The sequence below is a fragment of the Phoenix dactylifera genome, chromosome 14, assembly GCF_009389715.1.
Source record: "Phoenix dactylifera cultivar Barhee BC4 chromosome 14, palm_55x_up_171113_PBpolish2nd_filt_p, whole genome shotgun sequence".
NCBI lineage: Eukaryota > Viridiplantae > Streptophyta > Magnoliopsida > Arecales > Arecaceae > Phoenix > Phoenix dactylifera.
In genome coordinates this window covers 9,070,093-9,212,164 of record NC_052405.1, presented here as the reverse complement: position 1 = coordinate 9,212,164, position 142,072 = coordinate 9,070,093, and the positions used below count along the sequence as shown (strand labels likewise).

General features: G+C 38.5%; 10 protein-coding genes and 2 long non-coding RNA genes across 20 annotated transcripts; 10 read left to right on the top strand and 2 right to left on the bottom strand.

The window, feature by feature from the left end:
- Positions 1-2,060: 2,060 nt before the first annotated feature.
- LOC103704793 (zinc finger CCCH domain-containing protein 16) lies at positions 2,061-14,182 on the top strand. Of its 4 annotated transcripts, none has more exons than XR_001879310.3 (10): positions 2,061-2,518; positions 3,523-3,684; positions 3,793-3,930; positions 4,042-4,200; positions 8,019-8,111; positions 9,831-9,947; positions 10,176-10,250; positions 10,331-10,554; positions 11,587-12,665; positions 13,680-14,182. XR_001879310.3 is itself a non-coding variant. In XM_008788235.4 (9 exons), exons 1-9 carry the CDS (start codon positions 2,156-2,158, stop codon positions 12,611-12,613), a joined length of 2,361 nt encoding a protein of 786 aa, XP_008786457.2. In that variant the 5' UTR covers positions 2,061-2,155; the 3' UTR covers positions 12,614-12,818. The 4 variants fall into 4 exon arrangements, 1 of the variants encoding a protein (XP_008786457.2); XR_603677.3 differs by having other exon boundaries at positions 11,584-12,665; XR_603678.3 differs by having other exon boundaries at positions 11,584-12,665; positions 13,674-14,182.
- Positions 14,183-21,310: 7,128 nt separating this feature from the next.
- On the top strand, positions 21,311-28,520 carry LOC103704794 (probable sucrose-phosphate synthase 4). Its single transcript, XM_008788236.3, is given in 15 exon segments — positions 21,311-21,721; positions 21,821-21,910; positions 22,289-22,512; positions 23,160-23,223; positions 23,313-23,527; positions 24,382-24,871; positions 25,052-25,180; positions 25,273-25,404; positions 25,502-25,678; positions 25,769-25,822; positions 25,917-25,929; positions 25,932-25,978; positions 26,596-27,447; positions 27,851-27,978; positions 28,086-28,520. Coding segments are annotated over 15 exon segments (3,120 nt in total). The 5' UTR covers positions 21,311-21,505; the 3' UTR covers positions 28,375-28,520.
- A 998-nt stretch (positions 28,521-29,518) lies between these two features.
- LOC113462292 lies at positions 29,519-35,239 on the top strand. 2 transcript variants are annotated; one of them, XR_005514807.1, is made up of 4 exons: positions 29,519-30,066; positions 32,083-32,147; positions 34,514-34,655; positions 34,729-35,239. It is a non-coding gene; the product is annotated as an uncharacterized LOC113462292 (long non-coding RNA). The 2 variants fall into 2 exon arrangements; XR_005514806.1 differs by having other exon boundaries at positions 34,514-35,086.
- A 1,487-nt stretch (positions 35,240-36,726) lies between these two features.
- On the top strand, positions 36,727-40,068 carry LOC108511200 (VQ motif-containing protein 31-like). Its single transcript, XM_017842203.3, has 3 exons — positions 36,727-36,867; positions 38,204-38,270; positions 39,248-40,068. The coding sequence occupies exon 3, from the start codon at positions 39,287-39,289 to the stop codon at positions 39,842-39,844; it is 558 nt and encodes a 185-aa protein (XP_017697692.3). The 5' UTR covers positions 36,727-36,867; positions 38,204-38,270; positions 39,248-39,286; the 3' UTR covers positions 39,845-40,068.
- A 2,377-nt stretch (positions 40,069-42,445) lies between these two features.
- On the top strand, positions 42,446-47,776 carry LOC103704795. Of its 2 annotated transcripts, XR_005514805.1 has the most exons (6): positions 42,446-43,086; positions 43,650-43,720; positions 45,636-45,741; positions 46,971-47,103; positions 47,211-47,655; positions 47,690-47,776. XR_005514805.1 is itself a non-coding variant. In XM_008788237.4 (5 exons), exons 1-5 carry the CDS (start codon positions 43,010-43,012, stop codon positions 47,358-47,360), a joined length of 537 nt encoding a protein of 178 aa, XP_008786459.1. In that variant the 5' UTR covers positions 42,446-43,009; the 3' UTR covers positions 47,361-47,776. The 2 variants fall into 2 exon arrangements, 1 of the variants encoding a protein (XP_008786459.1); XM_008788237.4 differs by having other exon boundaries at positions 47,211-47,776.
- Positions 47,777-52,690: 4,914 nt separating this feature from the next.
- LOC103704796 (auxin response factor 7-like) lies at positions 52,691-60,292 on the bottom strand. Of its 2 annotated transcripts, none has more exons than XM_026803735.2 (14): positions 59,186-60,292; positions 58,192-58,307; positions 57,758-57,853; positions 57,589-57,645; positions 57,101-57,253; positions 56,896-56,980; positions 56,367-56,457; positions 56,050-56,214; positions 55,686-55,805; positions 55,531-55,606; positions 55,115-55,283; positions 53,902-54,410; positions 53,554-53,744; positions 52,691-53,390 (listed from the first exon to the last, which is right to left on the bottom strand). In XM_026803735.2, exons 1-14 carry the CDS (start codon positions 59,232-59,234, stop codon positions 53,204-53,206), a joined length of 2,064 nt encoding a protein of 687 aa, XP_026659536.2. In that variant the 5' UTR covers positions 59,235-60,292; the 3' UTR covers positions 52,691-53,203. The 2 variants fall into 2 exon arrangements, with proteins under 2 accessions (XP_026659536.2, XP_008786460.2); XM_008788238.4 differs by having other exon boundaries at positions 52,999-53,390; positions 58,192-58,295; positions 59,186-60,291.
- Positions 59,330-60,617, top strand: LOC120113042. The gene is made up of 2 exons (XM_039133563.1): positions 59,330-60,306; positions 60,346-60,617. Exons 1-2 carry the CDS (start codon positions 59,437-59,439, stop codon positions 60,436-60,438), a joined length of 963 nt encoding a protein of 320 aa, XP_038989491.1. The 5' UTR covers positions 59,330-59,436; the 3' UTR covers positions 60,439-60,617.
- Positions 60,618-75,811: 15,194 nt separating this feature from the next.
- Positions 75,812-88,967, top strand: LOC103704797 (cleft lip and palate transmembrane protein 1 homolog). The gene is made up of 12 exons (XM_008788239.4): positions 75,812-76,116; positions 77,844-77,990; positions 78,124-78,238; positions 78,332-78,426; positions 78,662-78,765; positions 81,700-81,737; positions 82,428-82,663; positions 83,560-83,653; positions 83,756-83,946; positions 84,539-84,758; positions 87,685-87,852; positions 88,157-88,967. Exons 1-12 carry the CDS (start codon positions 75,898-75,900, stop codon positions 88,336-88,338), a joined length of 1,809 nt encoding a protein of 602 aa, XP_008786461.2. The 5' UTR covers positions 75,812-75,897; the 3' UTR covers positions 88,339-88,967.
- Positions 88,968-97,963: 8,996 nt separating this feature from the next.
- Positions 97,964-103,437, top strand: LOC103704799 (RNA-binding protein 24). 2 transcript variants are annotated; one of them, XM_008788240.4, is made up of 6 exons: positions 97,964-98,447; positions 98,837-98,969; positions 99,941-100,073; positions 100,874-100,910; positions 101,694-101,958; positions 102,094-103,437. In XM_008788240.4, the coding sequence occupies exons 1-6, from the start codon at positions 98,265-98,267 to the stop codon at positions 102,204-102,206; spliced, it is 864 nt and encodes a 287-aa protein (XP_008786462.1). In that variant the 5' UTR covers positions 97,964-98,264; the 3' UTR covers positions 102,207-103,437. The 2 variants fall into 2 exon arrangements, with proteins under 2 accessions (XP_008786462.1, XP_008786463.1); XM_008788241.4 differs by having other exon boundaries at positions 97,966-98,447; positions 102,074-103,437.
- A 4,024-nt stretch (positions 103,438-107,461) lies between these two features.
- LOC103704800 (protein SUPPRESSOR OF GENE SILENCING 3 homolog) lies at positions 107,462-130,293 on the top strand. Of its 2 annotated transcripts, XM_039133562.1 has the most exons (7): positions 107,462-107,720; positions 108,409-108,501; positions 110,049-111,144; positions 114,489-114,783; positions 128,514-128,758; positions 129,115-129,272; positions 129,850-130,293. In XM_039133562.1, the coding sequence occupies exons 3-7, from the start codon at positions 110,074-110,076 to the stop codon at positions 130,073-130,075; spliced, it is 1,995 nt and encodes a 664-aa protein (XP_038989490.1). In that variant the 5' UTR covers positions 107,462-107,720; positions 108,409-108,501; positions 110,049-110,073; the 3' UTR covers positions 130,076-130,293. The 2 variants fall into 2 exon arrangements, with proteins under 2 accessions (XP_038989490.1, XP_008786464.2); XM_008788242.3 differs by lacking the exon at positions 108,409-108,501.
- Positions 130,294-133,361: 3,068 nt separating this feature from the next.
- On the top strand, positions 133,362-136,521 carry LOC120113040. The gene is made up of 2 exons (XR_005514804.1): positions 133,362-133,561; positions 135,946-136,521. It is a non-coding gene; the product is annotated as an uncharacterized LOC120113040 (long non-coding RNA).
- Positions 133,579-139,086, bottom strand: LOC103704872 (GDSL esterase/lipase At1g71250). Its single transcript, XM_039133561.1, has 5 exons — positions 138,563-139,086; positions 137,394-137,521; positions 136,525-136,770; positions 135,954-136,209; positions 133,579-135,746 (listed from the first exon to the last, which is right to left on the bottom strand). Exons 1-5 carry the CDS (start codon positions 138,822-138,824, stop codon positions 135,526-135,528), a joined length of 1,113 nt encoding a protein of 370 aa, XP_038989489.1. The 5' UTR covers positions 138,825-139,086; the 3' UTR covers positions 133,579-135,525.
- Positions 139,087-142,072: the final 2,986 nt, after the last annotated feature.

Here is a 142,072-nt window from a genome sequence, read left to right as displayed (position 1 = left end):
ACAAAATCTGGTGAATGCCTCCAAATCCCGTGAGAAAAATTCACCCGTTGATCCACTTGCTCCTACAAAACTTGGTATGGTTTAGCTAGTTATAATACTTACTGGCTACATGTTATGTAGCATAAGATTAGCTCTGCGGTTTTATCTTTCTGGAAGGAAATCTTTCATTTATTTTTAATTTCTTATGATTTGTTGATATGAGAACACGGAACTATGGGTTTGCTCTTCTTGGTTGTAATTTATATTTTGTTGAATATTCTTTTCTTGATTTTATGGCCGTGATTTATGGATGATAGTTTGTCTAGGAGGTTTAGTAATGACTTTGGCTTGGAGTGGGTCTTGGAAAGATATAAAGAAAGGGGGGAATATGGGAGGATCTTGGGAAGGTCCGGGAAATGTTGTGGAATAGCGTTCATGAAGCATGTTATTGCATTATTATTACGTTGACACTTTACATGTTCGAAAATCTTTTATCTTTTATCTATAAGATGCTTTTTTGCAAGTTATGAATGGAAGAATTAAAATGAAGCACACACAGGTTCTATATTTTCTTGCAGAAATAGATTTTCCGCCATGAGATTGATGTATAATCAATTGGTTAGCTTGGCGAAAAATTTATTAGAATTTGATGGTGCAAAAAGATAGACTTTGTACTCAATGTGTGTTGTAAATTAATTTTTCTGCTAATACCGGTTTTGGGTGTCCAAAATTGTGAAATGGTCCATCTATTAAATATCTGAATTTTGGAGGCATACATGGGATGTCCCCTTTCTTATAATGTGTTAACTTTTTAATTATATATATATATATATATATTCCTAATCATCATCCTTTCTTAACCCTAGTCTTCGGATACATTACTTTGATCTATAAAAAGTTTGCTCATGGCTCTATGGATGCTAACCTGAAACATTACAAACACTGTAAAAAATATTACTAATAAAATAATAATTTGTATTCAATAAATAATAATGAGTTCAAAAAGTAAAATTGTTTAAGTTTCTTATTTTATTATTGACAATGACTAGTGTTTCAGTATTGAAAACCAATATAAGCTATTAGTTAAATTATAAATAAATTAATAATAAAATAGCATAATTTTATTAAAAACTATATAATTTTTTCCATAATTTTATAAAAAAATAATTTATATTTATTAGATAGTAACAAAATAATTAATGTTCAAACATTATTATTTTAATCAACGAGAATATGGTCATATTCCTACTATATATTATAAATAACATTATCTAAATATTGATAGAATAAAAATAATATGATAACATGATTAATTCATTCAATACATGCTCATACTATTATTATATTAAATATTATGAGTATCGTAGAACATATAATAATATTTTAATATATTAATACATGTTCTATAATATATCTATACATATGGAATATGTTAATATTAAAATATATAGGATTTTAATATGTAATGGGACATGTATTTTAATATGTATAGATTTCATATTTTTATATAGTAGAAAATATTTTATATGTTTTATATATAAAAAAAATTGAGAATTGTTTATATGCAAAAGGTTACCGACTAGAAGGCCTAGTTTGAACCATGGATCGTAAATTAAGCAGGCCTCTGTGAGGGCCGGACCGAGCAGCCCATTAACTACTCCGTTCATATCGCCTCCAATCTCCTCATTTATTTTTTTGAGATTTCTTTTTTTTTTTTTTTTTTGGTGAGAAAAAGGAGGGGAGGGGGAGGGACCAGCCTACCCGCGTAGCAGCCCCATTACTGGGCCCCCCTTCCACCAGGGAATGTTCGATACAGGTCGCAGGTTTTCGCGTGCCTTCCCCGACCCGTGGGCTCACCCCACTGGGTTCACCACCTCACGTGTGGGTACGTCACCCCAGCGCCACCTTGGTACAAGTGGAAGGAAAGCATAACCGCCAACAAGCCAGCCGGGCGTGGGGCATCCGGTCCCCTAATTTAATCGACGCCCGCGCGTTTCGAACCCGGGCAACTTGGGCGGAATTATTGCCCCCTTACCATCAGGCTACTACCTTGGTGGCTCTTTTCTTTTTTTTTTTTTTTCACACTCTCGTCCCGTTTCGATTTCAGCTGACCTAATTTCTGGCTGTCTCGAGCCTAAAAATTCCTTCGATTTCTTCCCCGATTATTTCATAGCCGATGTCGGATCCGTCGGCCGCCGGTGGACAGTCGAAGACGGCGGAGGGAGCTGCCGCTGCCGCCTGCGGTGCCGCGGCGAGGAAGGAGAAGCGGAAGGCGGTGAAGAAGCTCAAGAGGAAGCAGGTGAGGAGGGAGGCGGCGATCCGGGAGCGGGAGGAGGAGGAGGAGCGGTCCAATGATCCGGAGGAGCAGCTGAGGTTCCGGTTGAGGGAGCAGGAGGAGGCCGAGATCGCCGAGAGGGAGAGGAAGGCGTTCGAGGAGCGGGAGAGATTCTGGTTGGAGGCAGCCGCCGCGCGAAAGGCTGCGGAGGAAGAGGAGGAGTCCCGGAGGAAGAAGCTTCTCGAAGAGTCGCGAGAAAAGGAGGTTCTAATCTCCCCTAATTTCCTCATTAGTTTTCCGTCTACTTCTTCTATTTCCCCTAAGAATTGTTTGAATCCATATTACTTAATATGATAGCCAAAAGTTCTAGCTCTAATTAGTTTTTTCAGTTCTGATGTGGGAAAAAAAAATTAATTTTTGCTCTCGGTGGTTGGTAGTTAGTTCGGCATACTGAATTCAGCATTAAATGACTATATTTCATTGTTTTCTTGATACATTACTATGTGCTTTTGCTGGTCAAGAAAGAGGAGATGGATGGTCGAGAGGTTTCTATTGGATTTATCTTAAAAAAGAATTCCTAGTTTTTTTGCTGATTCAAATGTTGGAATGTAGTAGAATTGATCAATTCGTTATATGTGTTGAGTTACTCTTGCCGTGGATGGAGAGAGAGAGAGAGAGAGAGAGAGAGAGAGAGAGAGAGAGAGAGAGAGAGAGGTTCAAATGATTAGCTGGAAATACATTGCTATGAATGCCTTTATAATTTTGAGATGGGTAACATTTTGTATTGTAATTGGACATATCAAACCAATTGCCTGTTCCTTTGGACAGGGTGTTGACACCTGAGTGAATATGGGGTGTTAATGTCTAAAATTGGATGAATATTGCTTCCGTGTGCTGGAGAGGAAAGAAACATGGATTAGAAGTCAGTGATCATAAATTAGTTGATTTGTAGTTTATATTTCCTTTCTTCTCTTACAAAATGTATAGTATGTCAACATTGTCATTTGACCAGTTGAAGGTAGTAACTGTCATGTGGCTTAGCTGATGGTCATGCATAGCACCATTGGGATGACCATTCTGTAACAACATAGAAAACATATGAATGGGCAACAAAATGCATGCAGTACATTTTTGACCTACTTTTGCAAATATGTTTGCTAAATGAGAGTGTACGTCTTGTTATTATTTTTTAGTGCTTCGTATCGAAAATTTTGGTGATCAATTTCATGTGACTTCCTTCTTTTGCATTCAATTTGGAGACATAACAGAATCAGCAGAAAGAGCGTGCAGATGAGTTGGAAGAAGGTGATGAATGGGAATATGTTGAAGAAGGGCCTGCAGAAATCATCTGGCAAGGAAATGAAATCACAGTGAAGAAGAAAAGGGTTAGAGTTGCAAAGAAAGGTGCTGATAGACAGCCAATTAAAGAGGTTATACTTTGCTCAAATAAAGTTTTTTTTTTTTTGGTGGTCAGGCATCTACTTTTAGACAACTTTGGAATCTGGATATGCTCTAAACTTTGATGAAAGCTATTGCAGGATGATGAGAGACCCACATCAAATCCACTTCCTCCACAGTATGTAGCTTTTGCTTCTTACAAGAATGGGCCATCTATGTCAGCACAAAAAGTACTTGACAAAGCTGCTCAACAGATTCCAAATTTTGGAACTGAGCAAGTGTGTTTCTTGAAACTTTGTCTTTCTTTTAAATCACAAATACTCCGGCCATCTAAATCATTTCTGCCCTCCACATTCACTTTAAACTTCTTATGTCTGTTCTTTTTCTAGGATAAAGCTCACTGTCCATTTCACCTTAAGACCGGAGCCTGTCGTTTCGGGTCACGTTGCAGTAGAGTTCATTTTCATCCTGATAATTCTTGCACATTGCTCATCAAAAATATGTACAGTGGCCCAGGACTTGCTTGGGAGCAAGATGAGGGGCTTGAGGTTTGTAAGATGATACTCTCCTGTGGCTAATGTGGTATCCTGATATTGCTCTTTAGTTTCATCTGCAAATGACATCTTGTACTTGCATTTTATTTCCTTTTGTAATGTCCCCTCCATGGTCATAAATGCTTTTTACCATATCTGCAAACATGACAAGCTGCAAAGTAACTTGATCATGTTTTGTCATAGTAATGAAGAAAGGCTACCCAGTTAGCATTGTGGTACTAATCTGTTTGAAAAAAAGTGTTTGATAGGATAGTGTAACAAAGTCGTCTATTTCTAATTGCGCCATTTTAGAAACTACAAGATTATACCGTCTACTGCATGTGCATGGACTTGTTGGGTTTATTGTATGTGATATATGGCCTAGTTTTATGATATCTTACAACACCACCAAGTGTTCTTTAACAAAATCTACACCAGAAATTCATCTCAAGGTACAATGTAATGGAGAATTGGCCTTGGCTGAGGATGGAGATTAGCATTTCTGAGGCTTCTGTATCCTGTGCTACTTGTGCAATTTGTAATAGTTGTATCTGAGCTTGTTTTAACTTTTAATTCAGCTATATTTGATAATTTCTTTTATATTCAGTCATTCTTGCAAAGAATATTTTATCAAGATCCCTCTTTTCTCTTTTATACTTGTTACTCCTAAAAATCTATGATGCCTTTTGATTCAAGCTTGAGGTATCCATGTCCTGACAGATTTTTGACTATTTAACACTTTCTTGAATCCAACATATCTTTGAGTATTGACTTCTCAATATTATTGATGGACAACTCCTTAACATTCAGTAGTTCTCTGGTCATTTCCTGTTTGTTGAACTATTGGTGATGTTCCACAGTCGAAGATATTATCAGGAATATTAAGTTCACAGGTGACAGAGTCTTTTTGTGTGACTATGATGGTCATGTCGTTTAAGTATCAGTTTCTGACACGATATAATTATGAAAATTGTGAAAATCCTAGTTGGGAAATTGCCACAAAAGATTTGACATGAAAGAACTTGTGAAGCAGACTTAAAATGATGGGCCAAGATATAGTTGCTTGATTATGCATTAAGGGGATGCATTTTGTATGAGGACATATATTACCTAGATAATTTATTTGAAGTTGTTTGGAAGTGTCAACACTTTTGGATGCTTGGACATGGCATGACAAAACACGACATAGTTGGATGCTCCACTTTGATGTGTCTTGCTGATGGTAGGATAATTTTAGTAACTATCCCTTAGTTCTTGCAAATTTCAAGCAAAGTGTCCTTATATGTTTAATATAAAATTGTCAAGATTATATAAAAAATTTTAAGTGAAATATCATTATGTTCTAAATATGAATATATCACAGCTAATTGTTAATCTAATTATCTCAGCACATCTTAAGAGACTGTTTGGAGCCTTATAGTTGAAGTTGTACTACAACTCAAGTTGCACCGCAATTTAAGTTGCAATAGTCGGCTTGCAAAGAAGCTCACTTCTTGTATTTGGAGGAGCGTTTGTTAAAAAGAGGGGTATTTCTGACAGGCATTCCATTAAAAAGACATTTCATTGAATACCTTGGAATTGAATGCCAGGTCGAAGCACTCGATATACATGAAGATGAGGGTGTTATGCACAAAGAGGTAGACATCAAAGCTGCCAGTGGCAAGGGACTGGGCATGGACTTTGGCACCCATGGGCAAGGAACTGGGCATGGAGTTTGGCACCCATGGGCAAGGAAACAGGTGGCAGTGTGGGCCTTAAGGAGGAAGGAGAAGGTGAAGGAGAGGGGCAAAAGGGCTAGGCAGCGAAAAGGGAGGAGGAGATGGAGTGGAAGAGGAAGGCAATGCAATGAAATCTGAGGTGAAGGAGGCGGCTGCGGGCCTCTCAAAGGTGATAGGGGCTGACGGTGGCATTGAGGGTGGCTATGAGGACTTGGAAACAGGGCGGCGGAGGAGAGGGGAAGGGAAGGAGGACGAGAGAAATTATTTTTTAAAATTAAGAGACCAACTCAAGCGGTTGCAACTTGTTCCAGGTCTGCTTAAGACTGCAAGTTGACCTATCACAAGATGGCCCTGAGTTGCAGCCCAATGCACAACTCAACTTGTGCAATTTTAGTTGCGGACATCCAAACAATGGGCTGGTTTGCACCTGTATTGAGCCACAGGCCACTCCACTTTAAAGGAATCCAAATAGCCTCTAAGTGAACCTAGCAAATAAATTAAACAACTTGGAAACTCATGGCTATTCCATTATTTTTTTAAATAGCATCTATAATTCTAAGATTCTCGTTTTTCAAATAAGTATCAAAAAAAAAAAAAATACGACACACACACATACATATAGATACGATATCGTGCCCTTATGCCTAGATATTTGAAGGTTTCCATGTCCGACACCTGAGGACACTTAAGACACTTGGAACCTGTGTCTAGTGTCTAACATAGATGAGGACATAAGAATTTTATGCATAGAGTGCTGGTGGCACAAACACTAATATATAACTTCTACTCATAGCATCTTATATATCATTTAAGTTTCACAGTATTTGCATAATCTGCATCTCTTTACAATGCCTGTAAGTTTGCATTTACATGATAAGGCTGTACATTATACTTGCAATCAAGCAACTTATAGCCACTAATATAGCTAGCTTTGCTTTTTTTGGTCAAAAGGTAACTTCAATGCATATCTGGCTAGCCGATTAGCCACCTTATTAGAATCCCTCTTTGTGTGATACATAATAATATCTAAGAACTCCTACTTTATTGGAAAGTTGTTCACATTGACCAAGATCGAGTCAACCTTTGAGTCAATAATTTGCCTAGAAATTATTCAAAATCATGTTTTACTGCTTCGAGTCTTTATATTCTCTTGGAGCACCAGTCAAGAAACTCATTGGTACTCCACCTGGGAAATGAGTTTTATGTGTTAATGCAAGGTGTAATTTTGTGGTAAACCAGTCTCATTCTCGACCTTTTAACCTTCAAGTTAATCTTTGTGTAGCATTACTTGCATGAAAGTTTAGTTTTGCATCATAGGCTTAAACTCTTATCACTAAGTTAAATGAAATGGGAGTCAAGGTCTGCAAAACTGGAAGCGGGAACCTTACCGGCTCATTACCGGTTCCGTACGGTACAATTCATATGGTGCTTCGTCCTACCACGAGCTTCCAACACTTTTCTCTCCCAGCCATGGTACCATACGAAACGAGGTGATATAAGTAGGTGCCATGCTGTGTAGGGCAGTGCCTCTCAGCTTGGTTTGGTATTGACTGGTTTGGCTCATTTAACAAGCCGTACCTAGGAACCATCCCGGTTCTGCATCGGTACAGTATGGAATGTCCCGTATGGGTGGTACCATGATGGGAGGTATGGTTCAAGAGGAACTTGATTTTGTAGTCATAGTGGCTGCAGTTGGGCTGGATTATGGATGTTATTGTTGCATCGACACAACAATGGAAATCAGAAGATTCTTGTGATCTTGTTGTCGCTTCAGCTTGAGTCTATTATTTTATGGTGTTAATTCTCATAGATTTTGAAAATATTGAAGAGTCAGTTGTATCTGCAAGAGTTTATGCTTGAAAAATGTCTTGGGTTGGTGCGGCTTGTCTGGCAGAATTTGAAAATATTTACTGAATCCCTTGAATTGATTCATTCCTCCCATGTTAACTAGTTCTTTTTTTAAAAAAAAAATTCTCATTCTTCGAATCTTATATTATAATTTTTTCAAAACAATTTATACACAGTCATTGGAACAATGCTTATGATACTTGTACATCTGATACATGTTTAATCTTCTTGTATGTTGGGACTACTCCCGGGTTACACATATTACAGTATACAGATGAAGAGGTTGAACATTGTTATGAAGAATTTTATGAGGATGTGCATACAGAATTCCTGAAGTTTGGCGAACTTGTTAATTTCAAGGTTTGTTAATGTTACTTTTCTTTTGCTTCAGAGCTGTTACGAGTTCAACTATATTTGAGTTCTCTTTCTTCTTCATCTTCTTTTTCCTATTATTTGTATGAGAATACTATTTCAATAACTACTAATGACAATGTTTTATAAGGTTATAGACGTTGATGAAATTGATAAATTTTAAATTGGAAGCGAAAAATAGGTTTTGACATAAATAAACAATATTAACTAATTGTCTCACCTTGTTTTGAGTGCATAATTGCTAGCAGCACACAAGTAAATCTCCAAAAAACTTGGTCAAGTCTCATGCATCGTTTAAGATAGTTTGGCTGTTGTGTATTAACAAACTTGCCATTTTTTTATTTTTTTATTTTACATAACAATAATAATCATATTTTCCATCCATTTTAATTGTCTTGCTATATTTTGTGATTTTGATCGCAGTTATTGACGTAATTTTTTTTTCCTTCATTCAGACTTTTACTCTAATTTACTATCCTTCTTCATACATGTTTTCCACCTGCGATGGTGCTGAATTGACCTGAACTTGCCCTTTGCTTTGGATATCTGGAACTATGCACTTATGAACTTTATGTGTTAGTGGCCTGAACCAGTCACTTCTATTTGGTCCCAGCAACTAGCTGTGATGCTTCACTCCTACCTTGGACATGCAAATTTTTTTATGGGTTCCATATTGTTAGTGCTTACACTTGTCCTATTTTACTCATGCATGGTCCAACCGCCAAAATAACTATATCGACAACCAACAAGCATGGTCCTATTTTACTCATGCATGTTACATCCAACCAAGGTTGTTTTTCCTCTTTGTTTGTCATTCATTCGTATCAAAACCTTAATACTTTGCCAAATAAAATTTTTTTTATATCTTTTTACAACATTAAAGCAGTTTTTATAGGTCTTGCATTCCTCTTTAATTCCTTATTTATGAATTCAAGTTTCTTGCCTTTGTGAGTCCTTTTGGTTTTAGCTGCAGAATCAGAACCTGCACATGCAATTATGAAAAAGGACAGGGTAAAACAGCTTGGGATCTCTTTCTTTTTCTTCATTATTGAGCAATTCTTAGTTTTCCTATTATGCACTCTCTTGTTATATCATGTTGGAACTTGGAACCCATCATTCTCATTGTTACACTGCTTATTAAGCACCTGGACCCAGTTATGCATGGACATGGACATGAGAATCGAGTTCCAACTTGTTAAGAGGGAAAAAAAAGAAGAGATACAGGGATATGTAGAAAAGATAATGTTAATAAAAAAATATATTTTTCAATATTGTACAAAATAAAATATTAAAATATACTATATATTAGGGCTTTCTGATATGCATGGTTATCAACCAAACTTCCTAGTTAGCTTAAGAATTTCTGAAAAATAATGTTTTTCGAAGTTATTTTGAAACTTGTATTCTTGACCAACCTTAGAAAAGAATGAAATCTGCAAATAAAAATTTAATAGTATCCAAGTTTCTGATGTGTATCTGATTTAAATATGTAGCCGATACAGATTCTAGGAACTGGATGTGAGTTTTCCGGAAACAAAACCTTGATCTTCTTTATCACCCAATTTCTGATGATCAGTGAAATTAGATATTGAAGGAACAAATGAAGAGAGAAAAAGGCTTTAGGCTGCTTTTTATATTGCTGATCTCATTTTATTTTGCCATGTTAGCTTGCTATTCAAAATGTCAATTCCAACCTATTTTGTCTAGGTGTGCAGGAATGGCTCTCACCATCTACGTGGAAATGTGTATGTGCATTACAAGTCCCTGGATTCGGCCCTGCTTGCTTACACTAACATGAATGGCCGTTATTATGCTGGGAAACAGGTACCTTGCACAGTCACTTGTTTTTTATAAGTCTTCATTTGTAAAGTTTGATATCTTCATCTTCTGCTGGTAGATTCAAAGGCATTTCCCTTGCATGCACATATCCATGCATAGCTTTGCTAGTAAGCCAGCAGCAAGCAGTTGAAAAGTATATGTAGCCCCTTTGTAGAATCTTCCTAATTCTTGTACTTATCAGTTTTGCTCTGAACGATCACTTTTCTGAATTAGATAATATGTGAGTTTGTTGCTATCACGAGATGGAAGGTTGCTATATGTGGGGAATACATGAAATCAAGGCTAAAGGTAACCAGATAGTCTTTGGTGATTATACTCTGACATTAAAGGCTGCTTTCCCCAAATAGTGATTTGTGTTTCTTTGACAGACTTGCTCTCATGGAACTGCTTGCAATTTCATTCATTGCTTTCGCAACCCTGGAGGGGATTATGAGTGGGCTGATTGGGATAATCCTCCACCTAAATACTGGATTAAAAATATGGCTGCTCTATTTGGCCATTCAGATGAATCAGTGTATGACAAGCAAGTGGAGCTAGAAGATCGTAAGAAGTCCAGGGGTTCGAACAGAAAGAAAATACCAACAGACAACAGGTTTATCAACATTGGGTGCAGTTTGTTCTTTCATTTAAATTCAGATTTCAACTACAAATATACAAGAATTATAAGTTGCCTAGTTGATTGCTGGTGGTGAGCCACTTGATTGCCTACGCAAACGATTTAGGGGCCTTCTTGAGCATCTGAAATGTGAATTCCCTAACAATCACTAAGTTGTTATATTAAAAACAGACCACTCATATCTATAAATGTATTTTACTTTATTATGTGGTCTTTATTTGAGAAAATAATTTTAAAAGCTTAAGATATGGAGACATTTTTGTCTAATTAAACAATTGGGTTAAGAACTTTTTGGTTAGTTCTAGAACAGGAGCGAGAGAACTAGAAGGACGAAGACAAAGAAGCGGAAGGGGATGACAGGGAGGAGGTAAAGAGGGTAAGAATTTTTATTTGAAAGAAGAAAGGGAAGAGGACAAGGAACTTAAGGGATTCGGATATCATTGTGTTTATCGATGTTCAATTGTCAGGTTTTGCTTTCCTTTCATTTCTCAAACATTTCTATATCTCTCTTTTCTCTCTTGCACCACCGCGCAACCCCCGCCCCCCTTCCCCAAGCTGAAACTGCTGATGAAATTTCTTACTCTCTGAAAGTGCCAAGAAAGAAGGTTGCTCTAGTAACTCTCTGTCCCCGGCCGCTCCCTCCATGTTTGCCCTCAATTACTAGAACCTTCGAGAGATGCTCCTTCATCTCCAGGCTCCATAAATGTTTGATAGTTAACTATTACAGTACAACTTATTATTGTGGTTATTCTATTAATCAAGAGATTACTTGTAACCAAGTGCAACAGATATCAGTATTGATCTTATTCAGCATCATGAACTTGTATGTTATTACAATTTCACTTTAATACTAATTTTTATTACCTTGTATATCATCAGAATCAGTGTGAAGCTTTTGGATACTGAAACTTTTTTTCACTAAAGCACATCTTATATATTTTTTTTTCTTTTCATTCTAGCCTGTTCATTTTTATTCTTATTATTGACGTTCTTGTATGGATGTAGTAGGCGTCATTCAAGAAGTTCTATTGACTGCGAGACAGACATGCGGGGTGGTGGTTCCATCAGAGAAGATCCAGATATAGAGAGAGATGAATATAGGAGGCACTCAATCAGGAGAGAGCACTCTAATAGGAGGAGAAAAGAAATAGCTTTTCTGGATGAGCATGAACCATCTGAGGAAAACAAGTCTGAAGTAAGGTATTATTTGTCCTGTCATGATTCAGATGAAGGCATCTCCAAGACAACAGATATAGATTTCCTTGAACGACACTGGAAATATGAAGAGAAGAACGGATTTGATTATCATTATAAGAGGAAACCTACAACAGAAGACTTGTCTAGGAAGGAAAGAGGGACTTACTCCACTGGGCTAAGCAAATCAGAGAAGCATCATAAATCCAAATCCCATGAAACACATAAGAAGGAACATGGATCATCTAATTGGCAATGGGGCAATGATTCTAATAACAGAGAGCCAAGCAAAAACCTTTCAAGTGAGAATACTGGTGGCGGACTTACAATTGATGAAGAGCGGTATAATGGGGGATATTGTTCTGATGATGTTGGTTCCAACAGAGACTCATCCAGTGTGCATGGAACAAAGAAAGATAAACGCCTGAGTGAGAAAAGAGAATATTATCAATATAACTCGCAGCATCAGAAAAGTCATAAATCCCATAAATATGAAAGTGATGATGAGAATAGTAAATTGAGAAAACAGAGGACTGGAAGTCAGAGAGATTATTTTGATGATTCTGCAGATGATTGGAGATCCACAGATAAAAATTCTGATCAGGAAGATACTGATCACCATTTACCAAGCAATAGCAGTGAATTCTATAGGAAACATAGTAGAAGTGGTGGAAAGAGAAAACATCACCAAAGGAAAGATGAGTACAGAAAAAATGGTGGAGAAATTAGTACTTCTGATTCTGACGGTGCAGAGTTGAATAGGAGGCCCTACAAAAAGAATTCAAGAAGCCGCACACCCATCCAGTGTTCGGGCAGTTTGAAGAGGGACAGTAGTCACTGAAGCAGTCATGACTCCCGAGGATTCAATTGTGTACTATATGTGCAAGAAAATGGTACATAACACTGTTTTTTTCAATTCAAGGTTATACATTTTATTGTGAACTGAAAATTGAAAATATGATCAAACACTAATTTTTCCAGTAACAGCATACAACTCAAACCTTACCTGACTCAGAGAACTTGATGCTCTTGTATTTCCTATTAAATAAGTCTCTCACAAATGCCAGAAGCTTTCAAGTTTGGGAGAATGCCATATTTGAACTTCCTGTCAATCCTGCTCACAAACATGGCTGGCAAGAGCTGGGCTGATTGTTTACTTATAAAATTTCTGAATTTATTGTTTTATGGGCTTATATCGTATTTCCAATGTTCATCATGGGAGTGCAAATATGCTGGACGAGGCCGGTTCGAGGCCTGACTGTAGCTTGGGGCTGAAACCTTAGTTCTGACCTATACTGGCTCGGATATGCCTTGCCTGAAGCAGCCCAAGTTTGGGCTCATTTTTGGACTGGTTGTGGCTCAGTTTTGGGCCTGATTTATTTAACCTAAGTTCTTAAGCCCAAGCTAGTCCTCAATTCATTCAGTTTTCAAGTGTAGGCCTAAAAATAAGGAGCCTGAGCCTGGATTGTCTCAGCTCTGCTGTTCAGACTGACTGGACAAACTAGCCCATTTACCCCTAATGTTCAATCTCTCCTAGAGTGGTCAATCATAATGCTCAGCATCTCATGTCACTCTGTTATCTGTTGCAGTAGGACCTCCTTGATTGGACAGTGATAACAAAACAAGCAACCAGGTCCTCATTATTGTTTGAGTAATGGCTTCATCAGTCATTTAGTTAACTCTTAGTCATGCAAGAGTCTGTGAGGGGACCTGTTGAACATTGGATTCAGGTTAACTTGGAAAGTTTAAGAAAGTTGATTAATTTTATAAGTCTTCTGGCTGTCTGTTAAGTTTGGATTGGTGCATTGTTGTGCTCATGGTTTTTCTTTATAACTTTACAGGCTCTAGCACTTTCAATATTTGTATTCTTGAAGCGCTCACGTCATATAACAATTGATAAGTGGCAGGTACCTGACTTTCTGGGCACCTAGTGATGTCACTCAACCAAACAATCCTCAGACGTTGAACTGATACCTGAGCTACACCTTAATATGCTGGGCTACACCTCTCTGTTTTTGCTTCAGCAAGCAGTGGCGCTGTTACATGATGATTTGCACTAACCCTTTTGCTGTGATGACCAAATGCAACTGCTAGGTTGTATAGCAAGCTCTCTGAGTTATTACCTTTTTTTCTTGTATATATAAAGTAATGCAATGAGTGGCCTTTCCATCCAGAACAAGTCCATTGAATGTGAGCAGGCCATGCCTTTTGTCATCACGTTCTTATTTCTGGTATTTTAGCTGGGGACTTGTCAGTGCATTCAAATGGCTGGTTATATGCTGGTACCAGGTTGATGATTAGGATATTTTCTTTTACATTCTTATTACATGAGATATAAACTGCTAAGTTGTATGTTGATTTCTAAATTTTTTAATTTCTGATAAAAGATTACACTGATATTGTGTATATATACCTCCATCTCCCTGTAATTCCTGCAATTATATGCTGACCATTAAACCTGCCAACACCGGCAAAATGGAACATTCAGATCAGCCAATTCTAAATGCAGAACTCTGGACTGTGCCGGTGTTTCTTCTTGCATGTTGTAGCTTTTTTTTTTCACTCCTCTTGAGGTAAAAGGTGGTGCTCTGATAAAAGTTCATAGTTCCTGCTTCAAAAGCTGAAATATTGGTTCATTGCCATCCATGGGGAGGTTCTTTCTAGATGTACGTTTGTAATTGGATCACTTGGTAGAATCCTTGGTTGTTTGAATTTTGTAGAGGTGGAGAATGTGAATAAAGTAATTGTTGATGGCTTCCAGGGAGATACCATTCAACCAGGGCTAGTGGGACCTATTTTGATCTTTCCACATGTTAAGGGCCCAGCCATTGGCAAGGTTTCTGCTTTTAAAAGGCCATGTATGGGAGGAACCAATCCCCATCTGATTTGTTCTCTCTTTTACCCATGACACTTAATCATATTTATCTAATTCCTAGGAATCTTAAATATTCGTGTTTAATAATGGCTTTAATTCTTTTTTCAAGTGTCACTGTACAAGCTTTATGGACATTAAGAAAGCGTTACTTTTTATATAAGAGTTGCATAATTGTTGTAATATCGTATGTACCACTTGAAAGTAACTTGAGGGAGCATGATGCTAAGAATGTGCAACTGTTCTCAGGCAACCGAACCAGTTTGGGTTCTTATATGCCTGTCAGGAGAATCAGATTCTACACTGCCCGAGTTTCTTTTAGATAGTGATTGCTTCAAGATCAAAACAGTCTGACTCTACTTTTTTTCTTCTACTTTTTTCTGTTTTATGTAAAATTCCTACTTGTTTGCAATAGCAGAGAATAAGGTGTACAGAAAAACCAATGCGTAGATTGGGGGGAGGGGTTGGGTTCAATCTGTTTATTACTTTGTTTTCTTCAATTACTGATGCTACTATTATAGATGCTCTCTTTCAAAATAGGAACTCAACTTCAGAATATACTCAAGAGATAGTTATTGCAAAATGGAAATGGATGACGGCTTGATTGAGGTGTGATGTGCAAATCATCACTTGGGAATTTAGGTTTAATGCTGAAATATCATGTAGGTTAATTTGGTACGCCAATATGATGTGGTATGGGACTTGCCTTGCAGGTTTGGAAGTCACTCTTATCATAGCAAGTTGTCTCGTAGGTTTGCCCCTTAATGCCATCAAATTTCTATGTCATATTGAACACTTAAAGCGCTAAATTCTCACAGTTGGGAGAGAGCATGGTTGCACTTTAGTTACAAAGTTGACAGCAAACAGGTAGGATACCAAGAGTTTGAAAATGTGAAGGCATTGGAGTATATTTGTCTTATTTTGAACTTTCATATGGCGAGGATATGATAAGGATTCTTTGTTCCATCACGTTCTTTTTTTTGTTTTTCCATCATACCCCTTTAGCCTTCAGACTTAGAAACTTGGAACTATTCTTTCATGCGGATATAATTGATCCTCTTGCTTTGGCAAAAGGGCCAAGCAGAATAAGTCTCGAGGAAGCAAAGAAGAGAGATGGAGAAGGGCGAGACAAGGGGGAGATCCTGGCAAAGCGGATATTCCGCGAGATATCCTACCAGACCATGACTCCCACTAATGTCCTTCCACTGCCAGGGCCATCCATTCTCCTCACCCCCTTTTAATTGTTCTCTCTGACCACTTTCTTTCTCCCTTTATCCTTTTTTTTTTTTTACTCTTCTTGGAATTCGAATTTGGTATTAGCCAATTGCTCCTACGTGAGGTGGAACCGAAAGTTTAGGTAAGATGCTGTGTCAATTTATTAGATCAGAGCTGCTCTTTTTAGTAATTTGCTTTCTTTTATTTGAAAGGGGAAGGATATGTTAATGATTTGAGTTGCTTGGCTCAATTTTTTCCTCTCTTCTTTTTTTTTTAATTTAAACAACGGCCGTGTTGAAAATAGAAGGATAAGAAAAGATAATTGTATTTCTATCTATATTTACAATGTATAAGAGTAGCCTTTATATAGTACTAGGAGGCTCAATCAATCAATCACAAATCAATTAAGATGAAGTTTGGTAAGACTAACTAAGTTTGGCACAATCAGCTTTTATGGAGGCCGACTAAGTTTGGCACAATCAGCCTCTATGGGGGCCAACTAAATTTGGCACAATCAATCACAAATCAATCAACAATGATTTCTTCCCTCAAACTCAAGATGGTAATATGGACATCAACTTGAGTTTAGAAATAAGAAATCGAAAGATGTCAGAAGGATGAGCTTTGGTGAAAACGTATGCAAGCTGATCAACCAAGATGAACTTATGGACCGACGACAACGCCTTTATGATAGAGGCCTTCATGATTGAAAGCGAGACCGCGCCTACCGAGTTCACCTTTGCCGAGCACTCTAACGGGACGGTGTGACGCGCTGCTCCATGCTCACCTGGTCCTCTAGAGTTTGGAGTGAGACTGCGTCTGCCGAGTTTACTTTCGCCAAGCTTTTGACAAGACGGTGTGGCGCGCCGCTCCTGCATGATCGAGAGCGAGACCGCGCCTATCAAGTTTATCTTCGCCAAGTTTCTGATGGTACGGTATAGCGCACTGCTCCTGCGTGATAGAGAGCATGACCACGCTTACCAAATTTGCCTTCGCTGAGCTTCTGATAGTACGGTGTGGCGTGCTACTTCTGCATGATCGAGAGCGTGACGCGCCTATCAAATTAACCTTCGCCAAGCACTCTGACGGGACGGCGTGTTCCGTTGCTCCATGCTCACCTGGTCCTCTGGGGTTTAGTGCGGGACCATGCCTGCCGAGTTTAAAAAAGAGAGAAGAGAATTATATTTCTGTCTGTATTTACAATGTATAGGAGCAGCCTTTACATAGTACTAGGAGGCTAACGAAGTTTGGTAAGGCAGACTAAATTTGGCACAATCAATCACAAATCAATCAAGAAAAAATTTAGTAAGGCCGACTAAGTTTGGCGCAATCAACCTTTATGGAGGCCGACTAAGTTTAGTGCATTCAATCACAAATCAATCAACAATGATTCTAAGAGGCCGAAAGTAGGCCAGAGCCCAGCGACTACAGCATCCAGTCAGTCCATGGGGGGCACAATCACACGAAAGCGCACGCCAAGTACACATAGCCCGTTACATAAGAAACAGGCCTGATCCTGAGGTGAATACATCTCTTATGAATTTGGTGGCCTCCATGCCTTACGAGAAACTCACTCAAATCTTGTCATGATGTTCATGAACAAAATAATGTAGTTAAGAAACTGTTTATTTCCTTCTTCTCTCTCCTTTTGTTCCCCCTCATTTTTCGGCCAAGGTTGCTCACGTTGTTGTTTATATCTGATTAGCCTTTAACCCTGCTGAGAAGGTTAATATAAACGAGCAGTGTGCAACAATATTGTCCGAGGAGTTAATGCTCTTCAGGGCATGGGTATACGAGACCTTGTTCCTCTTCCCCCTAACAAGATTTCCACCAATTGCAAGTGGGTTTACAAGATCAAGACTCACTTTGATGGCTGAATCGAGAGTTAGTAAGGCTTGCTTTGTTGCTTATGGAGTTGAGCAGGAGAACCGCAATGACTTCAAGGAGACTTATGCGCTAGTTCATCATATCTTGTAGCTTTGGTTTCTGTTCATCGATGGCTACTTTATCAGCTTGATGTGAAGAATGTCTATCTTTTTTCATACGTAAGGAAGTCTATATGATACCACCACCGTGACTTTCTCGTCCCCCTGCGCATGCTCATGCTCATGCTATATATGCATGTTTTGAGCCACTTTGTTATGCCCCCAATAACAGTTCACTATGCTCATCTCTTATTATGCCTTTTGCGTTATCTTCAAGCTACTACTCTACAGACCTAGCTTTTATTCAGCTCTTCCTATCTGAAGCTTTATACTTTCTCCGATGCTTCCTGGGAAGTAATCCTGTTGATCATCATTAATTCCATCACTAGCTGTTATGTCTTTCTTGGCACCTTCCTTATCTCTGGAATTCTAGGAGGCAGATAACCATCTCCACCTCATCCGCTGAAGTTGGACTATGAACTATTCCCACTACTGCTACTGAGATCATTGGGCTTCACAATTGGCTCCTTGCAAATATGGGTGCTGTTGGGGGAAAAACCCCAAGTCATACCGCCGCGGAGGCGCTCGGCCAAAGAGCGCCGACCAGAAAGATGCTCGGTCAAAGAGTGCCGACCAGAAAGGCGCTCGACTGAAGGGCGCCGACCGGAGAGAGCGCCAAGAAGAGGCGCCCAACCAAAATAACCAAGTAGGGGTGCTTGGCTAGAAAGAGCCGACCGGAGGACGCCGACCAGAGAAGCGCTCGACTAGAAAGCGCTGACCAGAGACAAAAAGCGCCAAATAGAGGCGCTCGGCTAGAAGGTGCTCGCCCGAAGGGCGCCGACCAGAAGTACTAGGAGTGACCCCGCCACAGGGCGCCCCATTGGGCGACCAGCTCGGCTCGGCACCCCTGCCGAGCCGATTGCCTTGACCAAATGTTCGACTCCCGCCTAACCCTCTAAGGGACCTGGCAACTCCACTACAACCTGCCGCTATCTCCAAGTTATCAAGGCATAAGATCTCCGCAGGTATTCGGTACGACCTGCCATTAATGCATGAGACCCCCTCAAGTCTCCGATGCACTCAGTCATTTAATGAACACGGCTCAAGGCGATCTCCGGATCACTGAACCATCAAAGCGTATGGCTCTCCCTGACCGCCGGTTCACTCGGTAATAAATGCACTTACCATCCACGGACCCCAGGCCCACCACGGCCGACGGTTCAACCACTCCAACAGGTCCGATCGACTGTGACAACTCCCTGGTTCCGGTCTGATTCGGCCTTATTCTCTACTACGCCATTAATGGGCCAAATGGTGCCCAATTATTACAAAAGAGGACAAATTCCCCTGTCACCTCCCAGGTAACACAATATCCCTCTATAAAAGGGAACCTGGGGGAAAGAAAGGGGGGACCGGATCCGGACTCGGACCGGGACAAAAAATAAACAGCACAGACACAATTGAGCACAATATTCTCTTGATCCTCTCCACATATCTCTCTTCTTCGCTCTCTTGCTTGCTCTCTCCACATACTCGCCCCCTCTGACTTAAGCATCGGAGGGCCGGCGCCGGAAAGCCCGGCCACCGGCTTTTTTGCAGGACAGGACAGGACAGGACGCACTCTCTTCTCTGCTCTCTCATCCCCATGGAGGACGCAGTCGGCCGGCGCACCGCCGTCCGCCCTCCCGGCGCGGAGCTCCTCCTCCCCTGGTTTCGCGGCGGCCCCCGGGTCCAATTTCCAGCAACAGGTGCCATCTTTTGAGCCTACTGATCCTCTCTAGTATGATAATATTAGTGCTATTAATTAGATTGCTAACAATCATGCTAATATGAGCTCACCAAGCATATTGGTGTCATTGTTGTCTTTACTTGGCATCAACATCTCACCAAGACACTTCATCTTCACCATCTTCCATCTCAGATTCAGCCTGCTGATTTACTTACCAAACCTCAAACAAAAGTTCAATACTCTCATCTTCCTTCCAAATTCACGTTGTATACTACATGCATGCAGTCTAATTAGGTGGTAAGCTGATTCTTGTAATCAACATGTATATATGATCTTCTGTTAGTACAATAGCATACAAGATAGACTTGTTCTCTACAATCTAGAATCTTTTGGTTGATCCACATCACCTCTTAAGTAATGATCATGTTGTTTTACAGAGGACACGTTTGATGGGAAATGGTGGATGGGCCATATCTTTTGTGGTTATATGCAACGTATGCGGGCATATTCGGACATGGAAGATTAAAGTGGAATCCATCATTAGGATGTGTGTCAAGGGAGAGAGCATGGCAGGATGCCAACAACCCTAGGTACAACCTAACAACAGAGAAGTAAAGATATGGGGGAATATGAGATGAAGAGAAAGATTATTCTCTGGCTTTTCCAATAATTTTTGCGATCCTTTTGTTTCGGTGGAGATGTGATGCGAGGGCAGGAGTAAGTGGAGAATGCATCTTAATCATGCTTTGATAGTACTCTTGGTCATTAAGAAACAAAAACAGGCTCTTGTATCATCAATGAGTGCATTTCTTTCCAATAACTAGCACAATATTGTTTGAAAACAACACCAACTTACCAATAGTGAGGGTGAATATTAGCAAATTTTTGCCCCATTTTAAATATTTGTACCTTTGCATGAAGGCAAGCCTACTTGTTAAACTGGTCTAAATTTATCCAGTTTATTCTATTTTAGACTTTGATGGTGTTCATCGTTATTCAAATATATATATGCTGAAACAGATAATTCGTATAATTCGAGTACAGATACATCCAAAAAAATCGAAAAATAACAGATTCCGGAGCATATTAGGTATCTCCGGGTTGGCCACATATATTCAAATATTTTTTCACAAAAATTGTTACTAAAGTACTCTACTCTATCTTTTACTAGTCGGTGCATAAACGTATAATTCTTTGAACAATGCTACTTTACAAAATAGTGATGCATGCATGTCATTGCTAATGTCTGCTCATCCATGGATCAGAAGAAGCAAAGAATAGAATCATTAGTCACTCTACAGTACAACAATCTTTCACCCCACTTTTAATAGTCCTACAATTTCTGGATTTCATTCTCTTCTGTGCGATTTTTGCCTCCTTTTCGCTTGGAAAGGATCGGAATCGATGCTCATCGAACCATTTGATGGCCTGATGCAGCACCAGCGCATGAAATTGCCTAAAGGCACAGGTTTTGACATATAATTTCATGTGCATAACATGTATTCCCCTTTTTTTTTCATACATTTCAGCCCTCGGTCGAAGGTCGGCACTGCAAGCATTGGATCTAACCTAGTTCTAGGCAATTTTCTTTTCATTTGAACCATGACCAGAATAGTGACCACTCAAGCTAGAGTCGGCCGCGCTAATTGTCATGATCCCCATGTTATTCCATGCACTTATTCTCCCCAAGGAGTCCTGTTCGGATATGCTAATAATTTCTTATCACAAACTAATAAAATTCCGGGCATCCACTCTTCTCACAAATTCCTATATAAAGGACAACCTCACTCTCCCCTTCAACTCGGTTTCCAACCACAACCACACCCCACTCCAATCTCATTCCTCTCTCTCTCTCTTCCTTAATAATTTCCAAGAAAAATATTCTCCATTTTATATTTCTTTGTTTCCCCAAGTCCAACTTCTTTTTATAAAAGTCCAAGAAAAAGGAGCGAAAGAGAGGAAAAGAAACCAAGGGGGCGAGGAGGGGAAGAGATGGCGGGAAACGAGTGGCTCAACGGCTATCTGGAGGCCATCTTAGACGCCGGCGCCAAACGGTCCGTTGGCTCTCGGCAACGGAGCCACCCGTCGGCGTTGGAGAAAGAAGAACTCGGCAACGGAAAAGAACCAGGATACAGTCCTACCAAATACTTCGTGGAGGAAGTCGTCGACCGATGTGACGAGACTGACCTCCACAAGACCTGGATCAAGGTATTAGAAAATGGTGATCTCCTCCATTTGTTCCAACCGTCTGAACTTGATTCGTAGAAGGGGATCACTGATCAGAGGGTTGCTAATACTTACATACAGGTGGTGGCAACAAGGAACAGCCAGGAGCGTAGCAACCGGCTGGAAAACTTGTGCTGGAGAATTTGGCATCTGGCTCGCAAAAAGAAGCAGGTGGTGGTGATGACAGATCTACTTTATTCTTTTTGTTGGCATTCATCTTGATCATTTGATTATCTTATCATAGGAAACACTTGCCCTCATCATGATTGCTATTACTATTTTTTTTTTCCTAAAAACTTTTCAATTATGCTATGTCATATGTATTAGCATGTAATTGTGTGCGAGTACAGCGCTACTCTATTGTTCTTCATACTTTAGAAAAATGATTATCTTATCATAGAAAACACTTGCCCTCATTGCCCTAATCATGATTGCTATTATGCTATATCAATATATATATTTTAGCATGTAAAAGTATAAGTGTGCAAAAATTGTGTATGGGTACAGCGTTACTTTATTGTTCTTCATACTTTCGAAAAATGATTGCAGATCAAGCGGGATGATGCACAACGGCTGGCTAAAAGACGAGAGGAGCAAAGACGAGGAAGTAAGGATGCGGCGGAGGATATCTCCGAGTTGTCCGAGGAGGAAGGGAGACAAGGGATCACAGAGATCTCCAAAGATTGTGCTGTAATGTTGCGTATTGATTCAGATATAAAGATGTGGGAGGAGGATGGTGGGAAGAGCAACCATCTCTACATCGTGCTCATCAGGTGATCTCACTAAAATTCATCAGTGATCTAAATCACAACATTAGATTATGCTATTAGAGGTGAACATAGATTGCACATGGATCTTGTCTCACTCTGTCTTCTATCCATGTTAACCAGGACTCTCCTGGAAAAACTTTCAATAAATGAGCGTAGATTAGTTAATTAAATGGAGTATATGGTCTTAGCACATCATGTCAAGGTTTGGTACTTGGCTGTCACTAATATTGCTTGTGTGGAACGGCTCTCACTTTAGGATCGAACAAAGTGAAAAGCTAGGCATGCCTTGTGACACGTGGTGGAAGCGTAATAATATTCCAGAAGTAAAAGCATTTAGTATGAGATCTATTAGGGATTCCAATGTAGCAGAATGTCACTATTGCTACTGATGCTGCAATTTTTTTATTTTTGATAAAAATGGTAATTTATAAAACTTTAACATGAGCACATTCTGCCAAATCGATGATGCACTTAGATATCTGGATTAATCATGCACTAGATGCATAACTCAGGCACATGATGGAATCAGGTGTACTATAGCTTGCTTATTTACAACAAGACCTACAAGATTAACATAGTTTACGTGCCAAAAATGGCTATATATGGCTAATTTCTTTAGAACTTATTGTTAACGTATGCTTTTATTGCAGTTTGCATGGACTAGTACGTGGAGAGAACATGGAACTAGGAAGAGATTCGGACACAGGAGGGCAGGTGTACCATCAAAAACATTTGCATGAATTCTTTGTGGCTGGAAAACATTATATACATGATCTCGTTCTAACATCATAGGTGATGATCAGGTAAAATATGTGGTGGAGTTAGCCCGGGCTCTGGCTGCCACCAAGGGAGTCTACCGTGTGGACCTCCTGACTCGCCAAATTTTGGCCCCACAAGTTGACTGGACCTACGGTGAGCCGGTCGAGATGCTGACCCGTCCGTCCGATCGTGATCCAAGCATTGATGGTGATTCCTGTGGGGCCTACATAATTCGACTGCCATGTGGACCTCGAGATAGGTAAAATATTGAACGCGCATTTTGATAAAATTTTAGGGAAAAGAAAAAAGTTGCACGATGCTCTAGAGTTTGGTTTGTATGTAATGATTAGGCAAATTTTTAGTTTGACCTGATCCACCGTTGAGCTCATAGATCAATCGAACTGCGAACTAATACACACAAATATATGTGTACTACGCGCCTTACCCTTTTGTTTCTTTTTTATTCGTCTTTGCGGATGTTTGTTTGTGGTTGGATTCATCCACTGCCGAGCTAGTTGACTTGATCCAGTCAATAATTTCCCGGCTTGTTCATTGGAATCTTTATCCCTGGTCCCTTATTTTGATTTTTTTTTAACCCCATATATATATATAGAATAGGCCCAAGGTGGATAAGATGCAAGCCCGAATGCGCACAAAACAAAGTACGACTAGATCATAATCATCAAATGGAAGAAAGATCAAGGTGTAGAAAGGAATTAATTATCGATATTAAACTCAACATTGTCTTCGACATATTGTAGGAGGAAACACTATAATTTAGATGCCAAATTTTTCATTTAGAATCATATTTATATTTTTAACAATCATCGGCCAACCAACCATATATCATCATCTGAAGGAATGCAAATGGATCATGATTTATTCCAGGGCAACCATGCTAGTGGCTACACTCTGTTGAAACAATGTGTGGACACCATGTATTTTTTTTTCTCATTAGATGGACCTATGTCCAATCTAATGACGTTAGCACTAAATCAATGAATCTATTTATCTGATTAGCAAACGTTACAGGCCTACACCTGACTCCTCTTGGCCCACTATAACGATTGTTATGGGCCTTAACCTCAGATTCACTCTTCATGTCATTCTCAGGTACTTGCCCAAGGAGTCTCTGTGGCCGCACCTCCCTGAGTTTGTGGACCGGGCCTTGGCCCACGTTACAAACGTTGCTCGGGCCCTGAGTGACCAGATTGGTGAGGATGGCAGTGCCAAGCCTGCATGGCCTTACGTGATCCATGGTCACTATGCAGATGCCGGCGAGGCGGCGGCCCGCCTCTCGGGTGCCCTCGGCGTGCCTATGGTGATGACAGGCCACTCATTAGGCCGGAACAAACTTGAGCAACTCCTCAAGCAAGGCAGGCTAAGCAGAGAAAATATCAACTCCACATATAGAATCATGAGAAGGATCGAGGCCGAGGAGGCGGCGCTCGATGCAACCGAGCTGGTTGTCACCAGCACTCGCCAGGAGATCGACGAGCAGTGGGGGATTTATGATGGTTTCGATATAAGATTAGAAAGGAAGCTCAGGGTGAGGAGGAGGAGAGGTGTTAGTTGCCTTGGCCGTTACATGCCTCGGATGGTGGTAAGCAATCGATTCCAATCTAGTGGTGCGAATGGGCTGCTATATGGGCTAAATCATGTTCCGGTGATGTTTGATTTGCTCAGCCCAAGCCCAGCCCATTTGCGTTCATAGCTGTTGAGTTATTTTGAGTTATTTTTTTGACTGCATGATTCTATTACAAATGGCTTGCTCAATTAATAGGTAATACCACCAGGGATGGATTTCAGCCATGTGAGCACTCAAGAGTCGGAAGGGGATGGCGATCTCTCATCGTTGATCGGCTCGGATAGAACTCAGGGCAAGAGAGATTTACCTCCCATATGGTCTGAGGTTATAAGACAAGCTTGAGCTTAATTGTAACATCCGTTTTTACTTCCCTTGCTTTTGTTATTAAGTACAATTTACAAGATAGCCTTGTGCAGATAATGAGGTTCTTCACAAACCCTCACAAGCCTATGATCCTTGCCCTATCTCGGCCCGACCCGAAGAAGAATGTCATGACACTGCTCAAGGCATTTGGCGAGCACCGCCCCCTTCGAGAGCTTGCAAACTTGGTAATTAGTCCATGATTAGCCTCCATCCATTTCATGATGTCTTAGTGAGTAGTGAACTTAGACAAGTGGGAGTAATTGGACTTGAGCACTATTGCAGACACTGATACTGGGCACCAGAGATGATATCGAAGAAATGTCGGGCGGCGGGGCGGCGGTTTTGACGGCGGTCCTCAAGCTTATTGACAGGTATGATCTCTATGGTCAGGTGGCATACCCCAAGCACCACAAGCAGAGTGATGTTCCTCACGTATACCGTCTTGCAGCAAAGACTAAGGTATTGGAGAATGACCCATCATGGGCCACGTTATTGAAATCGGTCTGGCTTTGGTATACGTTGGATTAATTGGTGTTAAATTTTTGGCAGGGAGTCTTCATCAATCCGGCCCTGGTTGAACCTTTTGGCCTCACTCTCATAGAGGTAAGGAGTGCTTCCTTTGATTTCTTTATGAAAACTTATACTTGGTTTTACTTTTTTTCTCAAGGATTATATGAGCTGTTCGAAAATTTTGCAGGCGGCTGCTTATGGTTTCCGGTCGTCGCAACCAAGAATGGGGGACCAGTAGACATAATCAAGGTAAAACTCTCTCTCTCTCTCGTATTTTGGTGAGAAAACTTTCATTGGGTTACTTTATAAGTACAAATTTATCTCTTCAGTAATTAAGAAAGCAGAGGTTTTTAATTGGGCAGGGTGGTTTAAATACTTATATAATATAAGTAGCTTTTCTTTTGGTATTTTTTATAATTGCTTTCTTTCCACATAGCCTAATATTTTAATGCAAACTGATCCCATTCTTGGTAGTCTCTAGTGGATTTCTGCTTAGCTACCTCTCTTGAATTCGGATCATCTCCACCTCACATTTGAGTTGCAGAGATGAGAGATCCAGTCTTCTTTTCCACTGCAGCTTTGCTTTGAGCTCAACTTCTTTTAAGGTGCATGCATTTGGTTAAACTATATATGGCTCCATTAATGGTGGACGGGAATCGATTTTAGTGAGACATTTTACCTGAGTTTCTCCTGCAACGAGAGTCCATTTCTCTTGCAACTTCTTTGGTTTGGTGTAATTAGCAGACTAAGCTGAGAAGGAAGGAAGGAAAAAAAAAACTGTCGCATGATTTCACTCCAGACCAACCAAATATATGAAGAAGGCTGCGAAGGAAGTAGTAATCTAACAGCTATATTTTTCATGCCAGGCACTGAACAATGGCCTCCTGGTGGATCCCCATGACCACCATGCCATGTCCGATGCACTCCTGAAGCTGGTCTCCAGCAAATCCCTCTGGCTGGACTGCCGCCGCAGCGGCCTCAGAAACATCCACCGCTTCTCCTGGCCGGAGCACTGCCGCCACTACCTCTCCCACGTCGCCCACTGCCGAACCCTCCACCCCACCACCCGCCTCGACGTCGCGCCACGCCTCCCCGACGAGCCCCTCACCGACTCCCTCCGCGACGTCGCCGACGACCACGACCTCTCCTTCCGCTTCTCCCTCGACGCCGCCGCCGCCGCCGATCTCAAACCCAACGGCACCGACGTCGCCGCCATCCTCGAAGCCCTCCATCGCCACCGTCCAGACCGCACGCACGCCGCAACCAGCGCTCCCGTCGATTACTCCCCAGGCAGGAGACGCGAGCTCTTCGTGATCGCCGCTGATTGCTACGATGAAAAGGGACGGCTGGTGATCGACGATTTAGAGGGCACCATCAGAAAGGTCATGGCGGTTGGTGGTCCTCGAACGGGGTACGTGCTCTCCACGGGGTCTACGATCATGGAGACGGTCGAGGCGTTGAGATGCTGCCACGTGGATCCAACGGAGTTTGATGCGTTGATCTGTAGCAGCGGGAGCCAGGTGTGCCATCCCTGGAGGGATCTGATTGCCGACACGGATTATAATACACACGTGGAGTACAGATGGCCTGCAGAGCATGTGAAGTCCGCTGTGCTGCGATTGGCGATGATGGATGGGGCCGAGGGGGATGATCTGACCGTTGACGAGCAGGCTTGCAGTTCGCGCTGCCATGCTTACTCTCTCAAGGCTGGAGCTAAGGTGAGTCCATTTTACGGGCTTTTTTTTTTCCTACAATTATTAAAATTAATATATTTTATTAATCTATTTTCTACCAACTGAATTTTTTTAAAATCAAATAACTAACAAGAATAATATCATACATAAGATGACCCGACATCCAGGGCTCGAAGTCTCGATGCAGGGCTAGAAGGAGAGAATGAGTCTCTTCTCGCTCAATTAGGTTTTTGGCTCAGCCAGCTCTACTAATTTTTGAGTATGGATATCTTTTTTTGATCTAAATCTCAACTTTGTGGTGAACATTAGGCCTCCAAAAGCATCATACTTTCTTTTTGCTTACGATGCTTAGTTGTAATCAGGCATAAATGAAAGAAGGTTAATATAACCCTTGTTTGCGAAACTAATACAATGATAATATCTTTAGGTTTGGAAGATTGATGCTATTCGACAAAGACTTCGGATGCGTGGCTTCCGATGCAACCTAGTGTACACACAGACATGCACACGCTTGAATGTGATTCCTCTATTTGCATCAAGGTCACACGCATTAAGGTTAGTATTAGCCTTTTGTTTTTGGGCATTTTATCATTGCAATCAATAAAACTTCTTTTGTATCAAGGATTTTAACACACTACCATCAACTTGGGCATGATTTGAAGGTATTTATCAATAAGATGGGACATTGATCTTTCAAAAGTGGTGGTATTTGTGGGAGAACAAGGGGATACAGATCATGAAGAGCTCCTTCCTGGTCTCCACAAGACTTTAGTACTCAAAGGCTTGGTTAAACATGGGAGTGAGAAGCTTCTACGTGATGTCAACAGTTACAAGAGAGAAGATGTAGTCCCCTTGGATAGCCCGAACATTGTCTCTCTAGCCGAAGGTTACGACGTTTCCGAGATGCAAACTAGTATTGAGAAAATTGGGACGAGATATATTAATTTTTGATACACTGATGCAGATATTATTGTCACAGATACATTTGCTTGGCTAACCAAGCAAATATTATAGTAACTGGTATGTAAGTTGATGTACAAGTGGTTGTAGACTCTGGTTTACAAGGAGCAATCTTATGAACAACTACAAAAGGATTTTTTTAAAAAAATTGCAATCTTATTTTCCCAAAAATAAATAAAAAATAGACAGATAAATAAGGCCTCTGTGGACAATGTTCTTGGCTAACCCAAAGTCTGTTACTAACTGGCTTCTTTAGCTTCATAACTTTGCATGTCTATGATTTTTTCATATAGGTACTAAGTTTTAAGATGATTGGTATGATGAAGTTCTCTGGAAAATGCTCTGTGAATAAACTGAATGGTTATACAGCAAGGGTACTCAACCTAATCAGCTCACGCAATGTTTAGCCTTCACTAATTTATATGAACCTGACCTCTAATATTGACTAAAAAAAATTAAATTAAAATTATATTAATTATTTGAAATAATTTTTAATTATTAGTTCATTTATATGCATCCATCAAGAGTTTCCACTGCATCTCATCGTATAATTCCTATGCATCTCACAAACCAAGGTTAGCAAGCCTAATGTACGGTATCTAAACTCTAAAAAAGCTAACAAATATCTATTAGAGAATTATATCCTGCACTACGGATCATATAGCGGTGCATGGTATCAACCATTTATTTTGAGGCAGTGCATCAAGATCAGCACTTGATGAATGGGGTTTATGAAAACAAACAGTTGTGATCGGTATAGTGTACTACCATTTTGGGCATATAGTGTAATACGCACTATCTAATTATGTATATCATTAGTCACCTTGCGTTTTTGTGAAACTTATTTAGTAAGTGCTTGCCTCATTGCATTGGATCTTTATAAAAAAAAATAGCTAAAAAATATTATTTATTTTTTTTAAATACTCAAAATTTATCTAAATAGATTCGTATTATTGTACCTTCTAGTCCAAATAAATTATAGGCCGGATCTATTTTGATATCATTTATAACATTTTATTTTAAAAAAATAAAAAATATTATTTAAATTTTTTAATTTTATATCTAAAATTTATCATGTGTGATTAAATAATTACGGTTTTAACAAAATCTATCCAAAATCTCCGGTTTTCGATTTTAACAATTCCGTCCATTTTCCGATGGGAAGGGTGGCTGCTCCGGCCTCCGAGGAGAGGGCAATGATATTCCCCACCTGGCTTCCAAGAGACTCCGTCGTCTCCTCCTCCTCGCCTTCCTCGCCCTTATTCCTCCCTTTTTTTTCTCCCCACTTCCACCAGGTCATTCCGCTTCCCCATAACCATAATCCTAGAGAGCTCTCCGATCCTTGATTTGATCGCAGACAAATCCGATTTTTATGAAACCCTGGCGTTCTTATTAGCTCGCATCGCCTCGGATGCGATAGCGGAAGTGCGGCTGGTTGAAAGATCCTCCTCTCGCCTGCGCCCATGGCGGCGATTCGATCGAAGCCGCTCCCAACGCCGTAAAAATTTGATCCGTTTGCCATTATTTGTGGAAAAAAGAAGTTATTTTTTGAGTGTCAATACTTAGTGATCTTATTCTTTGTTGAGAAATGGAAGCCTACCAGATTGATCTTGATTCTTGGGTAAATTTTGTGGAGATTGATGTCTCTCCTTCGGATGAAGTGTTGTTTGCGCTCCAGGGCAGGTAGAAATCATTTTTTTATTCTTTTTATCTTAAACTGATTTAGTCTGGAGGTGCTGGTGCTAATTAGTTTCATCCATAGTCCCAACATTCTTTGAGTTTTTCTCACGTAATTGAATTGATCAAGTAGTAGTTTCATCCATAGTCACGACATTCTCAAGAAGTATTTGACTAGTAAGCAATTTTGCAATTTACTGGTTAATAATTTGTTGCTAGTGGTGGTTTTGTTAATAATGCTTGACAAATTTTGCTATGCTATAATTTTGCTATGTTTTATTTTTCTACAATATGAATTCTGTCTGAATGTATGTAATGTGCACAAACCTGAATTGTTCCAGAACATTAAACTTGTGATGATGGTTTCATCGTGGAAATGATATGCATCCCTTTTGGTGGATGGAGACACTAGAAGTTGCACTTTTATTTATTTATTTATAGAGAAATTTAGCAATCATCAGTGCACCAAATTAATGTTTAGGCAGAATGTATGTAATGTGCACAAACCTGGTGTCAGTTGAAGGATTTGTGACGTCAATAGACTGAAATAAGTCTGTTTAGAGGAATGCCCGTGAGCTGTATGGTTTCATGAGGATGGAAAGCTGTTGAAGGAGAAAGAAATTTGGTGATGCCATGTTTCCCTCTCAAATCTAAAATTATTTTCATGTTATTCTGAATTTAAATTGAAAAATGTTATCGAAATGAAATGAATTAATGGACTTACAGAAAAACTTATAGATCAAACCGAACAAAGCCGAGAATATATCTCAGATTTTGAATTATCATATAAGGAATCCGCTTCAGATTAACAATGAATTTTCTAGAATAATAAAAAAAAGAATGGATAAAAGTGTGCTGTATATGGAGAAGGGAAGAAGGAATGGATGAAGAGTTGCAAAGTTGGTTGTGATAGGAGGAATGATAATAGGCAGCAGTTGATCCTTGTTTTTCTCTTTACCCCAAGGCAAACTTTGGTTATAACATATACCAAATCATGGTTGAGGTATTCTTGTATTACATAATTTTTAGAATTTAACTTTCCATCTAGCTTGATAGCTCTCTTGCATGGCAACTTCATTTAATGATGTGAGAAGAACTGATAAAGTTAATTGGTCTTCTGCAAGTAACCATTATAGTTTAATCTTTTTTTATAACAAATTGAACGCTTCGAAATTTAGGCTTTTAATGTGCCTGGGAACTTTTACACTTAGATGCTTCCTGACACTCCTTGACACTTCAAATCAACAAGCCATGATATCATCATTCATAGGTACATGTAACTCAAAGGACTTATACCTAGAATTTTTCAAGTTGAATATAACATCTGATATAAGTTTTTCAAGCTCTACCATGTTACAAAACAATTGATCCGACCAATTTTCATTACATATGTGCATCTATACATGTTTGCAAATATATCAACACGATGTCGCATGAGTCCGTGTGCCTGAATTTTTTGAAGGTTCCCTGTGTATAACTCTTCTGAAGATTTGGACACCTGACACAAGTGTTAGGCATCCAGGTAAAACATTGATTATGATACCTCGGCAAGAGAGTCAAACCTGTCTGAGTTTATAATGCATTCCACTAGTTTTATTGAGAAAGAAATTGTTTTTGATGTGACAAGAAACATAGTGGACCTTATTCAAACATGTAGAAAGCCTTATTAATCCTTCTACTAGTTACTAGTAGTGGATATAAGAAAATTTACCAAGAAACGAGCACAACAATTATGATGCCAATTTATATGTGAAATTGAATACTTTGGTGATGGGGTTGGATTGATAAATTGCTTTCTTGAGGGACCTTCTTGATCAGTCTTGAGTAATAGACACATGGACAATTGCTTTGGAATTTGTAATCGTGTCATCTGTGGTAGTTCACTCTGCTGACTGCTGTTTGCTGTTAACATCTGACTCTTCTACATTATCTTAATGACTTCAGTTTAATGATCTGGAAATTTTATTTTCGAGATTGTGAAATCGTAAAATACTCTGAGGACCTAATTTTCACATGACACAGGTAGGGATTTGCTGAAGATGTCTGGTAACAGTAGTGCAAAAGTTGGCTATGTGAGCAAAAATGAGGTGAGACTTTCCTTATTGATTTAGCTGATTGAATTGATGACCATTGGATTGTTAGTCTGCCAGAGAGTTACTGTTTGAGCAAAACTTATTGGGTAGGCCAACCACGTTATAATGGTATCGGTTTCAATATTGTTTATTTATTGTAAGCAATAAACATCAGGAGCTTAACTTGTATGTTCTCATTTTTCTTTATCATGATTCTCATGTTTCATGTAATGTTGCATGCTTTGTACACTTCCTCCACCTTACCATAAGGGTTGAAAACCTTGCTTAATTTTAAATGCTTAATTAAAAGGATGGGGAGCAGAATCCATAGCTGCAACTCTTTCTTAGGAGAAAGGTGGGAGAAAGAAACGGGATCATGAAGGAATGGATTAGAGATAAACTGTGGTTGATGCTCTCTCTCTCTCTCTCTCTCTCTCTATCTATCTATCTATCTATCTATTTGTCTATCTCTATCTCTATATCTCTCTGTCTCGCTAAAAAGTGAGCAGATGGAGAATGAGCTGAGGGGTTTTTTGGTTGGTGGGGTGGTCGGATGGTGGGTGGTTTGGTTGGGGAAGGGGGTGGGAGGTTTTGCTTGGTGGGATGGAGAGTGGGACAGAGTGGGAGTGATTGAGGGAGAGGGATGGGCAAGGGGATGTGGTTATGGGGTGGAGCAACATCGACAGTTTCATATATTTTCATGAACTATTGTATTATATATAATGCATTCCTATAGGTTAGCAATTGGATCACATTAAACCCCTATTTGAATCCATTCTGATAAGTGCCAGGTTAGGCAAATCCAGATCACTATCAAATGCTTAGATCTGGAAAGAAGAAGGAAAAGTCCCACCAGATTGGTTTGTTGAAACCGGTTTATGATCTGATCCATCAACAAATCTAATTTTGGTTATCAATATAATTATCCAATTCATTTTTCGAGAATTATGTTGATTACTGGGTTACATGATTCTGCATCCTTGCCATGCCAAAATCTTGATTTAGAAACCATGTAATGGCACAACTTGTTCCATAGGGAACTGAATTAGAGAATTTGAAGGATTAGTTTGAAGATCCTTTTCCCCCTCTTTTTGTGTTTAAATTCAAGAAGTCATTTATAAGAGTATCTTTAGTTTGTCACGTGGATAAAGGGACTGGATGCAGGCTCTCAGTTATCTCAAGAATTTCACAAATAAGAAGTTCCGACAGTTGGGGATGCCCTAGCGGTATAGTTCTTTTATCTTTCACTGAATTGTTTCATCTTTTGCTTTTTTGCTTAGGATTGTTACCATAACCATAACCATCAGCTTTGCTTTTGATGGGTCTGCTATGTTTGTTGTGGGACGACCAAATGATATGGCAAAATTCAGAACTTGCCTATGTGCGCTGAACATTTTTAATCAACCACTATTTTGTGCGACGAAGTTTGATGATGGTCATATTGACTTTTGCAGTTGATATCAAACTCAGTCAGGCTGTGTGATTTTAGATGCCAAAATTGGGCATCTGTCATACGAGAAATGCTTAGCAAAAGTTATACTGTCTATTGTAAGTTCTATGCTGCTCATTTCATCTAATTTGTGCCCTGGGTAGGTCTCGGGAAGTTAGAAGAGAAACAGATTCCTTTTCGGTCAGTGTAGTTTAGAATCAAATGACAGTTTGATTGATGGAAGAATAATGCATTCAGTTTCCTCCAATTTGCATATTGCGGTAACTGTTAATAGGGTATTGATGAATCTCAGTTTTGTAAGCCTGGATTTAGGCTTTGCAGCATCAGCTGAGAACATCACAGCATGGCTTCTGTGTTGATCGTTATAGGGACAACAGAAGCCATTACCTGCAATTTGAGAACCCATGCATAGCATTAGCAAGATAATGAGCTAATGACCTAAAGCAATTTGAGGGTTATGACATATACTCATATATCTAACTTAAGCCAGTATAAGTTAACCTGTGCCCGGGCTCGAGAACTGGGCTGAGCCCACTCTTGCTTGGTTTATCTTGTATTGATTAGCGAGCATTTTCTAGTCTTGGGGTCTGCTTACAAAATTATGATCTTATTATAAGATGTTTCAGTTATTTGCTTTTCTTATCTAAAACTTCTAGAGAATCTGGACCATATCTTTGTATCAGATACATGCAAGTCCAGTTACATTTCTATGAGACTGACCCTTCTCTTAAACAGTATATATTCCTATGGTGAAAAGATTTATGAAAAAATGTGTATTTAAAACATATTCTTTATTGGAATGATTGTCTTTTATTTTCCATGCCTTTTCATATAAGATTTCATGAATGCCAAATTTTGGTTGCTCCATCTTGCCTTCTGGACTTTTAATGGCACGAGCACAAGGTAGCTTATCTTCTACCATCTGCTGCAGTTGATTTTATTCCAATTTCGAGGACTGTATTCACATTTGAGAATGTTGGCAGATCAAGAAAGTTCGCTTCTAAAATTGTGCTGTCCGGGCAAAATTTGACATTGTTGAAAGGGATGTAATCAAGCTATCACAGCATGTCATGGTAGAACCTCTCTCTCTCTCTCTCTCTCCCTCTCTCATAATAAGTATTTTCTGTGGTGATGTAATCTGATCAGGAAGACTGAAGACTTTGACTATGTATTGTGATCGATAGCTGAGATCATTACTCTTTAAGTCATCGTGCGACGCTGTGAAAAATGATAATCAGGTTGATGTGAAGAGAGTGATTGGCTGCACTGCCTTCGGCTGGAAGATCTGGAGGAGTGGAAGCATAGCTTTTCAGCCAAACCTAGACAAAGACTACCAATTGCTGGCAATGACAAACTTCACCTACTTCTGCTGTAGGAGTGTACCTTGATGCTCTTTGTGATGGAATGTAGTGAATGGACCAAGTTAAATGGCATGCCAGGCTCTCCCATGTCCTGGCCATGGCACCTAGCTCATGGAATCATCCTTTGGGGCGGGGGGGGGGGGGGGGGGGGTCGGGGGACCCTTGGACCATGCTTTGCCTTTGATGTTAAGAAATACCAAGTTTGGGAGATCCAGCTGATCTGATGTCTTAACTTACATGCTTTGGCTTTTGTTAGAAACATATACTAAATTTTCTATTATACAGTGCAACCAAAAGCAGCCTGTATCGTGTTTTCTGCCACACAAACTTGTAATTAATCATAGTATCTAATATCTAACATGCCATACAGTAAAAGTTTAAATTATACGAACTTCTAATTTTAGTATCAGTATTAGAAAATCCCTTGACATTCTAGACTGTAAATACAATCTATATGGTTTGCCTATTAATACGACGACTTGTCCAAGTAACTTTAAAATCTCTTTGATTCTACTATCTAAAACTAAATATTAAAATTATGTCAGGGATGTATTCAGCTTTTCAAAATTACAATCTATCTTACAGTCTATCTTCTTGATTTTTGTAAAACAGCCAGAAAATTTCCTTATGCCTTCACCTATGAATCAATCGATCGATTCCATAATAAGGCTAAAAGGGTCGTTAACATCAAAAAAAAAAAAAAACCATGACAGTGATCCCATTTTAATTTAACCAAATGGAGGGTTCTATATGCTTGAAGATAGATAATTTTGTAATTTTCAAAATATTGGGGAGGAAGGCAATTTAAGAAAACTAGAGGGACAAGATTACGTAGAAATCCGCAACTCTAATAAGTAAACTTCTTATAGTTTATGTTTGTATAATTATTTCTTATGTCTGCTTTTACATACTTGTACAAAGCCTTTGTCTACCTTCCCTCCATGCATGCATAGCATGTGCAGAACTCCTACCAACTCTTACATAATTAAGTTGTTCAGTTGTTTTCCTTTTTTTTTTTTTTGTGCAAAAACTCACCAATTACTAGTTCATGATCAATAAAATGGCTTTCAATTAGTCAAGTATGCATCCAAGCCAAAACATAAGTAGTTGGATACAGAAGAAGAACATTGCAAAATACACTAGGGACAAAGTAAAATGTTTTAAACCAAAAAAAAGAAGAGAGAGAGAGAGAGAGAGAGAGAGAGAGGTGATTGCATTGGCAAGCTGAGATTTGAGGATTTTGAAGTGGTCAGGGACTTAAACCAAGATATTTTCTCTCTCCTTGTGACTCAATAGTGTCTAGTCCAATCCAAATAGTCATTTTTTAATGGCTTGGATGTAACTTCACTGTTTATTTGTCTATATCACATAGGAGCACACATGTAAAAAATTCACACGTAGTTTTTTTTTTTCTGTTTTTCCCAACCTGATTTTTTTACAACCAACTCATGAGGTGGCATGCATCAGTTCTGATGTCAAAAGAGGCTCCCCTTCTCTTGCTCCAGCTGGTCTCTCTCAGCACTTGAAATTCCCATCCTCTTGCTTCCTCCCTGGAGTTTTCCTCTTCTCGCGCTCCTCTTGACTCCCTTTTGACCTCCTTGATGACCTCCTGGATCCCATCCCCGTCCTTTACTCGTTCCTTCAGGAATTAAAAGTCTTTGTCTTGCTGACCTGGTCCGTTTAGCTAAAAATATCTGAACGGACACTTAAAACGTAAAGAAACCTCCAACGTTATTCTTGTTTATTTTCCTCCTTTCTCTCTTATATGCGATGATCTTTCACGCGTACAGCAGCAGTCTGTTCATTGCGGTGTCGGTTTCCTCATGAAACCTCTTCTTTTCTATAACCCCATGTTTTCCTTTCCATAATCCCACCAAAAGCCCAATTAAGAAGGTGACGGACTGAGGACGTAGAGAGTATTTTGGTGAGTTATTAATGTCGCCAATTGTTGTTTGTTTTTCTTTTCTTTTTCCTTTTTTTTTTTTGATCATTTGTATTAAAGATGATCTTGTTGAATGAGGTGAGTTCTTTTGTGGGTTTAATTCCATTAAAAAACTCGGCTGTTTTCTATGCCATCGTTTTCTTTTTCTGCTTCCATAGATGAAGGGAACATTGGTGAGACAACTAAATACGATTCTGAACTTTATGAATTGCGTTCTCTTTCTGTTCTTTCTAATAGTTGAAAGTAGAAATATGCTTCAGAGATTTATTTGATGAGCTTAGACATCAACAACTTACACATAAAACACCGGACTCTGGAATTTAAGGTCTCCAAGGAATTTAGACTAATGCAGTAAATATAGATGCATGGTTTTTGAAGAATTTGATTTAAAAGGCTTGCAAGGAAGAGATGCTTTCGTTGCAGGATATAATGGAGTATATCGACCGTAAATTAATGGAGTCGAAATACAGGACTTGCAATTTATCAGAATTCAAACAAACTAAGTTATTGTTCTCAGAAAATATTAAAAACATAAATCGAAAGTTAAAACCTTTGTGGATGTGGGTTAACCTACTGTCTAAATTTTCCATATATCAGTGGTTTTGATTTCTTTTCTTTGTGGCTTGCTATTGTTTTAATATCTTTTTTTTAAAAAATAAAAATCAATAAATCATCTCTTGCCATTTTATTTGACCAGCGAATCTTCCACCTAGAGCAGCTACTTGACGAAGCTGCCAGCCTCCTTCATTGACTCCTTTCTTCTCTTGTTGTTGAAGGAAACCTCGTTGAATTGGTTGCCAAAGCTAGTCAAAATATGGTTATCACAACAATGCCAAAAAGAAGTTCCATCACAAGAGCCTTCTGTTGAAATTTTTTGGCATTCACATCGCTTTAACCGAACGATGTGACTTGTAGTTTTTATATTGGGAGGAGGCAGGCTTGCGTCCTCCTCTCAAGCTGTACCATTTTGCCTCTCTTTCCCATATCCAAAACTTCCATGCGGTTTCAGTTGCGAGAATATGATGATTAATTTGATGCCCTCCTCGTCACACACGGAGAGCCCATGTTTCCATGAAAGCCTTGAGAAACGGGATGGAAGTCTCCTCATTCCCCTTGTTTCACCTCTTTAAAAAGACGCCACCTCAAACTATTTTTTTTTCATCAACTCTGAGACCTCTTTAGTTATATATGTATGTAGTGTTTCTAATTGTCTTTCTTTTTTAACAATCATGCTTTTTAATCTTCTTTATGGTTGAAAAAAAAAGATTATATGAATAACTTTAGGGTAATTATACTTAAAGTTTCTTTTGGAATGCAGGTGGGGATGCGATTAGAATAATGACCTGAGAAACTGGAGGTATTTGCTTTGTAGCAAGCTAGTGGAGGTGAGGTTCTTATGCTTCATGCAAATTTCTTCTTCCTTTACTCTCTTCTAACTTGGGAAGCTACTCGCTGATTAAGGAGAGACTCCATCAGATGTACCTTCATCAAATGACTCTATAAGGACCCTTGCTTCAAATAAGAATGCTTTCTTCCAAATAGTTCATACTGAAGTCGAGGTTGAAATATATATGAAGTCAAATATCATTATTTGCAAGTTAATTTATAGGGTGTTTCTAGTTTCCACTTACACCAGCGCCCTTATCAACTCTTAGGTTTTAGATCCTTCATGAAAGCAACCTTTTGTTTTGTAATTCTTGTCCTCAAGTGATTGGAGACTTTTCATTGAAGCAACTTCTAAGCTACACTGCAATCAGAGACATCAATAAGTCTAGATAACTCGCTTGGTTGGATGAGAAATGATACAAAGATTTATATACACTCGAAAATCAAACACAATCCATTCAAAACCAATACTGATTGGGTTAAAAAACATAGCACAGGTTTATTAGACATCGGAGATATGAGAAACACCATAATATCGCATGCTCTATTGAATGAACTTTAGTACATGAAGGTAAACAGTGCTACAGATTGGGTGGCATCTTATGCGGGGGCTATCATTTTGGAGGTTTTATTTGGGAGAACCATGAGGATGTCTCTTTTCTCTTACACACTATACTTTTTTTGATTTTGTGGGCTACGCCCACATCCTATATGTGTGAGTTTCTGTTGTACCGAAAAATAAACAAATATATGAACTTTGAAGTCACATCCATTATCATGTAGTACATGCCTAAAATTAGAGCCTCTAATAAGGCCATAAGACTCGAAACGTAGTCACATAACCTAGATTCCATGAGCCTAGCAAGCACTTTTCATTGGTGCCAATGTTCCATAACAACCCTCTCTCTCTCTCTCTCTCTCTCTCTCTCTAATTGTTTTTTTTTGTTTGTTTTTTTGGTTTGTGTGCTTGAAACAGACGACGCTCTAGGCTCATTGCTTCACGCTAGAAACATAGATGGAGAAAGCACCAGGGCTGGGCCCACAAGCCCCCGTCCCGTCCACGACCTTTGTCCATACCGACGCCACCACCTTCAAAGAACTGGTCCAGCGCCTGACCGGCCCGCACGACGAAACGAGTCGCCTGCCCACCCCGGTCCGACCCACCGACCCCAACTCCGGGCCGGCCCAATTCCCCAAGGGCCTCCCCGGCGTCAAGCGGCCCACCTTTAAACTCCACGAGCGACGCCGGTCCAAGCTCACCATCACCAAACCCGGTTCGCACCCCCAACTCACCGATCTCTGCCTCCCAGCCGGACCGGCACTCGCATCTCCTTCCTCGTTGACGTCCGGCTTCCCTCTGAGCCCATTGATCTCTCCGTCGTCGAGTTTCGCTAATCTTTTTGTCGGCGAGGAGGGAACCGGGTCGATCGAGTTGAACCAGGAGGCGGAGGAGAGAGCAATCAGGGAGCGGCGGTTCTATTTGCATCCCTCGCCTCGGTCCAGACCGGGCAATGCTGAACCGGAGTTGCTGCCTTTATTTCCAATAACTTCTCCCAAGCCACGTGGACCTTGAGGAGATGGATTTTGAGAGACTAGAATCAATCTTATGATTCTTTGTGTCAATTCTCGCATTCTTCTTGTTGATGAAGAATAATTAAATTGTACAATTGAATATAGAAGAACTTAGACAAGTTAATTACATTATGGTGAAATTTCTTGTACATATAGAGGTTGTCTCTCCATTCAACAAAATAAAGGTAATGGATGATGTAAAATGAATACAAAGATAGCATGTTTGTGTGTGTGTTTGTCTAGAATTGAAATATAATGTTTAAGTTATTATTTAGGTGAAACCACTTGGATACTTAGTGCTAAAAAGAACAATTAGCAGATAGTAATACTAGGATGCCATGGTCATGGTAGCCACACCTTTTGTACATATAATATTTGCATTTTGTAGGTATTGATATTTCACGTGTAACCAGTGTGCATGATTAGAAGTGTGGCTTATATATCATATAGAGCCAAAATTTGGCTTATTATTATTATTATTTAAAAAAGAATGGGGAGGGATTCTAACTTTTGATAGTGATTTTGCATCATTAGCTCTTGTATCTCAATGAATCCTATCAACTCTAGTAGCATATTTTCATAGATTTTCATGGTGCAAAACAAACTTGCTGAATTATGAATAAAAATATATTTTTCTCATCTTTGTCGACCGCGCCCAATTCATGAAGAATGAGGAAAATGAAAATTATGAATCCAAAATTCAGTAACATAAACCTACAAATCAGATAGATGTGGGATGGGATATCAAAAGGATAGCATCTTACATAGCAACTAGAAAATATATTTTGAATGATATAATTTATGTGTCAGATTTATTTGTTAGAGTGTTCAAGAGATGTCTGCTTATTTATTGCCTTTCTTTTGGTTCCCTGTTAATATTGTGAATTTGATTCCTAACTCTCTGAATATCCGGAATCTAAACCAATCTCTACCTTAACATGAGAGTCATGACAGAGCTAATGAGCAGTTATATTATGAATCTGATAGGTAGGAGCAGGAAAATTGATCAAAGTTTTAGGTCAAAGGCTTTATGATGTGATGCCATTTTGGGTGGTTTTGCAGGGTTTATATTTTTTAAAAATCGTGTTACAAAGATACTGGAATTTCCTAAACTGAAATCAGTTTAGAGTTGAACTTATATCAGCATGGGAGTTTCACAGTTAGATATTGATGAAGCATTTTCCAGGGACGCTGGAGAACAAGAAAAAGAAGGTAAAAGATTACCAGAGTTTGAGGACCATCAAATTAGTTTGGTAGTCTTTTCTAGGTTGGAAAGGAATTATCACCTACAAAACATGAGGTGGATGCCATGAGATTTTTGTCTCTTTCAAACTTCTGTGGAGTCTGTTATTTGAGCTTGTAAATGTAACACATAACCAACCTAATTTTAATAGGAAAAGGATGTTCTTTTATGCTGTACTGGTGAAGTATTTTCTTTGTGCCATCCATTGCAGTTGTTCTAATAGATGGTTGGACTTAAAAACACTCTTGAGGTTGCTGGTCTATTAGAAGATAGGGATCAAAAAATAATTCAGGCCAAGGACATTTATATTGTTATTGCATTAATTCAGGCCCTCTTTATCAGCATGTTTCAGCATCAACTGAATGAAGGGAAGTTTGCAAAGCTGCAGAAAGAGGTGCTCAAGACCAACTGCAACAAGTATAAGATGATAGAGATCATAATGCTTGCCATTATCCAAATGATAACTCTGGGGGTTCACCAGAAGACACCTACCTGATGGTGGATGAGGGCTCCTTTTGGGTTCACCATGAGTTGGCTATAGATTTTAACACACTGTACCTTCTCCTATCTTTCATGAGTTCTAGAAGATATGCATGTTTTGAAGTGTAGGAAGAGCATAGAACTCTCAAGCATGTTATTTTTGTGCAGTATATAATACGTAATGCAATTATCCAACAACCTTCTTTTCCCTTCCTTGATAGATCAATCCTTGGCTCACCATCAACCAGGCCCAACGGGCCATTTTGCTTTAAAGTTGTTCCCATAATTTCATCAATCCGTTAGTAAGTTACTAAACCGAAAGATAGTAATATTGTAGAACCTCGTCCAAAATAGCTAACCGAAAGATATTATTTAGATTTTTTAATCTTATATAAGTATCCAAGATCTATCTAGTGAATAACCGATGTAGGACTAAACACACGGCTCCAGAAGTCCTTACAATTATTTTATTTTTTTATTTAAAAATAAATAAGAAGGTAGCTGCTATAAGATACGACTTATCATACAAAATTACAGCTGCCAAAGCATCCTCTTTCATGATCACTTCTATGCATGCTATCCTTCATTATATATCCAACATTAATCCATTAAAAAGGAGGAATGCACAATTTGGCCTCCCCTCATTCTACTTCTCCTTGGTTGACCAAGATTAACTCTGGTGATGGATTCATTGACCGCTCTTACCCCGACTCTACATGTGGTCAACTGCCTGTCTTTGTCCGCAACCAATATCTCTCAAGCAATCTAGCGCTAGATCCGCACGCATAAAGGATATCTATGAGGTTATGAGTTAGTATATAAGTGAGTATATCAGATATATTTTTTTTACGAGGAAAATATATCAAACTGCGTGCAAGGCATGCCTCCTGGGATGGAAACTACGAGGAAAAAAACCCGATCATACGAATATACAGTGGAAAGTATGGCCAGAAGCATTTACGACCATTTATTTCCTATTGGCTTGGCTCCTCCATTTGGGGCTACCTCTTTGGCATAGGACTAGAAGGATAGATTGCAAGAAACCCTACCTCAATCTCCAACTACTCCGATCGGAAACCGTAAAGGTGGAAACTTGCTCACATTAGATGCATTTCTCAGAAGGGGCGTTTGAAGGAGTAAGCCAAGAGGAAGGATTTCTTTGGATTGAAGGGTCTGTAATTCTTCCTCCATAACCCAATTGCAATCCCTCGCCCTAGTCCAATCTCGAAACTTTTCTCCCTGGAGTCGTCAAAGGTGGTTCGTTTACTTCTTGAGTTTGGTTCTTCTGGTCTGGAAGAGTTCAGAGGAAGAGAAAAGAGGTAGCTTTTTTTTTTACTCTCTTTGAAGCGCCGTAGGGAAAAAGGTTTGTGGCTTTTAGATCACAGGAGAAGAATTAAATAGAAAAAGGAGGAGATTTTACTGGAAAAAAGGGATTCTGTCAAGATGCCGATTTGGGAGTTTGGCCTGGTTTCCTGGCTCAACAAGAAGATTGTCGATCCTCTGAAGCAAATAGTCAGAAGGTATTCGTTTGGGTCTGCCTGCTTTCACTTTATGACTTTTTTTTTTCAATTTATTTAGTGACTGGATCTATTCCCCTGTCTAAATGTTATGTTTTACCTTTAATTTTATTTATCATATTTGAATTAAAAGTGTCAGCGATCTATCTTAGGCCAACTGAGCTTCTGGACAGCTATTTAGAATTGCAAAATTTAATGTTTGATCGGAATCTTAGTTTTGCTTAAGATTATTGTTATTGGTACTTCTCCTGATTTTGTATTTGCTTTTCAGATGTTGCTTATCGTTTAATGCATTTTCCTGTGGTGAAATTACGACCTTTTAAGGCGCCATCATGAACTTTTACTGCACCAAGATGTTCCCATGGCGATTTATACAAAATGAATTTTCATATTTTGGAACGTCAAATCCTCCTAGCTGTTAATAAATCGACAGTTTAAGAAAATAGATTTTCTTTCATCTTTTCCTTTTTTCGCTTCCAACCTTGCTGAGTTGAATTCTTTGTGATGGTCATTCAGATGTGAATCTTTAAAAATTGTTGAGAATTCTCGTTTATGCTCTTCTATAGGGGTGCAGAACCAAAGCAATTGGCATTTTCCACTGCTCTTGGCCTGACATTGGGAGTGTTTCCCATATGTGGTAAGAAGTTTGCAAGTGTCTTTTTATATTTCATGGCTGTTCAAGTTGAGAATGATGAAATTGTTCTTGGTATAGTTTTTACCTGCATAATAACCTGGGAATTTCTGTTATGTGACAGTGCTGAAGTGACCTATGGAGGCTTGATGCCTCTTTAACTGCTTCTTCCGATAGACTAACTTAATCAATCACATTGACAATAACTGAATTAAATGTCATGAAAGATTTCTCTTTATCACAGTCAATGATCACTACAGCTGGGCAAGCATTTTCAGCTCAGCCATTTTGACAAAGCAATAGGATACATCATAACTTCGTACACCTATAGCTTATTAATCTGATCCCCAATAACTATCTCTTACTCTTCCTTGTGCAAAGATATTTTTTTTTCTATAGAGGTGCACAGATCTGTTGGATATTCAACAACATAATGTATGATTATCTTGCAATAGCAAGATTTTTGCATTGTGCAAACTGAAGTTTATTTTCTAGATGATGTTCTAATGGTGAAGGATTTTGCTTATGATGGGCTTATTGCTACATATTGGAAGGTAGTTTAAGGGCATCTAAGTAGGAGTTATTATGGAGTTGAAAAAAGTTGTCAGAGATCCACTGACATAGTACATGTTCATGCCAGAGAGAAGGGAATTACCTCCCAGGTCAATTTTAATTTGATCTTGTTAGAATCTCGCTAAATTGCAATATGATGTTGCTGAATCTGTCTTTCCTGGATCATGGGGAAAGGGATCCAGTTCTATCAAGCATTTGTGAACCTGCAGCATAGCCATGCAAATCATTGTTCTTGTAGCTCTTATGGATCATCTGAAACATGTACCTTTCAGTTAATTATATTAAGAGACTAAACTAAATTATAGAGTCAATTGTCATGATCCAGTCTCGATACAGAATTTGAGTGAGCGATTGGACCCTTGAAGAACCAAAACTGGGTACCAAGTCTTATTCTTTGAAGATGATACATTCATTATATCGATAAGGGTATTTTGCTTATGGTTAGTGTATTCAGTGAACATGTGGGAAGGCAAGAGATGTTACCAGCTGAGTATAGGTTAAACAAAATAATTCCTAAGAAGCATACGTGTTTCTCAGGATGCTTCTTTTGCCAGTATTAGCTGGCTGTTTAGTTGCTAACATAAATCTAGTGGACTACTTCAGACTGTCTAGCTCTCCAGTTGCTTGAATCTGTAATTCTTTAACATACCACATTAAGTGGCAAATCCTTAAAGCAAAAGTAGTCATATCATTTAATTAAGTCAATTCTAGCCACGGATTTTGCTTCTTCTATACTGTACTCTAATTATGAGGCTTCTTTACTAGGATAAGAAAATACAATCATGAAGGGTTATTCCAGTTCAAAGCAGCAATCATTAGCACTGAGTAACTGTGCCTATATTCCTATTCAGTACCTCTGACTCTACGTCTGAATCCACATATATCTATTATCCGGCAGATGTTATTTGTGAACATTGTGGAGCGGCCAAAGGACAGTGCATGACATCTCATTCTCACTGTTTCAAGTTTTTGAACTCCATGTAAATTCTCCATAGTTTATTTGTTGAACGTTTCAAAATTTAATCTGCAAATGAATATGTTTCTTGTGATACTAGTGTTGTGTAGTTTGAAATCCTGTCTGCCAGAAACATGGGGGAATTTAAAGTGGAGGACTAGATGCTTATTCTGATGTTTCATCATTCAATTCTACGATGATGTAATTGTCAATAACATTGTTTTCTTCTCCTTTATGCATGCAATAAACTATGTAAACAGATGGAAATAGAACATAGCTTCGACATAATCCGCACCTGCATGCCTGCATATACATGTATGCATATATCTACATGATACTATCGTAATTTGAAGGTTTTATTTTTGAGGTGTTCATTTCTTCTTCGGTTAACAGGAACAACAGTCTTTCTCTGTGGAATGGCTCTTGCATTGTTTGGAAATCGTTGCCATGCTCCAAGTGTAATGCTTGCTAACTTTGTGGCTACTCCAATTGAGTTGAGGTAATCTTGGCTTTGACCCAAGACCAAATTAATAATTTTCTGAATCATCAGTTCCGTTTCTACCTACGGCATCTAAATTGGAAATTTAGCTGATTACAATATCATTTCTTTTTTTCATGGTTTTTTATTAGCTTTTGTCGTTCTATGGAAGTTTTTTCTATTCTTTGACAGTGCCACAGTTGGCATGTAATGGCATACACAAGGCCTTGTGTTTCCTTTTGTTTACCTGACCTGCTGTTGTTTTGAGAAGATGTATTTTTTGCATGCCATATTTCTAATATATTACAGGGTTAATTACTACATATGGCCAACAAGTTTTGTCCCTTGTACGTATAATTACGGTGTAGATCAGCTTCACCATTCATTTGTATCTGCGGCCATGCTGTTCATCAGTTGCAGCTTTTTGTCTCTTTTTCCTACAAATTCTATTCAATTTGTATTAGCACCTAAGCTTCCTTATTCTTTATTTACTTTCCTTGCTAGTTTTACCATACAACCTTAACATCCTTGTCTGTGTATACACCCTCAGTATAAGCTGACATTCTGATTAATTCAGCTGTGATGGGTGTTATGTGGCAATGGAAAACTTGACAAAGTTTTCTTTTGCACATAGAAAATGCAGAAATCTTATCTAGGCTAATTACAAAATTCCATGACATCTAATTTATGCATCGAAACATTCTGTCCGCCACTGTTTATGATTTTGAAAATTCACCATCCATATCATCTCGATGCAATTACTGTCATCAGGAATTCAGGATCTTCCAAATGATTGGCCGATTCCTGATTAAAACACTAATATTATGAGCCATATTTGCTGACAAGGGCAATACTCGACATATTATGATTTTTTATACTGATTTGAAATTCTCACATAAATCAGCTTATAAGATGGCAACTATTGAAAGGTATATTGTACTGATTAGCTCGTATAGGTTACATATGATCTAAGTTGTTGTTTTGAAACAGACATTTTCAAGGAATACCTTCGGTGTAATCTTTTCAGGGGACGCTTCCATTATTTTATATCATTGGCATTTCTTGTAAAATTCATTTCTTGCATGCTAAATTTATAATGATTAGCTCTCAGTGTTGGTACAATTAGCCTTTTTTTTTCTTGCCGACTGCATGTAAATTATTGAATGGACTGTGATGAATTCTGATTATTTTTCAGCCTGACTAAATGTAAGTTATTGAATTGAATGCCATGAGTTCTGATTGCTTTTTAGCCTGGTGATACCCTTCTTGCGCCTTGGTGAAGTCATCTCCGGTGGTCCTCATTTCCCATTGACATCTGATGCACTGAAAAAGGTGGTGACAGGCCAAGCATCATGGGAAGTACTACTCAGTGTACTCCATGCGGTAAGAAGAAATCACCATAGTAATCTGAGAAACATTATTCTTCTGAACAGTGAAATTTCTATGTCATCAGTTTAGTCCTAAATCACCATAAACCCTCTTTATCACAGTTGTTGGGCTGGATCATTGCTGCACCATTTATTCTTGGCATGCTCTACACTGCCTTTGTTCCTTGTTTCAAGTTTCTGGTTCACAAGTTCGGCGGCATTCCCTCAAGCCCGAAGAAGGATGAAGACAAGCACAAGGTGAGGGATGTCTAGTTCTACAAATTCGAGGAGTGAAAAGGATGAGGCAACTCCCTGAAGAGATCTGATCGCCAGCATAACATCTCTGTATATATGCTTCTGTTCCAGCCAGGTGGTGTGCTGTTATTTTCTTGCATTCCACCCTCAGAATAGGACATATCAATTTAGATAAAAAGAACCGTATCGTGTCTTCACTTGTTGGTGTAATGCGTATCATTTTAATCGATCCAAGCTAGGGTAAACCTGCGAGTAAAATGGCCTCTCCACTGGTTCAATGGATGCCAATTATGTGGTGGTGGGGGTCATTTGTTGTATTTCAGTTACTGGACTCTTACAATGCAAGGTGTTTCATATGCTCGCTAATTTTAGTGCATGCATGATGAGCATGACTCATTTTATCTGAAAGCTTATAGTATTTGAAATTTTTGAAAGTTCTGCTCTTCTCCCCTGCAAATAACCTGGCTTCTTTTGCGAAAGCATGTTTGTTCTCATCTTAAAACAATCAGATGATTGTCTGCATTGAAAAAAGAAAAAAAAAGAGGGAAAAATGCTTAAAACAATCGATAGTGCCTAACTGGCTGTGATGGTGAAATCTTCCTTGTTGATATAAGATAACTTGATTTGATCCCGACTTTGCTATTGTATTTGCCAAGTTTGTATTTGTTCTTGTTATAAAAGGAGAGAAGAAATTGCTCGAATGATTAATTCTGCTAAATGAGCATTTAGAAATCTTCAGCCTATAAAAACCATTCGGCTGTTCATAAATGTTTATGCTCAGCTTACTAAGTAGCATGTTCAAGTTTATAGGGAATAAAATAAAGCAAACTCAATCCCCATTCTAAAGACGGAGCTAATTAACAAGTTAAGCTTGATGCCTTGATCAGTTATCAGCTCAAAAAACAATCATGGACATACATCCACAAATTTTTTGAATGCAAACCTTGGCTACCAAAGAATGTGATCTATTATTGCTTGATTGGCATGTCTCTAGTTAAGAGATCATAAAATAAATGCAAAATCTAGTGCACAAAGAGAAATGCCTCATGTTGAATCTATTTTCCATTAAAGCGAATAAAACATTAATTACCAATAGGACTTATATCTGTTGGTTGCCCAATCTCTCCTCAAGAGGTCCTGTTGACAAACTTATAATTTATGCCTTGTCATATGATGGAAAGGTTACAAGTGTTTGTTACATATACAGGGTGTATGTTTGTGCTTTTTCTTTTCCGCTCAAGTTATCGAAGTGGAATTCTCCAGTGATAGCTTTCCTCCTACAACTATCTAGTTTTTCCAGTTTTTTTGGATTTACAGTGGAAATTTGTCTTTCCATTCTGTGTGTAAACTATAGGAATGCAAAATGAAGAACATAAACAAATAGAAAAACTTTGAAAAACAAGAGATTGGGACTACAAAGTCCTTCTAAGCCAAGCCAAAGATCACAACACTTACAGAACACCTCTCTTAGATCACAACCTTCCCTAATTTACATTAGGAAACAACAATTGTTGACATATACAAGAGATTACATCAGACAAAGTGATTCTCAACATGAAAGGAATTGTAATAGACTTACCCATATGGGAAAGCCAAGAACCATGAGCATGGATTTGAGTATGAGTTTTCACAAACCATGAACACCTCTTCAAACAAATCATTTCTCAAAGAAATAAGGCATCAAAGATTTTCTTCACCAAGATCTACCTAAAAGAAGAGGCTCTCTCCTATGAAACTCGAAAGTTCTCTCCTAAATCTCGACCAACCTTAACTCTCTTTTTTCTATTCTACAAAAAAAAGATGTAAAAATATCTAGAATAGACCTCAGTAATGCCAGCTCAATATGAAAGAGGCATATGGCTGTTCTCTTTTCAAGTGAGGGAAAACACAATGTGTGGATCATAAAATTTGTATAATTTTTTGATAAGAAAGGTTGCGCCACAAGAATTGTGACCCTACTGCCACAATTTATGATATCCACTCTCCTATCTTGTAGAAATGGTAACCCCATGCAGCCTAGAAAGTGCAATGAGGCAGTTGGCCTTGGGCAATCAACTTGAACTTAATGCTAATAGCCAAAACACTTAATATCCACCCCCTCTGCCTATTTGGATGGGTCAAATTTGAGGTTGTTTGCTCCTTTTGGTTTAATTGTGGTCACCTTTTCTTCTTCTTGGTCTTGCCCAAGACATTGGCTGCCATTATTAGCATTGCAGAAGCCCAACCTCTTTTGTGTCATGTCCAGTATATAGTTGCAGCTCTGAATCAAATTTAGCCTTGTTCTTCTTTTAGCACCAAAAAAAAAACAAGTACCCAAAATAATTTTTCAGGAAGGAAATTTGCTTATTAGAACTAAACTTGCATTCACTATAAGATGTGGCACTTAGAGTATTGATGAAGCCTATTTATCCAGAGTAATGCTACAAGGCTTCTGTAAAGCGCATGTAGAAAATCCTCGTGCGAAGAACTCATGAATTTGTTGCCAAAAACCACAGCTTGATTGATTGTGGAGTTACCAATCCAGCGGTTATTGATCCGATGAAATTTCCATGTCTGATTTACAGGCACCTGAAGCATTTTCCGTTTGTCCAGAGCATCCACACAAACCCTACCAAAAATAAAGAACCACATTCTACAATATGACTCCAAATTCCACACAAAATTAGTTTCTTTAAACATGCCACAGAGACCGAGATACAACAAATGTCAGCAAAGGCCAAACAGAAAAAATAACACCAAATGCAAAAGCTATCCCATGAGCAAACAGAGATCAAGGAGGTTCTGATACTTGCGAGCCCCAAGCAGGTGATATCTAAACACCATGTGGATTGTTTCCTGTCGATTTGAGACATTCATGACTCTACATGTTATCCACCAACTCATGCACTGGATATGTGATATAAATCATGGCTACCACCCTCGAATCTATTCCTCCCAACAACAATCCAACCAACTTTTAGGTCCGAATGTTTTTTTTTATGGCATTCCAGCTTTAGATTACTAGTTACTGCTGCATTATTAGAAACAACTTCACATGCTAATGTATTTAGGTCGTTCTGCCCAGTGTGCCTATGACAAGGTTCCTCTAAATGCTACGGCCCTGTTTGAGGGAGCCAAACAACTTTCTGGTCCTCCAAAAGTATTTTTGGATGAAAAAAATTGTTTGGTAAAAATTTCGAAAAGCTGTTTTAGCTTTTCCAAAAAGCTAAAAATAGCTTTTTGGGAGTAGCTCAATTTTGGAGCTTTCCGAAAAAGCTGTTTTGAGCTTTGTCGGAAAGCTGTTTTTTTAATAAAATACCTATAATAAAATATAACAATTACATATTTTGTCCCTTTATAAACCTAAAAATATGCTGGAGCCCTAACAAAGAACTCTAGCCATGGATCATACTCTCTTTCGTGCAAGAAAAGGTATTCATGTTTCCTATTGTTGTATTAAACTATAAATATAATATTATATTACATTATATCATAATACATTAACATGTTATGTTAAATAATTTAATATTATGTTATATTATGAGAAATTAATTACGCTAATAATTATAATATCTTGTACCTTATTATTGTATTATACTATAAATATAATATTATATTACATTATATCATAATAAATTGATATGTTATGTTAAATAATTTAATATTATATTAAATTATTATGCTATAGTATACAATGTTATATTACTATATTATAATAATATTATATTATATTACAATAATATTATACTATATCATATATTTATGTATTAATATATATTATATTTTATTATGCTCTGTTGTATAATACTATGCAATATTCTTTATGGTAATTTTGCCATACAAAAGTACTTTCTCAATTTATTTATCAAACATACGTTAAAATGCCACAGCACTTTAAAAATATAGTTACTAGACAACAAACAACTTTTTATAAAAGCTCTACTTTAAACAACTCTATTTCCAACAGTTTTACTTTCAAAAGCTCTACTACTAACAGCTCTTCCAAATAGGGCCTACATCAGGTACATAATGAGATGGATATCAGGGGGACAAAGTATAGACCTGAGGAAGGTGCTTTAGACGCCACTTAAAGGCCCCAAAAAGGATAGCACAATCATAACTCCATCATAAATGGCAAGCTAGAGTTAAAAGGTTTGGCATAGAGCCTTAAAGCAAGATGTTCCTACTCTGCATCGAAGAGATGGCAGTTTGCCATTCCATCACTAGATACGACATGATTCAGTTAGCAATTCTGAATGGGACATGGAACAACCCCCCACGAATCGCGTTATGTCTGACTCGCGTGCAAATGTGAATCATGAAAAACCAACTGAATTCATCGAATCAGATCATGGGACCACGGCTGCCATTGCAGGGACTCTTATCTACTTCACAAGTTTCCTTCAATCCTACTAGGTGACCTGTTCATCCGCATCACAAGGGAAGATTTTGCAGAAGAACAATGCTAAACTAACATCAACCAAGAAAAACAATCAGAAAAGCCTCCGGCCTTTCACCGTCGGAACCATTCTGACTCCAATTTTTCAGCGTTATTAGTCTGAGTTAACATTTGTTTAGCTTGTTTATAGGGGCAAAAATTCATGTAATATGTGGATTTCGAGGCGCCCGGGATCTGTTCAGAAAGTGGCAATTGTTTTTAGACACCAAACTCAACATGGACAACCGGAGAAGGATCACAAACGAGCGCACACATTGAAAGAAAAACGTCGAAAATCTTGTGAAAGGAATACCAATTATGTATATTAGAATCAGAAAAAGTGGCAACATGCACCGAAACACAAGCTTAAGCAGGATAGCGTTTTGTCCTCTGCCACGACTCTCATGTGATTAGAACTTTAATTCATTAGAAGCGGACCTCCTAACCCTCAAACCTTACTCGTGAGGAGGTTGCCAGGTGAAGAAATTTTTAGCTAGTGCAGTACCATCTTCTTAATGGTCCTGTCGACTAATATCGCGCACTCCGAGTACCATCAAGCTCATGAAATCCAACCCCAGAGCAGCTATAAAATACTGAAATTGCAATCAAGTTCATGCATCCAAAAGCTTGGTTTAAGTATGAACTTTCACCATCAGCCATTGATTTGAGAAAAAGAGGAGGTCTTGAACTTCATCACACCTACCATGCACAAAGATAATTGCACAAAACAACCATCTGGGAATTTTACTTACAAAGGCAACACCAGAATCACAATATCCATCAAAGTACCATACAACTTCCACACAATTCCCATTGGAGGCAGAAAGTAACACAGCCTTGCCCAACAGTAGATGCTAGCAGGCTGGCATGCAAAAGGAAAAGTGAGAAGACAAACAGAAGAAAACACGAAAAGATAACCGCATTTTTGTACATAATTTTTTTCCCCCATCAAACCATAAAGCAACCATAAAGCATATGATGTAACAAAGGAGAGGGGAAAAACAAACTTGCCACCCAAAATAAAGCAACATAAGACATTCAGCAGTGCATTAGCGTGTATAGATAGACATATATCCTATTTACTCCTGGTTAAAAAGAAAAGGAAAGAAGAGAGTGGGAACTTCATCACCCCCTATTCCAATGTAATACTTTCTCAATACAGACAAGAGCCCATCACTTCACCACTAGCCCGCCAGCCTCCACATGCCCTGCTATGACTGGACTAACAAAAAGATGATATTGCCAAAACAATATGGATGAGACCCAGCGCACTGCCCCTATCCATTCTTTTACTAGCTGCCATTCCAGCAGCGACACGGCACAAAGGGCAACACCAGCCGTGGCGCAAAACAAATGAGGGCCCGTGCTGGACCACAAGCTTATGGCTGAGGCTCCGAGTAAAGAAACATACAAAAGCTTTGCGGGCAATACCATACTCCTATGATCAGCACTCCTTGTCAGCAGCATCCGGGTCGTCGGGTCTGTTCCGTGCAGAATCAGCATCTGATGAAGATTTCTTCAACCCAGGCTTGATGGCATCGCTGATGACCAGTAATTTCACCTTGGGTGACAGCCTCTTCGCCTCCTCGCATGTGTAAATATAAATTTTTCTCACCATGCTGCAAAACTCTCTGCAAATTGTATGTAGATATTCAAGATCAGTGCGAGTTTAAATTACCAAAAACACCTATTTTTTGATGACCAAAAAACTACTGCTTTAAATTGGAATTTGAACAATCAATAGATCAAGCCATGATATGAAATTCCATAGCTGAGGGCTATAGAGAGCATTACAGCCAAGGATCATCGCCAACCAGCATCATGTCATCTTCATCATCGGTGTAGACAACCTGCCATTGTTTGACTGGACCAGTGAGCTCTCCCTTGATGTTGAACATCTCCTCGAGCTTTTGGAGAAGCTCATCATATCCATCTACTCTTGTCAAATCCACTGCCCTCCCAACTGCCATACCGTGCATGTGAACCTGTTTTGAAAACACAGGATTTAGCAACACATTTCAGCTTACACGGGATTTAGCAACACATTTCAGCTTCCGCAGAAGCAACTCTCTCCATCTAGATTACCAAGCATGCTACCGACAGAGAGCCAGCAAATGTACAGAGAAAAGAGGTCGTCTTCACCTTGGTGCAGCTCCTCAGTTGCCGACTTTGAGTCTCTTGGTATGATCTGAGGCACGACTTCTCTGGCTCACTGCTGACTGCAGGGGCATCAGACCTGTTAACGTTGGATGGCTGAGATTGCCGATCAGAATCCTCCTCCAAAGATTTTACTGGGTGAACCTCACCAATAGCAGCAGAAACATTTGCCGGCGGTGAAGTTTCCTCTATGGCAGAACTTTCTATTAATTGGATCCCAAATAATCTGCATCCAGTGCCAGTATCCTGCTTCTTTTCACATGGTTCCCTGTTGATGCTTGCCGAGAAAGACTCAGTTTGTGAATCTGTTCTGACTGGCCAGTACGCAGGCCTGTTCATAACTGCCAATGACCCAGTGTTTGATCCCATGGAGGCAGGCTTTGATGTTGATGAGAACAATGAGGTGGGGCTCGAAGATGGATAAAGATCTCGACCTTGTTGTAACCCTGAAAAAGACAAAGTTTGGGTAGACTCAACTGGGGATTTCCACAAACCTACAAGGAGAAACAGATGAGTATGTCAGAGCAACTAAGATGGTTGAAGAGAACTAGAAGAAATGCCAAAGTAGCAAAATGAATAAATAACATCTTATTAACAGACTTTCTTCCTACAATTAAATAAATAGGATTCTGTCTCAAACTAGTGATTCATGCCCATAGACTCTTTTTATGGAGATGCCAGTTTTTGTTAGTCATTTTGCTAGTTAAGAAACAACCATCAAGACTAATGTACATGATATGTCCCATATATTTGATTCAACAAGAACATAGCCAAGGCTATAAGAAAATGAATTTCTGCTTGATGCAAAGGAGAATGTTTTCAGCAGACAATTTCATTATGCCAAATTATTTGAACAGCCCCCCACTGAATCCGAGAGCAAGCCAAACATAACTTTTGTTGTATACATAAATAGCTAAAAATATTTTAATGCATTTATGCAGCACAGACTGCTGCTTAAATGTGGTTGTTCAATATAACTACAGAAATAAAATTACAGAACAGCACTATAAAGGAAGTCATTAATAGAAATGGATGTATTCAAGTCCACAGGCTTAATGGCATGTTTCTAACAGGAAAAGAGATAATAAAAAACAATATTTTATTTTGGAAGGATTAAAAAAACAAAATCATACAAGAAATCCTATCATCATATAGGTATTAAAAGCATTAGCACTTTAGCAGTAGGCAAGTTCCCTACCAAACACCGGAGAAATATCAGGCGTAATAGAAGGTGAAGCTGGAGGTCGTGCACGTTTATTTCTCTGTGTTGGTTGAGATGTTGGAGAAGTAGCTGCAACAAGTGGCTCTAACTCCCATGGCGAGACTCTATCTGGGCGTGGGATGGATGAAGGTTCATCCCATTGGACCTACAAAGTAATCCACCATACAGCTTGAAATTAAAAAACAAATTGTATGAGGGAATAAAACCATGCCAAGAACTACAGGCAGAATAAAAAGCTAAGGTTTAATCATTATACTGACGAACACAAGCTCATCTGAAATTCAGCTGGTAAAAAATATGAATTTGAGAGCGATATTCAAGATAGCAATGAGTTCTATCAATCTATTAGCACAATCGTTTCAAGGTTAGAAAAGTAACGGAGACAATACTACCTTTAAAGATCTCCATTCTGAATCTGCCCATCTAGATGGTGTTGTCTCTCCCACACCAATTATAGTACCACTGAACCTGTAAAAATTGTAAATGAGACCTTGCCAACACACTTTAACTGAATCCTTGATTATCACGACCAAGCCACCAAGCATACCTTCTTTCAGGAGCTTCATCACCCTCAAATCTCATCTTGAACCTCATCCCAACAGACAATTTATGATTCTTGGCTTCAAGATACTTGTTGACACTGATGATAAACTCAGACCGGCTCGTTCTGAAACAACAGACAGTGATAAATTCCACTACTTATTTTCAGAATATACTTAATTTCTTTCAGAAGAAGGCAGAGAGCCTTAGTCCCATCATTTGGAAAGACTTAGAAACACATTAAAATTTGTGGATATACCGAGAGCAGACAATATTTGGATTCAATATCAAATATTTTCCCTTTTCTCACTTTAAGAACTCTGTCAAAGCATGCACATTTAAAGGACAAAATATTCAGATAAATACCAAACCTTGGCTTGTAAAAGACAGAAAACAGAGTCCCTGTGGATACAGCATGAGAGGCAGTGGCCAGAACTCCAAGATGCATGCTGTGACTGGATATGACTGATGATGGCATGTTATTGAGTTGTCTCATAAGCCTCCTTACTCCAACACGCAACTCACCATTCTCAGCTCTGCCATGTTTCATGCATGGATAGATAAATATCATTACAATGGTCACACAAAGAAGTGCATCAAATACTCTATCCAAAAAAATAGCATTTTATTTCGAGAAGATAAATGCAATAATTCAACAAGTGCCTGACGGAAGAATATATTTACTAACCTTAAAAAGATAAATGCATCACCTGCTACCAATCTCTTCGAACTCACAAAGATACTCCATCCTGTAGTAAGCAGATGACGCCTAGGTTGCCCTGAAGGAAATGCAAGTGAAAAAAGTTAGTATACTTTGATCACCTTGTTTGATTACTCTGAGAGGCATTACATAATGAAAATTAGAATTCAGTAAACTATTTGTATTCACATTAATAACATATATTTGCAGGGTTTTAGGTCAAACATTCCACTTCTATGTGTTCAAACCCCTGGATTTTCTTATTTATATTTCCATTTGCATTCAATATTCTAAAAAATGGTGAGCAACATCTGGAACTCATATTGGTGATATTTTTTGACAGAACTTAAAAAATTACTTTGACAATAAGAAGTATCTACAAAACTGACACGCAAAGTATAAACTGAATAATTCTTGCATCCACATCAAATCAAAGTGTTGCAGTTAAGTTTCAAAACCAAAATTGAATAACAAAGAGGCAACATTATATAGCAATGAAGAAGTAATATATACAAACCTCGAAAAATGTGACGAAAATGCCATTCATTGCCATGAAGATCTTTGGCAACCAATTCTTGCCAAGGTGGATGCTGGGACATATCCTGCACAAAAGGGTCCAGTAGCAATTAAAGAATTGAAATGGGAATAATCAAAAAACCAGCTGCTCAATTTAGCCTAAATGAAGATTGAGCATCACAACAATTTTTAGAACAATGACTAACCAGTGGAGGCAAGCATTCATCCGCATGCCGCCTAAGAACGGAGAACCCTCCATGGGTGCTTGTATCTGAAGCAGTTAATGTCTTACAAAAGGAATGGACTATGCACCTTTCAGGTTCAGGTAGTGGAGAATCTGGGCTTGTAACCTCACTTTGCTGATCAAGAAGTTGAAGGATAAAAGAGATCAGTATAAACATCAAAAGTAGCATACAGAAAAGAAATTCAGACATTAGCATGTGTTATACTCAATAATATACATCCACTTCAAAAAAAAAAAAAACAGTTATAGAAGAAGTGATTGCAGAATCCAGAGTATAAGTTAAAACAAAAATCTCATCCAGTTACACAAAATAGCAATCAAAGAGGCACATATAAATATTCAAACTTCAATGTTGAAGCAAAGTTCTAGCATTAGAACACTATATCAAGAGAAAGGAAGAAAAATGCAATGTTCAGACCATAAACAGCAGAAAGAAGTAAAAAGACTCACATCTGGTTCAGGCAGCAGAGTAATCTGTGAATAAACTTCATCGGTGTCTGGTTCAGCCTAAAAAGAAAGGTAATGAATAACACATGTAATGAGAAATAAAGCTAGCACTTCCCCATACCGCGTCAAACATGATGAACAACATATTATAAAATGACCAACAAGAGCTTACCCGAAGTTGAACATGGACCACCCTGCAAAGAATCTTTGAAGGTAGATTGAACAAAGGCATATGCTGGTCAAGCCCTTGATTTGTCGATGCCTCGAGCTACAAAAAAAAAAAAAAAGCAGAAACAGAAATCAATCTAGAGATCAGCTCTTATCTTAGCTATACACAAGTCATGCTAATATGATCAGCTTATTATTGATGATGCAAAACTAGCATGTTGCAGTGTGACAAAAAACAGTAATACTAGACTAACAATAAATGTCTTAGATTCTAAAAGCCGGATCAAGGATTATGCTACTCATAGTAGGCACTATTGCAAGACGACCCTGAGATAAGTCAAGTATCTAATCAAAAGAGATCTGACATTTGATACTAAAACGAGGAAAAATGCATCTTGCAGTCATAATATTGATTGGATAAGTGGAAACTCAAAATACCTGTTCCATATGACCTTGAGGAAAGTAATAGACTCGTTCCCCATCACGAGGCACAGTAACAAGAGGTCCAGCACAAGCATGCCAAAGTTCTCGGTATAATACATCTGCAGAAGTTGCTGGAAAACATTAAAAAAAATTACATCTGGAGGAATGAAGCAAATTGCTTAGCCCGTTCCTCCAATTTAGAACCAAGAAGCCATAGTATTGAAAATATTCCACAAAATAAAGATTTTGACAACCCTTTTATGTAGTTTTATTAAGATGAAAGCCTAGGCACTACTTGAAAGAAAGGGGATTCGGTAGAACGCCGCACTCAGATTAAATTAAGAACCAAAGCCCCACCAAAATCTACCAAGAGCCAGAAGAAAATCTTGGTCTGGCCAAGATATTGACTTGTCAGGAGCAATGAGATTTGAAACCACAAAAGATAAAGCCATATCAGAAACATATAAAGGCTAATTGAGAGATAATAATTTAAAACAAATGGCAAGTAAAAAACAGAGGGCTAAACTGAGGTCAGCACAAACATGAACAAGAACCGGCACAGAACAAAGAAATCAATAGAAAACAATCAGACAAACAGATAATTATCAGGGAAAATGGGTAAAAACGCACTGAACCATTATATGATCCGAAACCCATGAATCATTATTTGGCAATGAAAAATATATACACGTCTATCCACAAGCACGTCACCCATACACCAAAATCACACAAAAAAGGGTGAAAAAAGAAAAGAAATCCAGAAACAAAAGGCACAAACATGAAATCAACCCAACATTTCCGATGTTACCACTTAAACCATTTTAAATCCTACAATATCAGAATATACATCTCTAACTGAAGCAGACCAACCATTCATAAAGATCGGGAAACCCATACTCATGAGGAAATCTATATCCACATGGAGAACAAGCAGCAATAATAATTGACACCCAACACAAAAAGTCAAAGAGAAAAATAGAAAGGGAAAAATGATGAGACGAAAAATAACCTGAACCGGGGAGTCCTCCGGATGAACTATGCGGCGGTGGGAACGCCATGAAATTTTGCTAGATCCCTTCCAACGCTTGAATCAACAAGAACCAAACTTCAGCTAGGAAAACACCAAACAAAATCAGCCAAAGCTTCCACCTTTCCTAACCCATCTCCCCTGACATTTCTCCACCAGAAGGAAGCGATAAGACTAAAGGGTTAAAAAAAAAAGGATAAGATCCCTTCGGTTTCGCCTTCAAACCAACATAAATGCTCATAAATGACCCACTGATCCACGTATTAACTGCGAAGGAGCTCCAAATCCCACACCCTACGAACCTAAGACGAGGGCAAAGGAGGCCCAAAATGGATCTGAGCGCTATCGCTGCTCTTCGCTGCCAATTGCCGCTTTTTACACCCTCGAAAGCTAGCCCTAGAAACGCCGCCCCTCCGGGGCACCGACTTCACTTCCTCCCCTTTTCGAAACGGAATTTTAGATCTTTAACGGCTAAAGGGAGCATAAAGGCGCCCCTCCTCCGCCGGAAAATAATCCACTTGCCCTCCTTGCCGTTAAAAATCCAGCAAAGTCCTCCGGATTTACCGAAAGCGGAGTACCAGAAAGGCGACGCCGACGAAGAGAGATCGCGGAATTCCTCCCAAAACTCCACCAAGTCCGACCTCAGGCCTCGCGATTCTCCGATTCCAGAACAATTAGCCTGCTGGAATCACCCTTATGATGCTATAAAACCGACCTTTTTACGTCCAAGTTCCCTCCTTTCCGTCTCCAAACACCAAATCCCTCGGTTTCCCGTCGAGAGATTCCGTATCCCTCGCCACACCCCGCGAATTCCCTCCTCCAGACAACAGAATCTCCCGAATCCAGTAAGCAGACCACTAACAATCCCCAAATCACAGTCCCAAAAACAGATCTCCCTCGATCCCCCACACTACCGCCCCAACCTCGAACTCCGCTTCAAACCAAGCTCAAATCCCTCAAAGTCCCCAACAAACCTCAAAAAACATAATTTTTTTTACACCATCGAGCTCCTTTCCCGGCGCTTCCTCCACACCCCCAGCTCCAACCCGATCGAGAACCGAATCCCTCCCTCAGACGAAAGACACGGACGCCACAGGACGGGGGAGAGAGAGAGAGAGAGAGAGAGAGAGAGAGAGAGAGAGAGAGAGAAAGAAAGAAAGAGATCGAAGGAATCACGGATAAGGCGTGAGGAGAGGCGACAAGAACAGCGGAAGAAGAGCCGCTCGGCCTTTTAACAGAGAGAGAGAGAGAGAGAGAGAGAAGGGGTGGGAAGGACTATTTCTTATCTCACTTTTTAGAATATTTCAATGAGTTTCTCTCTCTAGGTCTAGAGAGATAAAACACTGGGGTTGCCGCTTCCGGACCCTACACGGACCCTCCGAATTCGCTCTCTCTGCTGCTGTCGCTTCTCCGCTATGCTTCTTTTTCCGCTCCCCCCATCAACGACCCTATCTCTCCCTCGCTTTCCAAGCCCCCTGTCCCCTCGCCACAACTTACCAATACGACCCCCCTTCCCATCCAACCGCCCCGATCCCGTCAAATTCTGCCGCGTCCTAATTTCAAAGCGGAATTTCACCTAATTACACTGTTCCTGAGGAGTACCATAACGAATCACCCGCCCTCCACTTCTCCCCCTCCCCCCCCCCCCCCGGGGTGAATCTTATCCACCCCGACACGACACATCGGACGGCCTTGATTTTGTTGATTTCTGCTGCGTTGCAATCTTGAATCATACCGCTCGTGGGAGATCATGCAGCTGAAATTGACGCACCGTTTTGAGGGCCAACCAGGGTCACGTGGAACCAGGGAATTGATGGTTTATGGGATGACCTCCCGCTGACTTTTAGAAATGATCCGATCAGGTAGTGCCATTTGGCATAGAAATACCTCGGGTAATTGAGATAGGAACCGTAGGAGCACCACTGGGAGATGGGTTCACGGATCCGAAGCGTGCCCTGCATTCCCTACAAGCTCCCCACCCCACGATAAAGTTATTTTAATCCTCCCGCCCACTGTAAGAATCCAGTCCCGCTTTATCCTATATTACGATTAAGCTCGAGATTATGCATTAGCCTTGAGTTATCAGTTAATTACGAGAATGCCACCACTGAACAGAATTCCCTCTAGTGCGTGAGCGAGCACTACACCTGATGAGCACCACAGGCCATCCCTATCATTGGCGCGGGAGGCTGGATCACCGTGATAGGCTGGATCTAGAGAAGCCCAGCAGCTTAGGAGGAGACTACCTTCTACTGCGTGATATTTGGTCGATGGGTGAAGATAGAGTGGCTCTTGAGGCCAAGTATATTTTTAAAAAGGCTAATTATGCTACGGATTGGATGGTCTTTTATGCGGCCAACCACACAGGTGGTACCTGTGGACTTGGATTAAGGATTTACCTAGGACATTCCGTGATGTTTTATTTTCTGACTTTATTAGCCAACCGCACAGATGGTACCTATGAACTTGGATTGAGGATTTGCGTAGGATATTTCGTGATGTTTTATTTTCTGGCTTTATTGGCCAACCACATATGTGGTATATGTGGACTTGGATTGAGGATTTGCCTAAAACATTTCATGATGTTTTATTTTTTAGTTTTATTGGGTATGTCGAGGCTTGTGTAGTTTGACACCCGGCCTTAGGCCCTGTTTGGAGGAGTTTTTGGAGGGCCAAAAAGTACTTTCTGGCCCTCCAAAAGTACTTTTAGGTAAAAAATGGTGTTTGGTAAAATTTTGGAAAAACTGTTTCAGCTTTTTCGGAAACTGAAAACAGCTTTTTGGCAGAAGCTCTATTTTGGAGCTTTCCGAAAACGCTGTTTTCAGCTTTGTCAGGAAGCTGTATTTTTGACCAAAATACCCCCATTTAAAAGTTTCTTTTTCCTCCCAAAAATCTCAATCCCACTGCCTCTTTCTCTCTCACCATCCTCCCTCTCTCTCCCCCTCTCTATCTCCTTCTCCTCAATGCCGCCGACCCTCCTCCTTTTTGTATTTTGGGAGACAGCCCGTGGCTGCCCACGGTGATAGCCGCCACGCCGGCCACCCATGGCCGCACTCCCCCGCCGCCGCTGCGGCCTGTTGCCCCGGCCGCTGCGACCCACCACAACAAAAAAAAAAGGAAGGGGAGGAAGGGGCCGCCATGGCCACCGCCTCCCCGACAGGCGCTGCGGCCCGCCGTCTCGGCCCCCTCTCGAGGCCTCCCCTCCCCTGCGGTCGCCGCGACCCGCCGTCCCAGTCCCCTCCTGGGCCTCCTTCCGCGGCCGCCACGGCCCGCCATCCCGGCCCCCCTCCCGCGGCCGCCGCGGCCCCGCCCCCTTCTGGCGCTGCCGGCCTCGCGGGAGGAGAAGGAAAGAGGGGAAGGAAGGAGAAGAAGAGAAGAAAAAAGAAAAGAAAAAAAAAAGAAGAAAAGGAAAGACAAAGAAGAGAAGAAAAAAAAGAAAAAGAAAAGAAAAAAATGAAAAATAAATAAATAAATATGTATATAAATGAACAAATAAATAAATAAATAAAATATAAAATAAATATATATATTTCAATGAAATAAAATAATAAATAAATAAAATAAATAAAAAATATTAGTAATTATTTAATCAATTTTTTCACCTAGCTAGAAAATTTGTTAGAGAAATAAATGATCATCAAAAGAGTGAAAAATTAATTTATACTAATAATTATAATATTTTATACATTTATTATTATATAATATAATATTATGTTATATTAAATAATTTAATATTATATTAAATTATTATCCTATGGTATACAATGTTATAGTACTATATTATAATAATATTATATTACATTATATTAATATTATATTATATCATATATTTATGTATTAATATATATTATATTTTATTATATACTATTGTATAATACTAGTAATGTCCTTTATGGTCATTTTGTCATGTACGTTCTCAGTTTGTTTACCAAATAAATGTTAAAGCACCACAGCCCTTTAGAAATGTAGTTACCAAACAGCAAATAGATTTTATAAAACTCTACTTTCAACCGCTTTACTTGCTCTACTCTCCGGAAAAAAAAAAAAAATAATGCAAGCACCAGCGCGGCAAGGTGGATAAGTTTTCCACGCCGTTGGGACAGCGACGTTTTGAAATATCCTCGGAGGTCCGATGGGAGGCGGCCACGTAGGTCGAAGGGGTAAGAAAGGATCGGACGGTTGGGAGTGGGGTACCGTCGGTGTGCCGCAGTTTGTACGCTAAAAACAAGACAGATGTCGTGCCCTGATTGATAGGATGCGGATGCTTGCTGGGTGTCGCCATCGGAAGGAGTGGGTTGTAGGTACAGTGTCCGGGGAAGGGACCAACAGATCCAACGGCTCTGATCAGATCATGGATAGCGGAACCAGGGGGAATAATTGGTTTACACTGTTGTTTGGGGGGGGTAGGGAAGCAACCCGAAAATCTGCTTTTTTTTTTTTTGAATAAATGTTAGTCAGACAATATTTAGAGGAGAAAATAATTTATTTATATTATTTTATATATTAGAAAATAGCTTGAAAATTTGTTACTTTGGGGATAAGTTGCTGAGATTTATTCATTTTTTTCATTATATTTTTTATGCCTTCAGGTCCGATTTGCATACTTATTATGTACTGCTTCTTTGTGATCGAAGTTCAATTTTCTCGTACCAAATTAAGCTTTCGTCCTATACAAAATTGAAGGATTTAGATGATATAAGGGCATGACAAAATAATCAAAATTCTTTCGATTAAACACGGGTAAGAAAAAAAATTTACTTGAATTCATCATTGGCTAGAAAAGTGAAATGTTAGGTTTTATTACTGTATCAACATAAAGAAGGGCAATACAAAATTGAAGGGACTAAATGATATAAGGGCATAACAAAATAATCAAAAATGCATTCAGCAAAAATGAGTAAGAAAAAAAGAAGAAAAAATTGCTTGAATTCATCACCATGTTATCAAGACAAACATTACGGTTTATTAGTGTATTATTATAAGGACTAATATTGTGGGAAAAAAATTATGGTCGCTTTATCTAGTTGATGGGAAATCAACATACCCATCTCCTAGGTAGGTAACAATTTCTATCCATTTCATAGATAAATATTGACTGCAAAAAATTAATTTAACAACTTCGCTTTTTTGATCGGAATATAAGAGCATGAGTAAACTGATCGATGGAAAAATTAATCAACTTTTTCATAATATTTCATCCTCAAAAAACCAAACCTTAAAAGTTTAAAATAATTGCTTATACAACTCTCACAAAGATATTGTAGACCATTAGTCAAGTAATCTTCATATTTAATTGCATCGGTTAAATGTTTTTATGATGCATAACAATGCTTTGTTGCTTGAGGTGTTTACTAAACTTCCCTCCCTCTCCAACTTTCTTTAGTTGAACGAGTTATCAATGAGCAAAACTTTCTGCGGTATGTGAAGATGCAGTGCGTCGCCTATCATTGTTTAACTATATTTCTAGAATTTATTATTTATATTGGATTAGAAATATTTTTTATAAATAATATATAAAATTATAAAAATAATAAAATTTATTTTTTAGCATTATTATATTTTTATTATAATATATTTAATGAAAGATAGTTAAAACAGTTATTATGGCAGCTAATTAGCTCTGAAATGTACAAGGATTTTCTTTTTTTTCCATATATTTCTCTTTTTTTTTGTATATAATCTCTTCTTTTGTCCGTTATACGTATAAAGAGCCTTTTTGTTCCCATAGTTGTGCGATCCAAAATAATTCTCTTCATCCCCTATTATTAATGATTAAAAAAATTAATATTTTCTATTTTACTCATCATCATAGGTCTCCCACTAACAAATACACAAATTTTGTTTCTTCTAATTAAACTTGGCAAGTAGAACAATCTCATTACCTAATATCAATTTCTCCAATACAATCTTTTCACCATCATTCTTACCAAGTTAACCCCTAATTAAGAACTATATAAATTTTTAATTTGCAAAAGCATTCGAGAGATGTACTTATTTAAAATTTTCTTAGATGGCTGCCCTCAATTCCATGGCTCCAATGCGTAAATTTCTAGAATATATAGGGGCGCTATGGTAACATAAAGATTTTCTTCGGTCTCCCCGCCATTCCTCGGGCTCCCTTCTCGACGGCGACCGTTAGGCCCCACCCCCACGCCGCCCCCCTCTTTTCTCTCTATCATCTAATATGAAATTTATATTTTAATTATAAATTAAACAGAATCCAATCATTCAGTATAAAATATGAGCCAGCACAATATTGGATAATTAGATATCAAAATTATTCTGTATAACCTAGTATACATCGAGCGTGTATTTAAATCCCTGAATAAACAATGTATCCATTGTATGATGCATGAAAACCAATTTGATACTAGTTTATGATCGTCCAATCCATAACAAAAGGACCACCCAATTTCGGCACAATAAGCACCGACGCCGACCAAACGTGTCCTCAATCCAGCCTAGAATTAACCCGATCTCGGATTACGCCGAAAGCTCCCCCGATCTCCTATACCCGCTGACTTATCCGACTAAGTCCAGGACGTCCTCTTCATTAACATGCTCCGACCCTTGAGCTTGGGGCACTCCGCCAGGCACATCTCGGGATCCGAGGTGCTAGGTTTACCACACCACCCATCAGGCCGACCTCATCGAATGCATGATGCGATCTCTCGACATGCTCGATCTCGCCAATGACTGCAATGATGTACGTGCCCATGTCCTCCTACGTGGTTGTACATTGCAATGTCACTACGCCACGCTTCACTAGCTAGTCCACGATAGTCAAAGGACGGCTCCATGACTATTTCGGTCATGCCCTGCTACAACTGTCAACACCTTACCGTTCTCAAGAACGGGGGGCACCGCACGCCACCGTCCAGCTCTAGCTGCGCGCCATTTGGCTAAGAGCCATCCCCCTCACGATAAAAGCGGACTATGCCTCCGCCACCTGAGCCTCTCCACCGGAACTATAAATAGCCCCATCAGGTACCCCCAAGGGGGGACTCTCTCTCTCTGGGGAAAAACCAAATATACTCCCTAACTTGATCGTCGGAGGGCTCTTACAGGAAACATCAATGAGAATTTGTGCAGATATTCCGGCACACGGGTGGCGGAACTTGTCTCATTTTCCCTGACGCCCCGGCGGCTTCCTTGACTCCTCCGGCGTGGTCACCCTCGGGCCAGATTTGAACCACAACAGGATATATAATTAAAGAAATGTTCATACTATATATATATAATGGATATTCAATCTTAATTATCATGCAATGGATGAGTGGTTCTAGTTTAACCCTGATCCAGATAGGATTTGCACCCTATTATGTATTTGTCTGGTGGAGGAATGGAGTCCAATATATAAGTTGTTTCAAACTTTTGTAATTATACTAAGAATGTGAGACTTAGTTGGTGATTATTGGCATCTTATAATTTAATCTTTCTTGTCAGAGAAGATTAAGTGTCCTCTTAACTTAACCCCCACCCTACCCCAACCCCCCTAAAAAAAAGAATTTTTTTTAAAAAAGTTAGGGCTTATGATGTCCAGGTCAGAAGTCAAGTGAAGGAGACAAACTAGCATAGTAGCATTAGTTTATGTTGACGTGAAACCAAGAAGCAGGCTTGAAGGAGAGGGGGGCAACATCATGCAAGTGCAACCCTTTATTGGTATTTGGTGGTGTAACCGGGGGATTTATGATATTATTAAAAGATTAGAAGACGTCGCGGTCTAGTGTCAATTGCCAGGGAACAAGATTTTTAGATTCCTCTCTCCTTGTACATTTCAAATAAAAATAAACAAAGGTTAAATTAAAATGTAATAAACTGAGGAGAAGTTTGATGGCTTATGTATTGGGGATTCCGGGATGGCTGGCCATTGGGTGGGATGGACCCACCTTGTCTTTGGCCAATAGCTTGGGGGAAAGAAAAAAAATTAGGGAGAAAGGAACTTGTGCTGGACTTATAGGCATTGCACAAGGGTGGGTGTGGAGGTGGCTTCACTTTAGAATTTCCTATACTTTTCATCACTTTCCTATGGGATCTTTTTTTCTATGGGCCATGAAACCTTCAGGACTGCAAATTAAGTTACAAATGTTGAATTGGATATTTGAGTGGTGGAAATGCCTTAGTATGAGGGAGGTGGATCCCATAAAGAGTTGATGTTCATGCCATTTCTTTCCACTCCTTGCATCATCCCTTTCTGGGTTCTCCTAGCTGTTTTTGACGCGGTTTCAAGAAAAAGATGAAACTTGTTCCACGAAATATTCATCTTTGTTACTTATTGCATGCAAAACGTGGGTGGTTTTTTTTTTCCCTTGTTAGCTCGGTCTTGGAGGTAGGAGGAAGTACTTTGTGTCAACAAAATACATTATGGCGAAGGGAACACGTTGCTTATTATCGGATGGCTTTAGGATCTATGATCGTTTGATATCGGACCTCATGCCCTTTTACAGGATTGCTGGTAGATAATGTGCATATTGAGATATTATATATCGACAGAAAAGCTCTGAATGGCTATTTAAATAGCCAAACATATCGAGACTATATTATAAGACTTTACATCAGTTCTTCCAGCTCAATTTTTGAATATTTGGCTTTTTGATTTCCGTAGATGTATTTATACTCATTTGGTTTAATTCAACCAATTTTAACCAACAAAATGTAATGGCCTTGGTATCCAACTTGGTATCAATAATTAGCTTATTTAACGATTGGCATAAATAATATGTAAATCTATCTTGAAACTGAATTCAAATGGAATTCATGTGGTTTTCTCCTCTACTAGTTGTAGATTTAGCCTGCAATCATTAATGTTTTAGTCTTGGATGTTTTGGTCGAACTACAATATCATGTATACCTTTTGTGATCATATTAGAAGCATACCCTAATGGTTGACCCAATTGAAGATTAGAGTCTAGAGGCAGATCCTTAATGTCATGATGTTAATATATTTCTTTTTTTCTTCAATGGTTGATGATCCCAATTCCTCTTCCACCTCTGATACCACCAAGAATACCACCACCCCCACCAAGAATTCATTGCATTTGGCATAAAATGTTACCTAGTCAAATCCTCTACCACTATTATTAGTCTGGCTTGTGCACTGTACGTAGTAGAAGTTTATTATAATTGGATGTGATCCTTAATGCAATGTATGAGACAATTAGCATGGATGCTTATGAACTCCAAGTCTAATTAATACTTTTATAATTATTTTTTTATATAATTTGATCTCTATACTCATAGTTTGGATACATCCACTTTTCCTATTTATCTTCCTCGAAAAGTAATTAATAAATAATCTAAAAAGATACATTTATTTACATTGGAATAGTTAATAAGCTACGTGATGCTTTAGGTGTTCATTTGACAGTGGAACTAGTCTTTTGTATGTGCATGCATGCATCTTTTTAAGAAAACAGAGAAGAAAGAGTTGGGACTCTCTGCAAATCATATTGCATGCAATGCTCGGGCTCACAGTTTTATGTCAGATAGATTTTAACAAATAAGGATTGATTTGAATATGAATGGTTCGATGTCTACTTCCACATTCTGGTGCTGCCACAAGTGCATGCATGCGTACGCACACATACAAAAAGAAAGAAAAAGAAAAAAAGAAAAGAAAAGCCAGGTCGGAATAATAGGGCATTGAATAAGTTACAAAACTTTTTTTTATTGCAATATTCAAATTTAGAATCCATCATTCTCTGATCCAAATGGTCCGAGAGGAAGACAAGTTGATTCTTCTTCTCCTTCTTCTTCTTGGACTGCCACGATAGGATGTTCCGAATGGAGCTGGATACCACTATCCAACCCTGACATAGACTATGATTGCAACCCCTAGAAGGGCCAAATATGGCATGGGCCCATATGAATTGTTTTGATTTGATTCTTGGCCAACTCGCCAACTCAAGAATAAGTCCCCTTGTTCCTTTGTTCATGCACGCGGATGGAGGAAATTAACCCAATTAAGTTCCATAATAAAACTTGAGAGTTATTTTACCTACCTTATTTGACTGATATTCTGAATAAGTTTGAACAAAGGAATTCTATACCGAATCATTGTTGTGGAATATGAAATATTCTGATATTCTGAATAAGTTTACCAAATGACTGTCGAGAGTAATTTTACCTACCTTATTTGACTGATATTCTGAATAAGTTTGAACTAAGGAATTCTATACCATACGACTTCTGTGGAATATGAAATATTCTGTTTTGAAACTTGTCGGAGATTGGAGCGCGTAGTGCATTGGTCTTGCTTACTTGGTCCACTCTTTACTTGGTCCCCATTGGAAGTCTCCGTAAGTCCAGCGTTCAAAGGAGTTGACCCCCACAGACCAAATTGTGCATTAGTTTTGGTGGTCGTTAGTAACCCAAGAGCTGAGTGGCTGTGATTCCATTAAAATTCCTTTCCACAAATTTCTCTTTACCATCTATTCTAGTTGATGAAATCTCACCTTATTTTCTTGTGAATTAGTACTGTTCTTTCCTCCATTAAGATTCTTTACAGGGGTGCATTGTGTCAAAGAAGAACTTTTTTTTTTTTCAGAAGATGAGAGCCATATATATAGCCACACATGCCAATGTCGAGGCAGTGTTGTGAATAATAGAGATGGTTGGTACTTTTAACTGGGGCCACTGCAAGGATATGCTTAAGCTTCAAAATTATATGGCCTTGGATGATTGTAGCATTCTCAAGCCATTTGGTGTAGTGTGGTTGGTCCATCTAAGGGTTAGAACATGGCTAATTGGCCCCTTAGAATGCAATGTCCCTTTCCCACCGGATTGCTTTAATGAGCCCGTGGGACTGCTAGGTTGTAAAGGTTGGTATTATTTAGATTCAATCTTGCAACCCTATGTAGAGCAAGGTGTACCGGCCATTATAACAAACTAGTATATGGTACAAAAGATATACTGGCATTTGGTACACCGAACTAGTTTCCGTACCAGCATACTGAAACTGTAATAGAATGGTATAGGTAAAGATTTTGATACCGAGACTGCCAATATTGGTACAGAGTAAAATCAACAATATAAGCTACTTGGCGGGCATGGTTTAGATAAAGTGACTAAGGTCTATGGCTATCCTTTATGCTTGAGCTAGTCTTGGGCCTCGGCCGTTCTGGAGGCGAGCCAGAGGAGTGGAAGGAAAATTTCTATCAGTAATTGGGGCATATTCACTATCATATGTAGTTGTCCCTTCCACCAAGCACTTGTTTGGATGGTATCTCCACTTTCTGCTTAGGCAGCTGAGAGATGGAGTTCATTTTCAGGAAAATATACTTATCTCTTTTATAGCTAATTTAAAACCTGTTTATCAGCCGAAAAAGTTTTCGGCATATTTTGCTCGTGGCCTCAAATATAAATAACAAAACTTATTTAGATATTCTCTTGTCATATCGCTAGATAAATGAAAATATGAGTTTTTAGCAGCTTGCATCTCATTTTGAGGACAAAAGGAAGACAAGTAATTTCACAACTTTTGAAGATAAAGGGCTTGCCATGGGAAGCAATTATTCTTCAAAGAATATTTTCAGTACAGTGAGATTCAAGAAACGTATGGACAAACAGACAAGTGCAATAATATTGAAGAGCTTTGGTCATATACAAACTATGAGCAGATGAGTCAACTCTTGGAGGCTCGTTTTCCAAACCTATTGGTGTGGTTGGTCCGCCCAAGTGGGAAAAAACGTGTTGATGGTCCACTAGTTTGATACGTCCCTTTTCAAGAGACCAATTCAATAAAGCAATGGTCTTGGCTAGGCCTTTTGGCTCAACATCACAATCCTTCCTTCCCAAAGATTTGTCAGCAAATAAATGGGCTATCTTGTAGTCGGATTCATTTCCAAAGCACCATGTTGGGGAGCAATTAAATTATAGACCGAAAATGGATCGGATATAGGTTAGATATCGGTATATCCATTGTATTCAAATTCCTTTATACTTGGCAAATACAAATATGGATTTGGATATTAACTAGATGCAAAAATTTATATCTATACTTGTTTTGAATGGACATGAATATATATTGGATACTACAAATATAGGTATAAGTTGGATATTTAAACTTCATGATTGTAAAATCAAATATATTACTGAATCGAATGTATATTAAGCTAGTAAGATGTTAACATGGTTAATTATTTCCCTGAAAAATTCATAAGTGCTATGTAAAGTTAAATAGAAATACTAATAGAATTCGAGTCTCTAGATGTGGATTGGATATTCTTTATCTACGCCGGTATCAACTGTATCTGTATCTGTATAAATCTGAATACGAAAATAAATTCGGATGGATTTTATTTGATGGCCTAAAGTCCATCTGAGAGTTAATCCTGCACATTTGTGTAGATAGACCGTTGCACTCACAACTAGGGTCATGTTGAGGCGTACATTATGTTTACATAGGCCAAGCTAGGTCAATACTCTTGCCCGTTCCCATTGTCTATAGAGGACCACCTTTTTTCATTTGATGACCTTTGTGCCTTGTTGTTTCTCGTTGGCCCAAGTGAAAAAAGTGATGACTTTGGAGCAGTGATACAAGTCTCTATTGAGAAAGAGACAGAGGGAAGAAGTTAGGAGGTACAGTGTGTCCATTGATTCCTCAGAAACCTAATTTTTCCAAGATGAGAAAAACTATTTAGGAAATCATTTATATAGAAAAATGGCTGCGAGGTAATCTGATTGTTCTTAAGAATCATTTATCTAAAAAAATGATTGCAAAGAAAATTTTTTTTTACCATGATTGATTGGTAGAAAAATTACTCGAAAAAATAGCATCAAAAAAAGATCACTATGCTTGATTAGAGATAATCTTATATGAAAATATCGTTAAAATTTTCAAAAAAAAAATCTTAAATAAATAATTTAGATAATAGCATTTTTTTCTCAGTCTATTTATTGGCTATATATGGTCCACTTATATAAGCACCATCAATATTAGCTATTTCGAATATTGAATATTACATATATTAGATATATTGGCTTATATATCTAGATGAGTTAATAAATATTTCTAAATTAATTATACATATATTAGAAAATATATTTCTTGTTATAAATAGATTTTATTATTTTTTGTATATAAATAAATATATTAATTATCAATGAATCCTATGTTAGATTTATTGTTAATTAATAAATTTTTGTTAATTAATTATTAACAATTAATATTTATTAATAAATATAATAATATATTAAGTGTATTGTTATTTATAAATATTATTAATCAATATATTGATATATTTATAATATATCAATATATTAATGTAATTAATATAATTAATACAATATGAATATAATATGTGCGAGGGTATTTCTATTAAAAATGATATTTTTAGATTACCGCCACTTGATAATCTAGAGTGGAAAAATAAATATCATCCTCCTAGTGGTATTTGCTCTATCTTCTTTTTCAGAAAAATAGATATAGGAATTTATTTTTTCATACCAGATTACTTCCAACTAAATGTGTCCTAAACTTTTTCCGATTCCTCCAACTTTTTTTTTTAACTCTCCATGTTTTCAACCTTAAAATCCCATTTGCAGGCAGATGAATGATGCGTGTTAAATGAGGTGTGCAGCCAATAGCCACACGACACCTTCACAACTAAGAGTCCCATTACTTTGTTATTCCCATTTGATTCATGAATGTGAGTCCATTCAATGCATGCAAGGGAAAGTTTTCCTTGAAAAGAACGCAAGGAAATATGTGTGATTAACATGCAAGTGTGGGCAATGAGGCCTATAATTTATTTACAGTCTGTTACAAAACTTTTGTTCTTAATACCAGTGTTTGAACATAGAAATTTGACATTCTCAACCTTCAAATGACCCGAGATAGTTTGCTGGTTCAACATGTCAACTTGTAATTCAATGCAAAGAAATATTAGAAGCATGGTACAATGACAAATAAACATAAAATAATTCATAAAATATAATTACAAATAATTAGATATTAACTCTATCAATTTAAGTACATATTGCATTAGTTGATCCACCTAAAACTTGCCTAGTTGTTATCTTGGATTGCCAAGTTTTTTGGATATTGTGTTTGCTGGGAATCGAGTGACTGAATAAGCAATCCTACAAAAACTTCAACTAGTTCATCCAAATTGCATGGTTCTTGAGTTAGATCATGGAGTTTTGAAACAATGCTTAAGATGATCAAGCTATGCCATGTTTTGTTGGGCTTATAACATGATTTGGTTGTGGCTCTTTGAATAAGAATCCTTCTGAGCTTCATTAGGCCAAGTTGCTGTTTGGAAAAGGAGAAAGGCTCAATAAACATCTGAACTTTTTTTTTTTTTTTTTGCTAAAACAGATGCATCAGGTACGAATACAACCAAAAAAGTCAAAAAATAACAGATTTCGGAGTGCACCAGGTAGCTCCCTCTCTCCCATCCAAAGAGTATCTCCAGAGTGGTTGATACCTGGACTTATTAAAACCATCAATACTTGACTTGTTAAAATAGGAGTCAATTTAGGCTGTCCTTGGCAACAGCTGATCATGGTCAGGAATTAAAAGCATCTTGTAGAATCTTGACTCCCTGGCTGCTACGTGAGACATGATGCTTTTGTCACTCCTATTCAGTGGATGGATGCCCATGAACACAAGTTCCACAACAACAAGGTGACGTTTATCTTAGCCTCCTAAGATGCGAGCAACGTGATTCATGCTTTTGTCCATGCAAAAAAGCATGACTCTTCCTTGTTCTAGTATCCTTTTGGAGTCTTCAGAATTACTTTGTCAGAGTTTAGATCCTTGAAATGTGGATTTGAATAGATATGAATACATGGCTCTGTTTGAAGTTAATAATATTGACTCTCTCCGGCTCTTAATAACATTGGCTCTGGCCTACTTGCTTAACTTCTATACTAATGCATTTTTTTTCAAAAAAAAAGAGAAGAAAACTTACCCGCAAGCAAAATACCATATATGTATATATGCATGCATGCATGTATGTATATATTGTCCTCTCATGTATCATAAGTTCATAACCTAAATTTTTGTCTCCAAATTTTGACTACTAAAGGTCAAAACAGGACTCTTATAATTTTATTTCCTATAAAGCCATAGATATATGGGTATTAATTTTAGTATTTATCTTTGGCTAGAAATTTGAAAGTGTGGATCTTTTTTTTGGCTATGTGTGGCTGGAAATATGTGCTTGCAGGGGTTAATGCACTTCCTTTCCATCAGACTTCCTCAGCTTCTGTTGTTCCACTGTCAGATTTTGAAAAAAATATAGATAAATTTTGGTGTGCACCAACTAGAATGCCATGTTTCGTGATGAGTCCTTCTGCCTAAAGTTCCACACTGTAAAAATTCACCACATTAGCAAAAGATTGTCATGATATTGACTGTAAAAACCACAATTTACTCTTACCACTCCATGGAACCAACTTGGCTCGTAGTTAGATCCACTTCCTGCCTCCTTTTTAATGAGAAAGTTTAGGATGATAATAATGATGTCATGATGAAGATCATGCATAAATTGATTCCAACATGGCCTAGTATTGATTCTTGATCTTGTGGCCAAGTGGGAGCAACTGGACAGGAAAGGTTTCCAAACATGAGAAAAATACAGAGCAGAGGGAGGAATCTAACTTCGAGGAATTTTATGCTTGAGCTTTCATTATGCGAACAAAAAAGTTTATTACAGCAAAAAAAATGACTGGAATATAGGTCCTTGTGAACCAGCATGGGCTAATATAGATCATGCATGATATGGGTATTGGAAACATTTTATAGTCATGAGCATCCATTATATGCAATTCTTGTTATCCACCTAAGAGGAAAGATTTCTTAAAGAATGAGGTTAATTATAGAAGAAGTTTTATGCATTGCTTCACCAAAAAAAAAGCTGGCCAAGATATTGTTATTAACAAATGCTGAAGATCTTTTTTTTTTCATGCACAACTAATTCAAGACTAAATGCTGCTTGCACGGATCTTCACATTTTACATTCATTCGAAAAGGTAAGAGATAGTATATTCTCTTACTATCCAAGACTTAATGTGTCGTATGACCAATAAAAAAACTTGCAAACACTCTGATTATAAGAATTTCCTGCAATTAAGGAAATTGGTTGTATAAGAGTTATGGGAGTGGATTACTGTAGCTTTTGATGGAACGGAAGATGAAGGAAATTAAAACCATAGATTGTAAAGGCCCGGCCCACAATAAAGGCTATTGCAGGCTAAGAAGGCCTTACCCCAATACTTACATGGGCCGGCTCAGTTCGCTTTTATTTACTCATCCAATGGTTGTGAACTCATTTCTTAGCGGACGGACGGTTGTGATGACTCCATCAGAAATCACCGGTGAAAAGAGCCACACCAGAATGTAACTCCGCTCAGCACCCTAAAGAACTTAGCGGCCCAACCACAATACCCCAACAAACATACACAGAGGGAGGGAAAAAGCTTCCTCGCCACGTTTCACTTGTTTCCTACCGGATCGACCGACTTGGGTGGATTTATTGCCGTACGGCATGAATAGTTATTTTGGTACTGTTTCTGGGCCCCGTAGCATTACTTCCTCGAAAATATTCTCTCTCGTGGAAGCCGAGCAAGCGAAGCTATATATTAAGAAATAAATCCCCTGTTAATACAATACCTTCTTTCTTTGCAACCCTTCGCCCTTCCGTCTCTCCGTCCCCGTCTTCGGATAGGGGGCTCCGCGGCCGGCGGCGATGGCGCAACCGGCGGCGATGACGGAACCGGCGGTCCAGGCGGCGCCGGAGGTGCAGGGGCGGCAGCAGCAGCGTCAGCAGGCGGGGTTCGGCCAGACGGTGACCGGGATCATACGGATGGCGGTGTTCTGGTACTTCGCCATGAAGTTCTTCTCCCCCAAGAAGCCCTCCGAGCCCTCCCATGTCATCTCCAATCTCTTCCAGAAGGGCGAGCCCTTGGTCAGTCCTTTCCCGATCCCTCTCCCCAAACCCTAGCTTCGTCTCGAAGTTTAGATCGGAGTTTTTTGTCTATTTTTTGAAGTAAATTTTATATTTTTCGATTGCAATCCTTTGAGTAATGCCATTGTATTCATTAGAAATTGCTAGAAAGGTGAATCCTTGGAACGAACAGTTCTGTATAGCGCTGGTCTTTCTAAAGATCGGATTTTTCATCTTAGAGTTGTATATAGCGCAACAAGGGCATCATCCAGCTACTGAAATCTCAAGTTTCTATTGGAATTTGTTACTTTTTTATAGATTTGCCTATTGTAAAAGCTAAAGTTATTGCTGTTCCAACCATCACTTTGCATATTAATAGAAAAAAGGTCCTTTTGAGATTTTTTTTTTTCAAAAAAAAGTTTTCTTCTTGTTTTTCTTTTTATATTTTCTGATTTCTACTCTTCAAAGATCTGTTTTGGTTTTTAGTTATTTGTTTCTGTTCTATTAGTTTTATCACTAATATGCTGACTTCTCGATACCATCTGCATGGGTTCTGTTTCCCATAAATCTGATTGTAATTGATTGATACTTTTTTTTGTCGTGGATTACTTGTTGACTTAGTTATTGTATTTGTGACTTTGGACTCTAGATTGAGTAATACTACTTAACTGCAAGTCTGCAATCATTATGATTTGGATAGTTGGAGCACCAGTTATCAAATGCATTAAGAACCTCAAATTTACATAAACCATGATTTTCGACAGCATGATTTTTTTCCTGGATGCATAGCTCTTCTTTTGCTTATCTTAAGCTTCTTAATGCCTGGACTTTTAGGTAAAGCAAAATCCTATTAGGAAAAAAAGTTTGATGTTCCTATAAAGATTGCAACGGAGGAATCTATCTTCTCATGATAATTTGAAGGTGTAAAGACCTTGTGTGCCAGACCTAAAGGGGGGCACCTCCATTTTACCCATTACGTCCAACATTAACCAGCTCATTTCATGAATCTTGAGTGTCGTATAACATTAACCTCCATAAACCTTTATAAAAGGTTTATTGCCTGCCCTATGATTTTGGTCCTCGAGTAATTAGGAAGAAAAGAAAGTAGGAAAAGTTGGTAGTTATAATGAAAAAGATAAAATCAATTTATAAATTTTATAAGAACATGAATTTGTTTTCTCTGTCTTACACGAAGCCATGAAAAGGATACCTTAAGGTATCTATGTTGTTTGGAAAAGAAGCTAGCTACTGAAGGGTTTTTAATCTTCTCAGAAACCAATAAACCGATCCTAAATACAATCTAAAGTTATGGTATTCCAACCTCAACCAAAATTTATGGTAAATCCAAAAACATTGGAACTTTCCATCCTAAAATTGCTGATTTTCTGCTTGTGAACTGATCAACACAAATTGATTTTGCATCAAATTGAAAACATTGGATATTTACTGCATTACACACTGTATCACTGCCCTTTTTAAAACTAAATTGGCTTTACTGTTCTTAAAGCTTACTGAGAAAGCAAGTGTATGCCATCATTTCCTTGTAAATTACATTGGACAGCAGAACAAGTTTTGCATCTAAATCTGTACCTTGGTTCAACCATTATTTCTTTTGAGGAATACTCTTGCCATAATTTAACTTTGACATGCGTGATATGTTTCTGCTCTTTATACCAGTTCTGCTTGTGTTTTCTCTATTATTTCTCTGTGCATGAGTAAATGTTGGTTGCTGCTTTTCTCTTGTCCAGGACATGTGGCTATATCTTTCTGAACAGGAGAAGTTTAATGACTTCGGCAATGATGATGCTCTTGTTTGGCATGAGGCAAATGTTCCTTATGCAGTTTGGGGCCCGGGTAGTACTAGGTCTCATTCCATGAAGTATTATCCATCAGAGGTATTGCTGAATAGATTATGCGGATCCAAGACCTAGTTTTACTAAACTCTTGGTTACAGTTTTCTACTTATCCATTCTTTTGTCCTTTGAGTCTATCAGACTTCGTGCTTGATGGGTAACATGTAACTTGTAGGCTGTGAAGCACAACGGGAGCCTGTATGCTCATGTTTTCTTTGCACACTCAGGCTACCCTCCAGATCCTAATGATCCTGAGTATGAGCCAAAATCTGCCTTTGGGAGGACACACCGTGAGGATTTTAATACTTACATATTTGTGAGACAGTTTTTTGTAAACTCCATTGTAGTGAACAAAACCTTCTCTTACTTTGTTACTCTTTTAGCTGTTGTGACGTTCTTGCCCAAGTCAAAAGCCGGTAAAAGGAAGAGTCTGCTGGGAAATTCCAAGGGGACTGAAAAGGAAGAACAAGCACCTGAGGTTTTGCTCTTCTTTTTTTTCTTTTTTTGATCGAACTGTAGGCTCCAAATGAATGTGAATGTTCATGCGAGTTTTGCAATCTTTTAACTTTCTTCCTAGTACTATTATTATGCTCGTGGTAGTTCCCCACCTCTTTCACTCCCTTTTTAGCTCCTGGAAGAATATGGTTGCCTTTATCTCCTTACTTTTAAGGTACCTGTGGCTTCACCTAAATTCTTCTATGTTCTTGTTACAGTTGAAGGAAGATACACAGGCTGAAGCTAAGGATGAGGGTCCGGTAGAATGGGTCTCCTATTGGAAACCAAATATTACCATTAATCTCGTAGATGATTTTACACGGTATGTTTGTTGAAAACTTTGTCTTATTTTTTGTCTTTAAAGTTAGTAAATCAGCAAGAATGTGATAGCATGCAACAACTCACATGCTATATACCACATCTTAATAATGATGATGCGAATGTAGAAATCTCTAAACAAAGATTCTAATTTTTTCAAATTATTGGAAAATCCCTGTTTACGAATTTCATTTGTTGGATGGTCAACCAAACTATCAATTTGTTTCTTAACAGCTTAAGTATTTAATTATTAGTAAATTTTTACTTAGTATTAATAAAGTATTTGTGAAATATTGAATGAGTGATACCATCAATTGCCATTTCTGTTAATTTTGGGCGTTTATGTGATATCCTATATGTTTTTCTCTTGTCACATGCACCTGCATCTGTACTTAACAATTATTTTAAATTCTTTTTACGATTTGAAATTATCTAAATATATTACTTTTGTTGAGAAATTTTATGCATTTTCTTGATTTATTAGTATCTAAGTGACCCTTGTAAAGGCATAGGCAGAATGCAATGCAGCAACTCTCCTAAAGCCCTAGTGGAACATGGAAGTGGCCAAGCAGTCATAGTTAAAATTATTAAAGCTATATAGGTTATGTAACTTATAGTTTCACATATAGAATTCAAACAAGTAGCTGCCAGATAAGGAGAAACAGTAGATGTATCTAATGGATGACTAAGATGCATCTGGATACATAGATTAGCTTCTCTTTCAAAAACATTATTTGGAGAAAATCCAAAATTATTGAGCTAACCTCTAATAGTGGGCCATCAAAAAATTGACAGCTTTATCACTAGGTGACCTTTTAAGATGGTCAAGCACTTTTATAGGTGCAGAACCTGGACACTTGGGCAGCCACCTGTTTGCAGTGTTTCGTGAACGCAGGAATTGAATTTGGAGAAACATCCAAGTGCCTGACTTGGTAAACGAAGAGAAAGGATATAGGAGATATATTATACTTATTGAAATCACTTTTAGATGTTTTATAAAGAACAGATTGACGCATATTATTTTATGTGATGTTTCATTCGAAACTCCATAATTAATCAAAGATACAATAAACATGATATTTTACAAAGTTATTATAATGCCTGCATCCTTATCCTAACTCCAGAAACAGTAAGGACCTACCCTACCTATCATGGTGGGCCAAACTCATTCTGAGGACGTCAGTTCTTCATCCATATCTAAATTTTGCAAATAAAGAACTTGAGAAACACTTAGAAATATTACATGTATCCAACTCGTGGCTGTCTATCGAACACAAATTTTTCAAAGTGGACCCAAAATTTCGGGTGACATAACCCCTCTCATGACTCGTGAAAGTAGCAAATCCCTAAGTGATGTGGCTACCAAAAAACTTAAGCAGGACAGGTGCCTACATAGCTGCCTTTGACAATATTTACTGATATAGCTCACAGTCATGTCAACATGTATCATGTGTTTTTGCTGCTGCTAGGAAACTGGCAACTGCGGTGCATCTTGAAGAAAATATAACAAAGATAATGCAAAACTATTTTAATTCTTCTGTTTTGTTACTTTTTGAATATGATAAACTGTTTTGTAAATTAAACAAGAAAGAAATTTAAAAATATGTACAAAAAATTAAAGGGTCATTCGGTATTCTAAAAGATCATTCGAATTATCTCAATGCATGTCATGATAAATCAGAATTATTCTCGTTCAACATCAAAATCTCAGCCCACAAGTTATGTATTTGGTTCAAATTTAGTTAAAAACTAAACCTCTTTTGGTTTTCCTTTTCATTCATTCAAAATGTCCCTTTACATCCAATTTCCGCCCATCCAATTTCCTTTTTCTCTCCTGGACCACATTTCCTGTTTCCTAATTCACCCAACTGGCAAATTCTTTCTTTTTCCATAAATATAAGATTTTGTAAGAGGATTTCAATTATGTTGTGATTCTTGGATGAATGTTTACCAAATCAGGAAGGAGTTGGAATATATATATATATATATATATATATATATATATATATATATATAAATATAAAGAGAGAGAGAGAGAGAGAGCAGGGTTGGAATATATGACGAAATTTAAGAGTAGGGAAAGAATGTGCCAAGAATGGGAATTGGGTAATTTAATTATGGAGGCAAAAGTTTTCTGAGAAAAAGTGAGGATGTCCTGGAAATAAAAGCTGTCTTAGGGAATCTTTTAGGGCACATCCCAAATTCTGAACTCCCTTTTCATATTATAGTATAGACTTCTATCATATCTCAAAAATTTAACTCCAACTTTTTTTTTGATATCCATCAAATTTAAAGTTGATAAGCCTACCTAGTTGTCAGGGAGTGATTTCCAGGATGACTGAATTCTTTGCATCCCATGGGAATATTCTGTTTCTATACGTTAGTTATATATTTGATGGCTAATAGACTTGCAGACTGTATTGTAGACTGTGGTACCTCTAATGTTTTTATCAAATGCCAAGCAGTATTGTAGCTTAGGCAGTTTGGCACCCTATAAAATGCTGACTTGAGTGCCTGATGTATAATTCTCTTTAGCTTGCAAACTTTGTAAGGTGGTCAGGAGATGAGGCTATGCAGCTTTTGTGTTTAAGGTGTGCTTAGGGTACATAGTTTGTGGCAAACATTATATGAAACATATCAGCAAATAAGAATATGTCAAGAGCGATGTAAAAACATTTAATTTGACCTGAAGTCACAGCATAAAATAATGGACACTATCTGTTCAGTTTTGTTATATTTCTTTTTCTTAAAAAGGTTTTGATTCATGATTGATTTGCAACATGATGCATATATCATTTCTCTTGCATTATCTTAAATTTTGATGTGCTTGATAGACATCTGATATCTTCAATCTATTGCTTTTTTTTTTGTCATTTCTGTGAGCGTTTCTTTAATTGTAAGGCCAGCTAATTTCTTTATTTCTCTCCTTTGATTGCAGATACCCTCTCAACAACATTCCTCCAAACATCATTGGCTGTATCCAGATACTTACATTTTGTTTAATTAATTGGATACCTCAGAGCATTTCTCTACACTATGTTGACCATAGTTTGGCATATTTCTTGCAGAAATATTTCTTATTATCCAGTTTTTCATTTTATCCAGACATTGAAGTTATTTGTATTAATCAAATTAAACTCCAAGGTTTATTCTCATCATTAACAACATAGTTTCCAAACATATCCCAACTGCATTTCATTGTGGTTTAAACAGAATCCTTTCCTAATGCCTTTGTTTACAAGAAGGTGCACATTGAGATTGAGGTTCTATCACAGAGTTACTACTAGTAACCTCTCCACTGCATACAGTCTGGTGTATAATGTACATAATTGAATTAATGCGGATAAAAGTGAATCTTATTTCAGTTTCATTTTTGTTATGAATTAACTTGTGCTTTTTTTTTACTTGAAATAATTAGATGAGCCTAAAGTTTTTAACCTTCTAGTAGAACAATTTTAATATCACCATTAGTTCAATCCATGGTAATTGCTGCAATTCTAATACCTCTTTTTTATTCAAAATAAAGTTACTTTTGTTTTCTGCAAGATAAATTTGTGGAAATGTCCTTTTGACTGTGTGAAGTTATAAAATGAACTAAAAAGGAGGCCAACACATGCACATATATTATGAATGATAAAATTCTATTCCTTGACATTGGTTTTGCAGATCTGAATATAGAGCCTGTTACTGGGAACTACTACCCTACAGTCTTCTTCAATGAATTCTGGCTATTGAGGGATAAACTGATACCACTCAATGATACTGTGAAGGAGTTGCCCCTTAGTCTGGAATTGGGTCCAATTAGCATAACTAAGTGGCAGTTGTTTTTACAGATGGAGCAGTCATTCCAGATTCACCGTAATTATGGAAGTATGCTTGAAGGCGAGGCTGACGAACTCAAGGTAAAAGTTTATGACATTGAACTTGCTAACTTAAAAAGCCAAACTTTTGTGATATTTTAAATTTTTAAAATGTGGATCTAAAGATAGATTGGTCCAGCAATTGTTTATTTTGGGAGAATATTTAGTCAGTCAAAATTGCAATGACTTCATAGCCTTGTTTTCCTTTTTCACTTTCCCTTCCTGGTAGTTGGTTGAGCAATTGGTATACCATGCACTAAACTGATTGACTGTAAGAATTTATGATATCCCATATTTGCATTGATAAGGAGCTTTATCTTTCAAAAATAACAAAGTGATCTTTGACACTATCGAATTCTGTTGTATGAATCTGTAAAACCGTGAGGTTCCTTCACCTTTTATCTCCATTCTTATACTGCACCATATGCCTAACCAAGTTTCTTCCTATCTATAGTTTACTTGGATCACTTGGTTGCTGATAATTATGACAGGTTTGTATATCAAAAGATTGTTGACTAATATGATACATGAATTGCTCAAAATAATATCCTAGATTAGGTTATTAACGCAAATTCTAGAACTACTGCTGTCTAAATTGGGTGGGGAAAAAAATAGAGAGTGCAGGTTCAGCTTGCACAGAGTCATGAGACAAGTATAGACATAAGGTAGCTATGAATTTGGCAAATTTTATTAATTGCTATAAATTGCCTATAGGTTAGTTGATATCTTTTTTTGATATTCCATTTGATTAAAATGTATTTGATTAGTATACATTCATTTTCCTGATGCCTACACTATTTTGTAGCACATTCCATCCTGCTCTTTTAATCCCTGTTGGCTATCTGTTTGTCTGTTATAATTATGTATCTATATATACTTGGGTGTTCAATCCCTCATGTTAACTTCACTCTTTTGTTTTTTTTCCCTTTTTTCCACAGAGGGTGTTCTTGGAAGGAAATCCTTACCTGCTGGTGGTGACGATGGTTGTATCTGTACTACATTCTGTGTTTGATTTCCTGGCTTTCAAGAATGGTACATTAAGATGACTATTCAGTTTAGACTTCAATTATTCTTAATTTTTTTAAATATTATCATGTTTGAATACAACATGCTAATTATATGTGTTCTTTGCAGATATTCAGTTTTGGAATAAAAACAAGTCTATGGAAGGGTTATCTGCAAAATCAGTGGTTGTGAGCTTTATTTGCCAACTGATTATTTTTCTTTACCTCCTTGATAATGATACCTCATGGATGATCCTGGCTAGTTCCGGAATTGGTGTCTGCATTGAGTTTTGGAAAATTGGGAAAGCCATGCATATTGAGGTAAGTTCTATATATGTTGAAGAAAGGCAAATCTAAAGTTGACCATCAAATGTTTAAAGGAACTTTGTAACTGTACGCCTCTGTTCGGCTTTATCAATACTCAAATAACTTGAAAACCAAATTTCAGTTAAAGATTGAATGTGTACTTGGTGCAAAATATTCAGTTAAAGTACCAAAATGAAACAACTTGGCCAAGTTATTAGTTCTTTGTCACTGGACCATGAGGAAGAGTTTGTCGATCAGAATGGCTGTCATTGATACATAGCAAATATTTTTTAAATATTCTTTTGATTTATATGGTTTGTTAACATCATTACTTTTTGATTTACTTGATATGTTTTGACTAATAGTTTTAGAAATCTTCTCCTCAGTCCTTTATATTACTGATTGCTACTGCCTTTTTCTTCAAAGTTTGATATTTTTTGGTCAGCTTTTCCGAATGTTTGTTGTGTTAGTTTCTAGATCCTTCTGGTTTCAGACCTTTTTGACATCCAATTTAGTCAAAACCTTGCAGGTGTCTTTTCAGCTCTCTTTGTAAGTGTAATGCTTGTACATGAGATTTCATTTTAATTTTCATTAACTTTTACATCAGATTGACAGAAGCGGAAGGATTCCAATGTTGAAATTTCGAGACCGTGAATCATATTCAAAGAACAAAACTAAGGAGTATGATGATCTTGCAATGAAGTATCTATCATATATTCTTTTCTTTCTTGTGGCTTGCTTCTCTATCTATTCTCTCATATACAAGGAGCATAAAAGCTGGTATTCTTGGATACTTTCTTCTCTCACCAGCTCCGTGTACATGTTTGGTAAGTGTTTTCCCCCTTCTATGAGAAGTAGGAAACTAGTGCAGTGCATTTTATGTATTGTATGAGAATATTCTATCACCTATGTTATGGCAGTTTGTTGGTGATGACATAGATTTCCATTATCGATATGAGACGTGAAGGTCTTAAAGCAAGAATTTTGCAGCATGGTTTTGTCAATATTAGATATTTAGATCATTTTTGTAAGAGCATTACTACTAGAATTTCGTACTTAATATATAGATGAAAATGACATTAACATGGCAGTATCTCAACGTCTCTACTTTGTACTTTTGACATTAATCATTATGTTTTCATCAAAAAAAATGACACTACTTCATTATATTAATATGATTTGTATATTTGCTTATTATTTTGGAATGCTTTATGTAACCAAGACCTGAATTGAAATTGTACTTTCTATTTGGGGTTGGCTACATCTTTTATATATCTTCTTGAACCTGAGCATGCCTGTACTTATGCACAACTTTCCATAATTTCTTGAGTCGCCCACTCCATTTTTCAGAACCTTAAGCGTTGACTTTGTTTTCTTTTTATTGATCCATCTGTAGCCTTCAAATCCTTCAGAAAATTTTGCCATCTATTAGTCTAACATGTTTCCAACTTTTTTCTGTTGTAATTTTAGTAGAAATCTACATCATTCCTGCCATCTATGTCACATTTTAAACTTTATCCCCTTCACTGTGAATGTGCCAAATATGTTGACCAATCCAATTTTGGGGGGCTTACTTGTATCGCATTCAGTTTTTTCTTACTAGCATATGCCTTATTCACGAGTTAGAAGTGCATGTGTCAAATATTTTTTCAGCATGTTCTTATCTTTCCCCATTTTTGGGTATAGGCAAATAAAGATAATAAACAATTATAATCTAGGGTATACATTTTTGATTTTTAACACCACCTTCATATATTCCATTAAGAATTTTTCTTGTTGTAAGTTGAAGACACAATAAATATATGAATTGTGAGATTGGAGAATGTGTTATCTTTCAAAAAAAAAGGGGGAGTTGTAGGAAAACAGAAGCAACTGTCTTGATCTAGGCTTAACTGTGAAAGGTGTGTTATTTTATAATTAGTAAAGGATATTATACTGATAGCACATATGGTACAAAAATAATACAAGTAAAATTGTTATACTGGAAACAAAATATGCAAAGCAATGAGTGTATCTAATCTAATCAGGAATAATTTCTTTGATTGTAAAATAGCCATTGTTTTGTTAAACAAAAGTTTATGATTCTCATGTTAGGAGGGTTGGTTTGTAGCTAGTGAAGGAGAATAAACCAAAGCTTGTTCAATGCATTGCAAATATTTTACATATGACAATTATATTGTGCAATAGAGATAATAACTAAGTATGTCTAGTGATCCCCAACCATAAACAACAAGCTTGCTCCCAACCCTTTGAAGTGCCATAATTAATCCTTCTCCATCCACTTCTATCGAAGTCTAATTCTCTATCAACACAGGCTTCTAAAATTTTCTTATATCTCTTACATGATAGACCTCCCTTGGACAGCTCTAAGTTAAGGTTCCATGGAAGGGTTGACCAAATACTCTGACCACCTATCTATTTAAAGCTGACCTTGTAGAAAAAATAGTATTTAATTTCTGGTCAAGGCCAATTTAGGGAAGAGAGGGGCTTGCCTTGATGCTTACACTCACTACTTGGTACTAGAGAGATCTACTATATCGGCTGACGAATGATGCTTAAAACCGTTGTTCTTAGCCTTCTCATTTATGATCTTGTTCTTTTAGTTTTGTCCTTTCTCATCATCAACATATTATTATCCACAAATAACAAACACCACGTTACATTTATCTGAATTAAGTTCTAGTTATTGGATTGGTACCCATACCAGTAACCAGCCTGTGAACCTCATACCATGTGTCAGTATAGTACATCTTTGGGTACCTACTCTTGGTATTGGGGGTGTGTGGCAGGGTACTGGTTCCCTACAGGTACGGTACCATTAGCCCCATATCAGCTGGTGTGATCCAGTATATAAAGCCTTTTCTAATATTAATATTTTGTTTATGATTACTGTAAAAGGGTATGCGCTTATTGTTGATCCTTGGTATAAGCTTGTTGTGACTTAAAATGTAAAACCGACATACAAATTTGAGGGGTAGAGTGAATAGAATGGAAATAATGTTTTAAAAGCAGGGATATCATGAAAATGTTTTCCTCCCATTTTATTTTCCAGTAAGGAAGACCAATTACAGATAATAGATGAAAATCAAAAATATAATTTATCTAATGGAAGATATATATGGAGAGAAAATGGAAAATATATTTTTTAAAAGATATAACAGAAGGTGGGAGGAAATATGTCAAAAACCAAAAACCAAAAAGAATAAGTAGAAAGATGAAATGTTTACAGTTGGATAATGAACCATAGCAAGATCTTTCTCATTCTAGGACAATATTGAGATCTTATAGCAAGTGTATAAGATGTGATTGGTTATAAATGAAAACCATGTTGATTTTCTTTTTTAAATGATCACAATATACAGTTTTAATCACTTGTTATGTATCAGCCTAGTTTATACTATGTCTAAAGCTTATTAAGCACATGCATTCCATGTCTAAAGCAGTTACTGTCTCCCTAAACTTTTCAATAGAGTTCTCTTTTTCTTCTTCTTTGAGTTATGGTCTCTATGACTACTTAAACTCAGTTATAGTGCTCACTTCTTGATAAAATGCTGGAAGTGGAGTTATTTCAATTCCTAACTAAAAATTTTGAGCTGATTTGAGTTATAATTCAGTTTTAATGTTTTTTATACTTTCAGTATTTGGAGTACTTCAAACAATTTTCTCTTAGGAGATCTAGAATTTACCATGGAGCTTGTTGATTGGCAATTTGTCTCTTGTATAATTGATTCCCTTTTTCTATATTGTCTGCAGGTTTTATCATGATGTGCCCACAGCTGTTCATAAACTACAAACTTAAGTCTGTAGCTCATTTGCCCTGGAGACAGATGACCTACAAATTTCTCAACACTATCATTGATGATCTTTTTGCGTTTGTCATCAAAATGCCAATGCTGCATCGTCTATCCGTTTTCCGAGATGGTAGGTGTGCTATAAGATTGTATATTTAATCCTGTATAAGAACTGTTTAAGTACAATTTTCTGTTTACTCTGATTTATAGCGTTACTGCAACATCACAATTTTGGATCTAGAGTTACTGATCCAGTTTGCATCTCTTGTTACTCTACTCTCCTTGACTTTTTGGGCAGGTTTCCTAACTTTGGTTTTTAGTGGGATATGTTGCCTTAAAAGCATCTCTGAGATGCCAGTATTTAAAATTCTTTCACCTGAACAATATATTCTCCTTAATTTTCTTACTCTCTTTATTTATTATGTGGGTTGCAGATGTTATTTTCTTGATATATTTGTACCAGAGGTGGATTTATCCGGTAGATAAGAAACGCGTTAATGAGTTCGGCTTTGGAGGTGAAGATGAAGACCAGAGCAATCAAAGCTTGGTTGCCAATGATGTGACCGCGGCGCAGGATGGTGATGCCAGGACTGATGGCAACAAGAAGACCAATTGAGCTTGAAGATTCATATTGCAGTAGTTGCCATGGCATGGCCTGTTTAAAAATGGTTTTGTTTCCTTCGCTGTGGGATATAAATTAGCCCCACATCTTGTGTTGGCCATCTCTGCCACGCGGCAAAATTTTATGGCCAAGCTTGATGAATGATAAGGCCACAATACTGACCATTTGATGTTGCAGTCCTTCACACACTATGAACGGTAGCTTGAGGTATGGGTTGGATGTACTCTAGAGTTCATCAACATTGCTTTGAATGTTATTAAACAAGTCAGTAGCCTAAAAATCAACTCTTCCCAATATGTTGGCATGGTTAACTGCCGGTGTTTTATTCCTTTAGGGCAAGTCAGGTTTGTTGTGTTGTAACTCGGCCTTAGGGAGATGTTCATGGGTATGTACCAAAAAAAAAAAGAGATGTTCATGGGTCAAATCATGTTTGTCATGTCCAGGCTGAGTCAGATATTTACGTGATCTCAAAGTCATCTTTGGAGTTGTTTATTCTTTGGATGACACTGCATAAAGGTGGTTAGATTGGTGGTGTTTTCCTTGGGTTTTTTCTGAATTGTTTATTCCTTATGCTGACCCTGCTATATAAATAGCAATATTTAATCGTTTCAGTGATCATTTAATTACTCATGCTTCTGTGTATAAACTCTGATGCTAAGGTTGCTCTTTTGCTATTGGCAGGTTGGCAGTTTGACTGTGTTTCTTACTTTCTCCAGCCCTACTTTTTTACCTTCGAATTCTTTCCCTATTCACAATATTTCTTTACTTAATATTTTGGAAGTTCTAGGACTAATGATCCAAATAGCCACCATTGTTTTAGATCATGTTGTGTTTTCTGACACACTGGTGTTGTCCAACTGATGGTACTGCCGGTTTTTCGGAGACATGGGTCCATGGAATAACTTTGCACGTAGTTGTCTGATATTAGATGTCTAGTCAATTAAAAAAAAAGAAGCTACTTCTTGTGTTATGGTTTAAGCTGATATCAGAACAAGTCATGCCTCCGACTCTGTCGATCTTGCTCATTCCATTGAAAGTTTTTCTGCAAATTTGATCGACACTGGACTCAATTTTTTTCTTTGCTCTGCTTTAGAATTTAGATCAAGCAATAATAAGAGAAACGGTTTCGATTCTTGTTCTCTTCCAAGAACCAGGTTTTGGTAAGGGCAGGGCATGCATATGCTCTTAAGGACGTTCCTCGCATTACAAGCAACTGATTGAACCAAGTTCTTAGCCTCACACCTTTGGTGAGTCGCGAGTGTTACAAAATATCAACATGGTGTAATCTTGTCTTGAACATTATGATCCAAGCTCTGCTTAGATTTAGATTTAGATTTGGACCTAATCATTGCGAGCTCGATAGATTCATCTACCAAGATTTGCTTGCCAAATTCTCTAGTCTACTCTGTAGGCAACAGGACTTGGGTTAGCCATTCTTTCACCTCTCTTAGTGGTGCATGTATTGGAATAAACTTGAGCTCAAACAACTCATGCATGCTCAGAAAACATATGCTGCATGCATGCATGCATATGGCAATGATTTTAAGGCATCATTCCCTGAACGCTGCGCCAAAACATTTCCATTCTGAGTCCATGGGAATCTGTGGATACCGTGCTCCCCTAAATATCAGTGGTTACTATTTGTAGTAGGCTCAGACTTAGGAGGATACGAGGAAAGATATCCGGTAACTGGTACTCTTTCTTCGGCTGAGCCGAGAAGGGGTGGGAGCGGAGCCTTCGGTTGGAGTTTTAAGCCGGGTTCCTGCTGTGGTGTGGGGCCCATCGTTTCAGAGCCCATGTTGCTCTCACTCTCCTCCTCAGATGTGCTCCTCTGGACTGCCAGCTTTATGGTCAAAGTGGAGGTTGGAGACAGCTGTCCAGAATAAAATTACTGACCTTTAATCAGTTGTTTTACAGAAAAAAAAAAGAGAATAAAACACTCTTACTAGAACTCAGAGATTAACAATAAATAAATAAAAGCCTCTTGGATCTTCAGTAGGTCAGAAGTTATAAGGGTTTCTCTGTTTGCCCCCAGAATGCACTCAGGTCTTGGGAGATATCACAAGTATGCCCTACTTTGCCATTGCCACTTTAGCACTTTGCAAGTAGTTATATTCAACTGTTCCGGCCTTAGGGCATAGATGAGACGGGAGAGAAGTTATATCTTACATATTATGCATCATATGATCGTGCATGCCATCAATCACATTATTCGCATAGAAATAATCTTATTAAAAATATATAGCGTAGATGAGGTGGGACGGCTGCTAAATTTTAATTTTATTAAAAGTAAAATATATACATTTTTGGGAAAAGATAGAGTGAGCGTATAAGAAACGTGAAAATTATAGCGGCATTAGCAACTTCATCTTCATTATTCGCACATCTTATATATATCTACTCCTCTTCTACTTAATTTATTTTTTATTTATAAACATAAGAGAGCAAACTAAAATTATAATACATTTAATTAGAAAGAAGATTATAGTGATAAATACTAGGTCCAAATCCCCTCCAATCTAACATTGAATTGTAGAGCCCAATTTGTAAATAACAAATTGTTCAGGTATTATAAAACAGTTTATGGTCTAGTAGGATTTGTCACATATATTTTTTATAGAAAAGATGAGCCCATCAAAACCCCTAAAAAAAAAAATTGTATGGTCCATCATTAATTTGATTATTTTGATTGATTTATTTATTAATTAATTATTTAAGAGAACCGGTTTTGTTGTAATTGCAAGGTTCATGGATTTGAACTACTGCAGTACCTTTAAGATTCGTGTCTTAAAATAACTTTTTTAAAAACTTTATTTATTTAATTTTTGGGATGGGCGAGGAAGGTACGGGCCACGTACGCATAATCCCACGAAGCTGTCCAATGCCCAGGGATCTTTGACCAAATCAGCAGCCACTTCAAGGAAGACCGTGCACCATATCTTCCCCCCTTTGCTTTGAGATCCGTGCACGTCTCCATCACTGACAGAAATTGTTGTTAAAAATAATTATCCAAGGATTCCATTGTTAGTGCTCGTACACCGAGAGCGCGGACGGCCGATCAATTTCCGGCGTTGGATGGAGATCGGACGACAATGACGAGGAGGAGACATGTCGGGGGACGGGCCACGTTCTGCGGGACAAGGCTTGCAAGTGGAACCCACCTCGGGTCCACCGTTGCGTGCAAGTCCATGTACTCCACTTGCTTCTTTTTTTTTTTTTTAAGGTACGAACTCGAGTGCTCTTTCGGATCCGAGATTCCAATTACCTCCCGGGAACACGATATCAGCCGTTGAGGCTAAATCATACAGTTAGTATTAGTTAATGGGTGTTGTCATTCCATAAAGGGCAAGCTGGGATTTGATTTTTGTCACGGAAAGCCTTGATTTGATTTTGATTCCTTGTGGATGTTTTCGCATAGGCAAGCTTTTCGTGGTAACTGTTGAGAGTTTCATTCCTCTTGTCTTTTAAAAAAAATAATAAAAAAAATAATAAAAAAAATTATGCGAATAAATAAATATTGCTACGAATCCCAAATAAAGTACTAAATTAAAAGAAGAGAAGAAAAAAAAAATTATGCCACATGGCATGAAAGGATTGGTGTGATTCCTGAGATGGGGCACCAAGCCACCAACGCATTTTATATTGATCCCAAATATAGTACTAAAATGAAATCAAAGATAAGAAAACATTGCTAGCAACATGATGGACACAATTCATAAGTATTGATTCAAATGATGTATAAGTCAAATAATCCAAATTATTTTATTATCAAAAGCAATGGTAGATCGGCGTGGAAGCACACTTAAATAACACAAAAATTATATTGATTTTTAAAATATTTTTTCTTAACTTGATCATGGTAACTTGATATTGCTCGGATGAGATCATAATTTTTCCAAAAAAAAGATTTTTTTTCACTATTGCTAATATTATTTGATTCTCTTCTTCAACTTTCTGGCAATGTAGTTAATATTATTGAAGAAAATTATACAAGATTTGCAGCAGAACTTGCGAGCCAAGCTAGCAAAGTCTCTTGCCTTGTTTTACAACAAGAGACCTGTGTTCAATATTATCCTTGTTTTGATGTGGCTGAACTTTCACTTGTGCAAGTTTTGAAAAAACAATATATCTTAGCTAAGATACCAATTCTCTTGATATGGGATTCTGCCATACAATATTTTTAAAATTTTAAGCCTCTTTAGTATGCAAATGTAAATTAGTTTATCGAGATATCAGTAAATAAGATATCAATGCACCCTATAAACTTATTTCAATTTTCCATCTCCTGCATTAAATGAATTATACAAGAACTTAATATCATATAAATGCCCAAACATAGTGCTTCATTTTCATTGTACTGCATCAACTAGAATGTCAGTACCTAATTCTTATATTTCAAGCGTGACAATTAAATATCTTGATATTTTCAAAGTTTCTATATATTCTTTTTTGGTTAAAATTAGCCCAGATCTAAATAGATCCAATCTGCGAGAAAAAAGAATTTTCTCAACTCACTTTACTCAAATCTATTCTAAAAGATTTAGTAAAAGATAAAAAATTTGATGAAAGTACAGTATATATCTATTTTTTAATTAATAAATAATAAATTGAGATACATAGCTCTTATTTATGCTAGTGATCGAGGTCTGTCCTTATAAAATTTGGATCAAATTTCTCTTCCCATTCAAATAGAACTCATCTTTTTCAAAATAAACATGACTAGTGAAAATAAATATAAAAAAGCTAAGATTCTATATGAGGTAAATCTTGGCTCCTCTATCGAGTTTTTCTTCAAATGCTTTTACCTAATTCTTTTTAGATTGAGGTATACGTTCGGTCAAAGCTTTTTTCAAATAAAAAAAATTCAATTTGACCGATCCATTTTAGGCATAAATATTGGAATTTAGGTCTAATTGCTCGGTGTACCACACCCTTTGAGATGCATTGCCACATCGTAAAACTCAAAAAATTATCAAATTTAGAAAATAAAAGAATTATCTCAATCAGACATCGTACAATCAAGTTATATTCTTCAGAAGTTTGATGCACGATTTGACTATCCAATGTGATAGATTTTGCTCCTAAATTCTATTTAGCTCTGTCCATAATAATCAAAATAGTCTGTATCAAGTCTGATGACCTTTCTAAATTATCGATTAATTTAAATATTAGTCATCAATTAATCTAGCCAATATAGTAACATCCAAACTTTATGTACCATCAAATGGTTGCTCATATGGATCAACCCTTGCGACTTAGGCAAGGAAGCAAGGATTCGACGATAGTTGTAATAAGGGACACTTAAGCTAGATGAAAAGGAAAAAAAAATAAAGCAGAGGATACATGAGCTGATGAGTACCTGTCACGCCCCCGCCTCTGCGAGGCACGTGAGGCACCTAGTGCCCATGTGGGGGCCACATGAGGGGGGAACACGGGGCTCCCCTGCCAGATATTGTCCGGTTCTGGGGCTTCACGCAAGCGTCCTTCACCCCTCCCCGGTTTTGTTTTCCACCCAAAACGCGTCTGCAGGATTAGGAGACACCCACCTCATATGCCCAGGCTCTGGAACGAGTCTTTCCGATGTGGGACTATTGGGCCTCACACCCTTCCCACTATCGGACAAGAGCCGTCCTCAGCTCTGATACCAAATGTCACGCCCCCGCCTCTGCGAGGCACGTGAGGCACCTAGTGCCCATGTGGGGGCCACATGAGGGGGGAACACGGGGCTCCCCTGCCAGATATTGTCCGGTTCTGGGGCTTCACGCAAGCGTCTTTCACCCCTCCCCGGTTTTGTTTTCCCCTGCCAGATATTGTCCGGTTCTGGGGCTTCACGCAAGCGTCCTTCACCCCTCCCCGGTTTTATTTTCCACCCAAAACGCGTCTGCAGGATTTGGAGACACCCGCCTCATATGCCCAGGCCCTGGAACGAGTCTTTCCGATGTGGGACTATTAGGCCTCACAGTACCTACGAGCAGTTGTGCAGCAAACTGGGAAACAAATTAAGGTCGCACCGCGTGCACAATTATGACAAAGTCCTTAGAAAGGATAAAGATTTGGAATCGAGTCGAAGGAGCATGAAAGCAAGGGGGTTGATGAGGGTGACACATTACTTATAGTTTTTTTTTTCTTCCGAAGATTATATTCTTCTAAATTGAAGTTTACATAGTTCGTGAGAATTATTTGGATAAAACATATAAAGGGAGGAAAATTTACATGCTTTGCAATAATTATTTGGATAAGAATAGTTTACCTTCTTGAAATGTTTAGTCAAAACTAAGATGATTAAATAGACACTGCACGGAAGAAAGGATTAAAAAGATGGCAAAACATATTGTAAATGTAGCACCATAGTTGACTCTATGGTTAATTTAAACACTGGAAGTGTTTTATAGAATAGTTGAATAATTCTTTGAGACATTATATATATGCTTCATAATGTTTTGAATGTTTTAACATGAGATGGCTTTTTCCTTTGGGTGTGCAAAATTTTCCATCCTCTCTGCCAAATTTCCATGTCAATGAACTTGTGCCCGAATCTAACTAGAAATTTTCCATCTTGCATGCAGATGCAGATAATATTATTTGTTCATGATGAGAATTTTGACATGGAATGCATGGTGATTGCTTTGATGGATTTTTGGCATCTAATGAAGGAGTCCACAAGTGCCGCCATAGCCAATGGTGAAGATGACGAAATGGTAGCAGCGGCAACAAACCCAAGTATTATAATAGAGGCAGAGGCAATAGTCGTGGTGGTGGTGATGTTGTTGATAGTGGTAAAGTTTTTGTTTTCGAAAAATATTAAAAATATGAATTTTCTTATTTTTATTTTTTAAAATAATAAAAATATTTTTTTAAAAAAAATAAAAAATAGTATTATTTTTATAAATTCCTATATTTTTACTTTTTAAATAAACAAATAAAAATAAAAATGATGCCATGACCCTAAGTTAACACTCCCTTGTCTCCCCAAAACTTGTTTTTTATAATTTTAAAAAGCACAAGACAATTTTGGGCACTAGTCAATTTGCTAGTCTATGCAGGGGGTGGGGGTAGGGGTAGGGTAAGAGGGAGGGGGTGCGAAAGAGTACTTAGGACCTACTAATATTGTCTCTATTTCCCATATCAATCCCTATCTGCCAAAAAAAAAAAACAAAAAGAATTGAATTGAGTGGTGATCAATATTGGCGGCCTTTACCCATATCAAGCAACAAAGTTGCCCAAACCAGGTTGGTTGGTTGGTTGTAGTTTCAGCTGCATAGGACTTAAGCAATAACATGCAACCCTCATCCATATTTGATCCAATTTAATTTCAGGTCAAGGCTTAAGATATCATGACCCAATTGAATTACTAGCATTCTGCATGCTTAAATCAATTTGACTTGATCTAAATCGATCCATTTCGAACTGACCTAATGGTGAATCACCACAGAGAAATAAGGAACAACTAGAAAGAATTTGTTTCGCGTCCATGATCGTCAATCCAGTACAATCCAAATAAAACACTTGGCATATGATCCAAGCCAAATCAAAACCTTAACCTGTCCACAAATTGGGTCTTCCAAACGATTGAAAAATTCTTGACCCAAATCTGGCTGAAACCAACATCCTTTGGCTACGGACCTATGGCTCAACCATGCGCTCCATCTTAGGGTGATTCCACCAATTCGACGGTCCTGATGAGCGGACGGACACAAGTATACAAGCATTAACGGCTACGCCAAGCCGATCCGCCGGCTCGGAAGGTCGCTTCCCTTGTTATATCTAACTCCATGCCCTCTCGAGCCGAGACCAAGAGCGGCTAAAGCCACAAGCCGGCTAACTTCGCTAAACGACAAATTTCTCAACATGAGCTTCCCTAACTTTACCGAAAAGTCCGCCGTCAAACCAATCAACGTCCATAACAAACTTTAATGTTAAATATTAAATAAATAGATTAATATAAAATTTAAAATTAGAGAATATTTAATTATCCAAAAGTACAACTCTTCACCTGTTAAGGAATAATAGAGTACAAATATAAATTAAATTTGGTGATAACTCATAAGTTAGGTGAGTTTAGATTCTTATAGTTGGATTTGGATTTTAGTTGATGGATAAAGCCTACCTATCTTTTTCTTCTTTCCTGTGGGCTCAGGGAATAAGCTCTAAAGCGATCGGTTTGCCTTGTAGGACTCACTAATCCAAGTTTGCTTGGGATTGGGGGTGGAATACTGAATTCTGGAGCAATAGATCTTTTTGATTCTACTAATGTTTTAGGCTTATCTGTGCGAATAATAAAATTGAAAAATCTCGTCTTCTTTGCACTAGAACATATAAATAGATATATGGACCTAAGTTTGTCATTGATAAATTTTAAGGTTCGCCCGGTTAGATGGTTGTAAACTCATTAGAAAAAAAAGTAGTAATTCAACTTAGGTCTTTGCTTACCGAGTAGTTCTTTGTAGAAGCGAAGGAAAAAAATAACCTCAACTCGATTTTACAAGCATTGCATGAGTTCATAAGTGGAGTTTCAAAGACTAATTGGGTAAAGGACATTAATATATTACAGAGTTTCTTATGTTATTACATATTGATATAACTCACTCTATGAACATCGTACATGTGATTGTTTTCGTAGCCTTTTAGTGTGGATATAAAGGTGTTTGAAATAGACAACAATAGAGAAGGCCCTTAAATTGTGCTAATACAACTCCAAGATTTGGCTCGACCGGCCATAAGCTGTAATATTTATCTAAGAGTTGCATCCAAGCTACCCCCTGTATTAGGATGTACATGAGTAGTACAAACTATACTCTAGATGAAAATTTAAATTTAAAAGCCACGAAGGTTAGGTTTATAATTTGCTCATGTATTGAAATCTAGCTAGTGCGAGACTTGCTACCATGGTTCTTCTCAAATAACAAATCAAATCAAATTTAGTAATTTTAGTCTCAATTTGCTTCTATATTTTGACACGCAAGAAGCATGATATGAAAGGTGATGACACCGATGTGTAGCATGGAAAGGAATCATTTTTCATCATTATTTGTATCTTATATGAGATCCTATCTATCTTCACCTATCTCGCTACATCAAGCAAAGAAAAGCCAAATTTGTTCATAACATCTTCATAACAAAATTGAAACATCAATATTATTGTGATAAGACCTCCATGGAATCCTATGCAATCTACAGGAAAAACTCACCAAACAATGACAGGATGTTAACCCATAAAAACCATCTCTTACCTAACAATTAAAAAAGGACCATATCTTAGATATGTTCCAAGCCTTTTAGCTTAGATATTATATATAACGTTCGACCATCCTCTCAAGTCTCACCTTAAAGCAAGTGCCTCTTGCCTCCGCATTCCCGTCCAAAGTTTCTGTTCCGTTTTTCGCAACAGCGCCATGGATGGCCGCAACTCCATGCCTTTCGGCGATGATGTAAATTCTATGACATGTCAAGGGCATATTGGTCAATTCATCCACACTCATTGCTATATTAGATTTTGTCGGCATGGTCGGACCGCAGGACAAAGATGATGAATAACACCAGCAGTGTTTTCAGGAGAGTAATATATTTCTACCCCAAAAAAAAAAAAAGAAGTGGGGAGTGGTATATAATGCAATAGGTCCTTCAACCTGTGGTCTTTCCCTTTCCCACCTTTAGCTTTTTCTTCCCTCCATCTCTCTCTCTCCTCTCTCTTCTCTCCTTTCTCCCTCCCTCTCTCTCTCTCTCTCACTCAATCCCTAGCTGAAGTTTTGAGAAACTCTCTCTACATTTGGTTGGCTTTTTTTCCTATCATCACATCTAGATCACTTGTGGCCTAGGTCTCCTGCCAAAGAACTATTAACTTTGGAGCTGGGATTGGAGAAGGGAGAGAGTGGTGGGGGAGATAGAGGGAGAGGAGAAGAGAAGGATCTTGGGAGGGGAAGATGACTCCACCTAACATGGCAGGCCAGTTTGGAGACACCACTTACACCAAGGTCTTTGTGGGGGGGCTGGCTTGGGAGACCCAAAGGGAGACCATGAGGAAATACTTTGAGCCGTTTGGAGAGATCCTGGAGGCTGTGGTCATCACTGATAAGAACACTGGAAGATCCAAAGGCTATGGATTTGTGAGTTCTTATCTTGCTTTTTTGCGCTCTCTACTTTTTTTTTTTTCTTTCTCCTAGCTAGGCATATGTTTCTTGTCTAGCTTTATTCTATGCGCGTATATATTTCATTCTTCTTTGGTTTATTGCCTTCATTGGGTTACGATTCTACTATTCTGATATGCCTAGCTTCTTATCTTTTACACGAGATCAAGGTGTATATGAATCAAAGCAAGATCTATGTGGGGTTTGTGCCCCATGGAATCAGGATTTTTGATTATCAATGAACAACAGTTCTAACTTTTCCGTAAAACTTAATTATTTCTCCCTTGTATTCCTAGTTTAGAGATATCAAGGGAGGAATCGCTTTAACTTGCTCTTTCTTTCTCTATTTTAACCATCTTATAAATTAGGTCACATTTCGAGAGCCGGAGGCTGCGATGCGGGCTTGTGTGGATCCTACACCGGTGATCGACGGAAGAAGGGCTAATTGTAACCTTGCTTCTCTTGGGATTCAGAGATCTAGACCAACAACACCTCTCCATGGTAAATAGTTACTATTGACAGATACTCTCTTCTCATATATATATATTTTTTTACTTGTACTATTCATCTCATTTAACTTCTCAGGTTCAGCATTTATATGTATTCTACGTTATTTTCTATTTTTAATGGTGATTCCGAGGAATAGATTATAGCCTGGTTGAGATCCCATGATGCTGGGAATAGAATTTATCATCTTTAACAACAGAAAAAAGATCTCTTTTGCAACTTCTGTTATCTTTATTCATAAAGCATGGGGGAAGTTTCTCACTTCCTCCATATTTCATCAAAAAAAAGAAAAACAACAGAAAAAAGTTTTTTTTTTCTTTTGTTCCTCGATAATTACTATGAAGTAGACAAGCCATCTATTCATGAAAGCCTCATCTTTTATTTCATTCTTCACATACTACTTTATGCTGGCCTTCCCATGGTTCTATGGATTCATGTGCCATTAAATTTGGATCCCGCATCAAAACTCTAATCCTGCATTAAAGATATGTCCATAATCATTGTTCTTTATGTTGGTCTAACTAATCTCTCTCTCTCTCTCTCTCTCTCTCTCTCTCTCTTTGAAATATGTAGTGCGTAAACGTTAGTAATTTAAGGAAGCATCAGAAGACAAGAGTAGGATAATATGATTATGGAACAGTGGTCTCAAAAGAATACCATTCCTTTTGAGAAAAAAGTGGGAAAACAAGCATGTTAGTTAACCTAGGAAGTCGTTCATCACTTTGGTTAGTAGAATATAACTTAAACTGCAAGTGGCAGTATGCGATCTATGTATTTTATTGTCTGCGCGCACAATGGTGTACTCAGACCACTTCTTTAGCTGGTCGAGGTACCAAGCTTGTCGCCATGACACTGTTGGTCTTTTACCATGGATTCTTGGCTGTAAAAGAGAAAGTTACCATGGTTACTATGTTTGTGTTAGAAAATTAGCCGTTAGTAATTGTAACTATTATATCATCTTGCAGGTGGAAGCAGAAACTTTAGGGTAATGAAATCTTTTCAAGCAGGCCTTCAAGGAGGTTTGGGAACAGCTTTTCCATCGCCTGCCACCTTCCCTCATTATGCCATCCAACAAGGGATTCCTTATAATGTCTATGGGTAAGGGCAGCTGTAAAGAAGGTTGCATGTATAGTATGTGTCACATGCAAAGCACGTGCACGAACACTTCTGGCCCCATGCCATATGACCATGGTGCATCTCTCTCTCTCTCTCTCTCTCTCTCTCTCTCTCTCTCTCTCTCTCTCTCTCTATTTCACACGCACACACCACATAGGTCATGATACATTTGATGCCTTATGTGTCAAGTGATGGATGTATCATGGGTGCTCTCTCTCTCTCTCTCTATTTCACACGCACACACCACATAGGTCATGATACATTTGATGCCTTATGTGTCAAGTGATGGATGTATCATGGGTGTATAGGTGTCATCTAATTCACTCCACATGCTCCTCTTTTTCATTCTCTTACTAAAGCTGGCGCATGAATGGGCACTTGGGCATCCCTTTGGCTCTTATGCCTTCTTTTTCGCACTTTCGTTGTTCCATCTCTCTCTCTCTCTCTCTCTCTCACGCATGCGCGCGCGCGCAGAGCATGGCATTGATAATGCATGGATGGATGCATTGCATCAAGCACAAGGTGTTATGGCATGGATGATAATATTGTTCACTCCACATGCTTCTTTTTGCCATCCTCTTATGATCAAAGCTGACATTTATGTATGAGGTTCCATTACTGACACACACGCACACACGAGTTCACGAACATGATACATGATTATGGATCCTTTTTATTTTCTCCCCTTACATTCATGTGCATGTATGGACTTGATGCCATGCACATCAACTGCGAAGTATTTGTGTTTCTGATCTTCCTTCTCTTTTCCTGCAAAATTTCAGGTACTCTTCATATTCCCCAGAGTATACTTATCCAACGGTACGTCCCACTTGCTCATTTCTGCACTCATATAAATATTCTTTTTTGTCAAATGTATAGATATAGAGAAGCTTCGTATCTATTATATATATTCTTTCTAGGACTCTGCTATGGTTTTGTTTTTCCTCCCAATGAGAAACACGCGCACACAGTTTCCAGGTAACTTTCAGATGTGAGACCAAACGATGCCTCTCCCCCTCTTCCCTACACGAAGCTTCCGTTCTTTCGAACACTTTCGTGTAGGATAAGTGAACACATAAACAATATATTTATATGTATTGGTGACTGAAGAGCATTACCCGGCCATATATGTTCATTTTGACCTATAAGTGTGTGGAAGGCAATTAATTAATCACTCCTAAGCTAGCTAGTATATTTTATTTAGCTCTATTTTTATCTAATTAATCCAAGAAGAAAGAGCTTTTGAGAACAAAACTTTTTTCTAGTTCTTAGGAGATGTATAGAAAAGAAATTACCAGAGAAGTTGTAAATGAAACAGCTTTAGTTGGACCTTTCTTGTCCTCCATTATTCATGAATAGAACTCCTGTGCACAGATCAATTCTCCTAAATGCACTACTTCTAGATCAGTCATTATTTGATAAATATAATGGAATGCCCTTTAGAAATTTGTCTACCATCCATTCAAAGGTAGTCTTCATGTATCTTTGTTAAGTCCCCAGTGTAAGTTTTGTACCCCAGACCCCCATAACTTGGCCCCTGCTACATTCATGATTACAATGTAATGAAATCTTAGCCTAACAATTTTCTGGTGTGGCTACCAGAGCTATTACAATGTGTATGGAGGGGCAGCTGCTCAGTATCCATTTTATGGAGGGGCAACAACTGGGCTGGTGACTGGAACCACTGCATTCTACCCATATTTCCAGCTCGGTCAGGGCGGAGGCACCGCCCCTTATCCTCATGGCCAGGGCTATGGTGTGCAGTACCCACAGATGTTTCAGTACTCTGCAATGACCACAACTGGGTTCTTGGCACAGCATTATGGAGGGCCCATGTCCCTTGCACCAAGTCCTCAGGCTCAAGCAGGTTAGTGTACAATTTCATGCCACTTGAGAACGCTGTTTCTTAGTCTTTTTTCTTCTATTGATTTTTCTTGAAGCTAATTTATGTCCTTCAACTGTGGTACTAATATCTTTAACAGTGTCTTTTGCTCTGAAACAGGCATGACCATGGCTCTCACAGCTCCAACTCTGCCAACTCCAACAGCCCATCACTACAGACTCATCCCTACTCCCCTCACTGCATCAATGTCGCCGGAGCAGCCCTTGGCTTAACCATGGTTTTTTTCCTTTCATCTCTCATCCACTGTACTTTCTTCCTCTCCTCATTCTCGTTTCATGTGTCTCTGTCCATCTTTCCATCGCTAACACATGCCCAAGTTTACACCTCAAGGTTCCAAGGTTTTTTGGTCTACAGAGGCCAAAAAAACCAAAAATTTCAAGCTTGGAAGAATGCTCCAAGTCCCACAGATACATGTGGTGCTACTTGGGCAGTTCATTAAGCTTTAGCCCTGGGATGGGCTTAAAGCATCTTCTCCCCAAGGTGGGGTGCCATCTTCATTCTTCAAGGACAAAGGGTCGCCAATCTCGGCTCCTCATGAGCCGAGCACCAAAAAAACCCTTCTAACCCCATAGCCCAAGCTGGGCTTGAGCCAAAACAAACCTAACTTGGACTTCAAGATGACCATTTTCAAAGAACTGATGGTCAAGTCTCTTCGAGTATTAGCCTTAGGTTGGCTTATCTTCCCTTACCCTCTGCTAAGTACCTCAAGCTTTAGAGGTAATTTGGCCAAAAATCCATGGGCAAAGGCAAGCCCTGGACCTTGTTCCAATCTTAGCCCTTGCATGGGCTAACTTACAAAACCTCATGACTTTAGTGAGCTGCTTTCACCCACCATGCGTCACCTCACCAACTTCACCTAACAATCATATTAAAATTAACTGCAACCAACCACTCCCCTTACCTAGGGAAAGGTAAGGTGACTTAACCTACACTCCTCTCCTATTAGTTTTTCTGTGTACATTCATGAGGCCAGGCTCCAAGGGGGGGTTTTGGCCCCACGGAAGGCGGGTTTTGAGGAGGGCCAGTGTTTGTTTTTGGCACGTAGCTCTACTTCCTGCCCCCTCTAACATGGGATTTGAACTCCACATATGGCTGTGGCGTTCCCTCCACCCTTTAGGAAAGTTTAGTTTTCCCGACCCAAAGGACCCTGGGGAGATATTTTTGGTCTCTTGGGTCCCACCTCCTCTGACTCTCCTCCAATACCATGGTTAGGTCCAGGAGTCTCTCTCTCTCCCCCCACCCATCCCTCTCTCATGTTCTCATATGCTACTTTAGTTTCAGGGAGACTTTTTGATACTTTGTATGCAATTTCTCAGAAGTGGATTGTAATAACTAGGCATGCTACTTTAGGACCAGCTGATGTCACTTTATTTTCCAAGTCATCACAACTTTTAGTAATATTACTGAAGTAGTTGGAGGATTTGTTTTTATCTTTAATGTCCATATCATGATATCATCTTTATTTTTCTTCCATTATTGCTTGAAATTGCTAGAGGGGATTTGTGGGTGCTGGTGGGCCAAGTATTCTGTTTGCTTAGCTCGGAAGAAATTATATCCTGTTTGCTTAGCTTGGAAGAAATTATATCCTATATAGCATGCACCATATGGCCGTCGAAGCCGATAATCACAGCCTCTAATTTTTGTAGCGGTGCATCAAAATAGGTGCATGATAAATGAAGCCCATAGAAACAAGCAGCTATGATTGGTAGTGTATTCAGTTACATAGTGCATGCAGTTTGAGGTATAATTTCTCTTGGTTTGGCCCGATCGAATTGGCTTGTAACATGGCTAGTTCATCGATCTATGTAGTATGGCATCCAAGCGATGAAACAAATTAAAGGGATTGGGTTAGGTCTTTCCTTCGTGTCGGATCATGATTTCATGTGTTATCATGCCTAATCACATAGGATCACATATCTCAAAGCGGCTCCAACTCTAGTGCACTTCTTTCTATGCCTATCCAATTCTTGATTTGATAAATGAGCTGACCTATCATTCCATGTAGTGCCCTTGGTTCCCATTTATCTAGGCTATGTGGATGACTACAACATGCTAAAGATCCTGTAAGAACAGAGGCACCACTAGGGTAAATGTAACATTGTACCCATTACCTCATCCTATGCTGTGGAGTACATAGACCCTCAGACTGGGCTTTGGTTTGAGCTCCAACCCAACATGGACTTAGCCTTACCAAATTAACCTAAATCCAAACTGCAATAATAACTTGGTTTCAAAACTCGGACGAGACGGATTAGGTTAACCAAAATTAATTCATCAACTTGTGAAGTTGATATATGTTAAAGTAGTGTTCGAACTTCTATGGCTTCATTAAGCATTAGGACAGCTATAGTTTCATAGTTTTTTTTTAAAAGAAAATAAAAAGATCGTGAGAGAGATATAACAAGTTAGATTCAGCATATCTTCGATTCGCTAACATTCACATTCTTCATATTTGGTTGAATAACCCACGCTAACTATATAAATTTATTTTATTACAAATTTGCAACATGGGACCATAGATGTTCAAGAAAATAAAAAATTGCAAGGACCGTTGAAAAAGTAAACGATGCCTTTTTTTAAAAAAAAGAAAAGAAAAAAAAAGAAAGGAATGGGGAAGCTTTGTCTCATGATCACCAATGGTTATCAAACTCAAATGGGAAAACCACATCAATAATTTTTATCGACCAATCAGGTGTAGCAAAGGAATATATAGCCATCAGAATTTAGCAATCTTGGTTGACTGAATAAGTCGAAAAGGAGAGATAACAGATATTATGATTTTCATGTATGGATGAGATTCAATTTATTTGTACCATTGTCTTAAAATTGAGACTTAAAAGAATCTAAAATCAATAGGCACTTGTGACCGAGGGTGCTAGCTAGCTCAATTGGCAAGTCACTAGATGTAAGATGCTAGTGATTTGGGTTTAAATTCCACCCTTGCCTCAATTTTATTCAATATTTTTGAAGCCATGTATGAGTGAATTGGAGGAGAAAAGAGACAACTGCATATAATTGAACATAGGAGAGAATGGAGGTCCACACTCAACATGATCAGGAGTTAGAGTAAGACCCAAATATAAAGATCAACTAATAAATTGCAGGTTTTGTACCCTTTGCTCTTGAGAATCTACCACTGCAAACTAGTTTACTAGCCTTCTTTTCTACTTTATTGCCTCCTTTAACTACTATCTGCCCTTAATATTGAATAAGCAGTGCTTAATGGGAGTGGATCTTCTTAGGTGCAGAATTTGCACCACAGACAAAATATTGGATTGGATCCATGTGTAACCAATTGAATCCAATGGTTTTGATAATAGCAATCACTTCCAAGCTCCCAAAATTTTCTTTTATGTAACGAAAATTTGGACTCTAGAATGTGATTCTAAGGTGCTTTGGATGTTTGTATTTATCATCCATGTGCATCATGTATGGTCTACTCTACTTTAACCATTGTTAAAGAAATAAATAAACAATTATTCTCTCTGCTAGAAAATCATGTTTGGTTTCCTAATTTTTTTCTTGAGTAAGAGCCATGAAGTTTCATATTCGAAGCATGTAAACAAACATATTTATAATGACTTTAAACCATGTCTATGAGCCAGTCTGCATAAGAAATGTATTTGTCACTACGAGGAAATAGTCTAAAGATACACGCAATCAAAAAATATTTTGCCTTTAAATTTTATTTATTTATTCCTCTTATGCGAAGGCTATTGATGTATCTATTTTATATCACAAATGTGTAATACTAAGGAAGTTGTATGTTGATGATAAAATAAATTACTAGAAAATTAACGGTTTGCTTTCTTTTGAATAGTATTTCTTATGGTATAATTTGTGTTAATCAATTGATAAAGTCTAAAATTGACAAAGCCTGATTGAATTCCAGGAAGATTATAAAAGAACTATATTCTTTTCCTAAATATATATGGATAAATGCATGTTGTAGTCAATGAAGATATAAAAGAGAATATAAAGTATCTTAATTTTTATTGCACTTGAGAAACCTATTACATCTTTTCCTTGAAGAAGGTATTCCTGGATATGAAATTTTCATGAGTTACCTAATGTTATATAGGATGCTTTAAAATTTTGGATTCTCTCTTGTTTGGTTTCTAGACTATACAATTCAATCACGCATGTTGTAAAAGGATGATGGTAAACTATATTACCACAATTCACCTAAAAATTTGAAGAGTCCAACCACCCCCACCCCTTCAAAAAAAAAAAAAAAACAAAAATCCAAAAAGATGATCTTGTTTCTATGCAAAATTGCTTGTGAAATATTCTTAGAAACACTTCATAGTATTCAATATATAAAATTTTAATAATAGTCATAACAATCTTACAAAGCACATCATTTTTAAGGAAATGAGTTACATCATTTAATTTAATTGACGAGATAGAAATAACTAATTAATTAGTTCACGACAAAAATTAAATTCCCTACAAAACTAATATCTTTATATGTGCTTTAATGCATGAGATTTGAATGTCAAAACGACAAAAGAAAGATTTTTTTTTTTCGATAGAGATAGTTATTTTTTAATGCTCGAAAAAAGGTGCAATGAGTGAAGGTTCTATGAGATACCTAGCAAGATTATAACATCCATGCATGCATACACGTGGCGATACTCAATTATACAAGTATTAATAAACAAAAAAGCTTTGAATTCATGAATGTCACCATTTCTATATTTATCGGCATTATGAATACTATATCTTGTAAAAACTTGTAATTTAATAGATATTTTTGATGAGAATTAAACATGCACTACCAAGAAGAGGGAGGGAGCTAGTTTATACAAAAAATTAAAGTAAAAATGCAACAATTATTCTATTCAAATCATGCATTATCTCTGATTTTGTTCTCTTAAGAAATCCAAACAATTTTTTTTATATAAATAATAATATACACTTGAATTTATTATCTCGTGTCCATCTCTCCTAGCCAGGAGGTACATGTCCAGATCCATTTTTATTATCAGCCAATACTTCATAACAAATCCCATAATCCCCCTCCTTCTACTAGCTCTGGGGTCCACTAATCATAGCCGTTGATTTCAGTGTTGACTCGCGACGACCCTGGTCAGCACTGAAGTTTCCTTTCCCGCACTCTCCCCTCTCACCGCAACTTCAAATTCTTTTTGTTTTTTCCGGCAAAAAGCGTCGAAAGTCACGCGAAGACATGTAATAGACTGGAGCGTTCTTCTCAGCCAACGTCCGCCAGATCTGGGCCGTGGAATCGGCGGGTGACAATCGGACGGTTAAGATGGACGATACAAGCTCGTTTCCAATTGTGAACCCACATCATTTGGGAAATCGGAGGTCGGACCTCGTACGGTGTACCGTGTACGAGTGATCGCCCGGATTGATCCGTTGGAATAAACCCGGTTGGATTTTTATTTGGAGTCCGGGCTACGCTCCATTTATAAAGCGCCCGGATCTCCGGCCTCATGACCCTCACCGCTCGTTCTGTCCATTTTGACCTTCTCTTTTTCTCCGTCTAGTGGAAGACACTACCCATCGACGACGCGCTCCCCGGCGAGGGGGTTTCCGGCTGGAGATCTCTCTTTCTCCGGGGATACTGGGCCGTGCTTTCTCGTCTTGTCGGCCGGCATTCCGACGATCGGTGCCGCGCGCTGGTTTCCTGTCGGCCGTCCCGCGTTTTCCGGCGGATAATTCGAGTTTCCGGTGGTTTTCTGGATTTTATCCGAGCGGAGGTGATATTTTCTGCTCTGTTTAGCTAGATGGTTCTTGAAATCGCTGGAATTTTTGATCGGTTTTTCTTGCATTTCCTTTCCATTTAAGATTTCTCTGCGTGAGTGGATGGGGGGGAGTTCTTGGTGTCGTTACTTTTTTTGATTGATTTTTCTTGCATTTCTTGGTCCTTTCGTTTTTTATTTCAAGAAGTTTTTAAGGGACGAGATGGTTTTGATATCTCCGATGGATTTATATCTCTGCGTCTGCAGGATTTCCTATTTTTTTTTTATTTTCTTTAGAGCCTCGTGGCTTCTTTCCAGAAATCGCTTTTACGCTTTTTGATCTGAATTTCTTTTATTTTCGCGCCAATAAGGCTAATCTGGACGCTTCCCAGCTTTCTCCCCTTCCGTGTCTCGAGTTTTCTTTGCTTCCGCTAGTCGTTTCGTCCAGGTTAGCCATCAGGTTTACGTGAGCTCTCTTTTATCTCTCTGTATGGATGAAATGAGATTCTCGTGTATTTCTTTTAAAAATGAACTCTTTGATTTCTCTCTTTTATTTATATGAGTTTCTTTCTTTAATTTTTTAAGCAACCAAGCCAGTGCCATGAGTACGGTTTGGCCGGCTTATGGGCGCTGTCGATTTAATTTTTGTCTATATTTTATCTAATTTTCGCTGATTCCTGAGTATCAAATTTCTGGTATTGTACAGGGTTGATGTCTGTGACTACTGATTACGGAGATGATGCCATTTTGATATTGTTTCATTTGTGTATTCTTCTTGTTTATGCAAAAAGGAAGCAAGGTTTTTAGGTCTTGTAATGTGCGGCCGTGAATTCAGAATACCGCAGATTTTCTATCTTGCCACTATACTGCGGTTTTACTAGTTTTATTAGCTTTTACTGCAGTTATTTTGGTTCTGTTTTATAGCGTTAGTTGACGTTTATCAATTTTTTTTCCTGGTCCACTTTCATTTATTCTGGGAATGCCTTAGATACAGGTTTATAACAAATCGTTCTGCTCTGCCGCATTTCCTTTATCATATGAGTATTATTCTCTTACCATGTGTCGGGGATGAAGATTAAAGTCTTTTCGTCCATGAGCTGCATTCTTATAGCCTCTTTGTGCTTCTTTTTCTTTTCTCCCCTTTCAGTTAAGAAAATCTCATGTCTAGTTCATTTAAGGTCATTATCAGGTCAAGATCTGAAAACTTGGTATGGGCTAAATTTGGCATCTTCAATGGTTTTGGCTTTCCCCTCTAGGAGGAAGAGTTACTATTTTTGAAGCTTATTTTTAATTTGGTTAACATGTTGACTAAAGAGTTTGTCAGATATCTTTGCCTGTCCGTTGACCCAATAGAGAGATTTTGTTAAATTGAGATATATAATAAGTATTGAATTCTGAATTACATCCTGCATTATGTTTTTTTTTGTGAAAATTAGTAATATCTCCTTCCCTTTTGTCCGTTTGGGTTGGTTTTCTGATTGTGGGTATGGTACTTTATTTATCTAGTTGTGATTAGGTTTCGTGAATACAAGTTTGCATGATGAGTAGATCTAGCTTTCAAATGTAGTGGCAGTGCTTAGGTCATTTGATCTTTTGAACGAAATTTGCAAGCTGGGGAGTAGGTCTCAGCACTTGTACATATGTTAGCTTGTTTGCTCTGTATCTTTTGTTCTTGTACAAAAGGAGTGAAATTTACTGCTAATGCTTTGCCTGTGGACCGATTTTTACTCTGCATATTTGTTGAAATAAGATGATATTTGGTTATGCTGTATAAGGATAGCATTTCAGCTTTAGACTTCTGCTTAATAATTTAGCTGTGTTGAAGAATAAAATTATTACCTAGGGGTGGTAGATCTTCTGCTTTGCCTGTGGACCGATTTTTACTCTGCATATTTGTTGAAATAAGATGATATTTGGTTATGCTGTATAAGGATAGCATTTCAGCTTTAGACTTCTGCTTAATAATTTAGCTGTGTTGAAGAATAAAATTATTACCTAGGGGTGGTAGATCTTCAACTCGATCTGTTATTCATGGACAAAGGTTTCCTCCTAAATGATGATTTAGTATTACTCCAAATTTGTGCAATAAGAGTCCAAATATCTGCCTTTACATGTGTCAATTTGCTCTATCTGCATTACATGTTAAAGTTTGGAAGCGTACGATGGCTTCTAAGTGAGTGGGAATACATTTTTAGTTTCTCTTGTCATCATATAGGCTATCATGTTTGGTCAGTGTTATTAGTCAGGTACATGTCACTTGCTTTCCTGCTGTAACTGATGGCGTGCAAAACATGCCCAATAATGATGTTAAAGGTGCATGAGGCCTTACCAAAAACAATGTTGCAGGACCTTGACTGCAATTTCTGACACAATGAATTCAAGAAAGGGTGGGGGCAAGACCTTTTCTGCTGCTGCTGCTGCTGGTGGTGGTAGTCCATCACCAAAGGGAAAAGGCATTGAAGAGTCTACTTATGGGAAAGACAGCCCAAAGTTTGATCAGTTGAGCCGGGACATGGCAGATATCAGCGTGGATACTCAAGAGGGTGGATGGGAGGTATATGCAAAGAAGTCTAAGAATCGAGCTGGTGCAGGTGCAGGTGCAGGTACTGCTGCAAAACCATGGGGATCTTCAAATACTGCTCCCAAAGCTTGGGGTCAGTCAGAGGGTTTGCCAAGGCAAGGATGGGGTGCAAATGGTGGAGCTGGAAGGACTTCTGGAAATAATTGGGGCCAAGGCACTGATTCTCGTAGGGCTGTGGGCAGAGCTAATTCAAAGACACAGCCATCAAATAGGGGTTGGGAGTCACAATACACGGCACCACCTCCAGTTGTACCTCCACCACTGCAACATGGTTGGCAGTGGGCTGCAAGAGGTGGTTCATCTGCCTCTCAACCAAAGAGAGAAGAAACTCCTCAGGATGCCACTGTTGGCAGATATGCTTCTGAGACAGAAACTGCATGCCAACAAGTTGATAATGGTTCAGATGATGACGAGTTAGTGGAAGATACCGATGATGATTTCAGTGATGACTATGATTCTGATGAGAGTCAAAAGAGCCATGAGACTCGAAAGAAGAATCGGTGGTTCAAGGGATTTTTCGAAAATTTGGATAAACTGTCAGTCCAAGAGATAAATGAACAAACAAGACAGTGGCATTGCCCGGCATGCCATAATGGTCCAGGCGCCATCGAGTGGTACAAGGGTTTGCAACCATTGATGACTCATGCAAAGACAAAAGGAGCCACTAGGGTTAAGCTTCACAGAGATTTTGCTGCACTTCTGGAAGAAGAACTTCGTCGGAAGGGGACCTCAGTACTACCTGCTGGGGAAGCATTTGGTAAATGGAAGGGTCTTCGTGAGACAACTACTGATCATTTGATAGTTTGGCCTCCAATAGTTGTTATTATGAACACGTTACTTGAAAAAGATGAGAATGATAAGGTACTGTTGCCTCATTTCATCTTTTTCTCATCGTTCATCTTTTGTGGAGGATTGTTTTGCTGATTACTGGACTACTGCTTGTCATTTTATTACAAGTTCCAAATATACAAAGTTCAGTCTAGCTTAAATCTAGGGTTCAGAAACTGATTTGATGCATTTTTTTTTAATGAAGTATGCACACATTATATTTATTGGATGAACTCACAAACTTAAATTTGATGCAGTTGTTCTTTTTCTTTTTCTGATGAGCATGTATGCCTGCATGCAGTGCAAACATGCATTGCTTGTATGCTGATTTGCTATGCTTTTGCAAAATTTTGTTGTCTTGTTAGGGATTATCCTGAATAACTGTTATAATGCTGCTGTTCATGATGTTTGTCTGTCATCATTGCTTGTATAATGCTGTGCAATGCCTTTGCAAAATTTTGTTTTGTTTGTCCTAGATGAACCTGGAGGGTGATCCTTGGAGCAACATTAAGGTTGTTCCGTTGTGATCCGGAGGTTATGGGTTTGAAACATAGAACATGCCTTTTTGCAATAGGGGTAAGGCTATGGATTTGACTCTCCCTAGACCCTGCAGTGGGGGGAGCCTCATGCATTGGCCCACCCTTTTTGTCATAGACGTTCCTGAAAAACTTTTGAAGTGGTACTATTTATGAAATATAGACTTGTTTTCTCCTTTTAATTGTTTTACATAATATTTAAATTTTTTTATCTTTACACATCTGTTCAATGAGGATTATTTTGCAATTCATGTTAGGACATTCTTTTTAGTGTTTAACCTGCTTGGAACAATGTATGTGGTTTTATTAATGTTGTTGCTTACTCCACTGAACTGTGGAAAAAGATACTTGAGCTATTTCCTACATCAGTAATATGAAGTTTGTTGGTGTAGATGATCAGGTTGTCTAATAAGCCAAGTTAAGGCTTGCATGATTTTCTCCATAGTTTACTCATAATCTGTTTTATATGCTATATGGATAAGATTTTGTCCATTTTTCAGTTCTGGCTGTTGTCAGACAGTATGTGTAAGTCATTCAAGGAAAGTGCTATTATTATGCTCATAATTTGTTATTGCATGAATCTAATGCTACAGTTCTTGCATAGTTACTTTCTTAGTTGGTTGGTGTAACAGTTTTCCAATTATATATTTGGTGGCATTATGGGCAAACAATAAGGATTTAATTATTGTTTAGTATCTCTACACGAGTTCCTGTTTAATGCCCTGGATTTTTTTTTTTTTTTTTTTGTTTTGTGATATCTGAACTAACTGTGTCTATTTAAGAGGATGCCTACAGTGATAGTCACCTTTGAAGGATATTGTGATAAAATTTGTCTAGCTGTGAGTGGAATTATGATTTCTTTGATGTGTTGATGGCTCACAATTTAGTAGAACCTAAGTGTGGTGGTGATGGTAAGAACAATTTAGTCCCTATTATCAAATTAGTGGTTGACTGATTTTCTAAAGCTGTTACTGTTATTACTTGAATATGTTACACAAAAAATGGATAATTAAATAAGGGTTGATTTGAAAGGTCTAGATGCCTGCACTTGTGCTGATTGATTTTTGTTAATGTGATTAAGGATTACTTTTGGATCTGTGAAGGCAGGCTCTAGGAGAGGAACAAGTTGGAATGGGGATCTTCTTATTGACTAGTTGTAAAATCCTCGACATCACTAGGGTTTGCAAGCTAGAAATTTCTACAATTTTTTGTTTGTTGCCAATGATTAATAATATAGCTGAGATGAAGATATTGTCTGTTTGGGTTTAATTGAGTTGTATAGGCTTAATTAGCATGCCTGCTGGCGCAAGATTAATAGTGAGTCAAATGAATATCAGATATCAGAGTTTGGGATTATTGCTAGCATTGCAAATTCCTCAATATCAGCTTGTTTAACTAATTGAACATGAGCATGTGGTGGGCATAGGTTATAGCAAGTTAAAATTAGTAGTAAGGATCTGCCACTATAATTAATTATGCAAAGATATAGAAAATCAGATTTATAGGTTTTGCTTGAGCTTCCAGATTATGAGGCTGCAGATGAATTTCAATGGTAATCAGACATTTTAAATGGTGTTGTATCCTAGGCTTTGGAAGTATAGGGTATGTTGCTTCAGCTGAATTTGGTCCAACAACAACAAAGTCAGATTCTTAGTTGTTTGTGTGGCTAAAACATTTGATCTTAATGTTAGAGATTTTGCAAAATGAGCCTAGCTTGACCAAGCTTACACATGGCGAAGGAAATATCTTTAAGAATTGATTTCTAATAATAATGACTAATAGTTGCAATGTGGCCTTATGCATGCAATTAAGATTTTAAGATATTGTTTAATGGTGCAAAACAGGATTTTAAGATTTGCATTGTTGAAATGAACATGCATAAGACTTTAAGATATTATTTAGTGTTGTAAAACAGGTTTTTAAGTTTTGCATTGTTGAAATGAATTCTTAGTTTTTACTGAGAAAGAATCAACTTCTAACTTTTATTCTTTTGTTATAGTCTTTGTGAGAAAATGTAAAATATGTAAAGGTTCTTCCTACTGGTGGAACTTCTCTCTCCAATCCGCTATTGTGCTAGTGCTTACCATCATCTTCTGGTTTAGGGGAAGTTTTTGATCATGTTTTGCCCTAGAAAGAATCTCTAGTGCTGGTAAAAGTGATCTAGTTGCACCCATATAACCTGTAAAAGGCATGTGCAAATTAGTAGAATTCAGATTTTCTGGGAGGAGTAAATAAGCTGAGTTCCCTTTCTTAACAGTGATGTGTAGATAAACGGTTTTGTAGTGATATTTAACTCTCATTCTACTTCTATATTTTTTTAATTATTTACTGTGAATTGACAGTGAAGTGAGAACAACAGACTGGCTATAATGGATTGCAAGTCTTTAACTTCGGTGTCATTATCATGCCATTTTCTTTGGTTTGTATCTTTTTCTCCTGTTTATGTCATTAATTGTTCCCACTTAAAATATATGATTGACAAAATATCACTTTTCATGCTGCATAACTGAATCATTGAGCCTGAAACTGTGTTACGTTTGTAGCACCTGTCATGTTTAACTGATTGAAGAGGCGGGAACCATTAATTGTAAATAGGGAGCTGTTGCACCGGCTATGTTTTGTTGAAACATAAAACATCATTTACATTATCATCTCGCCCCCTACTATCCTCTGCCTTTTCGTTAAGTTACCATCATCATATGACAACCCTAATTCTGAAATTTAGTCTTGGAGTTCTAAGTTGCATACTTGCATGCCATCATATGATTTGATTTTACGTTCATTTCTTTTTTGTTCTCTTCTTTTTTTTGTTCATTGTTTTGTATCTAATAAAAACTGCAGTGGATTGGCATGGGAAACCAAGAGCTTCTTGAATACTTCAACACCTATGCTGCAGTAAAAGCACGCCATTCCTATGGTCCTCATGGGCATCGTGGGATGAGTGTTCTAATTTTTGAAGCTACTGCAATGGGCTACTTGGAGGCTGAACGTCTTCACAAGCATTTTGCAGAGCAAGGAACTGATAGGGAGGCTTGGGAACGTCGTCGGGTGCTATTTTATCCAGGTGGTAAACGCCAATTATATGGTTACTTGGCAAACAAAGAAGACATGGAAATATTCAACCACCATTGTCAAGGTATGTCTCTCCATTTAGATCTGTTATTTGGGTTGTAGCATGTTACATGGGCCTGAAGCTTATTTTTATGCGATCAGCTGAGACTTTATATAGAAGCCACAATCATTATTATGACAGATTGTATGCATGTCGCATGTCGAGGAGTGCATGTTGAATGCAAGCTGCACTCTTTATGTTTATCCCGATATTTGACTAGGACTACTTTCATAGTAGTCAGAACAATATCAATTTTTTACTTAGACAATTAGGCCCTAGCTTGAATACCAATAGCTGTTCAACTGAATGGAGTATAATAGTGAATAGTGGTATCTATGCTTTTGTAGTTATACTCTTCCAAGGTTTTCATTATGTTTATAAGTGTTGCGGAAAACACAGAATCCAGATGACGAACTGAATAACGCACAGAATTGAGAGAAGAAGAGGAAGAGGAATTGAACACAGGGATTTACGTGGTTCGGCAATGTGCCTACATTCACGGGAGCGAAACGGCTGTAACTTTCACTATCTCAAAATAACAAGGATTACAAGATATTTATAGCTAAACTCTAACCCTAGAGTCTCAATCCTTATCAGCATCCCTGTTAAAATAAAACACTACATAATTATCCCAAAGATAAACATATCCCGTTGCTTCGCTTCGCTCCAATAATACTAGTGTACCACTCAAATAAGAATACTACTTAATATGAGCCACTTATTCTAACAAAGTCCACCTTGGTGAATATTCATCCCTTGGGAGAAAAGATAACCTGAGACACAACAGTAATAGAAAAATAAAAGAACTATCATCAATGCTTCTCATATAAACACAATAGTCATATTCACATCTCCTATAGCCAATCTGAATCATGTAGGAGTCAAACCGCTTGTACCACTGCCTCAGAGACTGCTTCAGCCCATAAAGTGACTTCCTCAATTTATAGACTAAGTGCTCCTGTCCAAGTTCTAAAAACCCTTCTGGCTGCTGCATGTAAATCTGCTCCTCCAACTCACCATGAAGAAAAACTGTCTATACATCCATTTGCTCTAACTCCATAACGTAATGTGCTACCAATGCCAATACTACCCTGATGGAAGTGTGTCTGACCACTGTGGAGAAAATCTCATTATAATCAATCCCAGCTCTCTGTGAGTATCCCTTTGCTGCCAGACGTGCCTTTAACTTTTCTCCTTTTTCTGATACTGCTTTCTTTTTCTTGAACACCCACTTGCATCCTATCGCTCTCTTCCCCTCTGGAAGCTCCACCAACTCCCTTGTCTGATTTTTATTCAAAGATTCCATCTCCTCCATCATAGCACCCAACCATCTGCTCTTCTCCTGGCTGTGTACTGCCTTCTGAAAAGTAGTAGGTTCTCCACTGCTAATGATTAATGCATAGGAAACCAAATCTTCGAAACCATACCTAGTTGGTGGCTTGATAGTACGTGTTTGGGTTTGTCTGTGGCTATATTATGTTGCTCTTGATCGGCTGAGGTAGAAGTCTATGTACCCTGAATATTGTTCTCCTTGACAGAATTATCTAACTCCACCTGCACCACATGCTTATTGCTACTTCAACTTTCTGGCACCTGCTTTTCTTCTTCCCGAGTACCTTTCAATATGGCTTTCTCATCAAAAACCACATCTTTGCTGATCACCACCTTGTTTGTCTTCGGATCCCAAAGCTTTTACCCTTTCACCCCTTTCTGATACCCCAAAAAGATACATTGTTTAGACTTCGGGTCTAGCTTTGACCTCTCCTCACTAGGAATGTGCACATAGGCTGGACATCCAAACACTCTCAAATCTGGAGAGTCTACCTCATTACCTGTCCATACCTCCTCTGCAACTTTACCATCTAGTGCTGCCCTCGGTGACCTGTTAATCAAGAAGCATGCCATATTCACTGCCTCTGCCTAGAAGTTCTTTGCAAGCACTGCATTTAACCTGAGACACCGTGCTTTTTCAGCTATAGTCCTATTTGTGCTTTCTGCCACACCATTCTGCTGAGGTGTCTTGCGTACTGTGAAATGTCTCTTAATCCCATGCTGCTCACAAAACTCTATGAACTTTGAATCTGTGCACTCAGTCCCATTGCCTGACCTTTCTTCCTGTCTGGTTCTCTACTTCAGCTTTCCACAACTTGAACTTGGCAAATGTTTCTGACTTGTGCTGCATGAAGTACACCCAAATCTTTCTGGAGAAATCATCAATGAAAGTTACAAAATATGTATGTCCACCTCGTGATGTTACTCTGATTGGTCCCCAAACATCTGTACGAATATAGTCAAGGATACCCTCTGTCTTGTGCGTGGTAGTCCTGAATTGAATCATGTTCTGTTTTCCAAGAACACAATACTTGCAGAAATTCAGTTTGCAAGTTTAAACACCCTTCAGGAGATTTCTTCTATGCAGTTCCAGCATACCATGTTCGCTCATATGACCCAAACGCATGTGCCACAAGATTGTATTATCTGACTCAGACTCTGCAGCAGCAACTCCACCTACAATAGTAGTCCCTATCAACCTGTAGATGTTTCCTGCTACTTTCTGCCCCTTCATCACTGTCATAGCACTTCTACTAACCTTCATTATTTCACTTTGAGATTTGTAACAAAATCCGTTAGTCTAAAGTACCCAATGAAATTAAATTCTTTTTCAAATCTGAAACATGTTTAACATCACACAACGTTCGAACCACACCATCAAACATAGTAATTCTGATAATCCCTATTCCAATGACTTTGCAAGATGCATCATTACCCACCAAAACAGAACCAGAATTAACTAACCTGTAGGTATCAAACCAATCTTTATAGGGCATAATGTGATAGGAATATGCTGAATCCAGAATCCAAGAATCCGCGAGATGATCTGAACTGGATGAACTGAAAGTATATCACCGTCACTGCTATTTATGTCTTCTTTCACTATATTTGCAGATTTGGACCCTTCAGATCTGTAGTCATCTTTACCTTTGTTTCTTCCGGGACAATTCCGCTTTATGTGACTCTGTTTCCCACACTTGTAGCATGTTATATCTTTCTTTTTCTTGGATTTAGATCGAGATTTACTGTGATTTGATCCATTCCTTGTGTTGCTTCTTCCACGCTCCTAGTTACTCTTCGCCACTAAGCCTTCTTCCTGAGAACTCTTAGCACTGGCTTTCTTCCTATGATGAAAACCTAATAAGGCCCCAATGATGTCCTCTAACTTTAGGGTCTTCTTTCCCCACGTCAGAGTTGTAACCAAATTTTCGTACGTAGGAGCAGCGGGTAAAGAATGCAATAGCATCAACGCTGTCTTCGTTTTCGAACTTCATATCAACTCGCCACAGATCACTGATAATCTGATTGAACACGTTGATATGTTGGCTTAAATCAGCACCCTTTGTCATCTTAAGACCGTACAATTTTTGCTTAAGATAAAGCTTGTTCGTCAACGACTTGGACATGTACCGACTCTCCAATTTTGACCAAATTGCCGCCGGCGATTCTTCGTCCATGACATGATACATCACATCACCAGCCAGACAAAGTCGTATATTTGAAACAGCCTTCGCCTCCAATTCTTTCCACTCTGCATTACCCATGTCATCTGGTTTCTTTCCATACATGGCCTTTACCATACCCTGCGATACTAAGAGATCCTTCACTAGGGGTGGCAAAATATGACCCGACCCGCCAACCCGATCCGTATTCGACCCGCCATAAACAGGTTTGGGTTTGGCCTAAACAGGTTCGGGTCGTAAACAGGTTGACCCATTTAATCTGTTTATTAATTGGGTCGGATACGGGTTTTAGATGTTTAACCCGTTTAACCCGTTTAATATGTTTAACTGTTGGGCTGATAGAATATAAGGGCCACAGCCCATAAGGCTCAGCCGCCCAAGGCCGGCCCAACCTCCCGCCGCATGGGCCACAGGCCCACAGCCCGCACCGCACTCGGGCTTCAACTTTTCACCGCGACTCGCGAGCTGCGAGATTTTCCTTAGGGTTACTGTGTTAAGGTTCATCTAAAGCGCCTCGCCGCCGCCCGAGCTCTCTGCTTTCTACTCTTCCCTCAGTGTCCCTCTCCCCTCTCCTCTCCTCTCCTCTCCTCTCCTCCACCTCCACGCCGTCGCCCGACTACTTCCGCCTCCCCATCGACGGCGACCGCAGCTACATCACGCCCCCCGATCGGTTCACGCGGGTCGAGATCATCGTGGCTACATCACCCCGTCGACGCCCCCACGGCTACCACCCTCCCATCTTGCTCTCTCTCTTACCAGAGGCAACCCCACGGCAAGCGGCAAAGAAGCGAAGAAAATTAAGGAGGAAGCCGCCAAAATGAAGCTGGAGGCGGTGGCGGAGACGGAGCCCAAGGCGGCGGCGGCGGAGGACAAGAGCGTGCTCTATCTTTTCCTCAAAGCGGCGAGTACTGGGGAGTCCAGCAGCAGGTATGCCGGTGGAGGAAAATGGTTTGATTTTTATGGTTTGATTCATGGCGAAAGCTAGGGCTTCCAGATTTTTTTCCCCCACCCGAATCGAAGCCGTCGATGATTTCCGGAGAGAAAAAAATTTGGGGATGGCGCCTAGAATCCTAGATCAGAGATTTTGAGGGCTCTCGTTTCCATTTTCTTTTATTTTTTCCAATAAGAAAATTGTAATCTGTTAATTTCTCTCTTCCCCTTGTTCGGTTGTTCCTCTCTGTGTTTTTTTTTTTAATTTCTGGTTAAATTTATTTTTTTAAAAAAATTGCTTGACCGTGTTAATATTGGTGGATTTATGGTAAATTATATTGGCTTACACACTGCTAACTGCTAAGTATCTAATTTAAGTCTAACAGTTAAACGGGTCGGGTTAGGTTAAACGGGTCAGGTTGGGTTAAATGGGTTACCTGTTTATTAAACGGGTTAAACGGGTCGAGTCGGGTTACCCGTTTAATAAACAGGTCAGGTTCAGGTTGTAATTTTCTGACCTGTTTAATAAACAGGTCGGGTTCAGGTTTATGATTTTTTGACCCGATTTACATCTGACCCGACCCGTTTATGTCCAACCCGACCCGATTGCCACCCCTATCCTTCACCCTCATCTGCCATAGTCCGAAATTCTCAGTTCCATCGAACTTTATCACATTGCACTTCGCAGAAGACATCTCTGCAATCTTATCTTTTTGCAAAATAAAATAGAAAAAAATAGGATCTGATAATAAATAAAAATGCCGAAAACGTTGCAGAGCCTTCTCCTTTCTCTCATGGGACTCGCGGAGCGCTCGCATCGGTTCTCTTTTCCTTTTCTCAGGATCCGTGCGCGACGACGACGGCGGCGCGCGGCAAAGATCCTTCTCCCAGGATTTGATGTGTGGCTATGGTGGAGACGCGACAGAGATCTCTTCTCCTTTCTCCAGCTGCAGACAGCGTCAGGGAGACACTCTCCTCCTTGCTCGGGTCGCGCGGCGGTGCTTCTCCTCCAAATCCGGCTCGGGTGGCGTGCGGACGGTGACGGGAGGACCGTGCACATGGCCTCCTCGTCTCCTCCGAACGGCGATGCGAACAGGGTGTCGATCTCCTTTGCTTGCTTAGGCCGTTCGGCAACGAGGGTCTTCACCTTCTTTGGGAGCCCCGATGAACCAGAGAACAATGGAGTTTCGGTTGGGAAGAAGAAACCTACGAGCCCCTCCCTCCACGTGAAGCAAAACACCCACGTGAAGAATTTTTGTTCTCTGTGCTTGGGAGAGAGAGACACAAACCCCCAAAACCCCTCCCTTCGGAGAGAGAACACGGCCAAAGACCCTTCCACACGCGTGAAGAGAATCACCCTACTACAGCAGAGAAATCTCCCTGGCTTGGGAAATGCGCCTGAACCCTTCCTTGCGAGAAGAGAACCGCCCATGAACAGCACCACAGCAGCCCAAACAATTTTTTTTTTATTGTAACCTGGATGCTCTGATACCAGTTGTTGCGAAAAACACAGGATCCAGATGGCGAACTGGATAACATAGAGAATTGAGAGAAGAAGAGGAAGAGGAATTGAATATAGGGATTTACGTGGTTCGGCAATGTGCTCAAATCCACGGGAGCGAAACGGCTGTAACTTTCACTATCTCAAAATAATAAAGGTTATAAGATATTTATAGCTAAATCCTAACCCTAGAGTCTCAATCCCTATCAGCATCCTTGGTAAAATAAAACATTACATAATTATCCCAAACATAAACATATCCCATTGTTTCGCTCCGCTCCGTTAGAATACTAGTGTACCACTCAAATAATAATACCATTTAATATGAGCCACTTATTCTAACAATAAGCTTATTTCTACTTTTAGTAATTTGCTGACTTTAAAATATATTCTCTAATCCTAGTAACTTTGACTAAATTTTGATAATGCAAATTGTTGGTGAGTAATAAATGTTCTTTTTGGTGACCAAGATAGGAGAGACTTGAAGGCTCTAGGTTTGCTATTCTTATAGGATAAGCTTCAGGTGGAGGCTTTCACCTTTTTTTTTGGCTTGTTATTTGTTTTTTTGAAGAGAGAACTATTTGCTTGGGCTCTAATTGTTCTTTCTGTTTTTCCTAGTTTGGCTAGAACCTTTCTTGACTTTGCCCCCTTCACTATAAGTATTGGTCTTACTAACCGTAATTTTCTTAAATCTTATCTACTTTGATAAAAGTAGCATAACTCACTTGTGTAGGTTGCAGTTGTTGTAATGCTTTGTGTAGAACGAAGGTGTTCTCTTTCTTGGGCAAGTGGTATCATTATCTGTTTAGTACATTGGCATCATAATAGTATATGGGATGGCAATTGCTAGTGACATGAGTGACCTGGCCTGCAAAATATGATACATATTTAGTAGGTTTGCATCAGATATATCATGGTTCAAGTTCTAGATTGTTGGTCTGACTAACATGTAAATTAAATGGGTGGATTTTAGGTTTGGAGGGTTGACCCAATTGGCCTGAAACAACTCTTTTATTAGTTGTACTGGGTCAACAAAATGACGCAAACCCTTATATAGCTTGTGGTTGATGGTATATATTGAAAAGTGCACAAGCTCTTATGTCAATAATATAATATAACAAAACATGAAACCATGATCTTCCATGGTTCTGTCCTTTGAAATCCAAATGTAACTATTGGGCCTAGATTGGCCGACCTGGACCATAGTCGGCGGCCCATTTGGAGACCCAAATTGTGTATCTTTGGGAAGATAGAAACATCCATCACTCGGCTATTGAGGCGGTTATAACCGCCTAATAGCCGCAGTCGTGGCCGTTGCAGCCTTGCTTTCCCTTGAAGAAGGCTATAAAAAGCTCTTAGAGGCTCTCTCAGAGGCACTTCTACCTCTCACTCTTCTCTCTCTCTTCCCTTCTTCCAGCGCCAGCTGACCCACTCGGATCTGCCGCCAAGCTGCCGGAAGAAGCCCCTCAGCTCCTTTACGGAGCTAGGTGAGCCTCGATCTCCCTCTTAGCTTTTCTATGTTTGGTTATTTAGATCTACTCTTACTGTGGGATCAAAACAAAGTAGAAAACGAAATAAAAGGAAAAAAAAAGGGAAAAAAGGGGGAAGAAGAGAGGGGAAGGGGGAAGACCTACCTAGGGTTTCGGCTACTGATTCAGCACCGGCACGATTGGCCATGGTCGCGGCCACAGCAGACGATAGCCGAAGACCTTCCTTCTTCTCTCGATTATCCCTTCCTCTCGATCTCTTCTTCCTTCAAGCCTTAACCCTATATCCTACTTTCCGACCCTTGGGAAGAGTCCACCAGCCCAGCTCTCATGGTTAGAGAGGAGGATGGTCATGCCGGTGGTGGGCTAGTCGTGCCTCCATGATGGGCAGCCACCACCTTGGGTGGCGTTTGGGGAGATTAGGGATGAAGGGAGAGGAGAAACAAAAGGGCTAAGCAAATGGGTTGACATTTAGAGAAGGGTATAATGAGCCACAGGCCGGGCTGTTTTAGGGATAGATGTTATGGGCCCGAGACGAGCTTGAGTCCGGCAGAAGGCTTCAAATGACTTGGGCTTTAAAGGCCAGAGATCAAACTGGGCTTGGTCTGAGCCAAATGTCCCTAAACCCCAAATTAACTTAGGCTAAAGGGGCCAAAGATTTGATGGAGTATGTTAAACTAGATCCGGGCTATATGGGCTAGGATTTGATAATGGATTCAAAGCACCTAGACTAAATGGGTTGTGTAGTGGTTGGGCTTAGATTGGGCTTGGGCCGAGCCAAGGTTTTTTCTAAATCTAACTGAAACTAAGTAGGGCCTTGTAGACTAGGATAAAAGCGTGTCCATAACTATTTTTAGTCTGTAATTGGGCCACAGGCCTGACTATAAACTAACTATTTATGCCACTGGGTTGAAAATAAAATAACCCTATAACTGGGCCTGAACTTGAAACTGAATTAGGCTAGGGGCTTGAACCAAAAATTGAATCAGACCATAGGTCTGAATAAAAGATTAGCCCAGTAACTGAATCAGACCATGGACGTGAACCCAAAATTGAATCAGGCCATGGGCCTGAATAAAAGATTAGTCCTGTAATTGAATTAGGCCTTGGGCTTGAATCAGAAACTGAATCAGGCCATGGGCCTGAATAAAAGATTAATCTTGTAATTGGGCCATGGGCCTGAAAATGTAATTGGGTGGGCTGTAAATGATGTAAAATCAAGAGTATTAAAGAATTTTAATTAAGAAAAGAGTATGAATATATAAAAATAAAATATAATAACTAAAAGTAGAAAAGTAGTAGAAGTGGAATAAAAGTTAAATAAATAAATAAAAAAATGAATGAACAAGTAACAAATAATTTGATCTCTATGATATTACTTGGTGTTGGGATTTGCAATCTAAACCTAAAAATGTATGAGCGAATTGAGGTAAGTGATGCTGACACAAATCTTATTGTTTTCAAATACATAAAATTATTTGGATATGAAAATACATATTATGTAAATTTTTCAAAACTTGGAATCAAATATGTTAGCAAGTGTTGCATGATTTTGGCTAAATGGCATCCATCATGATTACTATATTGTGGACACATGATTTATGATGATGTAGAAAATTGCATGAAAAATGAAGTTTGCAGCATGATCATGGATTTTACACATTATGATGTTATTATTCATCTTTCAATCTACTTATGAAGTAAGGTTTATGAAAAGCATGATATGATTTATGAACTCAGATTGCTATGTATGACCCCCACCAGCGGGTAATAATAGCTCGGTATACGACCCCCGCCAGCCGGCATACGACCCCCGCCAGCGGGCAATATTAGCTTGACATACGACCCCCGCCAACGGATAATAGTAGTTGGTAAAGGCCTTGCCGTGGAAATAAGAGCGGCCATAGCTACACTACTATCTAAGAGTACGGATTTTAAAGCATAAAATAATGGCAAGAATTTATATGATGCATATTCATCTTTATGAACTTACATGATTAAGCATCCATTACTTTATGACTGATTTGGATATATGCTATATGATATGCTTATTTTGTTATAATTATTAATTTCTTAAATTAATGCATTGGCATGGAAAACAATATGCTTGATTTGGTAAGATTATGCATGGTTACTTACTGAGCTGTATAGCTCACACCACTCCATTTACTTTCTTATGAATAAATAAGATTGCTAGGAGCAGGGAGCTTGATGTACTTCATGGGGTGGAAAAAATTGTAACTTCAAAATGTTCAAATTTGTAGAGCTCTATACCATTCTCTTTTGCAAAAGATTTAATAAATGAAATGTTACTTTTGTATAAATTATTAATGTGGCTTCGTGTTATTGTGGGCAAAGGCTTGCAATAGCACGGTCGTGTCATGAGCTGGATTTGGGGCGTGACATTTGGTGGTATCAAAGCCAGGTTTAATCAAGACTAAGAAAAAAGAAAAAAACACTTTACGTTTAATGAGGGAATAAGTAGTTAAGTCTCGTTCAATTAGATTTTACTTATTGAAAAGAAAAAAGTGATTGCATTAATTGTACCATTGGTCAATCATAAAAATTGATTTATACTAATATTTTGATAGGTGATAATGAGTGACATAGAGAATGAGGTGCTGCCAAACTTTAAGAGAAAAAGAATAAAAGCGACATCTCAAGGGGCTACCAGCCAGTCGGCTGAGCAAGCTTCTAACACAGCAGCCACCCAGGCGAACATTGCCGGTGTATGTCGGGTGATAGCCCAGCTTCTTTAGCAGTAGATGCAGTCAACTTTCCCAACATGTAGCAATATCATAGAGATCAATCATTTGTTATTTCTACTTTTCTACTTTTAGTTATTATATTTTAATTTTATATATTCACTCTTTTTTTAATTAAAATTCTTTAATACTCTTGATTTTACATTGTTTACAACCCACCCAAAGGAGTCATATTTCATTTTCAGGCCCATTGCCTAATTACAGGGCTAATCTTTTATGCAGGCCCGTGGGTTTATTTAGTTTTTGGTTCAGGCCCAAGGCCTAATTCAGTTGCAGGGCTAATCTTTTATTTAGGCCCATGGCTTGATTTAATTTTTGGTTCAGGTCCATGGTCTGATTCAATTTCTGGGCTAATCTTTTATTTAGGCCCATGATCTAATTTAATTTTTGCTTCATGCCCCTAGCTTGATTCAATTACTGAGCTAATCTTTTATTCAGGCCGATGGCCTTATTCAATTTTAGATTCAGGCCCAGTTATAGGGTTATTTTCTTTTCGGCCCTGGCATAAATAGTTGGTTTATAATCATGCCCGTGGCCCAATTACAGGCTAAAAATGGTTCTGGCCACGCTTTTGTCTTAGTTTACAAGGCCCTACTTAGTTTCATTTAGATTTAGGGAAGACCTTGTTTCGGCCCAAGCCCAGTTCGAGCCCAACGACTACGCAACTCTTTAGTTTAGGCCCTTTGAATCTATTATCAGATCTTGGCCCGTATAGCCCACATCTGGTTTAACATACTCCATCAAATCTTGGGCCCGTTTAGCCTAAGTTAATTTGGGATTTCGGGACATTTGGTTTGGATCAAGCCCAATCCGGTCTCAGGACTTTAACGCCCAAGCCATTCGAAGCCTTTTGCCGGACAGCCCGGCCTGTCTTAGGCCCATAACATCCATCCCTAAAACAGTCCAGCCCGTGGCCCATTAAAACCTTCTCTAAATGTCAACTCGATTGCTTGGCCCTTTTGTTCCTCCTCTCCCTTCATCCCTAATCTCTCCAAACCCACCCGAGGTGGTGGCTGCCCGCTCGGCCATGGAGGCACGACTAGCCCACCATCGGCATGACCATCCTCCTCTCTGACCATGAGAGCCGGACTGGTGGACTCTTTCCAAGGGTCGAAAAGTATGATCTAGGGTTAGGGTTTGAAGGAAGAGAAGATCGAGAGAAGGAAGGTCTTCGGCCGTCGTTTGTTGTGGCCGCGACCGAGGCCGGTCGTGCTAGTGTCGAATCAGTGGCCGAAACCCTAGGTAGGTCTTCCCCCTTCCCCTCTCTTCTTCCTCCCCCCCCCCCCCCCCCCCCCCTCCCCTTTTTTTAATTTTGTTTTCCACTTTGTTTTGATCCCATAGTAAGAGTAGATCTAAAAATAACGAAATATTGAAGAGCTAAAAGGGAGATTGAGGCTCACTTAGCTTCGTGAAGCAGCTAAGAAGCTTCTTCCGGCAGCTTGGGCCGCTTCCTCCAGCTGCTCAGCGGTGGATCCGGGTGGGTCTGCTGCCGTTAGAAGAAGGGAAGGGAAAGAGAGCAGTGAGAGGTAGAAGTGCCTTTGAGAGAGCCTTTAAGGGCTTTTTGGTAGGAAGTGGTGCTAGTTAGTGTGAGAGATCACAATGGGACCTCTTCCTCTTTCAGATGGCTTGTTTGGCATAGCTTCTATCCTAGAGTCATGCAAAGGTGGCGAGATCAGGTAAGTGACATCTAATATATCTTTCTTCGAGGGCTGGTTTGAATTATTAGAAAACAGCCTTGTTGGGTTCTTGGGTTGGCCATGACTTGTTTTTAAACAAGTTAAACATTTGGGGAAGGGTCACTCACCTGTGCAATAAATAGGTTAGGGTATGACTGCCTAACCTATTTAGGTTCTGTTAGTAACAACCTGCCAGATCTTGCGGGATCCTGCAGGACTGGCTCGAGTGAAGATGGGAGAATGCAGGAGAGTGCGGGAGAATCGAGAGGACTGAACCCAGCGAGATGAAAATAGAAAACCTCTCAAGGTCTTCCTTTTCACCTAGAGGGGATCGGGCCCTACAATCTCTTTGTGCTTTCCCTTCCCCCCTTCAGCTCCCTCATTTCCTTCATTCCCTCCGGCCTGTCCTACCAGATCCTGTTAGTTCCGGCAGGTTCTTCCCAGACAGGCCCTTATTAGGCAGGGTGGATTCAAGATGGCCAATATGATGGAGTATCCTTGGCTCAAGCACAACTTGAACTGAGCTGGTCTATCCAACCATTAATATTAACTTTGCCAAAGATGCAATTTCTGTTATGATCATTTAACAAAGTTTCGAAATTAACACATTGTTGACTATGTAGTTAGGAGCATGGGCTATGAAAGGGGCCCAAATGTGGGTCTGCTCATTTTTGTTCTATGTCCATACGCATGAGGTGTGGAGAGAGATTTCAGAGAGAGAATTAATTTGAATCATGACCTTGCTTACTCCCACTCTTTTTTCTGCCCCTCTCTTTCTTGCTTGTGACTTGAGGAGAACATGAGTGAATCTGAAGTTCCTCCCTATCTTGAAATTAGGAACCCCTTAGGTAGATTATCTTTTGATTAAGAAAGTTGTCTTTAGACTAATATAAGGTGCTAAGCAAGGAATACTTGGTTGCATTTTGATTCCATATTATTATTCCCCTTGGTAGTACTATGCAGAGAAGGGGAAGCTATATGAAGTGAAAATCTTTTGTTTGGTTCTGGAACAGATAATCTTTGAATAGAATGAATGTCGATCACAGATATTGGCTACAAAAGTTGGTCTAAAAAGATTTGGTATTCTCTTTTCCTTACATAAGTTTTTCTCTTATTATGCATTTCTATCTTCTGTTACTTCCTTCTTTTGGACCTTTTGCTTTGCTATGTGCAGATTTTATTATGAATTGCCATGTTTGAACTTGTAGCGAACTTCCAAAATGCCTTTAAAATCCATGCTTTGATCACATTAACTCTACAACCCCATAAAAATATTATCATTTTGTGTTAGATTAGATTGAACAACACATTGGATTGCATCTCAGTTTAGCCTGAGTCACTTATCTGTGCATCATTCTTGTTTTGTGCAAAAACTAGATTTAATTTTTTTATGAGAAGAAATGACCTCATCATATAACTAATTGTAGTTAAAAATAAATAAATCTAAATGCATCTCTCTTCACTTGATTGTTTTGGTCCCTGCAGTAGATAAACTCATCAATTTCTTGTGGATGCATATGCTTGTTCCATATATTTCCACTCCATCTCAGCTGCACTCGATCACATTATTGGTCTTCCATGTAATGTGTTTGCCTGTGTTTGCATACTTCTCATTTGTTTTTTACTTGATCACTTTTAATATTTAATAGTTCAGTGTGTAGCGTATGTACCTATACACCTGAATGTTCTGATCGTAAGTTATAAAGTTTGATGCTCTTGATAATTTGTTACTCATGAACTTAATTAGTTTCCATGGCTTGATATATATTCTGATTCTGTTCATTGTTCTGATATAATGTATATATGTGCTTGTTTATCTTTTAATTGATTATAGAGAATCAAAAGATTTGCCAGTTCTGACATTTGTTGAAAATTCCTAGGAAAATCCCGGCTGAAATATGATGTGAGGTCATATCAAGAAATGGTTGTAATCCCTATGAAGCAGATGAGTGAAGATAATCAGCAGTTGATCTGGCTGAAGAACAAGGTTGTTAAACAGGAGAAGCGGTCAAAGGCTCTTGAAGAAACATTTGGGGTGGTGAGCCAGAAACTGCGTGAAACCATGGAAGAAAACAGGATTGTGAGGCTCAGAACCAAGATCCAACATGAAGAGAACAAAGAAGAGGTAAGCTGGTTTATCGAGAGTAGCATTGAAGAATGGTAATACTTTTGCATTGTTAAAGAGATTGTCCTAGTTTGGATACCTCCCCTATTTTCTGTCTGACACTGTTGGTCTTTTAATATAAGTTATATATATATTATATTGAAATAAGTATAAATGTGAATGCTTGGTGCTTTATAGAAGTCTAGTTAGTGTTCAAGGTGCAGCAACTTGTTGAGCTTTTTTCATTGCTTTCTTGGAACTAATTGCCTTGGTGCAAAAAAGAATTTATGTGAACTCTGTAGTTTGTTTCTCTGCCCAGCTAATTTAATGTCTGAGACTGATTGATTCTTCTCTTTTTTTGGATTATTGTCTATCAGATGGATTACCAAGAGCAATTTTTCAAGGAGCAGATGGACAAAGTTCACAAGGCAACAGAGGACAAAGAGAGGATGTTTGAGAAGTTGTTACAACAGGAACGTGCTAAGGCGAAGCAATCTGATGTTGATGGTGGAACCCATGAAGATCGCAGAACCAGGTAAATTCTGATATGGATACCTTCGACAAATGCTAGATGCTAAATATTCTTCGATATCCATTATTACATTTTTTATTTATCAGAAATTTACTATTAGATAAATATTTTAAATTTGTGGTGTTATGCTCTTGAGCATTTACACGAACTTGACCATTTGCTATATGACACATTTTCCATCCTTTAAAGGGGCAAGTTTTGTTAATATGTAAGATAATGAAGCGGGTGCTTCGTTGTTTTTAATTTTGGGTGGTTGTATAATATATTAGATGCTCTCTAGTTTCAATGAGCATGAGTGGAATATAGATTTGTAGCCAGTTTAGGTAGGGGCTAGGTCCTTGATGCCCAGAACCTGCACCAACCTGGTTATCATGGACGTTGCTGCTGCTGCACTTGTCTCCATTATGGAGCTGGTAACATTTCAGATGGATATGTATTCCAAATTATTATTCTGGATTTCACCGTGCTGACTTGAACATTGTTTTCTTGGTGTAAGGACTCCCTAGTCCCTTCACCTAGTTTCATGCTTTTTGCTCACCTTTTTTTCCTTTTTGGGGAATTTTTTCTACCAAAAAAGCAGGAAGGAGGAAATCGCAAGGTTTATTGATAGCCAGGTGAAGGATGTCAGAGAATTTGAGGCAGAGAGAGAAAAGCTTATACATTCTCATGAGGAGAAGAAGGTTGAGCTTAGACGGAAGCATCTTGCAGAGGAAGTGGAGCTGGAAAAAGAATTTGATGCTGCCCTGACAAAGTTGATGGAACTATATGCTCCCAGCAGCTTCGAGGCTTCAACCAGCAGCTCTTAGAGAATGGATACTTATGTGAGAGGATGGTGGGGGAAACATCTGTTTTTCCAAAATTTGATATCTGATCTAAATAAATCATACAGGTTGTACTGCATAACATCTCAAAACTGGAACTTGCATTCAGAGACTTTTTTAAAGAACTTTACAGAAATACAAATTAGCATAGAGATATTGACTAGATATGATGAGTCTGCTCTTGCTTTTCTGTAGTTTGTGCAGATTCAGTGCTGATTTTCAAGTTAATCTTCAACAGCTTTGTTTTAGAAGTAATGGTTCTGTTTCCTTCCTTGGTTGGGATGGCTAGAGGGCCGTTGTCTGTTTTTGACCTTTTTCCTACATTGTAATAAGGCCCCAACGAATTTATTGTCACCCAACAGGGGGTGTTGCACTTAAAAGTGTTTTCTTGTACCAAGCTTTTGTTGTTGATTTTTGTGTCCAATTGTACTTTAGGCAGTTGTGGATCAGGGGTGCCCTAGCTGTGTCTTCAATGTTGATGTGGTTCAGCCCACAGTAATGTGACCCGAATTTCACTGGGGGTTGTCTGATTTCTGGCTAGTCTTTGAAATATAATTCCGGAGAAATCTGTAAGATTTCTGCTATTGCCCTTTTCAATGTGTTTCCTTTTATGCATGTAAATATTAAATAGTGTTTGCCCGCTAACCTCTCTCTCTTGAAAGTGCCCTTAGCGGTTTTCATACTAACAGCTTTAGAGGCTGTTTGGAGTCCTTGAAACTTATCTTATAGGGTTGACTTACAAGGAGGTTTATATTTTTGTGTTTGGTGGAGAGTTCGAGAAAGCGAGGTGTCTCTAGCAGACATCTTGTTGAATATCTTGTGAGTAGATGTTAGATCGGGAGTATTCAATAGATAAAGAGATTGGCGTTGAAGTTGCTGGTGTAATTTGCCATGTGGCTATTTTGATCTCGGGCTGACGTATCGCAAGAAAGTGTTCGAGCTATGGTCTACTGAGTATTTCAAGTTATTGTGCATTTTGAGTTGCGAGCATTTGGCCCCTGTACCTTCAATTTGAGGTGCATGTAGTTTCGCTCGCAAGACTCAAAAGAAATTTCTTGGATTGTCTGCCCAGTGAACAGTGAATGAATGGATGTGAGAGGATGGCATCGTGCAGTGTTATTATGGTGCATCACTGCTTTCTGTTCTGCCGGTGATAGAATGCGGGCAATATTATGATTCTAGACCCGCCTCCTACGTAATTTGAACTTGCGCAATGCTTTAGATGCCCAGGTAAGAGCTCCAAATGAACACCTTGCAGGGTGATGCTGATCACTCCAGTTTGTTTGTAGTAATTTTAAGGTGGTGAGGCATTTTGCTTGCCATTGTGGATATCATGAGGAATGCATTTTCTCAAGGCCAAGCCGTGTTTCACAGCTGCTAAGTTGCTGTATGTCGATTTGTTAACAGATGTATGACTTGTTAACTGATTTGCCCTGTTGTAACTAGTCTGTAAGGTTCTTACTTCTTGGGAGGTTTATGCGGCAAGCTGGCATTTACCACCGTCCTATGTTTGTCATTGACATCTGATTGAAAAGCAGTAAACTTAAAATTGGCAGCAAAACGCTATGCGCCATTTCTAAGTCATCGTTTAATTCAATATGTGCCCCAAATTGAAGGCCTTCTAACATCTTTAATCTCGTTAAAATCTTTTATCCAGCTATTACTTGAAGTTTTTTTTTTTTTTTTGGTAGAAAACGGCATTCAAATTGTTCTTATATGAGTACAACTTGCCAAGTCAGAAGCAACCAAATGATACAAGAAAGGAGGAACCTCCATGATACTAGTCCAAAAGAGCTCTCTAGAGTACCGAGCTACGTAGAAAGTGATCCAGTCCGCGACTCTGTTTGTCTTCCGATACACATGCGCTATTTGGAAAGAAGCCAAATCCCTAATCTCTCTGTGGGTCTCACAAATTAGTGGGTGGCCATTCCTATATCGGTCCGCTTTCCGTATCCAATCCGATCATTGTAGAGGAGTCCCTCTCCAGGTATATCCTGTCTGTTTTCAGTACTCTCCTCGCATAGGAGATGCCCTCAATAAATTCTCTGGCAGAGAAGTATTCGACTTCTTAGGTTTTTCTCAAAATTTTCTAATGGAAACTTTAATTGTTTTGCATGTCTTTTATGCTGCATAGCTTGTACTATGGAAAGAAAGAAAGGCAATGGAAACTAATGGATTGAAATGTAAAGATTGCGAGGTATATCAGCAAAAAATTAAGAGTGCAACTTGTGCCAGTAGTTATTGATTTTGCATTAAGAAAGAAATAAGACACCATATTACTTTGTTAACTACCTGAATGAAAGAGGATGTAGATAGGCCGTAAAAAGAGTTGGATTAGAGGACGCGATTCACATCTGTAGTTTTAACCAGTCCTTGTAGGTCTCATACACAGCGGTTAAAACTCAGCAGCTGAATGTAATGAGAAACTGCTTTAGACAAATATAGGAGGTTTTCTGCAAACCAAAAAATTTTGGTCATACGTATGACTAGTCTCTTCATGCCACGTACCAGGACTTGTTCAAACTGTGGCGGGTAATGAAATAAGACTCTTCCTTTTATTTAAACTCGGGCAGGGGTTTGTGCTCAAATCAGTATCATGTCAGATGTAACCAGTCCCTGCAAGTCGAGTGTCGGGATTAGTTTAAGGAATTATGTGAGAAATTATTTATAATTTCAAATCCAAGGGTTCGACACAAATTGTCATTGTCTTGGCTTCCGCTCCTTTGTGCTTGCCTCTCGCTGGGACCACCTCAAACTCAGACCAAGAATGAAATGAAAGCCCTTATCTGCAAATTTAACTAAGATAGGGTGTTCCATACAAATAACCACAGCGTCAAGACGGCTGCCGGTACTAGTTCAGGAATTAAAATAGAAACCTATCTGTAATTGTAAACACAGATAGGGTCTACTAGGGATAAGCATCGTCCTTTTTTTATCCGGTCAATAGGCCTGCCTGAAGTAGCTGAAATCGAGATCTGAAATTAATCCATGAAATCGGGACCTTTCTGAAATTTTACACTCCAACGGTCAGGTGAACCATCCTCTCATCAGTTTTAGCTGGTTCCGGTTGTCCGCGCGACGAGACTAGCTAAAACCGAAACAGCGAATGATATGATAACCTATTATAATTTATTCCCAAGTAGGGAGCTAATTGGAAATAGTCATCATCTCAGTTCGAACAAGTGTCGTTACGCCCCTTGCCGGAACTAGTTCAATCGTTGACAATGTATATTTTCAAATAACCTTCTATACAAATTTTAAATTACATATCAATCTCGAAATTTTCTCCGCTCTCCTTTCTGAGCTCGTTCTCTTCATCTCGTTTCTCTTCAGTTAAACCCTAACCCTAATCCTCGGCGGGCGTACACCAGGAGCCCAAATCCGATTCACCGAGGACCTCATCAGCGATATCGAAGGGGAGCAATCTGAGATTCTCGGAGGGATTGAGGGTTTAGGGCATCATGCCTCCAGGTACTAATCTCCTTTCAATGCTCTTCTTCTTCTTCTCAATGTCTTAACTGTTGGGTAAATTTGAAGGTAAAAGCTGAAAATCGGCATATTTTATTTGATTAGGACATAAAGTTGTGCTCTTTAATTAATTTATTTTTCCCCCCATTCTTTCGGTTCAAACAAGGGAAGTGAATCTGTTTATTTTTTGTATCAACTGGAGACCCTGCCTGACGATTACATTCTACTGTTAAAAAGATCGTTTTTCTTTTCTTTTGGCGTGTAGGCAAAGAGGGATAGTGACGCAAAATTGGATTAGCCCTAGATACTCTCCATGATGAGGGCATTGATTAGAAAAATTCTTGCCAGGAATTTAATTTGATGTTAATGGTGGGTCACCCCTTTACACGAAGTTGTCTTGCCAGGAATTTAATTTGATGTTAATGTTGCAAGTTGCTTGGAGGAATGCACAAGTTTCGATGGTTTATACCTTCATCTATAATTCTTTTTAGTTAAGGTTCATACTCTTGTTCTAAGGTATCGAAGTCATTATTCTTAACTCTTAATGGCATTGTAGTTCATAAGCGGTTTAGAAGTTTAAGCTGTCTAGTTAAAAACAAATCCTTATTCAACTTCTTTATTCTAGTGGTAAACTGCCGAAAATGACTGTGCCAGGTTCCTGTGACTAGTGATTTCCAATTAAATTATTTTGCTTCGGAGTCTTTGCAGGTCAGCTAAATGGATAACCATAAAATATATTAGGAATGCTATCTTCTAGCTGACATGATTATTGGTTTACTTCCTGCTTTTTTTGTTTGGGAAATGCATTTGACTGAATTCGGAAACATTTCATATTTAAACCATACCCTTGCACATATTATTATAATGTAATATTACAGAAGAAAAATCATAAATACCACATTAATAAGTGTATTAATACCATAGAAAACTTTTGCATATCATGACTTTTGTCGTGAAGATCTCTTAGTGCGTAGAAGCCCATTGCTCACTATTCAGCTTAACTTTACATCCCTTTTATTTTACCAATTTAAGCTTCTATTTGATTAACTTGTGTTGTTATATTTGTTTGTTGTTCCAATTGTATATGAAATCCAAGACCTGCCATTCTAAATTCAATTCCTCTTAGTTTTGTTACTATCACTGGGAGAGCTGTGTTGGTATACTACACCAAAGAACATTTTTTTTTTCATTTTATCGTTCAGTCCCAGTGTCTGAGATTTTTTGTCAATAACAACTGAAAGCCACAGGCAGAAACAGAAGAAAAGGCTAAAAAAGGCCTTTTCATTTGTTGGAGGGTAAAAGATTAAACAATGTGCAATTGAAATTCTGCGTAGATCTTAAAATTAAGTCTCTGAGATGATCTTTTTTCTGAGGTATTGCCGGCGACACTCTATAGTGAGTTCTCTGTTAATACTCATCTTGATCATCGGTACACTGCAATTTTTGGGCCTATTATCTGCTCCATTGGATACAATAGTGTCAAGTGACGCTATTTTTTGTCCTTGAGTACAAGGATTCATACAACAGGCTGTGTAAGGGAAAAATCTCCATGATATATTTATCTACTGTTTGAGTAGTTGCTGTTTTATAATGTTAAGTTGTTAATATACACTAGAAAATATGCATACGACTAGATGATTTCATTGCAAATGCACATTTAAACACATGCATAAGAGTAAAAAATTAGTTATATATTTGAAACTAGACAACATGCATTTCATGACTTCTTGAAGTTAGACAGTCTACTCAGAAATGAAGTTTCCAAAAATACTGGAGTTTCTGGTATTTTACACTGTGAAATAAGAGGTACCAAGCAACATTGTTCTGATTCACACAGTCCTAGCTGTTAACTCGCATGAATATATTTTATATATGCAACCAAACAAACATTCAAATAGATACTGCTTCTGCTTTATATTTCAGCATACTTAATACTAGTAGAAAAACCATATAGAAAGTTCCTTCAATTACAGTTGAGCCAGCTGCTGCACGTTGACTGGGTACATGTCATTAGGAGGTCCAGTGAATGCCCTTTGTCCGAGGATTAAGTTCACAGCTTGTGTTGGGTGGAAAGCATCCCAGAAGATATGTTGGCTCCTATTGAGGCAGGGAACAGAAAATGGAAGGCAGGTGATCTGCCCCTGGAACCTTCCCAGCCCACAGCAACCCCTTTCAACAACCGTGAAACCTGCCTCCAGTAAAACTCAGACATCTTGATCAGCTCATTAATAAACTTAGTGGATTCATAGGCCTTCTTCTCTATAAAATCTTTTTAACAGGTTATTTTCGATTATGCTAATTTGTTTTATTTAGATTTACATGCACTATGTTCTCCATAAGTTGTTTAACAAATATTTTGAGTATGCTGCTATGTTGTTTCCATGCAGTGACTTACCATAAGTGCTTGGGTTGTTGAGGATGTCTCCAAGAGCACCATATGTGTTGCCATATACAAAAATTGCCCCTGGGTGATCAGTGTTCAGCTGTTGGACCAGTGATCTCAGTCCCACATTGAAGAGACCAACCATCTGATTTACCTGATCAACACATCGGTCAGCTGGGGTGAGCCCAGAGGCCCGTTGGTTGGGGATGCATCCTAGGGGCCCCACTCCTGCCAGGACAAACTTCCTTAGACCTACGCTGTATAGTGCCTGCAAGAAAGAACAGCTTGGAGACAATTGAAGACATCCTACTATAATGCAGGTATATCTTGATAGAATTAGGCGACATGTTTGTTACAATGTTTTAAGGCACTGTTCTTAAAGATGTTCCTCAGATATTTACTTTCTGTGCAAATTTGTTTATCCTGTTAGATTTGAAGTAGGTAGTTTGTACCCAATTTTATCCATTATGACTTGGAACCAGCCATATGATCGCATTGTTAGTCCATAAAACATTGCTAGCTGAAATGACATGCATTCTGTCGCATGACTAATAAATAGCTGGATCACATTGTTTTTCAATACCAGTATCTGTCTGGTGTAGTGGTTGAGGAGGAGGTTGGCATACTCCTCGGGGGTGTAGTTGTAGCTGGTAGCATATTGAGGTGGCAGAAGGTAGTTGTTGATGTAGTCGTTGCTGCCAAAAACCATCACCACGATGGACCTTGCAAGGTATTGGCTCAGGTTTCTTTCACCACCCATCAGTGTCTTCAGTTCATTTAAGTTGTTTTCAAAGTTCAGCACCTGCTGATTTAGGCTAAACCTCTCTCCCTGCCATTCACAAATGAAATCAATGAGATTAATGTAAAAACTATAGGATAACAGAAGTAGGCCTACTGCACATAAACGGTGTACTGTTTCCCGCAGAGTCTTAAAGATCCTGACTGGGGAGTGATCAGGGCTAACATTGGTGGTTCAGCTACCATGCAGCTTACCTTGTCATGGTCTATTATCCTCCATTAGCAATGTTAGCGCTGCCAGTGGGTTGGCTAGCATCTGGATCTAGTTTGACCTAGATCCCACCTACACTGCTTTCAGGCTAAGATTTAGACCCAGATCTGTCGTATCACTTGGTGGGTCCAAGTGGATCTCAGTCAGGTTGGATCAAGTTTTAAAGTGAAAAATTTCAACTAATTTTTGTCAGATAAATCGGGTTTATTGGAGTTTCATTCTGTCAGTTTAATTTCATGAGCTCCACATCCAATTTGAGCTCATGCATGATAGATAAATCTTTACTTCAGACATGGTCGGGTCTAAGTCAAATTGGATCTAGGTCTGCTCCACCCATATAGAAGTCTGGATCAAGAAATACCGGACTTTGGACATGCAGGGTTTTGTATGCTGTGTCCATCATTAAACAACTTATTCAGCCAAGAGTTGAACAAGAATGATACTAGGTATTGGCCGGTCTCATCAAGGATGCCCCCGGCTGCTGAAGCATAGTTCACTCCACCAAGCAATCTCGTTCCATTCAAGCCAGGACTTGTGTATGGTGGGAGATATGGAAGACCCAGAAGATCACCTGGAAAGATTAAAGGTATCACATTTCAAACCATAGCCTATGAAAATCCACCCAGTAGTATGACATAAATTTAGCTTATAATTGTATATTATGCAGCTTGAATCTTTTTTTCTTTTTGGACCCGTAGCAAAAACGGTTGGTCTGCATGCTTTCATCCTTTCAATCTGGATAGATAAGACTGCAAATGGGTTTCATCTGGTCTCAAGCCAGTTTTATTCAAATTGGACCTAAATTGGCCTTGGATTCTACTTTGTAGACCCATATCTGATCTAGATTCTACTTTGTAGACTCATATCCGATCTATCACTTGGTCTAATTTGGTTTGAAGTCATGGCATGGATCTAGACTTTTAAACACCACCCTCACTCTTTTTTCCCCCCTGTTTTTGGGGGTGGGGTGTCATATCAGGCCTTGTCAGATTAGATCTAGTGAGTTCCATAGATGATAAATCCGCATCTTAACCTAATTGGAGTAAGAACTTATCTCGGGACTCAGCCCTAACCTGTTCATAGCTTCGAACATGGATCAGGTCTAAGTTAATTCAGGTATGGGGCAGAAGAGCCCATCAAGCATGGCTAGGTTCAATGTGTCATCAACTAGGCCTACAGAGCCAGGGACTAACTTGGGCTCAAGTTTTTCTAGAGAGCAATTGTAGACTGAGATGGGGAACCATTTTCACTTAAACCAGCAGGGGCCAGGCTAAGTGAAATAGGCCCAATATTGTGTTGCTTAAGTTTTTTTTCTTTTTGTTAAATGTGTTTTCATTTTTCTTCTAGGAAGGGGAGATAGTTTCAAAAGTACGATTGAGTTCGGAGCTCTTATGAGTTTTGACTAAAGAATCTTAGTTGTATAGCTTCATTTGAAACAATAAGCAATTCCATGTTGAAGATGGAATATAATTGTTAGTAGGAAAAAATTAAGTAGAAGCGAAGAAATAAAAACAATATATAGGAGAAAATGGTTTGAATATTTTAAAATATTGAGATTGGATTGTTGAAGGCAACAAATGATTATGGTATGAAAGTTAAAAAACAAACTTACACAAGACATCTACTACGGTTTTCCCATTACAAAATCTCCCTGTAGGCCCTTGAAAGAAATCAATCCCATAAGGGTAGTAATTGGCCTTCGCAATGGAGCTTAGGTAATTGTTGTTTCCATCATCAATCAAGGAGTCTCCAAAGGCAAACATGGCTGGAACCTGTGATTCTTCACCCACCACTTGGCTTGAGCACTGGAGAATCACAAAAGTGGCGATAAAATGCCAGATGAGAAGCCAGTGGACAGCATTCTTTGAGCTCATCTTCACCAGTTTTACTTGATCTATAATGGCTAAAATCGATTACTATGCTAATATGCATAGTATCGTGCTGTGGATATATACTAATAACAATAAGAGACGAGGGAAGATCTGTCTGAAACGGCCAGCGTAGAAGCAGCGCAGCTCATGAAATGCTTGTTTCTTGGTACAACTTTTCTGCTTTCTTTACTCCTAGTTTCAGCCGTTACATGAGCAGATTCTTGCTTTTTCTAAGTCAATTTTTTTTTCCCTTCTGCAATGCTCTTTGCAGCTTAACAGTCCAAGAATGGTAAATGACAAGCACAGTTCATGAGAGTTCTACCTTTAACGTACTCATATCTCATTATTAAACACAAACACATGAAGCGTGCATGTGTGTGTGTGTGTGTGTGAGAGAGAGAGAGAGAGAGAGAGAGAGAGAGAGAGAGAGTCTTCACCAGTATGGAGTTGATAGAAGTGTAAGGTGGCCATGGCATGACTTTCTTCTTAATAATGATGACAGGCATATAAAAATTTGGAAGGACAAGGATCTTTTCTATTTTTCAAACTCATGTTACTTCTAAGTCAATACTGAATGCAGTTGCTCGGTTCTTATGATGAGAAAAGATTGAGGGCATAAAGCACTAGTCTTACTGTACTTAAAGACAAATTCTTGAATTTTGGTAATAGCATGTAGTCTTCATGATTTGGTGCTTGCCCGTCCTTCACATATTCCTATTCTAGTGCATGCTGTGCTGAAGTAGAAATCAGCCCCAAAGGAAAAGCACCATCTCATCTCGTCCTCTAGTAGTGTTGTTGGTGTGAATGTATGGTCTGAATGACTGTTATGCTTACCCCAATCCATGCTTGATATTTTGTTAGATTGTGGATGGATATGTTGTGTGGACAATTACTCCATCTGTGAATCATTGGTCAACAGAGGAAGAATCATCACTTTAGTCACGGCTCATATATCTCTCGAGGTAAATCAAAGTTATTTCAACCTCCAGGGAATCTGATTGCAATGCTTTCTTCGCTGTTCAGCAACTCCTTTGTGTCAAACATTGTGGCTTTGAGAAATGCCAGAACCTTCTTCAATATCCACCATTTGTAAGAAAATTTGAGCTTAAGGATTCAGGCGAGGGTGTTTATCCCTATGGAGATTGAGAGAGTGAAATGAATTGGAGAAGCGAAAACGATCTTGCAAAGGTTTCTGAATAGATTATTTCTCAGTTACTCTATTTACACTGTGCTTCAACAATGTCTGCGAAAACAATCTTGCATCGGTTTGCGGAATGCTTGTATATGGTTGTAAGATGGCCGTTAGTTCTTTGATAGAAAGGGTGAACACATACCTAAATAGTCCAAAGACTGGAGAGCCAATAAGCAGTACTACTAAGATTTTGCACATTAACCATATATAAAAATAAAAACAAAAAAAGTATCTGATGAACAGCTGATTTGAACCTCCTGAATGCTTTAGTTACACCAACTACAGATGGAAGAATATGAGTCCACCAATGAACCAAGCGATTCTTTACAAATCAATGGCATCCTTTTCCATGAATTCCATCCTTGACAAGCCACCATGCACTCAAATGGTAGGTAGGTGCCTAGTCAATTTGATGCTATTTCTACGCAATAGTCAAAATTAAGTGTAACCACCAAGGTACTTGTCATAAAGATATCTACCATCTCCTTTCTTGTTTACAAAGAAATGGTACTGATATATTCCATGGATGCTCATCTAGCTGAAAGAAAGGATAGGCATATGAAAAGATATGACAGTGGATATGGATAGGAATTGAAAGTTCTGCAACATTATAGATGGCTCTCACAGGTCGCAACCATGGCAAGCACAGTGTGTCCAATAGGTGCGTGGAAGCCTAAAATTCAAGCCAAGATCCATAGGTCCATCAGTGGACAGGTTGAGGAGGGTAAGACTTCGCCCACTTGAGGAATTGGAATGGAGAAAGTGGCAGCTTTTTTGTGCGTGATAAAACTGAAAGAGGAAGTAGAGACGGAAGCAACACACCACTATGTTGGCATTCCTCACTAGGGGCCCAAAATCCAAGATAAGGAAGAGTAAAAGTTTCTACTCAATTGGCTAATCCCATAAGAAAGAGATGGAAGTGAAAGCTGCCCACTATCACTTGCCATGTTTGGAGTCAAATTCAAGTATTTTCAAAATAATGCAATTTGGAAAGGTCTTTAGACCTTGTACAAGAATTCAATGCCTAATAACCCTTTGAACTCAATTCAATGCATGACAAGTTCACCAATAGCTGGGCTTTTAACTTTATTGCTAGTGCTGCTTTCCAGTCTTAGTACTTATCCTTGAGATCAAGAGTGATTAGCCATCAGGCTACCTGTGACTGTGGGCAAAAGAGCTTCAAAATCCTTGTTTAATTTTAAGCTTTTATCAGAAATGGCTTCAAAAATATTTTAGAAGGCCTATTCTTATTCGGAGACCTTATCTTTGTTTAGCAGGCACCTTCTTAATTCTTCTTTCTCCCTTGTTCAAGTACCAAATCTAGAATACACAGTAGTGGCTTTCTCTTTGAATTTGTGCATGCCACTGCTGAAACTTGAACAGAGCTGCTGTATAGGATTTCAGAAAAGAAATACAGCAATAGATAAATATAAAATGGAACCAAGGGAGGGAAAAAACTTCTGCTATTTCCTCAGCAAATACAATTTTTGTTCTCAGAAAGCCCCATAAATCAAGTTTACACATAAGACTTCTCTTTTTATTTTTATCTTAAATTCAGTAGGATTAGTGCAGCGTTGGACTGATGAGATCATTTGATGAACAGAGCGAGGTCATCTTGGCTAAATGATGACGAACTTTTTCTATTTGTATGATATAATTTAGTAATCTGAAAGAATTTAGAACATGTAGTTTCTCATGATACATATCATATAGACAGAGTGTCATAGAGCAGCACTATAGGTATAATTAGAGACAAGAACTAAAATGGCTGGCATGTCTGAAGCTCCAAGAGCCTTGGTAGCTTCTTTTGCTACCTGAGGATCTAAGAACAGAGGGGGTTTTGAGTGGGCACTAGCCCCCCCTAGGCCCTTGTGGGTGCTCTTCTTGCACCTTCTATATAGGTATAAATTATCTTATCGCAGTGTCTCCCTAGTGGACCTCCTAAGCCTTGTCAATATATGTGGTGGCTATTGATCCATTGAGTATCTCTTCTTCTTCTGCTGCTGTTGCTTCTTCTTCTTCCTCTCCTTTCCTTCTATTTTTTCTATTGGTAGAACCA

What these genes read in the sequence shown, in the direction of transcription:
- LOC103704793 (XM_008788235.4), top strand. Translation starts at nt 2,156, where the DNA reads ATGTCGGATCCGTCGGCCGCCGGTGGACAGTCGAAGACGGCGGAGGGA. An exon ending in AAGAGTCGCGAGAAAAGGAG is followed by an intron (nt 2,519 to 3,522) that starts GTTCTAATCTCC and finishes GAGACATAACAG; the next exon opens with AATCAGCAGAAAGAGCGTGC. An exon ending in AAAATACCAACAGACAACAG is followed by an intron (nt 10,555 to 11,583) that starts GTTTATCAACAT and finishes GTATGGATGTAG; the next exon opens with TAGGCGTCATTCAAGAAGTT.
- LOC120113042 (XM_039133563.1), top strand. Translation starts at nt 59,437, where the DNA reads ATGCTCATAAATGACCCACTGATCCACGTATTAACTGCGAAGGAGCTC. An exon ending in ACGGACGCCACAGGACGGGG is followed by an intron (nt 60,307 to 60,345) that starts GAGAGAGAGAGA and finishes AGAGAGAGAGAG; the next exon opens with AGAGAGAAAGAAAGAAAGAG.
- LOC103704796 (XM_026803735.2), bottom strand. Translation starts at nt 59,234, where the DNA reads ATGGCGTTCCCACCGCCGCATAGTTCATCCGGAGGACTCCCCGGTTCA. An exon ending in ATGAATGCTTGCCTCCACTG is followed by an intron (nt 56,981 to 57,100) that starts GTTAGTCATTGT and finishes CCTTTTGTGCAG; the next exon opens with GATATGTCCCAGCATCCACC. An exon ending in GTTGGCGATGATCCTTGGCT is followed by an intron (nt 53,391 to 53,553) that starts GTAATGCTCTCT and finishes TACAATTTGCAG; the next exon opens with AGAGTTTTGCAGCATGGTGA.
- LOC103704795 (XM_008788237.4), top strand. Translation starts at nt 43,010, where the DNA reads ATGCCGATTTGGGAGTTTGGCCTGGTTTCCTGGCTCAACAAGAAGATT. An exon ending in CTGAAGCAAATAGTCAGAAG is followed by an intron (nt 43,087 to 43,649) that starts GTATTCGTTTGG and finishes GCTCTTCTATAG; the next exon opens with GGGTGCAGAACCAAAGCAAT. An exon ending in GCTACTCCAATTGAGTTGAG is followed by an intron (nt 45,742 to 46,970) that starts GTAATCTTGGCT and finishes ATTGCTTTTTAG; the next exon opens with CCTGGTGATACCCTTCTTGC.
- LOC103704797 (XM_008788239.4), top strand. Translation starts at nt 75,898, where the DNA reads ATGGCGCAACCGGCGGCGATGACGGAACCGGCGGTCCAGGCGGCGCCG. An exon ending in TCCAGAAGGGCGAGCCCTTG is followed by an intron (nt 76,117 to 77,843) that starts GTCAGTCCTTTC and finishes TCTCTTGTCCAG; the next exon opens with GACATGTGGCTATATCTTTC. An exon ending in TCTATCCGTTTTCCGAGATG is followed by an intron (nt 87,853 to 88,156) that starts GTAGGTGTGCTA and finishes TGTGGGTTGCAG; the next exon opens with ATGTTATTTTCTTGATATAT.
- LOC103704799 (XM_008788240.4), top strand. Translation starts at nt 98,265, where the DNA reads ATGACTCCACCTAACATGGCAGGCCAGTTTGGAGACACCACTTACACC. An exon ending in ACCAACAACACCTCTCCATG is followed by an intron (nt 98,970 to 99,940) that starts GTAAATAGTTAC and finishes ATCATCTTGCAG; the next exon opens with GTGGAAGCAGAAACTTTAGG. An exon ending in ATTCCTTATAATGTCTATGG is followed by an intron (nt 100,074 to 100,873) that starts GTAAGGGCAGCT and finishes GCAAAATTTCAG; the next exon opens with GTACTCTTCATATTCCCCAG.
- LOC103704800 (XM_008788242.3), top strand. Translation starts at nt 110,074, where the DNA reads ATGAATTCAAGAAAGGGTGGGGGCAAGACCTTTTCTGCTGCTGCTGCT. An exon ending in AAAAAGATGAGAATGATAAG is followed by an intron (nt 111,145 to 114,488) that starts GTACTGTTGCCT and finishes TAAAAACTGCAG; the next exon opens with TGGATTGGCATGGGAAACCA. An exon ending in CATGAAGATCGCAGAACCAG is followed by an intron (nt 129,273 to 129,849) that starts GTAAATTCTGAT and finishes CCAAAAAAGCAG; the next exon opens with GAAGGAGGAAATCGCAAGGT.
- LOC103704872 (XM_039133561.1), bottom strand. Translation starts at nt 138,824, where the DNA reads ATGAGCTCAAAGAATGCTGTCCACTGGCTTCTCATCTGGCATTTTATC. An exon ending in ACTACACCAGACAGATACTG is followed by an intron (nt 136,210 to 136,524) that starts GTATTGAAAAAC and finishes TCTTTCTTGCAG; the next exon opens with GCACTATACAGCGTAGGTCT. An exon ending in CAACAACCCAAGCACTTATG is followed by an intron (nt 135,747 to 135,953) that starts GTAAGTCACTGC and finishes TACTGGAGGCAG; the next exon opens with GTTTCACGGTTGTTGAAAGG.
- LOC108511200 (XM_017842203.3), top strand. Translation starts at nt 39,287, where the DNA reads ATGGAGAAAGCACCAGGGCTGGGCCCACAAGCCCCCGTCCCGTCCACG.